Source organism: Carassius carassius, chromosome 27, assembly GCF_963082965.1.
Source record: "Carassius carassius chromosome 27, fCarCar2.1, whole genome shotgun sequence".
Classification (NCBI taxonomy): Eukaryota; Metazoa; Chordata; class Actinopteri; order Cypriniformes; family Cyprinidae; genus Carassius; species Carassius carassius.
Window position 1 is genome coordinate 2185039 of NC_081781.1, and position 118509 is coordinate 2303547.

The following is a 118509-nucleotide window of genomic DNA, read 5'->3' on the forward strand; positions in this document are numbered from 1 at the left end:
AATAAAAGCAGCGTTGCAAATAAATTAATAGATATGACCATTGAAAATATTTATTGCAAAATCAATGCTTTCGCGCTGTTTCATTTTTGTTTTGCAATTCTTAATTTTTGTTTGTAAAAAGCACATTTATTTTCCTCAATACTTTAATTTTCGTTTGCAAAACTTTATTTTCTTTTGCAAAACGTACATTTTTTGCGTATATATACGGCGTTAAATTGACTCCATATAGCTGGAACGTTAGGAACATCCGGGCAGTTGTTCTCCTGAACAGCAGGTGGAGACATTTCTCTTTATGCTGCTTCGGTTTTCTTCGCTCTGTCTCGTGACTTCAGTCACTCACACTTCAGTCATGTTTCGACACTTTCTGGTAATTATTTAAACTGTTCCGTTTCGGTTTAAGTTTGATAATGTATTGTATTTTATAAATCATTCATCGTGCGCTAGCTTTGGTTAAACATCAGATGTTACGGTTATTAATCTCGGTGTTTGAGGGAAGTGAAGTGAGACGCGGGAGTCATGAGGAGTTTGACGTTTTGCACGTCTACAATCAATGAAATCACCATGATGAACGTTTCAATAAGTTAAATAGGCTAGATATCCGTTTTTTGTGTTTTTTTTTTGTTTAGGTGTTTATGTTCATTTAAGGGCTGTTAATTGTAAAATAATGTTTTATATGATTTATATTTCCTCTTTCTGTTCTCATAAGTAAACACTGCTGTTTGGAATTTGGTCTGTGTGAATTGATTCGACTGACTTTTACTGTACGTCCACTAAAAGTCACCCAAACAACAACTGATTCGAAATCACTGAGCAAAAATAAATAAATTAATTGAAAGTTAGTAAAGAGAAAGATCATGCATTTGAGTTTTGCTGATGCAAACATTTGATCTAATGAATGACATTGGCATTTGTGCACGAAATGGTAGTAAATGGAGATAAAGGTTCACACCGTAGAAGGGGAAAACAAGTGTGATTTTGGTATTGGTTCTGTGATTCACGTATATTATATGGCTTTTCTGTTTGATCATTTTTTTTTGTCATTGTTAAGTCCGTGACTTGGCTGTTGTCAATATTACTCAGTTTATTTTTAAGATTACTGACAACAAATCAGCATATCAGAATGATTTCATGTGACACTGACGACTGGAGGAATGATGCTGAAAATTCGCTTTGATCACAGGAATGCATTACATATTAAACTTAATTAAAAACAGAAAAGATTATTTTCAATTTTAATAATATTTCACAGTATTACCATCTATCCTGTACTGTATTTTTAATCAATTAAAAATTGGAACAGTTTTCCAATTTAAAAAAAAAAAAAAAATTTAATTAATGATGGAACATTTTCTAAATTATTTAATGCAAATAAATAATGCAAATATCACTGTGAATCTGTATTATTTGAAAGTAATTATTTGAAAGTTAATGCTATCAAAGAATTGTCAGGTAATTTCAAGATTGCAAGATATTTGTTTGTGCATTACTCACACACATACAGGTACATATATATATATATGAATCTGTGTTCTCCATGAGACTCTGCAGCAGGTTTCCAGACGGCAGATCTCCAGCACCGTCCGCAGACAGCTGGTCAACAAGGTGCCAGACAAACAGAAGCTCTTTCAGGTATGGATGTCTCTTTTCTGTAATATATTGTGTTTCCTGTAATCTATCAAATGACAAGCTAATGTTCTTGACCCCTGATATCTTTACTAATCTTCTGCATTCTCTCTAAAGGCACATGTTGTGCTCAGGGCATATTATTTCCTTGTTCACACATTTGTTTGTATTTTTGATCTTGTGCTTATTAAAATGTTGATTTATTTTTGTGTTTAGGAGGCTAATGGGATGCCAGTTCATCTGAAGGGAGGAGTCGGTGATGCTGTTCTTTACCGTGCAACTATGGGTCTCACAGTGCTAGGTATGTTACCGCAGGTTGTCTTGGTGTTTAATACATGCCTTAGCAAGCACAGATATTTATTTGAGTTAATAAACATAGTAAGCTGTAATTGCTGATCATTCATGTGTTTCTTTCTTTTGTTTTTTTTAGGAACTGCATTTGTCATATATGAGCTAGTAAAGGCCGCTCTTCCTCAGAAGAAGGACTGATTTCAGCTCCTACCCTCATTTCTGTGGGAATGTGACTTTATGAGCGCTTCACACAGTATATGTATTTAATGTGAAAGGTAAAAGGGACCAAAGTGATTTGAATTAAATAAACTGTGCCTATCAGACAGATCCCGATTGTTTTACTTGACTCGGTGACAATGAAAAGATTTGTAAAAAAAAAAAAAAAAAACTAAAAGGAGAGAAAAAGAAAATTATTTTACTTTTTTAATTTTTTTTCATTGCACTTTAATTTTCTTCATGCAAAGTGTAATTTCTTTTTGAAAGACCCCCAAAATCAAAACGAAAAAAAAATCTACATTTTGCATAAAGAAAATTAATGCACAGTGTATCCTAAAGTAGCAATTTTCTGTATGCATTAGGTTTTTTTAAGATTACATTTGTTGATGTGGTTTAGTTGTTAGTCTCCTGATTGTAGGCCCCTCATGTGAATACTATTTTAATTATGTGATAATATTCTTCTCATAAAGCATATGAAGACAACAAACAGCTGTTAATTGATGAAGGATGTTTTTTAGTCAAGGCGCAGCATGTTTTTGATACTGTTTTTTGGATGTCTTCATTGGTTCCCAGAAACAAACAGCAATGTTCACTTCCTTTTTGTACTTGAAAACAATGTGTTTTCAAGGCATATGTGAAATAGTTTCCAAATGCATGCGTATACATCAGAGACATTTTTTCCCTGCTAGAGGTTTAATTTTACAGGAACGAATGATCATTTGAGCTCAGTATAGCCTGCTCAGCATTGGTGGTCTATACAGTTGAGTTCATAGGGAAATTTATCCCATGCATTACGAACAATATGTCCCTTGTGTCCCGATAAAAAATGAAGCTGGAACATGCATGCAAATAATTGCATGCTAATTATAAAACTATAAAGCACAGATCATTAATTCTGCAAGCAATATGTAAGGAGCATTAGAAGTTCAAGCATTCCGTTAGATGTTTCTCTCTAACAATGGGAATTATGAGATAATGATCGAATTAAAAACAGTCCTGAACTCTTAACTAATAAAATTTCATGATCAAAGATCAAAAATCGAACTCTGCCCTGACTCTCTTTTGGCACCCATGTGTTTCTAAATGGCTAAATACTGGTTCATCAGATGGGTAACAGAAAATTCTTCTTTAATGACTTGATAATGAGATCAGTGGTGTAGTTTGGGTGGTGGAAATAGCGTTTCGATGAATATGTTGTGTTGAACATCTCTATCTGCTTTGTGTTACCCGACTTGACCACTAGAGGGCTACATATTCAAATAAATGGAAATGCCTCGTTGAAAAACTGATCTACAGTCTCAGTACTGCAATGGTACATTTCCTATAAATAATAATAATAAGTCACTTAAAAAACTTTAAATATCGTTTTTGGACCCCAAAAAATGGTTTAATGCTGGTGTTTTTTGTGTGCAGATTTTCTAATATTGCTAATATCTATGTTTTGGAATTATTATTATTATTATCTTTTATTATTAGCGGGTCCAGTCCCACAGCAACAGGCTATACACTTGTTTTTTTTTCAATATCACAGAGGGGAAAAAATGACTTTAAATGTTTTTAACAAGTTCAACCAAACACAAAAGTCCGAACCGAAAAGTAGCGAAGCTGACTTGAGGATGTTAATATGTCAACCGCTCGAGCGCCTTCCGTTATGAGCGTTGGACGATACGTAAACAAGTTTAACGTTAACGTTAATTATTTACGAAGACGTGTATTTCATGTCGAAATTGTATACAAAAAATGTTATTGTAATATTTTGTTTTGGTTAATTTGTCGGTTGGGTTAACTGTGCTAGGAACACCTTAAAACCTTTTTTTGTTGTTGCGGCACGAGACCAATCGCCTCAGAGATTGCGCTTTAAAAATGACCGACAGATTTTCACTTGAAAAGGTTCGCTAAACTGAAAAATCATGGTTTAATTACGTTAATAGTTATTTACAACACCCTAACATTGTAATTGAGTTGTTTCATCGTCTATGTATCCTCAAAAGCTAACGTTGTATAAATATTCCCGAATTCGCGATTCCTTTTGAATGTCGTCAGCAGTATGTATTCCATAGTAGCCTAATCCCCGCTGAAACCCGAAACACTGATGAGTGACATGCTGCAGGAATGCCGAAAATATGCGCGACTTTCCAGCATCCCAACGCATCCATCACACAGGCGCGTGACGTCAGAGCTCCGGGTTCGGGAGCAGCCCCCTGTTAAGAAGCACGTTCTACTCTGAGATCCCGTGCATTTGGGAACAGCCTTCACGAGCAGTGGGGTGACCAGACCCTCCTCTTCATTTCCATCTCCATCACTGCAGCATCACGGAGAACCTTTGCCTTTCTGAACAGAGCTTTGAAAGCCCTTTGCGTTTGGGCGAGATTCCCACCTTCATTCACCAGTTTTGTGATGTATTGAAGGTTTTTGGAAACTTTGGGGAGTTTGGTAAGTCTTGACGTGGAGTTTTTTTTTCTTCGTTTATTTAAAAACATATTAATACTTATTTATGAATGAAGATGTTATTTCTCTTAAATATGAGGCGTAGTAGATAGATGTGATGTGAAATGATGAATGTGAGAACACTGACCCATTTTTGAGCAGCTCTGATCACTTTTTTCCATGAACGTTTGTATGGCTATTTCATTTTTTCCACCACTCTGTCATTGTGCTCTCTGTGTCCAGGATGATACAGATTAATTTAATTTTGTTGGGAAATCTAAACCATTTGTAAGATTCATAAACCCCCTAGGACTTTCTTTGCTGAGCATTTTTATGTTTATTTACCTAATTCACATGCTTAAATAATACAGGTAAAGCTGAACCACTGGTAAAGTTCCTTTCTCTGTTTAGTGTGGTGGAGATCTTACATAAACATGATTAAGGGTTTCTGTGATGTGCTAAAGTCTGTCTGGCATCCTATTTTAAAATAACGCCAATAACAAATAATCAAAAAGTGTCCCACTTAACCTGTATTCACCATATGACAAGGTTTTTGAGACTTATGTTTGATTTTTCATTCAACTTTACTTGAATTCTTACACTATTACAACACCAAAGCCAAGGCACAGTGTGTTGTTAAAGGTTTCACTCACACTTTGCCTGTCCTTTCACCTTTTTTATTTGTTTTGTTTTTATTTGTTGAATTGAAAAATGGCTCTGCAGTGTGACAAATGCCTTTTTAAAAGTGCAGATATAGTCTCTCGATTAATGTGGGGTCATGTATAATGACTGGAAAATGTTGAGTAAATAACTTTTAGATTAAGTACATCACATCACTGCTTTAAATTAGTTTTACAGGGTGAAAACTAATTATTGAGTAATATTAGTGAACAACATGTACCTATTGTGCACATATTTTGTGAGCTGCTTGTTCTTACACTGGTAATTATTTAAAGTAACATAAAATATATGTAACACAGAGACCAAGCACATTGCCAAAGTTTAGAGGGAGAGTGCTGAGCTGCTCTCAGCAAGAATAGCAGGATATGAAGTCTGAATATTTCCAGGCACAACAGGGGGCGCAGGAACCCTGCAGAAAAGATTTTCCCACCCCTGATGTGTAGGATCTTAAATCAGGCAAATTTCCAGACAATTGCATACAGTCTATGAACTCACAGTTTCCGACTTTAAACAGATGAATCAGCAGATTACATACAGCATATGCAGTTTATAATTGTTTTTCTGTAGGGAAGGTTTTTCTAAGACCCACAGTGAGTTATTTTACTTAGTGTCCTTGTTTTATGGATATTTTCCCAAATATTTGGACTATGGAACACCAATTTTTCCTCTTTTGACCAGAGAAACAGCTGGAATATTGAATAAAACATAATTAAAATCAGATTTGAATGAGATCTCTTGCAGTGAACTGTGTTGGAGTGGAGTGTATAGTCTTTTTGTTGTTGTTGTTTGATTGATTGATTTATGAGCAAAGTGTTTGTGTAATTTGGTTGATTTTTCAGATCCATTGATGTTCTGCTGATACTGGGGTGAAGATGTCGGTCACACGTTTGGCAGCAGCCGCTCTCCTGACACTCTCAGTACTGACATCAGTGAGAGCTCAAGGTACAAAAAATAAAAAATAAAAAGCCTACAAATCTCTGCCTATTCACACTGGTAAATTAAAAATAAAACAGTTTAGATCATAGTCTATTATCAGTATTTTAAAATATATAAATATTAACTGTACAATAACAATCTGTCTGTTTTGATGTGTTCATTATTTTAAATTTTCCTTTCATTGTTTCATTTTCATTTCATTCATATGTCCATAAAAATGAACAAAAATATAATAGAAAAACTGCTTATGTTCACATTCATTTATTCACAATAAGGGGAATAAATGTGCATTTCGATGTGTAATGTAATGTCTCTGTTCACACTGATCGAGGGCCTTTACAGTCCTAAAAGATTTTTTAAATCATTTGGTGGTGTTTATGCTAGTGGAAATGGAAATGCATGACAGCACAGGATATTTAATTACACCTAACTGTGTTTTCCAGCAACTAATTCTTCAGAAATATCCACTGTAATGTTTTTCAATTAGGGTAGAACATACTGTCTAAGGCCAAATACAGAAAAGGTTAAGTATTGAATAGGATTTGGTTTAAAAAATGTTCCGTTATGCTTAGGACCCATGATCAGCTGCGGGATACCAGACATCTCAGCCAGACAGATTCACATTCAACTTTTTCCTCTATTAAAACACTTTTTCCTGTATTTTAGTATTTATGTGCTTCAGTAACTGAGCTCTTGGTAGGTTTGAACAGTCTTGAAGGCAGTAAAACTTTTGATTTAACCATTTCAAATCACTGAATAAATGGCAGGGCATTAAATCGCACATCGCCAGTGTTTAGTGGAGAGTATAGTGGAATATTTTACAGCTTTTATTTGAAAAAGAAAAAAAAAACACATAACGTTGAGCCAAGTTTCCTTCTCTGCTTTCTGCACTCTTAGGAAACAAAAAGACAAAATATGAGCACTTTTTTTCTTTCTCTCTCCTAGGAAAGTTAGAGCACAAAGTAATTTTGTTACTTCTCAATGCTGCATTATGGAAAAATATGAAAAAAAAACGAAGCCTTTGTTTAAACATGTTCCACTAATATAAAATATGACAATGAGACAGATACCTTAACAAACACTTTCCCTTTCTTATTCGACATGGTTATCATTAGATGCTCAGCACAGCAAACTAAATGTTATTAATTGATGCCCCGAAGAGCTTGAATTGTTTAAAAACAGATGAATTTTGGTTGCACCAAATCTGGTTTGGGTTGGATGGACCCAAAAGTAAAAAAAACAAAACAAAAAGAACGGGTGATGAATGAGTGGTGTGTCTGATTGTGGATGTGTGCGATAGCGGTTGAGTTGGACCTATGTGGAGTCAGAAATGGAACCGATTGTGACATCTGGTCAGCCAGGTTGGTAAATCTTGATTTTGGTGAACCTGTTCCCGGTCAAGCTTAAGCCCTGGTCAAAATTTGACCAGAGCCATGGCTTCACAAAATATTTTATTGTGATATTCCAACATGCATACGATTTATATGTTCCACACAGATACTGACCTTTCAAACACCATGCAACACAAAATACCACAAGAATATCACTTTAAAATATTTCAAAGTTCTCTACGTGTGCGTCTTGTACATGAAGTCCTTTAAGTCCCACAAGTTGTTACAGACAACTTTTCATGTTCAAGTGCATGAGTCCTCTAGTTCATCTAGACTGGTGCGTCCCGTGTTACATAACCTCTTTTTGTTTATATATTCACTTGTTTGTCACTTTCCTTTATCTTTATATTTCATTAAAGGTTGTCGTTGTGCACCCTTTTAAGTGGTTTGCAATGGAAAGTGACTACATTAATGCAACTGCACACAAAAAGTCCATTTACGTCCATTGTACAATCAACACTTCTTGTCTGTCTGTGACGACAGCTATTCAGACAGTTCAACACAGCTTGTCTGGCTGCGTTGGACTGACTGCAATGAATGCATGCACGTCACAAGTTATAGCCCCCGTGTAATGTTTCGTTGAGGTCTTTGTGGAAAGCTCTTTATGTGTCTATGCTTGAGTAGTCAGTGGCCCTTCGGTCAGACAGCTCAAACAGATGTCATTTTGACCCAAAATGGCCGCCGTCCACTTTGTTCCATGTTGCCTTGAATCCTTCTCCAACAGTGAACTTTACTGTTGGGACTTCATCCATAAACCTGTGTGCTCTTCTCATAAATAAAGCTTTTGGAATGGTCTCTTGGAAATAACTTGAATCACCTCCTCTTTCCACAGTAACGCCTCCGTCAGACTTGAGGTTTAAGATTTTAAATGAAAACACAGTACAAATGATATGGAAGCAACCGTTGTCAAGGATTGAGGGCTTAAGGGTCGTAGTGACATCGGACACAGGTGAGTGAAAACGTGAAAGCACTGCACATGTTGAAATTGAAACGACAGCATGAAACATTTGCAATCGATTTCACTTCTGTGACATGTTTCAAAAATGAAATTCTATATTCAACAAGAGAAAATAAATGACAGAACAAATTTTTTCCAATTGGCGATGGACTGGATTCTGGAAAAAGTTGGCAGTCCATACCAAAAAAAGAGTGTAGTTTAAGGGTTGTTCAGACCTGCAATGGTTGTCTTATGAACTACTGCCATTGTGCCCTTGAGCAAACACTTAACCTCAGGTTGCTCGAGGGGAACTGTCCCTGTAGTAAGTGTACTCTATGTTGATTAAGATAAGAAAACATCTGGTAAACGACAAGTAACCTTTTAACTCACTGCCACAGGCAACTTTTGGAAAATTTGTTCTGGCGTGCCCTTCAAAAATGATTTAACATGGACTGTTACTCATCGCTTGTCTTGGGAAGTCATTAATGTTTCTTTAATCCAGCTCTTGTGTGTCTAGACTAGATTTATCTACTTATAAAGTAAGTTTGTAGATTGTATATCATGATATGGCACTTAAATATTGTAAATGTTCCCTTCTCCCTATAGAAGAGCCTGTTAAGGAATTCACACTTCCTCCAACCGCAACCAAAACCTCGATCAGAGATTTGACCCCCGATGTGGATTATGTTGTTACGATAATTTCATATTCTGGATCGGAGGAGAGTATTCCGATCTCTGGTCAAATTACAAGTAAGTGGCAAACCATTGTTTTTCCTTGAGTGTGTTATGTTGATGTTTCACACTGTCCACTGTCAAGGAATTTTCAATATTTATATTTGGAAAAATATACTTTAAACTATATATATATATATATATATAGTTGATTAGAAATGGTTTCCTGTGATTGCAATCTCTATAAAATAGTCAAATATCATTATACAGTAATTAAAAATGAGTGGAGAAGACATGGAAATTCATTGGCCAAAAGGAACTCTTTTAATGGACGGAATTCATTTTCTTCAATATTTATAGATTTTTTGTTTGTTTGATTGTTTCTGTTTTAGTCCAATCGAGTGGTTTTGAAGGAGGTACCAGGAAACCTCCGGTCTCCGATGCAGTCAGTAAGTACACACCTCCAGGCTCTTTTCATTGCTATGTGATTGTTGCATTTTATTGGGAGTTTCCAAATTAGTCAGTACTCAAATGTGTATATGTCTTTGTTTCTTTCTAAATTTATGACTCCTGATAACAGTTTAGCTTGTTAGTCAGCATTAACTTTTCCAGACTTGATAAACTGAGCCAGTGTTTCCAGCATGGCTTTTGGGTGAGAGTTCATAAGTGGCCCCTTTGCTCATGATTTGAAATAAAAACTCTCGCAATGCAGAAAGCGGAAAGCATTACAGCTCCGCTCTTTACAAGAGTTCTGTGACCTCGTCCTCCAGATGAAGGTGAACAGCTTTACTTTTCCTTTCCTACATTAAGCAGAAGTGGAAAATCCAACCACTCTGGGGCTCACCCCCGCCCCGAATACCATAATGGTTAGTTAGCATGCCTTCTGCAGACAACTCTCTAAAAAACCCAGTCTCAATGCTCCAGTGCTTCCGTTCTGCTGTCACAAGTGGAAAATCAGTGAATCTAATTACCGCATAAGATATGATATGTCAACAACTTCCTTTCCTTTCCTGTCCTGTTTGCCATAAAGGCCTGGTAACATCTGATCAAAGATGCAGCTGACACAGTCCGTTCAAGGGCAGCAGATTCCACAAATTGTGGTTGAGGGCAAGTATGATTAAAAGATGAGGAATTTTTCCAAACTGTGTGGAGGAATGGAGTTCATTTATGGAGTTCAAGAGAGAGGGAAGGACAAGTAACGACTTGCCTGATAACATTACAAATAGATACAACCCAATTGTCAATGAATGAATGAGTTGTTACCAGTGCATATTGCATAATAGATAAATGTGGTGCTGATATGCTGAATGTTCCCCTTCAATTTTATGTGTAAATTATTGTATGTTTTGATTGACACTCAAGCATTCTATATCAATGAGCACATACATTTGAATGACATACAAATCCATCATAACCACATGGTGTTATTAAACTAAGGGGCAGTTGTGGCCTAATGGATATAGAATTGGACTTGTAACCCAAAGGTCATGGGTTCAAATCTCAGGTCCGGCAGGGATTGTAGGTGGGGAGAGTGAATATCTAGCGCTTTCTCCACACTCAATACCATGACTGAGGTGAGACCTTGCAAGAGACCTTTCAGTGCAAGGCACTGAACCCCCTACTGCTCCCCAGGTGCCACAGTATTGGCTGCCCACTGCTCCAGGAGTGTGTTCATGGTGTGTGTGTGTGTGTGTGTGTGCATATTTATTCACTACTCTTCACTACACTTCGGTGTGCAATTGGATGGGTTAAATGCAAACCACAAATTCCAAATTTCCTAAGAGATTTGGTCTTACTCTGCATTAGAAAAAGAGGTCGGAATTTAGAGTTCTATGCCAAAATGTGTCTGGCAAATCTATTAAATGTTTTATGTTTCAAAAGTTTGCTTCTTTTCAAAAGTTCATCTCCTTTTCAAAAAGTTTCTTAGCTTCTGACATTCTAACTCTTTTTTTCCCCCCCAGAATGCTTACCAAGTGCCATTGCTGACCTTGTCTTCCTGGTGGACGGCTCTTGGAGTGTTGGGCGGGAAAATTTTAAATTCATCCGCAGCTTCATAGCAGCCATGGCAAGTGCGTTTGACCTCGGAGAGGACAAGACTAGAGTGGGTGTGGTTCAGTACAGCACGGACACCAGAACTGAGTTTAACCTCAACCAGTATTTCAAAAAAGCTGAGCTGCTCAGAGCCATTAACAGTCTACCATACAAGGGCGGCAACACCATGACAGGTACTGAATGCACTCTTATGTATTCACACTGAAACCTTCAAATAATATTGCTGCTGAACAACAAAGTTACGATGGGAGTTTCAAGTTTAAGTGATTTTTTAATGATTTTTATGCAGGTGAAGCCCTGGACCACCTGCTGAAAAACATGTTCACGGAGGCCGCTGGTGCTCGCAAGGTATTCCCCAGAGTTGCTGTAGTTATCACAGATGGGAAATCTCAAGACCCAGTGGAGGGTTATTCCAAGAGGTTGAAGAATGCTGGTGTTGAAATCTTCACTTTGGGTATGTGGTCATTCATCAATCATCACTGCCTGGTCTGGATTTCTTCTGCATTCTCACAGGACTGGGTAGCTCTAAAGAAATCCATCCAGAAAGAAGAAATCCTTGAAAGGAATTCTGAGAAATAATGCAATATTTATTATTTTTATTCAGGGATCAAAGAAGCAGATGAGGAAGAGCTGAAACAAATGTCTTCAACACCCTACAGAACTCATGTGTACACAGTGCCAAATTTCGACATGATCAAAGCTGTGGAGAAATCGCTCATCACACAGGTGTGCACCAGTGTGGATGACCAACTCAACTCGCTGGTTAGCGGCGAGGAAGGTAAACAAACAATAAGTACTGTAAATCTGTTTAGCAGGTTTATTAAACACAACCCAAGCATTAAACACTACCCCTCTTTTTGTTTATTTGCAGCCATTGAGCCAGCATCAAACTTGCAAGTCACAGAGGTTGCGTCTAAGTCAATGCGGGTGACGTGGGATGCATCTATAGGGGAGGTGACTGGATATAAGGTGCAGATGGTTCCCATGTTGGCTGGCAGCAAACGTCAGGAGCTGTACGTTGGGCCAACTCAGACCTCTGTGAATGTAAGAGATTTGTCCCCTGATACAGAGTATGAGATCAGCTTGTTTGCACTCAAAGGTCTGTCACCCAGTGAGCCGGTTATGGCGATGGAGAAAACCCAGCCCTTAAAAGTATCGCTAGGTGAGGAAAAGTCAGCACTGTTTAACTTTCTACTGTATTCCATTGAATAAATATCTGTTTAACACACAACTTTTTTTACTTTTAGAATGTTCTCTTGGTGTGGATGTACAAGCTGACGTCGTTCTTCTAGTTGACGGTTCCTACAGTATTGGACTGACAAACTTTGCTAAAGTTCGAGGTTTCTTGGAAGTCCTTGTCAACACCTTTGACATTGGGCCGGACAAGGTTCAAATCAGCTTGGTCCAGTACAGCAGAGACCCACACACTGAGTTCTACCTGAACACCCATCATGATCTGAGCGCTGTGGTCAAAGCGGTTAGAACTTTCCCCTACCGTGGAGGCTCCACAAACACCGGCAAAGCTATGACGTATGTGAGAGAGAGAACTTTTGTTCCAACCAGAGGTGCTCGTGCGAACGTACCTCGTGTTATGATTCTGATCACCGATGGGAAGTCTTCTGATGCCTTTAAAGACCCAGCGACTAAGCTTAGGCACACGGATGTAGAGATTTTCGCAGTGGGTGTCAAAGATGCTGTCCGCTCGGAGCTGGAGGCTATTGCTAATTCTCCAGTGGAGACCCATGTGTACACCGTAGAGGACTTCGATGCTTTCCAGAGGATTTCCAACGAGCTAACCCAGTCCATCTGTCTGAGAATTGAGCAAGAGCTTCTGAACATCAAGAGAAGAAGTAAGTAGTATCCAATTTTACCACTGACTGCTGTGAAATTTGTTGGGCTCTGGGTCTGAATGTGCATGGAACCATATATTTTGAACTTTGGTTTTGCACCAATTTGTACTAAAGTTTAAAGGGTTAGCTGACCCCCCCCCCAAAAATTCTGTCATCATTTACTCAATCTCATGTTGTTCCAAACTCATGATTTTCTTTTTCTTTCTTTCTTTTTTTCTTTCTTTCTTTCTTTCTTTCTTTCTTTCTTTCTTTCTTTCTTTCTTTCTTTCTTTTGTGGAACTTATTTAACAGAGTGTCCAAGCTACTCAATTCTAAACAATGAAAATATAAGCAGAAGCTGTCAAGCTCTTCTAGTTGTGTGCTGTGTGTTTCATCTTATTTTGTCATACCATATCTTGGTGTTGGAAACCAGGCAACTTATCAAAAATTAGATAACACATTCTGCCTGATCCTGTAACTGCACTGTTAACATTTTTTGGCAATAAACAGGGATGTGTCCTTTTGGTTAATCAAAGGGAGGAGCCTCATATATTTCGATTCTTCTCTTTCTTCTAGGTCTGATTGCACCCAGGTCTCTGACCTTCTCAGAGGTGACCTCCAGGAGTTTCCGAGCATCTTGGGTAACTGATGCTGTGGATGTGCAGTCCTATCTGGTGCAATACAGGCCTGACGCTGATACAGAGGAAGGCTACATCTCTGTTTCTGTGCCGGGAGACACCACTACGACTGTCTTACATCACCTTACTCCAGTCACAAAGTATGAGGTCAAGGTTTATGCCCAATATCAGAAGGGAGAAAGCTTTCCTATATCGGACTTTGAGACCACACTAGAAGGTGATTGTCTGTTTTCTATAAAAGTCAGCTAAGCTAAGCTAACTACTATTGACATTCCTTTTGATACTTTTAAATTAATAGTTTATCCAAATGTTGTTTTTGATGACTTTCTTTACTCTATACAACTGAATGTTGAGTATTTTTAATAATATCCTGGCAATTTTTAGTTAACCGTCACTTTAAAAGTCACAACAGCAACCTTTTTGTGATCCTTATGTTCCAATTTGTGCAGAACAAGGATCTGTGATCAACCTGAGAGTTTCCGAAGAGATGACAAGCAGTTTCCGTGTCTCATGGGGGGCTGCTTCCGGTCCAGTGGTGCGGTACAGACTCACATATGTCCCGGTCCAAGGAGATAGTGGGTTGCTAGAAACTGCAACAGATGGCCCTGATACTACCATTGTTCTGCAGCAACTTTACCCAGTTACTACCTACCGTGTCTCTGTGGCAGCTGAATACCCATCAGGCGTTGGCCCTCAGATGCAGATTGAGGGAACGACCAAAGAAGGTGATTGGAACAACTTACACACTTCCCCTCCAAAATACTATGTCCGTTTGAGGGCAGGATGCCATGAGATTATGAATTCCTTTTACTGGAATTTTCTCACAATTTTAAGTGAGAAAGTGCCAGTTCAGATATTTTTATTTTTTTTTACATTCATGCAAGTCTTGTAAAATGTTCTTGAATTGTTAGACTAGTAGTCACAGTTAGCTAGATTTGCATTTGTTTAAGAGGGAAGCCCATTCATTCTTGCATTTTAATTGGTTGTTTCCCACGCTTTTTTATATCAGACAAATGGTGTAAACTTATACAGTGATTGGTTGAGCAGCCAAACACCTTAAGTGAATGGAAAATTTGATTTGGACAAAAACTCTCTGAGAAGTTTCCCAGAATTTATTTCGTTGAGTTGGCGAAAAATATCTGTTTGGTTAGGCAAAACCTTGGGGTTTTTCATCAAGTCTGAGAGTAGTTAGTGTCTAAGCATGAGCCAGGTGCATGGTAATAGCTGCCTACAGCGATGCAGCTGCAGTCTGTCCACACTTATAATCTGCAAAAGACAAATCCCAAGTCATGACATACGACACCTGTGTTAAAATTAGTTTTATCTCTGCATTGTCTCTGTTTCAGTCAATAAATTAATTTCTAAATCTTTCTTCATCAGTTTCTTAGTTGTACCGCTTTCAAAGGACACAAAATTTGATCGCATTCATGTAATGATCATACGTGATATTTTTCACCTGGTGTATGATAAAACCACTTAAAAGCAACGTTAGACTTAGGCTGATGATACTCTGGGCAACTTTAGTAAATGTTGCTGTCAATGGGTAACCAAGTGAGACACAGAGCCCATGACCGATCTATAATATCCAAATATAAATTGAATTAAACCCATTCTCAATGGGAAAAGGCCCAAGAAACATTGCTCATGTATTCACAGCCTTACATTGAAGGAGGGAACATTGGGTTAACTTTGTTTTTAACTGCTTTCTCTTCTTATATCTGATAGAACGTGGCTCGCCGAGAGATCTGCTTGTTTCTGATGAGACTGTGTCGTCCATGAGGCTATCCTGGGCTGCTGCGACAGGAAGAGTCACTCAGTATCGCGTGTTCTACCAGCAAACAGAAGGTGATGAGATGAAGGAAGTGGCGGTTAAGGGGGACACCACAGTAGCCTTTCTAAAGAATCTCCAGCCAGGCACAGAGTACCAGCTGGCCGTGAGGGCACGCTACTCCTCTGGGTTAGGCGAGCCACTGCAAGGCAAAGGAACCACATTAGAAGGTACGGCTAAGAAACACACATTATGTTATCTTGAGGACATAGCCCATTTTGTGGGGTGGTGTGATGCAATGTTAAAAGCTCAGGGCTCGTAACTGGAAGGTTGCTGGTCCCAAACAAACGAGAGAGCAAAGGATCTCATGTGCATTGCTTTTCTTTTTGCCAAGCCCCCATTTATTTGCATTGGTGATCATTAGTAAATGATGCAATATGTTAGGATAAAATCAGGAACTTTACAGTTACTATTCCTTTAACCCCAATCTCCTGTATGCTACTTTGGATAAATGCATGTGCAAAATGACATTAGCACTAAGGCTTCTGAGTACCAGAGAATTTATCCCAGACATATCTCATTTCTTCCCAAGAAACATGATTGAATGTGGAATTGTAATTATATACTGTATTTTGTAAATGCAAAAGGCACCCATCGAACTCCCTTTGAGTGCAAGATTTGAGTACATTATTTTGGATCAGTTGACAAAGTGCAGCCTTGGAAAGACTAGGGGCATTTTAACATCCTCAGCCCCTGTCAGAAAGGATAAACAAATAGGTTGAACAGAGCTGAGCGATTATACTGCTCCTTCTTTCTTTCAGCCCAGATAAACAGCTCACAAGTCTTTTGGGGTTTCAGAGGACCAAATCTTAAACTACAGCAACATGGCTACAGTATCTGCAAATGAAATTACCAAGACAAAAGCTTGCCCAGGTTCTTAAATCACTGAATTCCGGTAATCTTATGTCACTGAACCTTCAGTGTCATATTTGAGGTCCAAAGATCAGAGCCCAGAAGTAGTTAAGTAATGGCTTTAAATGATGAAAAACTAAGGCAAAAAGCTTGCCTTAAAAAATAGTTTACCTAAAAATCTACATTTTGTCATCATTGAGCTTAAAAGAAGTACTCTGGGCTGTCAAGATCACTTTTTAATGAAAACATATAGTGACCAAATTTTTTTTTCTGAAGCTATAACTCAGCCTTGTGAACCTTGTATTGCTCAAATGAAATGATTAACACCTTTTCTTGATATCATTGCTCATATGTTTTTGTATTCACTGCCATTACTTTACCCTGCTGAGGGTCATAAATATAGCAGATGAGCAGAAAATCCATGTGACTGAAACAGATCAGCTTCTGAAGACTTGGGATATATTGCCTAAGTGGTGCTTTTTTGTCTTTTGTGGCAAGATTTATTAGTTTGTAAGAACACAAGGGTGTGAATGATGTCAGAACTTTTGGGTGAAAGATTCTTTAAATTAGAATAGCTTAGTTTGTTTTTGGTAGGATAGAGATTTGGCCTGGGTGGACCATGTTGTGGTTTGTGTCTTTTGTGGACCATGTTGTGGTTTGTGTAGGAGCTGGACTAAATGAAGCTCTTTAATGCAGATAGTTACGTAATGCAGGAACTACGTAGTTCTGGAACAAAGGCATATCAGACATGTCTGTTCCTTCCTTTGCATCCTCAAGAGGATATGCATGAGGAGGAGCATTAAAGATTTCCGTTCTGTCCCCAATCTAATGCAGGTGTGTGTTACTCTGGTCCAGTTTGTGACTTAGCGTGTCCATTTGTAGAGTAGAGAAGGTCTACAATCCCAGATTCTACGTACATTTTGCAATAATTCATGCTGTCTTAGCTAATCATTGACCTGTCTGTGTGCAGCGAGTCTTCAACAGGTTTATTCAATTACTTTTAAAAAGGATGATTTGCAGCAAATCGCTAAGAATACCTTGAGGCTTTCTGTTTAAAAAAGGGAAATGCTACGTGACGCTAAAATAGTTCCCATATTTCTTACTTAAATGTTTTTTCTGTTGTTTTAAAGCTACACTGACATGAAGAATTGTTACAGTATCTAACAGAAGTGAGTACACCCCATACATTTGTGTAAACATTTTATTATATCTTTTAACACTAAAGTTTTTAACACTGAAATTATGACACTATTACCTTCCATTTGAGGATGCCCCACAGATGCTCAACAGGGTTTAGGTCTGGAGACATGCTTGGCGAGTCCATCACCTTTACCCTCAGCTTCTTTAGCAAGGCAGTTGTCGTTTTGGAGGTTGGTTTGGGGTCGTTATCATGTTGGAATACTGCCCTGCGGGAGGGGATCATGCTCTGCTTCAGTAGGTCACAATACATGTTGGCATTCATGGTTCCCTCAATGAACTTTAGCTCCCCAGTGCCGGCAGCACTCATGCAGCCACAGACCATGACACTCCCACCACCTTGCTTAACTGTAGGCAAGACACACTTGTCTTTGTACTCCTCACCTGGTTGCCGCCACACACGCTTGACACCTTCTGAACCAAATAAGTTTATCTTGGTCTCATCAGACCAGTTGCCGTGATTTTGACAAGTAAGACATGTTCCTGGATCAACGTCTTTTGATAATCCTGGATCAACATTATTATCCCAAAATATACACTTAACCTATCCGTACCCCTAAACCTAACCCTACCCATAATTTATTCCTAAAATCAGTGGTAATGATAGCTGATTAACAATGGTGTAGAAGCACCTAACCCTGATTGTAAGCCTAAAAAAGATATTTCCTGAAAAGTTATATCTCAGTTCTGATTGGTTGATTGGAATGTTGTTCCAGGATCAACAAGTATGTTGATCCAGGAACATGTTGTATTTGGTGAAATCACGCTCACCCATCAGACCACTGGACATGGTTCCAGTAATCCATGTCCTTAGTCTGCTTGTCTTCAGCAATTAGTTTGTGGGCTTTCTTGTGCATCATCTTTAGAAGAGTCTTCCTTCTGGGATGACAGCTATGTAGACTGATATGATGCAGTGTGCTGTGTATGGTCTGAGAACTGACAGGCTGACACCCCACCCCTTCAACCTCTGGAGCACTCATACGTCTATTCCCAAACACAACCTTTGGATATGATGCTGAGCACGTCACCTTTATTTATATAGCGCTTTAAACAAAATACATTGCGTCAAAGCAACTGAACAACATCCATTAGGAAAACAGTGTGTCAATAATGCAAAATGATAGTTAAAGGAGCATTTCACCCGTGGGAACATTGATCTTCATTGAAAGTGGGTCATATATGTAGTCAAAATCTATTAAAACTTTCGAATTTGGTGCCTTTTTGACCGAGTTATTACAGAAAGTAACTTTAGGGCTCATTTGTATGGAAAACCACAACTCCCACAATGAAACACATTTGCACAGCTCCACAAGCCACTCCCACTAATCCAGAACACTGCTGTTAGGCTGTTAGGCGATATTGTCTACAAGACATTGAGGACACAGTTAGCGATGTATGGTATTTACGTGCCACAGTAGTAAACAATGCCACAGTAAGCTTTTTGTGCATTAAAAAAGGTACTGCACAAACAGTTTACAGTTGACGTTACGTAACTTATTAACCGGGAATCATTTCGTGATAATAATGCTTGAAGAAATTGTATACATTTCACGAAATGAATAATAAATTAAATTGAAACACTTATTTTACAGTTAGACGTCCATTTGTCCCTGCAGGCTTCGGCTGGCGTTTCCAGTTTACCTTCGGAATTCTGAAATATGTCTCCAGGACGCCTCTGTCCATATGCGGGGCGAAACTAGGATGGTTCACAACGCAAACATCCGTGTCCTTGTCTGCCTCAGACATTTCTTCGAGGAGAAATTGGCATCTTTCAAATTCTTTCAGCAGACGGACTCGAGCTCTGTGTCCGTAGGCGCACAACGAGAGCACAGGCACCACCAGTCCGCACCAGCTCGAGCACGCCCGGGCTCCTCGGACGCGACAGGCAGGTCTCCGGCCTCGGCTGCAGCCGCCGCCTCCTGTTCCTCCTCTGAGCTATATTGTGGCTCGTATAGATAGCCACGAACATCTGTTTCGAGCAACAGACTTTGAAAATCCTCTTCTTCCATATCATGAGTTGTTCCTCCAGCCATTCTCGTAAATCTGACTCCATAAGCGCTTGTTAGCTTAGCTACATAGCTTCCAAACAAGATGGCGGATTTTCATTTTCGTTTCTGTAAGTTTAGTCCCACCCACTGATCTGTAATAGGCCTGTAGGGTGAGTGGGTCCCACCCCCTGGAATAATAATAAGCTAGTGTCTGTAGTCTCTACACTTTTCAATGAATTTTGACTTCCTGCTTATTATGACGCAAAATGACGATTTTTACGTCATAATAAGCAGGAAGTAAAACAATTAAATCCTTATTTCTCCCATCTCAGGGAAAAACAAAGGAAAAATCCATGATCATTATAATATATGACTGGGTTTCTAACAATACAAAGCTAAATGCAAATGGGTGAAGTGATCCTTTAAAGGCAGTTCATCATTGAATTCAGTGATGTCATCTCTGTTCAGTTAAATAGTGTCTGTGCATTTATTTGCAATCAAGTCAACGATATCGCTGTAGATGAAGTGACCAACTAAGCAAGCCAGAGGCGACAGCGGCAAGGAAGCGAAACTCCATCGGTGACAGAATGGAGAAAAAAACCTTGGGAGAAACCAGGCTCAGTTGGGGGGCCATTTCTCCTCTGACCAGACGAAACCAGTAGTTCAATTCCAGGCTGCAGCAAAGTCAGATTGTGCAGAAGAATCATCTGTTTCCTGTCGTCCTCTTAGACAAGATCTTTACAGGGGATCTGTATCTGGGGCTCTAGTTGTCCCGGTCTCCGCTGTCTTTCAGGGCAGTAGAGGTCCTTTCTAGGTGCTGATCCACCATCTGGTCTGAATACGTACTGGATCCGGGTGACTGCAGTGACCCTCTGATCTGGATACAGACTGGATCTGGTGGCTACGGTGACCTCGGAATAAGAGAAAAACAGACAAATATTAGCGTAGATGCCATTCTTCTAATGATGTAGCAAGTACATGGGAAGTGTTCCCGGGTTCCGGTTTACCTAATTAATGCAGCCTAAAAATCCTTTAACGGATTTGGATATTAAAAGCATATTAGTATGTTATGTGTAAGCCAGGTTAAAGAGATGGGTCTTTAATCTAGATTTAAACTGCAAGAGTGTGTCTGCCTCCCGAACAATGTTAGGTATGTTATTCCAGAGTTTAGGCGCCAAATAGGAAAAGGATCTGCCGCCCGCAGTTGATTTTGATATTCTAGGTATTATCAAATTGAGTTTTGAGAACGTAGCGGACCAGCACTTTTAAATTTGCCAAGGTCAGGTGCTCTGGCTCCCGGTAAACATTTGACTATGGTGGCTGGTGTCTCTATATTCACATTCCGTACAATAGAATCACCAATAACTAGAGCACTTTCATGAGGTTTCTCAGTGGGTGCATCACTGAGTGGGGAGAACCTGTTCAATGTTTTGATCGGAACAGAAGAGCGGTGTTTTGACCCACGACTACGCTGCCTCACTGTCACCCAGTTGCCCTGCTGCAGGGGCTCTGTTGCCGGAACCGAACAATGTACAGGAATCCCTGATACATCCAAAGCCGTATCTAGAGCCCTAACATTCTTACTGTCCTCAATTAAAGTTTGGATGCGTGTCTCTAATTCTGAAATCTTCTCTGTCAGCCTAACTATTTCCCTGCATTTATCACATGTGAATCCCTCATCTGCGACAGAGTTAGATAAACTGTACATGTGGCAAGAGGTGCAAATAACAATAGCAGGAGAAGCCATTACTCACCGTGCTTGATGAAATATTCTTACTGCTGTTGTTTGATGAACTTGTGTAAAACTGGAGCGAGAGAAAGAGGAGAAAAGAAAACGGCGATAGGTTCGAATGAAAACGCTAATGACAAGCTAACGAGTGCTAACGCTTTGCATGTGTACTGCACTCACGGATATAATAAAAAGTGAACGATCAAAATTAATCTGATAAGATTGATCGATAATATCAGAAATATGGTGTGAATTAAGTTATATTTTATCACTTTAAAAAACAGAGAGTGATAGTAAGATAAAGATTCAAGATTCAAGAGTGCACGTGCACTCAGCTTCTTTGGTCAACCATGGCAAGGCCTGTTCTGAGTGTAACCTGCCCTGTTAAACCTCTGTATGGTCTTGGCCACCGTGCTGCAGCTCAGTTTCAGGGTCTTGGCAATCTTCTTATGGACTATGCCTTAGTGACTTTATGTAGAGCAACAATTCTTTATTTCAGATCCTCAGAGAGTTCTTTGCCATGAGATTCTTTGTCCATGTTGACCTTCCAGTGACCAGTATGAGAGAGTGAGAGCGATAACACCAAATTTAACATACCCGCTCCCCATTCACACCTGAGACCTTGTAACACTAACGAGCCACAAGATTTTGACATTTTCACTTATGCTGGGTACGCACCAAAAGATAATCAGGCCGATTTTGGGCCGATTTCCCCCCTTCCGACAATCCTAGCTATGTCCCGATTATCTTGATTGTTCTACAGATTATCTTATCAGATTGTCCCTTTGTGTGAGGTGTGTTAAAAGTATCCAAACCTGATCGGAAGAACGTCGGAGCCGCCCCAATCGCAAAACGTAAATAATCAACATGTTTAATATCTATGATCAGAAATCCTGATGTGTTGGGGGAACCCCGAGGACAAACGTGCGCACGCTCTGGAGATTATCACGTGAAACGAAACAATATCCAATCAGAAAGCGAGATGATGGAAGATGGAAGCAGTCATAGTGCAGCACAAAGTGAAATTAATGTGGACAGCAGAGATAGAGGATCAGCTTATTGATTTGTGGCAACAGCACGAATGTTTATACAACGTGTCATGTATAAAATCATTCCAAACACTATCATTGCAATTTCTTCCTGCATATTATCCACCATGCTTTTTCTGAAGTCTAGCGAGATTTTGCGAGATTTCCTGTGTTCACAGTCGAGACTCTGGTTGAAAATCTGCTCGTGTGTGGTGTGCTGTCTTTGTCACATCATGGCACACCACACACTAAAGGTGTACTCACTTCTGTGAGATACTGTATAAAATCAGTGTTTAAAGGGATTTGCAACCCACTGTAGTTCTACAGTTACCTTTTAAACAAAAAACATACAGTTTATGCGAGATAATTGGTCGTATGCAAAGTGACAGTCTTGTATCTGCTGAATCTGTTGCTCTAAAAATGTGTGTCTATGACGTAGCTGAGTGAAAACCGTGAAAGTGAAATCAGCTGTTTTTTTCACCATCTTACAGAAGATTGAAAAAGGAATCAAAAGGGTTTCCATCTGCATATAAACAAAGGAGAATCAGGAGATGTGAGGAGTTATCATAATGTAAACTCAAAGGGGCGCACATGTGGAACACATTACCTGCCTTGTACTTTAGATGAGATGATTTCCAGAGGGGTCTTATTTGTATTATATTCTCGTTATAGTAGCACCTGGCCAATCGAAGCGAGACAGATTACATAGCAGAATATTATAGTGTTACATACAGATATTCATTTAAAATAAAGACTCAATCAGCTAGATACAAACGGGCCAAAAAGTGACTTTGTACTCCAGTACCGGGGTATCCTCAGAGGAGGATTGTCCTTCCTGTTTGCCATCTGTCAGAGTGCCTAATGCGTTCAAGCTGGCCTCGCTGTCCGGTCCGTGACCCCCGGAGATGTACGTAAAGCACAGATGAAGGGGACAATCGAAAGTTCTCCCACCACCTGTGATTGACATGAGGTTAAACTTCAAAAACACTGCAGAAAATTTACTGCATGTGTATGGTCTGTCTCGGTTTTGGATTTCGGAGAAGCACAGGATGCCAGATTGGCTTTTTGAATGGAATTGCATCTTTAAATGGATATAAAAGATCATTTGAATTTCAAGGCTCTTTTAAAGGCAGAGTCAAATAAAATCCTGCTGTCGGGCTGCAGAGAAAATGCATATGAATGTTACATGTTGAGCAAAGATGTTAGAAGACACATAGTTCAACGAGATGCACTTTTTCCAATTTGTGAAAATTGTTAGGACTTATATTCATGTCAGGCAAGGATGAGACCGAACAGGAGTGGGGGAAAAGACAAGGATAGAAAGATGTAGAATGATTGGGGATTTAGGAAGGTATCAGACATCTGAGATGGGTAGTTTATGGTGGTTTTGTCGGGATTTGCCTTGTTTTGGAAAAAAGCAGGTTGGCAAGCATTCCCGAAAAATATATTAAAAAAATAAAATAAAATAAATAAAATAAAAATTTCTTTCATTGTAAAAAAAAACAAAAAACTGTTCTCAATTGACCTATCGGTAAGCCCCTCCCCTCGAACGCAGATGAGCCAATGACAGCCAAGTATCAGTTGCGCGGGGAACGGAATTCGGACATTTGTTCAAAATGTTCATTTTATGGTTGGCATACTCTAATTAAGTTACAGTTTTGATCTGCTCAAGCAAAACTTTAATGTCATCTTGTGCTTCAGCAAGGTATATCTGGCTAAAACTATCTATTGTTAGAGTTAGTGAGTCCATGCTAACGTACAAACCTAAATAGCAAATTGCTCTCACATCATGTACAGTGTAGGCCAAAAACACATAAACGGCCCAATTTCAGCGCCTCTCCATATGAAACTGTTTAAATGTACAATACATTAATTTAATCCTACACTGCAGTACATGAACAGTATTGATCCAGGATGTTGTGATTGTGATCGTAATGACCGTAATATAAGGGCTTCTCCTGTTTGCATTGTGATCTGTTTTTCTAAATATTCTATCCCTCCATTGCATATTTAAGTCCCACTTGAATGCTCTACGACGAGAGGTGGTCCTTCTGTGTCCAAAATTGATCAAAAACATCTTGGGACAAGGTTTTTATTTTGACAGCTGTTATTGCAAGACTGTAGCAACTCTGTTTGGCCGAGTGAGCAACAATAATTAAGGGGGCGGGGCTTTCCGATAAGTCAATTATAAATATTATAATATATAGACCCTCATGTCATTTCCAAACCTGCATGAGTTTCAAGGAGATTAAGGACTTTCAAGCTCCAAAACAAGGTTATTATAGTTAACTAAAACTAATACCATAAAAAATTTTGTTTCTTAAAATAAAATAAATATTTACTGCAATACCATTTATTATCATTTAAACTATAACCTTGACAGCCAAAGCCTCATTTTTAATTTAAATTTACTTTAACTTGATAAATAACTAAATGAAACTAAAACTGAAACTGAAATAAAAATGAATTAAAACTGTATAGACATTAAATAGTATAATAATTTTAATATTTAAAAAAACTATAATTAATAAAAATGACAGAAGCACAGAACAATATTACTAAAATGTTCATTAAAATTAAAATGGTTAATACAAGAATAATAGCATTCAAAATGACTATAATATAAAAAACTAATATAATATAAATAATATAAAAAATAATATAAATAATATAAAAAAACTATAATATTATGTAATGTTTAGAGTATTTATAGTATTAATCATTTCACTATATTCAATTAAAAGTATTAAACCAAAATGTTTCCAGGAACAAGATTTAAAGTGGCTCCATTAGTCTATCTTCAATCTGTCCTTACATCACTAGAAATGCCTGGTGATCATACTGTCTATCTGATGGTACATCAGTCTCCCTGAGACACTGTCACATCATTTAAGTAAAAGTATTTCATAATGTGATGTAAATTATGTGAAGAAGTATGCAACGAGGAGCCTGTCTTAAAATCCTTAAGTAGAGTGCATTTGAGACTCTGTGGTGGGTTTTGTGATGTGTGCGTGTGTGTGTTGACTTTAGACTTTATGACCGGCTGTTAAGTGTAGTTTCACCTGAATGAATTAGTGCTTATTGCAGTCCTGACACACCTGCACCATTGACACCAGAGAGACATCATGAGAAATGGTCCATCTGCTTCTAGAAATATATCGGATTATGGCCCAGGGTGATTCTGCTGAAATACAGCTTTTTTTTCTTGTTTAAATATCTTTTTCTGAGAGTAAGACTTTCAGCTTTGATCCTGAGCTTTCCCTACACCACACCACCCAGTTTCTAATATTTCTACCCATAATTGCAATATATTAAAGGTAATTTTGTGTGCTGCATGCAGAGGTGGGCTCACCGAGAGACTTGATAACAAGTGATGTGAAGGACACCAGCTTCATGGTATCATGGACAGCCGCTCCAGGAAGAGTGAGGCAGTATCGTGTTCGCTGGAGGTCTCTGTTCTCCGAAGAGTCTGGGGAGAAGACGGTGTCCGGGGATGTGACCAGCACGCTGTTGGAGAACCTCACCACTGAAACACGCTACCAGGTGTCTGTGTTAGCGTCGTATGACAGAGGCGATGGAGAACCACTTGTGGGAGTGGAGACCACTGATGGTACGTAAATCTGTTTTAGCTGTTATTGTAGTAACCTCATGTTTTCTAAATCAGGAGTTTGTGAAGAACTGCTTGAGTATGTAAGTTGATGAATTAATTAAATGATAAAATTAGGGTTGGGCAAGTTAACTCGTGATTATCGCCAATAATGAGTTGATTGAGTTGATTAATGCCAATAATTTTTTTTTTATTATTATTATCACTGGCGCAGAATACACATACAGACAAATCATGGGTCACAGGAGGGATCGATGCTCCTGATCAAATTATTAAGGCTAAGCATCAGCATTCACAAACCACTGTCCACTGTTATTTTTAACAGAAAAGAATGCCTCAAGCTCGTAAACATGAATTCATAAATGGGAAATAAGAAGTTTACAGTAGTACGTGAAAACAGCAGAGAAGCGCTCTCGCTCAACACAGTGGAGTGCATTGTTTTGTTAACTTTGTGATTTATTATTTTGAGTTGTATGGGACACGGTAACACATGGCCCTCTCAAAATATATTGCTTTACACATCTATTGCTTCTGCTGCTCAGAAATATTCATGCAATCATTCAGCACGGATCAGAAGATCTGCACTCCGGCGCGGTTATCACTCACACTCACTGATCTGGCCCACCTCTTCAGAGACTGCTAAATGGAGCGATCACACTAGTCAAAAAAAAACAAGGCTTTTGGGGTTAAGATTGCCTAGTGTGAGCACACCCTAATTATTTTCCTGCATCCCCCACACGTGAGTCTCTACCTGCACATCAAGTGTTGTCCTGCGTCGCACTGCTTTGATAGGTCCCGTGATCGTGCAGCAATAAAATGGATAAAATTATCAAGTAGTCATTAGATAGTCACAAAAAGGGATCACTGTTCTTAATTATTCTTCAGTGGTTCAGTCTTCAAGAGCTATTTGTCACTGTACAGGGCTCTTGATTTGCTACATGGTTCTTTGAAATTAAAAAGGTCCTTGATGTTGAGGTTCTTCGGATCAACATTGGCTCATGAGTACGTACTGTTGATGGTTTTCTGAAGAAGCATGGTACCTACAAAGGTTGTTCTGTGGTATTGTAGAAACTTAAAATGGTTCTCAAATGACTGTAAAACTCATTTTGGAAGATGAAATGAATCATTTGGGATGACTGGCTCATTGAAGGAAGCTGAAGGTTAGGTTGGGTTAGGTTAAATTAGGGTTATAGTTATCTTTAAATCTAGCAAACATTTTCCAGGAAAGAAAAATGTTTCTTAGGGTAAGACAGACGTGACAGGACATGCACGCCTGTGCCTCACACTTAACCATCTAAAGTGCATCAGTCAACAACTGCAATCTGTGGTACTCGAGGGAAAGAAAGGAATGGAAAAGGATGAGAAACCTTTGAATCTTAGCTAGTTGAAAAATTATTTAATGTTAGCGTGACTACTCCAAGTTGCGGTTTTGCGCTTGGCGCAGAATCTTGGCGAGTACGATGAGTTTTGAGTTTCTGTGCAGTAGTCACTTGCCTCCGGGTGGAAAAAGTGAGCTGATCGCAGCAAGGGTGCAGTGAATATAGCCACTGCGGGAAAGAGCAGTTTTAAAGGGTTGCATGTGTGCAGGGCAGCCCATAATACGAGCCGTATGTCGACCGGGATGCTGGCTGAAGCGTGGATACGTTTTCTCTACCCAACTCAAATCGTACAAACTCATGAAATATGACACTAGTGTGGGGATCGAGAGAGTATTGGAAGAAGGAAAACTTTTGCTTCCTTTTGGCTTGCTTGTGGTTTCGCGTTAACCTCTGACCATCCCTGCTTGTCTGTTTTCATTTCACTTGTCAGTTTTTGATAAATCCAGGCCTGTCTAGTAGAATTTTAGTCAGATGTTCTTATTTTTATCTGTTTGTAGCATCTGCGTCTGCCAAGGCTTTACTGGTGTCTGATGAAACCGAACGCACCATGCGCGTGACATGGAAAGCCGCTCCAGGCCCCGTGGTCAGTTACAGACTCACGTTTGTTCCTGAAGACGGCGGTAAAGAGATGACGATGAAGATCCCTGCTAATGTCACCAGCACCATGCTAAGAAAACTGCAGCCCCTGACCACCTACAACATCAAAGTGCATCCCATTTACAAACGAGGAGAAGGAAAAGCAAGGCAAGGAGTAGGAACCACACGTACGTTGGCCAATAATTCAAAGCCCATTAGTCACAGATATGTGCAGACACAGGCACACATCACGACTTTCAGTGCACTACAAAAAATTTAATTTCTCCAAAGTATAATGGTCTTGTTTTGAGTACAAATATCTTAAAGTTCTTAATTCAAGATTTGAGAAGCAAAATGACTTAAGATTTTTTATCAAAGTGAGTTTATGCAAGAAAAATATCTGCCAGTGGGCTAAGAAAAATCTTAAAAATGAATTCAAAGGAAAAACAAGATTGCTTTTCTGACCCCATTGGCAGCTTTTTTTTCTTGTTTTAAGCAAAAACTCCTTCTTTCCTACTTTATTTTTATATGATTTTACAAAAAAAAATTACATTCTTAATCAGTATTTTTGTCTTGTTTTTTAGTAGAAATATCTTAGAATTTCTCAATCAAGATACATTTATGTAAGAAGCAAATTAAGATATTAAGTCTTCTGTTCTGAAAGTTTAAGAGTTTAAACTTAAAACAAGAAAAATAAATCTGCCAGTAGGGTCAGACAAATAAGCTTTATTCATAGCAAAAAATTTTATTTTTCTGATATTCTTCTTGTTTTAATCAAAATCTTACTTTTCAGAAAACAAGACTTAATATCTTAAATCATTCTGCTTCTCAAGTAAATGTTTCTTGATTTAGGAATGTTTAGATATGTATAATGGAAAACAAGGCAAAAACTAATACTGAAAAAAGAAAAAAAAAAAAAAAAAAAATATATATATATATATATATATATTTTTTTTTTTTTTTTGTGGCATAGGGTTATTGATTGTAACAAAGGACTAACATTAAAGTGTTCAACTTCAGTGCGTTACAGCTCCTAAATAATTCTTACTACATTAATTATTACTCAAAGTATTCTTAATTGTGATCAAACGTAAGATTTTCACCTAATGAACGATAAAACAGACTTAGACTTAAAGGGATAGTTCATCCAAAAATGAAAATCATGTCATTAATGACTCACCCTCATGTCGTTTCAAACCCGTAAGACCTCCGTTCATCTTCGGAACACAGTTTAAGATATTTTCTTAATATCTAAAATATCTAAAATATAATATATTAAATATTTCCTATTTAAAAGATAATCTTTTAAAATATCTTAAACTGTGTTCCGAAGATGAACGGAGGTCTTACTGGTTTGGAACAAGATGAGGGTGAGTCATTAATGACATAACACCTTAGCATCTGCATAGCAATGTCCTGAAAACCACCCAAAGCGCCTTAGCATCATGCAAGTCATATTATTTTCTAAGAAAATTTAAGATCTAGTGATCACATTATCAAATGCTGATATCTGCTTTTCTTCAACCTGCAGTGTCACCATTTAAAGCCCCAAGAAACCTACAGACGTCTGAACCCACTAAAACCAGTTTCCGTGTATCCTGGGATCCTGCTCCGGGTGAAGTACGAGGGTACAAAGTCACTTTCCATCCCAGCGGAAATGAGATTGATCTGGGAGAATATCTTGTCGGGCCGTACGACAACACCGTTGTTCTAGAGGAACTCAGGTAATGTTTAGCATCAATGCATTTAGATGCTTCTCTTAATGTAAAGATGCTAATCATACTTCTTGTTTTAAGTTGACACATATGGTTTCACTTTTGTCCTTCATTCACAGAGCTGGAACTAAATACTCCGTGGCTGTTTTTGGCATGTTTGATGGAGGTGAAAGTATGCCTTTGGCTGGGGAGGAGAAGACCACCCTCTCTGATGCACCTGAATCTCCTTCTCTTGATTTCCCCGGTATAATCTCAGCACATTATAAAATAACATCACATTAGTAGGTATTCTGTTGAGAAATAAAGCAGCTTAAAAGTAACCAAAAATACAAATCAAGTGCTGAAGTTAGGATAAAAAAAGACATTAAAACAGAACTGAGTCAATGAGTATAAATTTATTAGTGCAGTACAAATATTATAGATAAAAAAAAATTGTTATAATAAAAAGTGCATAAGAAACTCAGAACAAGTAATTAAGTATATATGAAATATATAGAAATTAAATATATAAAACAAACATGTAACGATGAATGAGCTCGTTCTGATGAACAGAAGTGAATAAATGGACACTGTTTGCATGGTGAGGTCAAGCGTACGGTTTGCAGTTGCGAGCTTAAAGTCTTTGGCAGCATAGTTTGCCAGCAACAGCGTCTTGAGTTTGATTCTGGCTGCGATTGGCAGGCAGTTTAAAGACTTGAGCGTAGTCCTAACGTGAAAGACTTTCCAGAGGTTAAGTCATGCAGCAGTGAGGAGTTAGGCAGCAGATGCAGGGAGGATGATGGGAGTGTGTTGCAGAAGTTTAGTTGCGAAACGACCAGAGCAAAGGTCATGTGAGGGCACAGTTTTCCACATGTATCAACAGGATCTGACTGTAAACTTGTCTAAACCAGTGACCTGGTCAAGCAGGTTGACTCTAGGATTCTAAAAGTCTAAATAGTTCTTAAAGGTCCCATGACATGGATTATTTCCTTTTCTTTAAATGCTTTTTAATGTTTCCTTAGGTGCACTTATTTTGTTAGTATGATTTTTACATTTAAAATTTAGAAATAAAAAGCATTTTTATATCCTGATATTTGCCCTCTGGCTTGAATGCTCTGTTTGAAGGGGCGTGTCTGCTGTGAGGCTCCGAGGAAACGACAACTGTTGTGATTGGCTGACATCTTTGCATTTGAAATGCGTATTAGGCTACATGTGGAACCCCTCTCAAATATATATATATATGAATTATATGTAAATTATATGAATTATATGTAAATATTTGGGCGGGCAAAGCAGAGAAAGGGGAGGTAACAATTATCCTTGCAACGTCACAAAGAGGAGATTCCAGATCAGCCCGTTTGAGCTTCCATTTTCTCAAAGGCAGAGAAAGATAGCAAAATCTCGATTTACACCGATTAAAATTTCTAGAAACTTGGGGACCATATACAGGCTAGGGGAACTCATATTAATGTTAAAAAACCTCAGAAAGTGAAATTTTCATGTCATAGGACCTTTAAATACTTGTAACATTATCACATGACTCATCAGGAAATTAAACATTCCAAAGGGGAAAAATAATATAATATATAAAATAATAATATTTTTCTTTAGAATATTTCATCAAAATAATGCAACTTCTCATTAAATATAATAGCTCATGCAATAATTTAATTCAGCATGTCATAATCAATCCTTTTCATCTCATCTGGCAACATATCTTGTGTGTGAGAGTTTGCCTTTGACATGAGTTCAGGGAAAAAATGCTCTGTTTTTAGTTATGCACTATTTCATAGAAAAGAGAAGGCAACTGAATAGCACAAGATTAGGAAAGTGTTATGTTTCTTTGACAAAACCCTGACAGCAGCGATGGAGAGCAGATTAAACTAACAGTGGTATAACATACCAGCTATCAGTGGCTTTTGAGCATTTTTACAAATTTTTCTATTTGTAACTTTATTTTTTTTCTAGGTAGTTTCCACTATTCATTTAATACACTTTTATAAAATTTTATTAAATGTTTTATTTTATTTTGTTTTATTTTTATCTGTTTAGCTTTTTTAATTAATATAGTTATATGTTTCATTTTAGTATCTGGTCTACCAAACTAAGCAGTTTGACCAAGATGGTTTACAAGCTGAAACTCTATTTACACTAAACCATGTAGATCATCTAATGGTGACCTTTGTGGACCAACTAAAACCAGCTACAATCAGCTGGTACCATTTTTTCCAGCAAGAAACCGGTTCCACCTTACTTTTATTATATATATTTATTTTCTGATCATGCCTGTAAACAAATCAATTTCACACAATATTTTTCAATTGCAGACCATGTTTGATGGTGTCCAGAGAGATCACCAGTGTTCTAGCCTCAGTTTTGGGGCTCCTCTCACATTCAATAGGTATCTGGAGCTCCTCACGTTCTACGGAGGTGGAATGCGCAAAAGAGAAACAGCTTGTATTTTATGCATCACAAAGGGCTACTTCTTTTCTCAGTAGAACAGAAGCAATGACAGTTTCAGGAAAATGGCCTCCAGGGCCGGATGCCAAAAGGGATTTGGATGCAACGCAAGACTGAAGATTCAAAGAAGAAAACTAGAAATTGAATGGAAAGAGTCTGTAGCTTCAAGAAATGAACACGAAATAAAAGTCTTCTCTGAAAGTGTGATGTTTATAAGTTATTGCAGTATAAATGTGCTTTGTTATTTGCTGTGAGCATGTGTACATGTCTCTTGCCTATTTTTCATCGCTCTCCTGCTGAACTCAGCTCTGCCATCAGCAGACATTAAACAATCACTTCTAAGCTCTTCTTGGAGTTTCTCACTGGTGTTTTACTTGCAGAAAATCAGTGTAAAACCACAGCCAAGGCTGATATTGTCCTGCTGGTTGATGGATCCTGGAGTATTGGCCGCTTGAACTTCAAAACCATCCGGACTTTTATTGGTCGCATGGTGGGCGTCTTTGACATTGGCCCCGACAAGGTTCAAATCGGCAAGTCTCTTGTGCTTCTGTTTACTTCATGTTTTTAGATGTACTAAGGTATATTCATAAATATGGACTCCAGATGTGACATTTATGCTAGGGCCATATTGAGTTATTACCAGTCATAATCTCATTCGCATCATAATGGTGTGTGCTTCTCTCCCAGGTTTGGCTCAATACAGTGGGGATCCTAAAACCGAGTGGCATTTGAATGCTCACGCCACCCGTGAATCCCTGCAAGATGCTGTGGCCAACTTACCCTACAAAGGCGGAAATACAATGACGGGTACAGACCCATTACATATGTGCTTTATTGATTACAGTTTTGAGGATGCACTCGTAATAGGCCATCTGAGCTCTTGAAAATAGCATTTAATGGAAATGTGCTTGCCATTTTTAGCATTCGTTTAAAAAATGATAGAATAAAAACCAGAAAGATCATGCCTAAACAGTAGGGTAACAGAAGTAAAAAAAAAAAAAAAAACTAAAAAGAAGTTTATTAACAACAAGTTATAAACCTATAAAGATAGACTTACTGTGCAACATAAAGTTGCAAAATTATGCTTTTTGCTTCAGCCTGTATTATTAAATAATTGTGTTTAACGGCAGAATTCCTGGTGAAAAAGTACGTTAGCCATGATTCTGCAGAGAAATCCACACCAGTAAGAGATTCAAAATAAGCAAACCAGACCATATCACGCTTGATTTAATCCATAGATTGTAGGAAAAATATAAAGGTTAATCCACATTAGGAATTATTACAAATTCTGACCATCAGATAAAAACCAACCTGTCACTTCTGTTTCCAAAGGTATGGCCTTGAACTACATCCTCCAGAACAACTTCAAACAAAATGTGGGTATGAGACCCGATTCTCGTAAAATCGGCGTTCTTGTTACCGACGGCAAATCTCAGGACGAGATTGTAGTGAATTCTCAAAAACTGCGAGACTCAGGCATTGAGCTCTATGCCATTGGTAAGTTCTTTTCTTCTTGACTTTGTTGGCATTCTGTCAATGCAGTTTCGGTGGAAAATGAAAGTCTGCATGCCAGCAAGAGATACTCAACCCAGAGCTCTCCTGTGTCCAAATATCAGACAACTTTTCATTTGGCAAAGACTACAGCTTAATCTAAGTCTCGTTGACCCAACTGAAGTAATTGAGATCTTTCAATAATGATCTCCTCTTGGCTCCTAGGCGTGAAAAACGCAGATGAAAATGAGTTGCGATCCATTGCCTCGGACCCAGATGAAATCCACATGTACAATGTCAACGACTTCTCCTTCTTGTTGGACATCGTGGACGACCTCACTGTCAACCTCTGTAATAGTGTCAAAGGCCCAGGTACAGTCACGCACTTGACTAGTGTATGTTTTGAATGCAAAATGGTCTATCAATCTAAACAAAGCTGTCTTGGATCTGTTCTACAGACTAGAATAAAAAAAAATAGAACTCCCAAAGCTCCCAAAGTTTGTCAGCTGAACCGCTTGAACTCTTGCCATCCATTTTTGATTTGCAGTCTTGTTTTCCCAGACGGCTCTTTGTTTTTTTACTAATAATCTCGCTGAAAAAGACTGCAAGGAAAAACTGTAGGTTGCACTCCGATCCTCCTTGGGGGATAGCAGTGATTACAGAACCATGCAATTTGTGATATATAACCCATTTAACCTTTTGCAAGAAGCTAATAGGCCTGTTGGACACCACTGCTCATATTTTCCCATTGCTTTCTATGAACCAGGTGGCGGCCCAGGGACGCCCACTGACCTGGTGACTTCTGATGTCACATACTACTCCTTCCGTGCTACTTGGATGCCACCCGATGAGCCAGTGGAGAAGTTTCGTATTGAGTACGTCCCTGCTGCAGGAGGAACGACTGAAATTGTGAGTGTTAAGAACATATAAATGGCTCGTGTTCAAATGGAACTGCATGCATACTTTACAGACTTTTGGATTTTATGGCACTTTCATTTTTTGCACCTTGTACAAACATTTATTCTGTAATTTACATATCTCTACATACCTCTTGTGTAATCTTAGTATCTTCTATAGAACCGGACAGATTTTATATAACATACATTCAGAGCTATGCAGCTTGTCATATTTTATTTGAACATATACACTGTGTCTATATGGCTTAAAAGTACCACATATCATTATGGGCTGAACTAGATCCCATAAATCTCACAACATGCCCCGTGTGTTCCCGTGCTGAATTCCGACCTTTAAGAACCTGCAACTTCAAAGAGATGATTTCAAATGGCCACATGTCTCCCCTTTTCACCCCTCTGTCTTGTGTAATACCCCTCTCAGCATACAATCATCTCTTCCTGTTTTACAGATGTTCGTTGATGGTGAAGAAAACACACTTGTCCTGGTCAACCTTACGCCCATGACAGAGTATATTGTCAGGGTGTATGGAGTGATTGGTGAGGAGAGCAGCGAGCCTTTGAAAGGAACCGAAACCACATGTAAGTTAACCTTTCCTGCTGTTTATCGCACTGGTCCTCCTACTGTTCAGTCTTATTATATGATGAAATTCACTGCATAAACATATCTTTACCTCAACCACTGGAAACTGAAGCTGTTTCCTTGTATACTGGGCTATATTCAGAACCTTATTAGCTACATTCTAACATGGTAGCATACTGTGCATGAGCAAACATAACTCACTGAAGTAAATATTGTTTTATTTATAATTGAAACGGCCCTCATTTTCCACCAACTTTTGAATGACTAAGCGTTTCACAATGTCTCATTCACAAAAGACAGATGCGGTGTATACGTGTTGGGAGCTTGCTAATGATGCCTGAAATGTGTTTAGGTAGGCAACTTAGTATTGTTTGGTGCAGAGCCAATAGAAAACCGCAAAGTACTGCAGCTACTATAACTTACAATTTTAATGCTGGTTTCCACATCACACATACGAAGCAGCTGTGAAATCTGTGAAGTGGTCCCTTGTCAACAGCTTAGTTTTGGTCTTATGGACGGACAAAGTAAGCTTGTATCATTTTTACAGATTTAAAGTAAACAGAACATCTTAATTGGCTATTCTCACTTTATAGCTTACTTTAGTGTTTTTAACATTTTTCACTATAATGTTTATGATCAACATTACAAGGCCTTATCCCATTGTAAAGAGGGCCTTATCGTTTTGTCGTGAGCCACTTGGATGCAATAATCTGCTGTGGTCACTGTGGCTGTGGCCATAAAGCTAGGTCATTTTATTGCTCATGTTTGACCAAACTTTTTATGATTCTTTTTCGTTCTTATAAAGCTGTATTTTAGATCAACGTTTCCCTCTTTTGGGTTTCTACAGTGCCCTTACCTGCTGTCACCAGCATGACCGTGTATGATGAGGCCATGACATCCATGCGGATCAGATGGGAGCTAGTGAGCGGAGCCAGCGGATACTTGTTGAACTACAACACCATCAATGCCAGTGTGCCCTCTGGAAAGATGGAGGTGAGTGCCTGTCGCACTGACGCCTTCCAGAACAACCTCCAGACGATCTCTCAAAATTTCCACTTCTGCTTTATTAAAGCTCAAGGCAAAGTAAACCCACTTCTGCCAGCAGCTCCTTTAGCATAGCCAGATGGTCTAGGTAGGTAGGGATCAACTGTTTTACAACGCTGTACAGGCATATAAGAAAGAAAATCACAAATGAGAGCAATATGAAATTTTCCTCAACTATTTCAAATTTAGAATCTATGTATATTTTAGTATATACATTTATATTTTGAATGATAAGCTTTTATTTTTATATCCACAATTTTCATTCAAATTTTTGTTTAAGTTCAGTACATTTGTTGTTGTGCTATTCTAATTTTATAAGCATTTAAAAAATATTTTTATATAAAAAAACATTTAATAATTTTTCGTATGCCAGGAAATCTTGAAAAAAAAAATCAGCTAATAATTATTTTTTAACATCAACTTTAATTATTTTTATTTAATTTTATATTTTTTGATAGTTATAGTTAGAATTTGGGTTTTATTTAATTAAAAGTGTCAAATTTTGTTGACAAGCAGGATATTCAATGAGGATTTTTCAGTCGGTAATAAAAGAAACAAGATCTTAAACTGTTCTCAGAGTTGCAAAGATACCTGCAATCAAAAATCATAGATACCAACTTGAACTCGAGCATTTCTAAGAATCCTTTGAAAACATACCATTTGAACTTCTATTCACATTTTGCAGCTCTATACTCTTCTTGTGCTGTATGTCAACTATTTTTATTTCACTTTAGACATCTGAGACCAAGTTGATAATTAAATTTGGCTTAATTAAAAACTCCATTTGGTCTCCTGAGTGATGAAAGAGTGACCTCTGAGCAATAAAATCTTCCTTTAGGGGGTCTACTAAATGGAGACTTGTCCAACACACAAGCTTTTGGCAAAAACGAGTTAATGTTGCCTGTTCTGGATCCATTTCCTCCCTGAACTCATGTACATAATATACCCAAATATCAAGAGATGCTCTGTTTTTCCACAACCATCATCCCGGGAGATCAGGCTGATCTGATTTAGTCTGGAGGAGACGTACCTTAACAACCGGGAGTGTGTTTATGCCAGATGTTCCTCATAACAAGTCTTGTCTTGCTGGGCCATTGCTTCACTAATGTCCATCCTCTTAACATCCCTCCCTCCTGCAGCTACGAGTTGGTGCAGATGTGAATGATGTCCAGCTAATTCAGCTGCTTCCAAACACGGCGTATTCAATCTCCCTGTTTACCCTACACGGGGAGGCAGCCAGTGAACCACTCATCGACAGAGGAGTCACTCGTACGCTAGTCTTCTTCTTATTTTCAGATGGTTTCAATCTGTTATTGTCAATGCGTAGTATACGCTTTTATAGGTATCAAATGAAATGCATACATTTTTCTCCTAGTGCCTCTGCCTCCAGCGGGTAAGCTGAGAATCTCAGAAGTGACTCACAGCACCATGCGTCTCACCTGGGATGCAGCTCCTGGGAACGTCAGGAAGTACATCATCACCTACAAGCGAGAGGATGGAGATCTGAAAGAGGTGATCATCAAAATCGAAGACTCAATACTCAAAACTCTCCAAATTCTAAATAACTCAAATGTCCCATAAACCGATTCTAATTAAGAAAATAAAGTTCTTTGAACATCTACTGAGATTAACCAGTGGAACTATTTGAGAAGGTCCAAAAGGTCACATCCAATCCAAACTTGTTGATAGGATGCAGACCGTTGTTTATCTCTTCTTTGACGTACTCTGGAAAGTTGTTAAAATGACCTGATTCACTAAGCCAAACTCTGAATCCATCTTTGGATCCATACAAGGCAAAACATCACTATTGCTTTTTATCATATTTAGGGATTTAAGTATGATGTGCATGATTCATCAAATCATGTGTCTTGTTTCGGAAGGATGTGTTGTTATTTCACCAAGTGATCAGACTTTTTGCCTGGTGTGCAATAAAAAGAACAAGGGAAAAAAGGAGGGATATCTCAACCAAAGCACATTTTAGTCATCAAAATAAGGTATTGTAAATATTAAAACTGTGATATGATTTGTTTACTATCAAGCCAACTTAAAATAGGGTCATCATGTCAGAGTATTAACAAGATTAATGACAAATATAATTTTAAGGATTAAGCATAGTCAGATCGCTTAAGGGTTTTCATACAATCAGGCACAGAATATCAGAGACTAGAGCCAATAAGCAACCATTAAGAACAACATAGCAATTCGCTGAGAAAAATCTGAAAACCTTAGCAACTGCATAACAACACCCTGACAACATCCCAGAATAATGTAATTGGTTTTTGCCAAAGCAAGCATTGTCCTCAGAAGACCTAGTTTGGTGATGTCCTTGTTGTAAAAAAAAGAAATTGCAGGTTTCACTCCGTTGAACCAACACAGATTTCAGTCCTTGTGTAACGAATGGAGAAAAGGCGAGTCAGCCTGTCAGAAGCATCTGTTATTCCTTTTCCATTGATATGTGTTATTGTTAATGTTGACTTTGGTGTTTGACAGGTTGAGGTCAAAGGTGACATCACCACTCTGGTTCTCACCAGCCTCCGCTCTCAGACGGAGTATGATGTTGCCGTCACTCCCGTCTATGACGAGGGTCCAGCAAATCCTATGCTTGGCACCGCAATTACTGGTGAGCTTATACTCCTCACTGATTCTCCAAGATGACACCAATTGACCGATGATGCTGGTTAATTACTTCAAGGCTGCCGGGTTTTGTTTGCTACGTTGGTGTTGAACTATGTAACTTACTGGATAAAAGACCTGCAATTTCAGCAGGTCTTTCAAGCTCCCTGTCTGGATAATGAGTGCCATGTGTGGCGCCACCCTTACCCAAGCCACGTGTATGTGTTCATGGCTTTACTTTATCAGTCCCAAGGGTAAAATCTTTCATCTGTGCCAGCTGATCTGCAAGTCTGCTGACAAACAAACCACTTCCTTCAACACAGGAACATGTTCACTTGCTCCAACTTGCCAGTTCACATGGTTCACAGTTCCCATGTTCAGACTAGTTTCTATATTTTACATACTTTCTCTTTTATCATTTAGATGTGGTTCCTGCTCCCAAGAACTTGAGGTTTTCTGAGGTGGGCCAGACTTCATTCAGGGCCACATGGGAGCATGGAGCACCAGACGTCGAACTGTACCGCATTGGTTGGACCAAGCAGGGCGAAAACAGCTTCAAATATGTACGTTTATTCATTCATTCACATTCATTCATTTGAAAGACGCTTTAATCCAAATGAATTAAAGACTTTGGAGTTGCAACTCCCATTCACACTCACTCTTAACAATAAAGCTTCCAAAAGGGGGTTCTGCAACGATTCCAAAGAACCATTTTTAGTATTCCAAAAATAATTTCTTAGAGAACCATTTTGTCCCACTAAATATAACCTTTTGATGAGTTCAAAGGTTCTTCGTGGAACCACTGATTCCGATAAAGAACTTTTTTTTTAAGGGTATGCAATTGATTTTAAATTAACATCAAATTATATTTTCAGTAAAAATTTGATGAACTTTCTAAAATAACATGTGAGACTCATCGGATTTGATTTTTTTGTAGGAAATCCTAAATCGTGAAGAGACAAGCCACGTTATGCCAAATTTAGACCCAGACACAATGTATGACGTCACTGTCACAGCCATCTACCCTGATGAGTCGGAGAGTGAGGATTTGATGGGGAGCCAACGTACATGTGAGACTAACACAACCACACATGTAGAACACTTACTCTTGAGTACTGGGACAGAATCAGTTTACAAAACTGAATAAATAGCAGTATATGCATAAAGGAATTCAAAACTGCTTCTTTTGTCTCAACAAATCTGCCTTTTTCTTGACAATCACTGAATATTTTAACACTTTCATATGCAAAAAAGGTCATATATATACTACTGTTCAAAAGGTAAGGGTCAGTAAGGTCTTGTAATACATTTTATTCAGCAAGAATATATTACATTGACATTCATAGATTAAAGATGCCAAAAATGTTCTACTGATCCTAGTATGATGGAGACAATTACATATTATTGCTGTGATGCAGAAAATAATATTACTTTTAAAATGTACACATACAGTATTTATATTTCAGTTTCTCTTTAGTTAAAATGTTATAGCTGTTAACGATACAATTAAATAACATGTTGTTTATCTTTTTCTAGTGTCAAAGGTCATTAGGCCCGGTATGTTGTATTCAATGAGAGAAAATGTCATTGTTAATGTAAATGCTTATGAGAAGGAAGAATGAATGAAGATGACGAAATGCATGTGCATTTTTGTATTCCACCAGAAACTCCTCCACTATCATTTGTCTATCATCATTCATCATTGCCATTTCATCGCTATCATTTTGTCATCATTGTCATCTTGTCAGTCATAAATGCGCATGCATAACATGCCCGACTGCATTTTAGGTGCAAAAACCCATGCTCCTCCATCCTCATTTCACGATTTAACCATGATGCTCATGTAACCAGCATAATGACTAGGGATGGGAATCAATAACCAATTCAAAATAAATAAAATAATTTAAAAAATCTAGAATTGAAGGATTTTCATGATATTTGTTTTCCATTCACTAATGAATCAGTTCTTTTTTTTAATGAATCAGTCAAAAAGACTCACAAATTGACCTAAAATTCATAGGTTATGAGTTTAAATCGATTTAAAAGATTCGTTCCTGAGTTAATTACTGACTTTTTGGATTAACATTTGGATTAACAATTGAAGTTTAGTTGTATAAATTGTGCTTTAATAATAAAGGAAACATTGGAACATCTTGCCCAAATAGTAGTTTTTGTTAAATATACAATTCATAATTTCTTCAAAAACCCTAAAAGAACCATTAAGGAACTGGATTCAGTAAGTGGAATCAGAACCAGAATCTTCAAATTCCTCTTGATTCCCATCCCTAATAGTTTTAGCTACAGTTTCGAAGCCAAATTTTGCTGATCAAACTTTCTGTATGCTCCCAGTGCCCACTGGACCACCGCAAAACCTCCAGGTTTTCAACGCCACCACTACAACTCTAACCGTGAAATGGGACCATGCGCCAGGCCCCGTCCAGAACTACAAAATCTCCTACCAACCCCTTGCGGGTGGAAAACAGCTGTCTGTAAGTTCAGCTGTCTCCATTCCCCCTCCAATGAGATGTTCTGAAGCAGGACATGGATAATCTTTCAATTACGATGATTAGTGGCAGAATATGTTTTAAGAAAGTTCTAGACCCGTGTGTTAATCATTACAGCAAGCAAATGAGAACATTGTGACAGGAAGCCATTACCAGCAGGCACATCTGATGCAAACCAACACAACATGTCTGTTATGTAGGCCTCAAGAATACAAACCTTTACTGTTATACTGTATTTTTCATGTCTATGCACTTGAGATGAACAGCCCAGCAAACATTTACTGTTTGTTTGGGAATTGTTCAGCTATATAAGAAATGAACAATGGTATTTTTACCATTTTGTTTATTAATGCAGGATGATGCTGATTGGTCACACAAAAAATGGTCTTTAAAATTGCCTTGTCCATGCAAAATACTGGTTCATGTTTATTTTCATATTAATTAATGTAGTGCATTTAGTGCACTTTTTTCACTGGGAAAGTCTTGATTGTGAAAGCAAAATGGGTTGTGAGTGCCATTTCTTGTTGTTTTTTGCTGTTACACCAAATTTAACACACTTATTTTTGAAAGGGTGCCGTTATCGTTTGATGGAAACCAATGAACACCAAAATAAGTCTAACTATTGACATCTTTTCCAATCAGGTTCAAGTTGGTGGAAAGAAGAACAGCGTCATTCTTCAGAAGCTGACCCCTGACACCCCTTATTCCATAACTGTGGCGGCCGTCTATCGCACCGGAGAAAGTAAAGATATTTCAGGCCAAGGAAAAACAAGTAAGTGGCTCCAAGACCTGAAGTATTTTATGGCTCCATTTGGGAAGCGAAAACAATGATAAACTCATTTAGGGAGGATGCATTCCATAAAACATCTTGGTTTTCGCTCACATCTGGAGTTTTGTCAGATTATTCAAGATGTTATGCAATGAAAATGAGACTGCATTATGTAACACTGTGTGTGGTGTTCCTGTAGAAGCCTTAGGAGGAGTGAGAAACCTGCAGGTTTTGAACCCCACTATGACCACATTGAATGTTCGTTGGGAGCCGGCAGAAGGAAAAGTGAAGGAGTATAAGGTCATCTATGTACCTGCGGCTGGAGGTGCCGAAAGCATGGTAGGACTGGTAGGATGTCAAGATCAACTAAAGAGTAAACTACAATTCGATGTTCAGATCAACCATAAATATTGATTTGCAGACCTCAAATGTTTCTTTAACTTAAACAGGCCTTATACTATATATTCTATCTTGAAAACAGGAGCAGGTATCAGGAACCACCACCAGCACAGTTCTGAGAGGCCTTCAGTCCGACACACTTTACACAGTGACATTAATTCCTGTTTACGCAGAGGGGGATGGCCAGAGAATGTTTGAGAATGGAAAAACAAGTGAGTTTCTCTCAGAAACCACTGTATTTTACTCTCAATATTTTGCTTGCACTGATTAAGACTGATTAAGAATAAAAAATAGGTGACTAAACGACTCCTTCTGACATTTCTGTCTGATTCCCTTTTCCAAAGAGATTATTATGAGCTTCCATGCAAATTTACTAATTCTAATAAGAGGTTATTTGTTAAGCCCAGAATGTTTATTTTTAGGAGTGAATATGCATATTCCACCACTCTGTCCAAACTCCAGTCTGGAAGTACGATCTGGATTATGCTTCATGCACTTAATGCCAAAACAGTAAAATGGAAATCTTCTTTACAGGGGCTCTGGGTGGTGTGAAGAATCTGAGGGTCACTGACCCTACCATGACCTCTCTGAATGTCAAATGGGACCCCGCGGACGGGGCCGTGCGCCAGTACAAAATATTTTTCGTCCCAGCAGCTGGAGGAACTGAGGCCATGGTGGGGCTTTATTTCTCACAACTATTATTTCATAAGAAAAAATAAGACATTTTAAACGGTACTTAGAAAATGTACTTTTTTTGTGCTTAATTGTCATAAAAAATAATATCTCATTTCAAAAATATATTAATATGTTTAATTTATATAGCACCTTTCCCAGGCTCAAGGACGCTTTAAATAAGCAGCAACACAATAAACAGTCATTTCACATAGTCACAGACAGACAGCTCAGGTTATTAATTGAGATGGACAGTAGACATTTGCCAAGTCCAGAAACAACAAAATGATTGCAGTTGCATATCATGATATAGCAAAGACATATAGAAACAACATAGTAACACATAAAAAACAGATACACATAACTTAAAATACTTAGAGAAAGCTTTAGAACTGGTAGTACAGGAGTTGGAATGTGTCTAAACAATAATATAAAGACATTACTCAAGGCATCACTGAAGTTATTTCTCCCATTGTTGTAAATAGGAACAAGTACCTGGCACCCAAACGTCTATTGTTTTAAGAAACCTGCAGCCTGATACTCCATACACAGTGTCCGTGGCTCCAGTGTATCCCGCCACAGAGGGCAGGCGCCAGTCTGATAATGGAAGGACATGTGTGTATCAACCTTTAGCTTATTTAGGTATCTATGCACAGACACACTATCTCTGTTATAAAACTATTGTCTATCTCACTCTAGTGCCTCTTGGGGGTGTTCGAAATCTCCGTCTCATTGATCCCACCTTCACAACACTCACTGCCACATGGGATGCCGCCGATGGGAACGTGCAGGGATACAAAGTGTTATATGTGCCCACCAACGGAGGAACTGAGCTCATGGTAGGAATATCTGAATATTTTCTTTATACAGTGTTGATATCACAAGTGGAAATCTCTCTAAAATCTACTGGCATAGCTTGCAGACAGACATAAATAGACATAGTCTTCCTTTGTGTACCAGAGATGAGAGAGTGATGTAATGAAACTTTTGTTGAATTCTCATTATGCTGAAAAACCTACAGGAAAGTTTATAGCTGGGAGTGCCAATGTTTACATGGAGTAAACTGTGAAAACAATCTGTTGGGCAAGCTACAAAGAGAGAGTTCAGTTTTCTTTTAGTTTACAAGTTTAGTTTTCTTTATCTCTTTAAATGGGTAGACCTTGTGCAACCGTTCTTTGTTAAAACAAACTAGGGTTCCTTAGTTGGAAAGGGTTTGAAGAAGATATAGTGTACTGAGCTCCATTTTCGATATTCTTTCAGGAACAAGTGTCTGAGAGCACCACAACATTAGTGCTGAGTAAACTTCTGCCAGACACCATGTACACAGTGACTGTTTTGCCAGTGTACGCTGAAGGAGATGGACCTCAACTCTCTCAGAAGGGAAAGACTAGTAAGTGACTCCAAAATGACATCAGGAGGTTTGGACACATTTTGTCAATCTTGAATCAACATTGTTGTTTTCTCCTTAGAACCTTTGGGCAGCGTGAGGAACCTACAGGTAACTGATCCAACAGTCAGCACCTTAAACGTACGCTGGGAGCCGGCAGAAGGCAGTGTGCGGGAATACATTGTCATTCATGTTGCTGCCGGAAGCCAAGATCAAGAAGTGGTAAGAATGATTCCCATGGATGTTCCAGAAATAGCAAACGAGACTGTAGTTTCATTTGCCACTCGTACACTTTTTTTGAAACTTGAAAATGGATGTTTTGACCTTATTATATAAATTATTTGTTCTTCCGAATGTACATTTCACAAAATATGCTTGTTATACAAATTATAACTGTAAAACATTTCCGAGCTCTACAATCAATGTGGATGTTGCAAACAGGTTGTATATTTTTATTGAAACACTGCTGTCTTGCAGGATCAAGTCTCTGGAACCACGACTTCCACTGTTCTGAAGAACTTGGAGCCTGACACATCCTACACTGTGACTTTGGTGCCAGTATATCATGAGATGGAAGGCCTACCTCTATCTGAGAATGGAAGAACAAGTGAGTTCATTGTGAAGACATACCATAGTGCACCTTTGAATAAACTTGACCACAAATGAAAATGTCTGGCTATTGTTTAGAATGACTCAGGTATTAAAGTTCCTGTATCCTTGCTTTTCAGGGCCATTGGGTGGAGTTCGCAACCTTCAGGTTACTGATCCCACCAGCAACACCCTAAATGTGCGATGGGAGCATGCTGACGGAAACCCTCGCAATTACAAGGTTTTCTATGTCCCACAGCCTGGAGACAGTGAGAAGATGGTAAGATGTGATGAGGTAACCTTTAGTAGTTTATTTGAAGGACGTTCCACATTGTGACCAAATCTCTTGTTTTTGTGATCAGGAACTAGTTTCTGGTGGCACGACAAGCACCGTCCTACGAAATCTCAATGCTAACACGGTGTACAAGGTCACATTGTTGCCTATGTATGAAAATGAAGTGGAAGGAAAACGTCAGTCAGAAAATGGAAAGACAAGTGCGTCAAGATGTTTGTAACTTACAATTTCGGGATGGACAACTCATTTGCCTCTGATGGATCCCTGTTTATTATCTGAGTTCAACATGTCTGATTTATTAACACAGAACCTTTGGGAAGTGTGAAGAACCTCCAGGTGACCGACCCAACTGTGAACTCTTTGAGAGTGCGATGGGACCCTGCAGATGGAGATGTTCGTCAGTACAATGTCATGTACGTGCCTGTCACCGGGGGTGCTTCAAGCATGGTAATTAGTTAAATTACAATTTTTGTAGAGTTTGTCCATTTGGTTTGCCTGTTATTAACTGTGTGGCTACACTGATGTACTCTTCAGACCCAAGTATCGGGAATGTACACCAATACAATTCTGAGAAATCTACGACCAAACACAGAGTACAGGGTCACTGTAGTACCAGTATATCCTGATGACGAAGGAAAGGAACAGTCCGAGAATGGAAAAACAAGTGCGTACCTGCAATGTCAATTTGGATATTACTCCCTTAGCACGTAGCATGCTTATTTTCTATTCTTGCAATTCTAAGAGCCTTTGGGTGGAGTAAAGAACTTGCAGGTCACCGATCCCACAACCAGCTCATTGAAGGTGCGCTGGGAGCCCGCCGAAGGTAACGTTCGGCAGTATCGAATCTTCTACGTCCCAGCAACTGGTGGTGCTGAAGACATGGTAAGATCTGATCTATGGAAGAGGCTCAACTGTCTTTCCGAACATGCAGCTGATCTTCAATAACTTTGTTTAAATTTCAAAAATCAACAGGAGCAAGTTTCTGGAGGCACCACCAACACAGTCCTGAGGAACCTTCTGTCAAACACGGTCTATACAGTGACTGTAGTTCCTGTTTATCCAGAGGGAGAGGGTCTCCGACAGTCTGAGAAAGGAAAGACACGTAAGTTGTTCTTGGCGGTTACACATCAATATTACTATCGCACAAAAATCGTGAGGTGCCAAGTGATCAAATCAAGCAGCTTGTTGAGTAGAGCTATGCTATGGCTTTTCTTAGTTTTAAGATTTTTTCTGGATTTTTGTCAGAAAGAGAATAAAAGGGAGGGACCCAAGTCTTATTTTATTTCCCCAAATTCCCATACATAGCAACAGTGAAAATAGTTTGAACACCCTAAGCAGCTACTCGACACAGTCTAGCAACTGGCTTTTAAATGCTTCACAACTCAGTGGCTACGTTTACATGTGCACTTTCTGGTTCAGTCGGACTGAGTTCATTACGATTGATGATTCTTGATTCTAGTGTTTACATGAACGCTAAATAAAGTGATCTGGTTGATGTGCGCGTTTACATGTCATAAGCTTCATAGTGAAAGTGAAAAGTGAAAGTGACATATAGATAATATCAATTTTCTCACTGTTTGCACATAATAACCACTCTCCTACATGGTTTCTTTATTTGTTTTTACCAGCAGAATTCATATTTACCCGTTTATGGATAAATATACAAATAAACCGGTGTGCTGTGATACTCATATTTATCCCACAAAAAAAGCCCCTCTCTGCACCCAAAACGGTTTGCCTGTGGATAAGTATCCAAAACAAGGTTGTCCTGCTCCACTTGTCCTGCTCCACAGTGAAAAGACAGTTTTATAACGACAGGACATGCATTTATACAACACTTTATTCAAAAGAAAGAGCCGCTCGTTCCGTGCGCCGTACGTCATTACGTTATTTCTGTGTCATTGCACATGCGCAGTTCTTTAAGTTTCATGGTTCAATCCGATCGAGTGTTTACATACATGCTCAAGCGTATTAGAAGAGGAATAAACCACCCCTTCAATCCGATCAAAATTTCTTTTGGATCGAGCTCAATCGATCGATTAAGGTGTTTATACATAGGTCTGTAAACATAGCCAGTGTGGAGAATCAACACAATTTATGCACGTTTGTATAGATACCAATCTAAATGGGTTTTATGTTTTAGGGTTAGGGTTTTTTATTTATGCTAGTGATTTGCACTAAAAGAAACTGGATCCTTTGAACTCATGTTGGAGAGTTTTTAACAGATTTCTGTAGGAATAGTCACATCTGCTTCAGTTTAAAAAGCGTACTAAGCAGTTTTAGCATCAACCCTAAATGCCCCCCACCACCTGCCTTTCCTTTTTGGCACTTTCTCACCATAAAACCCGTCTGCGCTGCTGTCGAATGCTTCGCTCAGCATTCATTCCTGAATTTTACTGAGCTTCCTCCTGTTAAAACGCTTCTGTGAGCTGCAACTTCCTCCACTGTTCTGTAAATTCCTTGTTCTCGCTCTGCTGTTTTGTGGCTTTCACAGTTCCAAGAGTCCCACCCCGGAATATCCAGGTCTACAACCCATCTCCCATCAGTCTGAATGTGCGATGGGAACCTGCCTCGGGCCAGGTGCAGCAGTACAGGGTTGCCTACGCCCCACTAAGTGGGATCAGACCTCTTCAGTCTGTGAGTGATGCACAATTCTGCATATTTACATTTATTTATTTTTTTGGCAACACTTTTATGCATAAGTAATACATTTAATATACATTAAACACATAACACATAATACACATTAAATGTATGTGTGTTTCCTGAAAATCAGTGATTTAGCATAATTCTCTGCCAATTGAGGTACAGGAACGCCATATGAAATATTGGTTGAAGGGTTTTCAGCAAATTTTACACAAAGTACAAAAACAGTAGCTAATGAAATTAAAATTGTAAAAGGGAGCATGTCATTTCAGATAGTTATTAGACTATATAATAAAAACCAACAAGGACCTCAATTAACTCAAACATGTAAATTTACACAAAATGTAGCTAATAAACCCAAAACAAAGACAATGAATTGAAAACAAAATGATAAACTGCCGTATTTAACTAAATATTTATTAAACTATAGCAAGTAAAATGGCTTTTGTGAACCCTACTGGGGGATGACTCATATGAATCTCTGAATATATTTATTTGAATAAGTTCATTGCTACAACAAACCATCTGAATCGATTCACTGAAATTAATTAGACTTTCCAAGAGAAAGAGAGAGAGGGGAATATTTTAGGATAATGTGTCTGTTTATTGCCTCGTCTTGCTTGGCAATGTAGCTTTTTTTTTAAGATCCACCACTACATAATGTACATAGTAGTTCGTTATTTAACAACTGAAACTATTTTCTGTTTTTGCTACTGTCAAGGTATTTTAGGTAAGTTCCGTCGTTAATTAAAGTCACTACTCAGGATGTTTACTACCTACGTTCTTGCCATAGAGAGAAGCTTTTTAGGTACTGTATAGAGACTCTCAGGCTCACAAGTCTCCCTGCATAACTAAACAAAACAAGTTGGGACACAAAAGAGAAATGTTCATATACTGCATGCTGACCCATGTTTGTCAAATCCATCACTTTGTGCCAGAACTGATTCTGTCATAAGCGTTGGTGTATGGAAAGTATGCAGCTGCTATCAGTGATGTGATGCCTACAAATGAGAAACAAATGAGCAGATGGGGTGATAATCCTGCAGCGTGTTGACAGGTAGCTGATGGGGTTTCCCCCGTCAACCCTGAATCCAGTCTCTCTTCGGCTCCTGCCGCTCCCCAGGGGCAATTACATTGATCCAATAGTATTTATGTTGCATTTAACTCCATGAGCACATCTGTTTGCATTACATATCTGTTTGGAAATGTTATCTAGCTCTGCTAATCTAAACAGGGGTTTAACGGTGACATCATTATGTATATTCGCTTTGCCAGACTCGTAACGTCTGTGCTGGATTGTCATACAGTGGATGTTTGTGAATATACTTGTCTTTGTGTTATCTGAAGGATGGTCTTCTCCACAGGTTCTCGTTCCTGGTAACATCAACAGTGCTTTCCTTGATCAGCTCGTCCCAGATACGCCATACTCTGTGAATGTGAAGGCGGTATATGCTGATGGAGAAGGCCCAGGAATTGACGGAAAAGGAAAAACATGTGAGTTACATCTTGATATGAAATTAAAATTCACTTTTTTATTAAGTGCATGAACTCACTGTGAATGTATCCATGCATATATTTATTTTCTGCAGTACCACAAGCTGGACCCAGGAACATGAGGGTCTTCGAAACCACCACAAACACGATTAGCATTGGCTGGGATCATGCTGAGGGTCCCGTACAACAATATAAGATTGCGTATGCTCCGTTGACGGGAGATCCCATTACAGAATTTGTGAGTAAAAGTATATATTTAGTTATTTACTCCTTCACTACTTTTCATTTAAGGATTCTTTCTATCTGCACTACATTTATGTCTACAACATGAAGTGAACATAAACAAAAAAAAAATTCTGTACATGATTCATCAGTGCACATTATTCTGAAGAAACAAAAGTCTCAATTGATAATTGGCTGTGACTATTCAGCAAAAAATCTGATGGTTTTCTCTGCAGACTGTTGTTCCCGGCAACAGAAACAACGCTGTTCTTCAAAATCTGCTTCCTGACACCCCATACAACATCACGGTTATGGCAGTTTATCCTGAGGGACCTGGAGGATCCCTAAACGGAAATGGAAGAACACGTAAGTCACAGCTGCTATCGCAAAACATGCACTGCTTTGATTTCTCACCTTTGTATGCATTTTCTGTGATTGGTATAATAATCGCATCCAAAATCATGAACTTAGGCACTATTCCATGATCTTTTGTAGTATTAATTATTTGAGCTATGTGTTCACAATGAAAATGTAAAAAAGCACTTTAAAAACCCACCAGTGGCTTTCAGACTCCTATTATGAATGACATGATAACCTTATATAATTCATACACTACATGGTTGAGTATATAGTGTATAGTTTGTCATTTGGAATGCAGCTAGTATGTTTTGGAGTAACTACCTAAAAGTTGCAACATTACTTGTTTAATGCATTTTTAAATAGCGCGACTCTTTCAGTTGTTTTTATAAAAATTGTGCTACTCTAAATGATAATTATCTCAATTATTAGTATAATATAAGTTATTTTAGTATTATTTATTTGCTATTATTGTTGTTATTTATATTTTGAATTGTCGTTTGTTTTATATTTTCACTTTTCAGTTTAATTTAAGTGGCATTTTTTTGGTGATTTTGTTATGTGCTTTTGTCAGGTTTTTTTAGATTGATATTAAGAAATAGTTTTTTTATTTTCATTTTGTTCATTTTAGAGTTATTTTAAGATTTTGTTTTTAGTGTTTTATTTAATTTACTTGTTATTTTCAGTTAATTGTAGTACTTCAGTTTTTTTTTTTTACTTCAACAACATTCATATTTTTATTAATCTCATCTTATCGTACAAGTAACTCTTAAACCTAAGACATTCTCAAGGGTTAAAGGAGGATATGAGTAATTAATTGCTGGTAGGGCAAGGTGTTTGGAAAACTGTGTTTGCATTGGCATAAGCTTGCATTAAATCTACAAGTTAGCATGGGCTAGAATCCAGAACATCCTTCAGCTACCAGAAGCAGCTCATCACAACTAAAACATTACTGTACATCTGTGTAATTCTTGTTGTAAGGTTTTTAACTGCAAGTCTTACTTACTTTGTATCTTAGTCGGCCTGTTGGCACCTCAGAACCTGCGTGTCTCAGACGAGTGGTACACACGCTTCCGTGTGTCCTGGGATCCGGCTCCAACTCCGGTCTTGGGCTACAAACTAGTTTATCAACCAACAGGTACCAAATACTGTAGGAGTGTGAGATCACTGCATACTGTTTAAAATCTAAATCATAATTGACCGTTTTCTTTCTGTTGAGGATTCATCAATGCACTTCATTTTTCTAAGATAAAGTTCATTCTTCCTTCAGATAAAGATGAGTCTTTGGAGGTGTTTGTTGGTGATGTCACCAGCTTTACCCTACATAACCTGCTTCCCGGCACAACGTATGATGTTCAGGTGTACGCCCAATACGATGGCGGTGTCAGCAAACCTCTCACGGGACAAGGAAAAACTTGTATGCTTTCAGATGTTCAGATATATTTGTGCATTGTTGGTTTAATGCTACTCAGCAAGATTTGTAATTTGAGCACAACATTTCTCTCTTGACCTTTCAGTGTACCTCAATGTGACCAACCTGGAGACATACGATGTTGGCTACGACAGGTTCTGCATCAGATGGACACCTCACCGTGCTGCCACTTCATACAGAATCAAGCTGAACCCTCTGGACCGTGAGTCAAACTCAGGATGCTTTCATTTACTGTCTTTCATTATGTATGCACTACCAGTCAAAATATACCCAAAGTACTTCTAATGCTACTGAGAAAATATCATGTTTTTGGATAGTAATTGATTGGTTCTTTTTGAAACACCTTAGAATACTAAATACTGTAGTAGTAATACTGTAATGTTTTGATACAGTGTAAATACTGTAGTATGTTTTAATACGGTGGTACTATTGTTTGATTTGTTTGCAGCGGCGGCTAAAGGTCAGCAGGAGATCACCATCACTGCAGGCCAAAGTCAGTACTGTTTCCAAGGTTTGAGTCCAGACTCCCTCTATAACGCCACTGTGTTTGTCCAGACGCCCAATTTAGAGGGGCCCGGAGTCAGTACCAGAGAACGCACCCGTGAGTTCAGGCTTTATCCTTAAATTAGCAGATATTCATCAGCCTGCTGAATTTTGACATTGATGTCTTCTGACTTTTTTTGGTTCCTCTAGGTGTTAAACCCACACCTGTGCCAACAAAACCACCCACTCCCCCTCCTCCACCCACTATTCCACCCGGCTGGGCAGGTAAGTGCCTTCAGCCGCTGCTAAAGGAACGCATATTTCATTTATCGTGTTGATTTTCTGTTTTTGTGGCAGAAGGTTTGCACTGGCAAGCATCACTCACGTTTTCTTCAGAGAATGTAAAACTCGTGTTTGTAATTAGATTGCAAAGAGCGGTTTGGAAACAGTAGAATAAAATGTCCAGAGCTTTTATGGATACATGCATTGCAAACATGCTGTAGATCTGCTTCTTTGGAATGAATTTGGATCAAATTAATATCAGTTTTAAAGCCTTGGAGAAAATCCTTCTGCTAATAAAATACAGATTTTTCTTTTTATCTTCAATTCATAAAAAAAAGATTCCTAAATTCATGCTGGACCACTCTCAAAACCTGTTTATTCATCACACGAGAAGCCTACAAGTGGCCAAATGCTGTCCACTCCAGAAGAGTCAGCTGGATTTAAGTACGGAAAGACGTGGACTAATCCACCTAGGATTATAAACTTAGGAGAGACATTTTTCGAAAAGCTGAGAACATTGCTTGATGACATGGAGAGGACCATGTAGCTGCCAATTGTGTGATTAGAAAAATACACCATTAATTAGTTCCTTTTTAGACCTTCTGGATTTCATATGTGCTTCATTCTTGCATAACTTCTCAAGAAAGTGTGACCAGTTATGACTAATTACAACATGGATTGTTTCAGTGATTGTGTTTGTTAGTGAGATTTCATTACCCTTTTTCCGCTCTTGTGTAAAAGTTTAATTAGATCTGTTTTTGAGTGCTGCAGTTCATAGAGTTGTTTTTGTGTTCTCAGTATGCAAAGGAGCAAAGGCAGATGTGACTTTCCTCATCGATGGCTCTTGGAGTATCGGAGATGATAGTTTTAGCAAAGTGGTCCAGTTTATCTACAGCGTCGTTGGCGCCTTTGACGTCATCGGCCCATCGGGAATGCAGGTATTGCGACTTGTTTGCGACTTTGAGAAATGCAAAATCTAATTTGACTAATCCAAGCATCTCTGGGTCAGATATATTCCATTGCCGAATCATTGTTCATTTTTAATTATATTGCAATATGTGTCAAAAGGTTTCATTCGTGCAGTACAGTGACGATGCAAAGACAGAGTTCAAACTCAACAGATATAACGATAAAGGCACTGCACTTTCTGCTCTGAAACTCATCGGCTACAAAGGAGGAAACACCAAGACAGGTATCACTCAAACACACCCGACACAGTCCTTTTCATCTTAATGCACTTTTCTTTTCTTTTTTGTTATTGGGCGAATTTTAGAAGAAATCTTAGAAGAAATGTCTTGGTTGTATCTCACCCCAAAAATAAGAAAAATATGTTATATTTTATTTAATATTTAAATATTTTTTAAGTCTTTATTTAATTAATTATATTATTTATTTATTTATTTAAATGTTTTATTATATTAGTTTTATTATCATAATCAGCATCAGTTTAGTTTAATACAACAAACATGCCCATGATGTATGTTTATAGTTTTGTAATGCTTAAGTCATTACTGGAAAAGTCTTAATTGTCCTATAATAGGCTTAATTTTGTCTTGCGAAAACAAATAATATATATAAAAAAAAAATTTTTATGCATAATAAAATAACTATTATATTGTATTTTTTTATTTATATTATATTTTTTATATTCTTTCTATTTGTATGATTTATCTTCGCTTACATCATTTACTTTATTATTTTTATTATAATTAAACACATGTAAATAATTGATATATTTTTAACTTTTATTTGAATAATATTACTTTTTTTTATTTTACATTTTCCTTGATGTTGAGTAGATATTGGCCAAGCTTACAATGAAGAATAAGCTGTGACTAGAATAAAGACATATATATATATATATATATATATATATATATATATAAGATATATAGATAGATATATAAAAGATATATATATGAGGCATAGACTTATGAGGCAAGAGTATCGTTAATGTTTCCTCTCCTTCAACATCCCAGGCGTGGCGCTGAAGCACGTGTACGAGAAGGTCTTCACTCTAGACAGTGGAATGAGGAGAAACGTACCAAAGGTTGTGGTGGCCGTAACAGATGGACGTTCTCAAGATGAAGTGAACAAGAATGCTGCCAAGCTACAGCAAGCTGGTATGACTCACTACTGAGCTTTAAAGGTTATGGCATAAACATGAGCTCATAACCCTATAACCACTTAAACACCTACTCAGAATTCAAAACCTGATGAATGACAGTGTGAACTACACTAGTTTGCAGAGCTTTGACAATCATTAAAGACACACAACCTAATTATGTCTATTTCGATGGAAGAAAACATAACTAATGCAATTTTTTAAAAATTGTCATTTATTGTGCTAATTTGCTAATGTAGGATGTGCTGTTTCAGGTTACAGTGTGTTTGTGATTGGCGTGGCTGATGTGGACTTCGTCGAACTGCAGAACATTGCCAGCAAACCGAGCGAGCGCCATGTGTTTGTGGTGGACGATTTTGATGCCTTCTCCAGCATTCAGGACAACCTGGTCACGTTCATCTGTGAAACTGCAACATCCAGTGAGTTGATAGTTTGTGGTACTTTACATTTTTACAGTTTAGATCTGTTCAAACCTTTAATTGAATGTGTTTGTTTTGCTTCCGCAGGCTGTCCATTGATCTATGTAAATGGTTTCACATCACCAGGTAGGCATGTGTCTTATGCATTGCACAAAGTTTTAATGTTTCATATTTGTTCTTCTGCTCACCAAGGCAGCATTTATTTGATCAAAAATAGAGTAAATATGATGAAATATTATTGCAATTTAAAGGAACTCTTTTGTATTTTAATATACTTTAGGATGGAATTTATTCCTGGGATGCAAAGCTGAATTTTCAGCAACATTACTCCAGTCTTCAGTGTCACATGATCCTTCAGAAATCATTCTAATATGCTAATTTGCTGCTTAAGAAACATTATTAATGCTGAAAAGAGTTGTACTGCTTAATATTTCTGTGAAATCCGGAATACATTTTTTCCCCGGATTATTCGATGAATTGAACGTTCAATAGAACAGCAAAATAGAAATCTGTTATGAGATTATAAATGTGTTTACTGTCACTTTCGATCAATTGATTGCATCCTTACTGTTGAATGCAAAATCTTACTGACCCCAGACTTTCAAATGGTAGTGTAATGCAGATGGTGATCACACTAACATGACTGATACGTTTTCCCAGGATTCAGAATGCTGGAAGCTTTCAATCTGACTGAGAAGATGTACGCTAGTACCAAGGGTGTCTCAATGGAACCCGGTTCCTTCAACAGCTACACCGCCTACAGGCTCCACAAGAACGCTTTCCTCAACCAGCCCTCATCGTGAGTTCAAACCTCTCTTGATTAGACTTTGAATGCTGATTTAGTGTACAATTTAGTACTCATCAAGTCATCAGGGAAGACTTTGAAGGAAGAGTGCACTTTCTTTGAGCCTATTACTTCTGGGGAACACAAAATGAGATGATCAGCTTTTTCCGTACAGTGAAAGTAATCAGTAACCAGGCAATGTTATACGCGATTCCTTGTGAGATATGCAAGAACCAACAGATTTTGTTTCATTAACATTAAATCCAATGTTACTTGTCTTGACCTGATATATTTAAAATTGAGAGGATGTGACCAGTTGAATAGCTTTGGAAGACATGGAATATAATGTATGAGTCATATGGAACATTTCTTTATAGTAATTTTTCCAGCTTGCTACTGTTCAAAAGTTTGGGGTCTTAAACATGAATAATTAAACAAAAATAATAATACATTTATTCATCAGATTGGTCAAAAGAGATTTTAAAGACATTTATAATGCTATATATATACAGTACAGACCAAAAGTTTGGAAACATTACTATTTTTAATGTTTTGAAAGAAGTTTCTTCTGCTCATCAAGCCTGCATTTATTTGATCAAAAATACAGAAAAAACAGTAATATTGTGAAATATTATTACAACTTAAAATAATAGTTTTCTATTTGAATATACTTATAAAAAATAATTTATTCCTGTGATGCAAAGCTGAATTTTCAGCATCATTCCTCCAGCCTTCAGTGTCACATGTAACATCAGTCGATCACACGATCATTTAGAAATCATTCTAATATTCTGATTTATTATGAGTGTTGGAAACAGTTCTGCTGTCTAATATATTTGATGAATAAAAGGTTAAAAAGAACTGCATTTATTAAAAATAAAAAAAAATTCTAATAATATATATTCTAATAATATATTTTCTTTACTATCACTTTTTTATCAATTTAACACATCCTTGCTGAATAAAAGTATTGATTTTATTAAAAAAAAAGAAAGAAAAAAAATTACTGACCCCAAATTACTGACCAGTAGTGTATATTGTTATTACAAAATATTTATATTTTAAAAACATAGCTTCTTTTTTTTTTTTTTTTTTTACTTTTTATTCATCAAAGTATCATAAAAAAGTATCACATGTTCTGAAAAAATATTAAGCAGCAGAACTGTTTCCAACTTTGATAATTTATCGTCATATTAGAATGATGTCTAAAGGATCATGTGATAATGATCCTAAAAATTCAGCTTTGCATCACAGAAATAAATGATAATTTAAAGTATAATAAATTTAAAAACAATTATTTTAAATTGTAATAATATATCACAATATTACATTTTTTCTGTATGTTTGATCAAATAAATGCAGGCTTGATGAGCAGAAGAAACTTCTTTCAAAAACATTAAAAATAGTAATGTTTCCAAACTTTTGGTCTGTACTGTATATAAAACTGTATATAAATAATATTTCACAGCATTACTGTTTTTTACTGTATTTTTAATCAAATAAATGCAGTCTTACCGATGACAAACATTTGAACAGTAGATTGTTACAAAGCTAACCATTTCTTCAAATAACTGCAGTTATGTTACATGGTATGTTATACTGTGATTTGTTATTGTGGAAATGTTCTGTTAAATTACAATAATGATTTTTAATCAGTTCATCATTAAAGATGCATTGCTTGTGTACAGACATCACTGTGAAAGTAGTGTGGTATTAGAGAGAGTCATTGGAGGTCTGTAGGGTTAAACTGAGCTTTGTTGGCTTTTGTTGCATGCTGCTGCTTGCCCAGGTAGAGCCCTCTATCCAAAAGTATTCAAAGCCACGGTTCTCCCACACACTTTAATTATTTTACCATATGAAAGTACTGATAAAATACAGGATCAAATAAATGCATTCACTTTGACCTGCCAGCACTGATGTCTGGAGAAAAAGACAGATCCTCCTTTTTGCTCTGGCTTATTTTGTCAACTTTTTTACAGATATATTCACCCTGATGGCCTGCCTTCCACATACACCATCATTCTGATGTTCCGGTTGTTGCCGGACTCACCGACCGAGGCCTTCGATATTTGGCAGGTGTCAAACAAGAATCATAAACCCGAGACCGGTGTCACCATCGACCGTAAGTGAGATTTATATAAATATATTAGTCTTCTGTTTTCTCAGTAATCACACTTCTCATCAGATTCTCATGAAGCCTAATTATCTGAGTTTATTCAGGTTTAGGATTTTGATGTGCTGGCTTGTTCTGACGAATAACTAAGATTTGTTTTTGCTTTGTCAACATTTTAACTGGCCTTGTCACAAAAAAGCAACATTTTTATATGTCAGAAAAACAAATAAGAAATCTTTTTTTTTTTTTTCAAAATTGCACACATTTTGTTGGAATAAAAAATTGTCAGTGATTTGTTTATAAACTTATAAACTAATCAGTTCCAGTGGATGCTTCCAAGGCCATCATAAATCTTTTGCCATTAAATAACTTTGTGTCAGCCAGTTAGATAACTATATCTGGGTTTGCAAGTTTAAATCAGAAGACTTCATAACAATGCCGATTGCCTCACAGAAAACCACATGTTGAAGTTTGCACACTATCCACATTCATTTCTCTAGACTTTTACTTTTACTTCCTTTCATTTCTGCTAATGAATTTAAGGGGAAACATCTGAGACAAAGTTGATACTTATATAGCATATCTGAGATCTCCATTGAGAAAGTATTACAATTCTCCTCTAGGCTTCTTTCCTTCTGTCCCAGTTATCCGATTTTGCCTAATCCACCACATCCCCTTTAGTCCAACAACTTGTCCTATCATATCTTTCTATTTACTGTAGATAATTTTGTTTGTTCTCTTTTGTGGTTGTTTTTGGGATATTTAACTCTTTGTTTCTCTATTTTCTCAGCATCCGCCCAAACTGTGTCGTTTTATAATAAGGATACAACAGGAGAAATCCAACGAGCCACGTTTAAAAATGATCAAGTCAAGAGGATCTTCCATGGAAGCTTCCATAAGGTAAACTGTGCTTTTATACATGCTGTTTATGTGGTGTTGTATGTTGCGTAGTACATCAAACTTTACAGTTGTCTACACATGATAATCTAGTATGGTTTGTCCTGCAGAAGGTCCTTGTACAATGATTTCTGATGCTCTTTCATAACTGGTTTATATCACGGCCTTTAGCACCAATGAGCTGGCTGTGATGAAAATGGTGAAGACTTGTCTGATTTATATTAGTTGGGTTATGCACAAATAATGTTACATGGCCTTTTTTTTCAAAATTGGAAATTGGTGATGATTAGCAAATTGGTGGAGGCGCGTGCCCACATTCTCCACCATAAATGGTGCCTATGTCAGCCACGTACACAGAGCCAAACTGTGTGAGGTCTCCAGCAAAGTGGGATCAAAACAAATGTCCATTATGTCTGAATGCAGCAAAAAATGCACAGATGTCCACCGATATAGATCAAGGAAGCTGTTTCTTTCAAGAAGACAACGACTTATTATAAAATTGAGCTTTGATGTGGCAAGCTGCAAAACTTTCACAATGCTCAAGCATTAGTTAATAATAACAGGTGTAGAAATACAAGACAAGTTCGATGTGTTGTAACATCATGTTGTGGTTTCTTCAGTTCACCACTTCAACCACTTGTTTCAAATATTGTAATCAGATTTTATAATTCGTTGGCTGTCCCTTTAAAATTACCCTTTATCGCTTTGCTTTGAATGCACATGCGGATGTTGCAAGTCCTGCTCGCAGGGCCGTCGCTAGCGGGGTGAAACGTGGTGACGATTATTGGGTGCCGACGGGGCCCCAATGGGGGGCCGGCGATCTCAACCGTCAGCCTAAAAAGACGCTCAGGACAGTTGACAGAACCTGCAGCTTTAAGTTCCTCCTGCACCTGAACGAACAAATCGCAGTTTAAACAAACAGAAAAGGATGTGTAGAGCCCAATTCAGCACCGCAGTGTTCTGCTGTTAAGGCTCACGCAGAGAAAGGCGTTTCAAAACACTTGAACGCCGAATTTGTCTGTTTTTGCTCTTGTACCGATATAACCATAAAAAAAAAAATGTGAAAATACCCGTCTTGGATAATATGTTTGAAAAAACTGTCGGTTATGTCTTAAGTGAAAGTAAACAGTTTAGAAAAAAAATCGTATATGTATTATATTTGATGCATTCATTGTCTCTTAAAGTGACTGCGCCTAATTTAGCTACTAGCTGCTGTAATGTTAATCCAATGAAAGAAAAATGAAAAAAATTTAATTAAAATGAAAGAACCACACTAAAGCTGTGGATTATAATAATTTTTCGTTGGCGAAATACAGCGAAACAGACAATTTGGTGTCTAAAATGCAAGTCACTTGATATTAAGTTCTTGTTTATTAAACTGTACACTGAATAAAATCATCACATTTGTAATCATGCTAATATTCGGAGAAAAACGGCACTCTGTGTGTAATATTGGTTAACATAGATATTCATTTATTGAAATATATACAGGGGCATATTTGATTTCTGAGGCATTAAGACTAAATCACGTGCACAAGTCTAGACTACATCACGTAGTGCATGCGTGCACAGAATGGGTGTGTTTTTGTTTGTTTTTTTGTAAAGTGAGATGCATACTCGATAATATCAGATCGTTAAATCAACAATAACGATATCATAGACTACATATAACGCACACCCTACAGCACTGGCCCGATCGGGCAAGTGACCGTTCCGTCTACTGTCCCGAGCGTCATTCCCACTGACCTCGGGCAATCAGGCAGTCCTTTTTGTCGAGCCCTGGAAGGGCCCCTCAAGAGGTAAAGCCCAGGGGCCCCTTATAGTCTTAATGAGTTCTGCATCACACAACTAATTTGCATATGGTTTGAATTTGGTTAGATCACTGCTTCTTCAGTCACTTGTTTTTAAAATGGAACTATTTTCATTTGCAAATGAACTGCTATGATTATTATTTGTTGCATACATCCTTTTTATAATTCTTTCAATTCGTTCATTGTTTACATTGTTCGCATCACATTGAAGCTCATTTACACCTAGTTTGAAATTGATTACATTGCATGCCATTTATCACATTTACTGTGATGTAGTTGATTAATTAAGATGCAAGTGTGTCTCAAAAGGCCAAATCACCTTCATGAGAATCTATAAGCATATTTGGTAAGGCCAGGAAAAAAAGTGTTTCCCTGGCAGGCAACCTGGAAAATATTGAATCACTTCTCCATAAACAATTACATCAGAGCACCAGCAGATGCCAAATGCGGAGCAGGTGAAATGCTATGAGCTGATTTATTCGTTCATCCTTATCTTTATACAGTGTCTCTCTCTGTCTGGCCTGGATCTTGCTGGGCCTTCAGGTTGCCTGTCAAAATTGACCACAGGGGAAATTCTTGTGGTTTGAATGAGAAGTGTGCTGGCTTGTTTGTTGTGGTTTTGGCCTTTGTGAACATCCCTGCTGCTTTCTATAAGTCTTTAGCCTCAGGTGACACATCACCAGTCACTTAAAAGTAAGACTGGATGGTATGAGAAGATTCTGCATACCATGATGGATACTGTATGATTCAGCAGGACTGTTTTGCAATATTTGTAAGTGAAAGTGACAAAGAGTAATGTGAAAATTAGGTGTTTAGTAGCAAAGCAGAGTTTATGCTAGTATGCCAAGAAATATCAAAACTTGTTGCATTAATTTAGAAATCAGTTGTTTATATCAGCTGTTTTTAGAATATTTCGTTTTATCATTGTAAGGCTTTGTTTTTTAACTCAAATGTTAAAATAAAGTGAATTTGTTTTTGCTGTGATGTAAGACTTATTTATTTGTTTGGTTCAAATTCAATCTTTAAAATTCAAAAGATTTTCTTTTTTTAATTGTAAAGTGTTTAATTTACAAGGTTGGCCAAAGCAGGCATTACTGCATGGCTATTTAGAATGTAAACTATTATTTCCATTGAGTTTCTTTACAAGAGAGCATAGAGGATGCAAATCTGCCCTGTTGCGTCATATGACAGTTTCTAATGAATTCAAATGGAGTGGCATAAGAATTCATCTTTGAGCTTGATGAATTGTCCATGCTTTAGATCTTTCCTGCTTGGAAGGAAATAATGTCTGAATTTCAGAACTGAAGATTGTTTTTTAAGAGCTGCATGGTTCTGGCATGTCATTTACTCATGCAGATGGCTTTTTGGTCTAGATAAACAAATATGATTTAGATTGTCTAGCTTCAGCAGGATTATAATTTTTTTATTTTTTATTTTGCTGGCTCTGTATGTAATGCAAGCAACGGTAAGATTGTAACTCATAAGGAATATTTCACCCAAAAATGAAATTCTGTTATCATTTTCTCAAACCTTTGACTTTCGTTCTTCCGTGGTCTTTTTTTGGAGCCCTGGACAACATCATTATTTAAATGTCCTTGTTTTTTTTCACAGAAGAAAGTCATTTGGAGAATTATAACAACATGAGGGTGAGTCAATGATGACAGAATGTTCATTTCTGAAAATATTTTAACACCAAGCTCTAAATGACCACGAGCGTGTAGAAAGCTCTCGAGCAGCCTAGAGAAAGTGAGCGTGGCCAGCAGAGACGTATGATTCTTCAGATATCCTCAGTGGATTTGGCTAAAATGGAGGACAGCTCTGTTTTGAAAGATCTGTCCAAACGTATGGCAGATTTAGTTGAAATGGAGAAGTTGTCTGTTTAAAAGATCCTGCTTCCCTCTGAACGGCCACAGGTGGCCATTAAAGAGGATGTTTGAGGACAGCTGCCAGTGATCAGATCAAAATGAACTAAATCAAATGACCATAATCAGTTCCAACAAAACTTTAAATAGAAAAACAGTGCGTCAGATTTTAAACAGCTGGGCCTGTGCAAAATATTGAGTGCAGAAAGCAGAAATAAACTTTTCTTGTTGTTTGGCAGTATGTATATTGTGCACAGTATGTGAAAATGCTGCATATGTGGAAAAGCCAGGTGATATATAGTATGGCACTGTGTTTTTCAAAACTGAGGTCTGGGAATCTTCACAGGGCCACAAAAGGACTATAAAAATTGATTTTACAAAGTATTAGTGAAAAGGTTTAACAATTAGAGTATTACTATTTCATTCTGCTTCCTAAAGACTGTACGGAAATTGTGAGATTAATCACTTCATTTTTTCTTTTATAGATAGCACTAGCGTTTAACAAAAATAAAAAAAATCTAAATATAAATTTGGAGCAAAAAATGATAAATACATAGTTTTAGATAATATGTTTAAATAATATGTTAAAATTTCGGGCACTAGTTTTCAAAAATTAGATGAAAAAAATCAGCATAAAGCTTTTTAGATATTTTCACAATAATATTTTTACAAATGTAATAATCATAGTATAACAGTTTAATTGGTTTTACAAACAATTATTGTGAGATTAATTCTGATTACTTTGTTCTGTTAAGAGCATTTGCTTTCGACAATAATTGAAAAATCAGCATAAAGCCCCATTCACACCAAGAACGATAACTATAAAGATAAAGATATAAGCATCCACTCCAGCGAACGATATTGTCTGTTTATTCTAAGTGCACACTCGTCTGCCACTTTAAATTCTCAAGAGAACAAATAAATCATTCTGAAAGTGATTCCAATGATATAGTTTCTCTGTGCCTTCATCGTTATAGATGTGGTGTAGACTCTGCTATCGTTTATTACTGAGAATGGTTTTCAGAACTATATCTTTATCGTTAACTTTATAGATATCATCCATGGTGTGAATGGGCCTTAATATTTAGCGAAAAAATTATACTTTAAATATTTTTAATAATACTTTTAACTGTTAAAAAAATATTATGAAACATAAAAAAATAACAATCATCATTTTGTTGTCTCTAATATCAAAAACTTTGAAAACGCCAGTATGAAATGTTAATCACTGCATAATGTGTTCTGTTTCCTATACTAACTGTTTTATTTCTGTGCATTATGCAGTAAGCTGTATTATTCCATATGGAGTATAATAATTGAGAACAGAAGAACCCAGGGACCTCCAGGCTAAACAGAAAACAATCATGTGCCACAGGAACACAGCTTTAGATAATGCATACCACATTCGTGTAGACGTCTAGTGATGTCATGTGAGGTTTGATACTGACAAGGTTTGATAGGCAGTTTGTGACCAGACTCGAAAGAAAACTGGTTTAAGCCCTTAAAGAAAGATGGTGGTCTGGCTCCATAACAATCACTTCATCGTTCTAATGAATATCATGTCTTTTTCGCTTTGTTTAGCCCAATAGTGAGGTAAACTTCAGTGTATCTCAGGCCTGCAGCATGTTTACTGATACTGACCAATCCTCTGTGGTCAGATCAGAATCGCATCCCCTCTATTTGCTGACCACAAATTTCCAATCCATTCCTGATCCATAGCATCAGTCCTGCTTTGAGCTCCTCCATTAGCTTGCGGTGGAGAAATGTGATTACATCGCAGCGTTCAGCTGGTGTTTAAGACTTGGCAGCCCGACGGTCCATGACATATGGAGAAACAACTTCATCATGCACTGTAGTGAACAGGGAATATCAGTGTACATTGATTTGGTGGATCTGAGAGCTGAAACAACTCTGAGGGGGCAATTCAGTAAGAAATACAACGCCAACCTGCAATTACAGGACCAAACACATGACATCCAGCCTGAGCAAAGCAATTAACATGACTGACAAATCAGATGATCCTAGGCCAAGTAGTTTGTACAACTTTGTTTGGTACTTTCACTGCTGGATTTGGTACATGTGAACAGTTTTGTACAGCAAAGTCTGTATTGAGACATTATGTTATTTTGAGCCTCAGTTGCATAGATCGCATAGAATCAGCTGGAGGTTTGACAGTCCCACTGTCATACTGTATGTGACGATGTATTTGTTTATACTTGTTAGCTGCTGTTAATTTTTCCCAAATTCTCTGTAGAAATATTTTGCAATGGACTCGCTGTTATCGTCGCCTTGAGCGTGTCAGGATGAATTTAGTGTTGAAGGTACTTGCTGGTTTTTATATATGCGCCTCTGGTCAGAACACTCCTTTTGAACAGAGAGACTCCCAGAAATCCCTAACTAAGGCCTGAAGCTCTTAGAGTTTAAAACAACAGTAGAAAACTGCCAACTGAAGTTCTTCCTTTTAAAATGACCCTTGAGTCTGCTATAAGCTTGAACATCAAACTGTCTTCTTTAATTCCAGCTCCACATCTTGGTATCTTCCAAGAGCGTCAAACTGAATCTGGACTGCCAGGAAGTGGCTGAGAAGGAGATCAAACCAGCCGGAAACACCTCGATGGATGGATTTCAAGTCCTCGGAAAGATGTCCAAATCTATTGGATCTAAAGGAGAATCGGCAACAGTGAGCTCAAACGCGAAAACACTGAACACTGTACTGTCTTAGAAATAAAGGTTCCAAAGGTGGGTTTTCACAGCAAAAGCCATAGAAGAACAAATTTTAATTCTCCCAAGAACCTTTCGGTGAACAGGTCTTAAAAGAAGAGAGATTTTTCTGTGTTTGAAGAACATTTTGATAATCCAAATGAATCTTTCCTTTTTTGCAATGAAAAGATTCAATGGATGTTAACAGTTCTTCATGAAACCATCAATGCCAAAAAGAAGCCTTTATTTTTAAGAACACCTTGGTACAAAAATGAACTTTTGTTATCAAACATTGTCCCTGAGCTCACCGCTCTCACTCTTTCCGGCCTGGATCCTGTTACTGGGCATCTGAGGCCCATACATGAAAATGCAAGCTTTGATCAAAGACACGTGTAACATCCTTTTTCTCTCTGGTTGGGCAGTTTCAGCTCCAGATGTTTGACATTGTGTGCAGTCTCGGCTGGACCAGCAGGGACAGATGTTGTGACCTTCCTTCAATGGTAAGTGAAGACTTTAAGAAAGCCCTTATATGTGAATAAATCACATTGTTTTGCAGCTTTTCAACACAAACCTGATCTAAACAGTGTGCAGCGATCAGCATTGTGCATGTGAAAAAAAATCAGAATAAATCATTGTCATTTCTTATGCTATAGTATCTAAAAATTTTTTTGTAACAATATATTTCAGTCCTTATTAGTTTCAGTTACAATTTCTGAATGTTATTTGAACATGAATTATGGTCTTTATTATGTGTGTCCATTTCAATGGATTTCGACTGAATCACTGAGAGTTACACGACTCCGCATTATATAATGGTGAGCGTTCGACCTACTAGCTACGTTCAGCATTATGACTTCAAATGGTGCAACCTAGCTGGTAAAATTGGTTTGGAAACTAATTCTACACAGAAATTGCTAATAAATTTCACAAATAATTAATTATAATTTTGAAAGTATTAGAAAGAATGAAATCAGATTTTCTAGTAAAACATACTCGAGTGATCTTTGAAAAATAGCCTCTGCTGTGGATTTCCCAATTTATTTAAGAACTTATGAACAGCTGGTGCAAACCTAGCCAGGGTTACACAAAGGTGAAGAACACAAATGCTGGGTTATATTTCAGGTACGTATGACCCATGAACCACACTGTTTACATCCGACCCCGTGCCTTTGATCATTGTGGCTTTTAGCAAGGCTCTTAACCCCAGACTGCTCCAGAGGGGTTGCTGTTCAGTCACTTTGGATTGAAAACAAATGACAAGTCAATCGACTCTCACGCACGCCTCCTACATCTTTTTGAGCTACATCCACCTAGGCGGATCTGTCATATTATTCCATATGTTTCTAATGCATCCTTGTTGACCACATTCAAACATTACATTTAATCTGACCAAACCGCTTGCTAATGTTAGAGCATTTCCTTTCTTTGATCTCTCCATTTTATTTGGTTTGTCAAAAGCACACAGGTTTTAAAAGAGATGTTTGACTGTCATTGATTTGCGGTTCTTAATTGTGAAGCGTGAAATTGTTGAACTCAAGTGCCTTTACAAAATCACTATGTGTGCCTATTAATGCAAACCATGAGAGCAGCTGTGTCCAAACTCTGTCTTCCATAAGCAAAATATTATTATGGTACTTCTGACAGTCATAACACAAGAGATTTTAATCAGCCGTGTTGTAGCTATGTGGCCTGTCCTCACACCCAAAGCTAAAGGATACAGAAACAAAGACAAAGATGTATGTGGAAGAAATGACAGTTTTCCAAAACTTTGCCATAGTTGACATCATATACAAGATCTGCACTGGTGGTGTCATCCATTTTTATTTTTTGGCCAAGTTAATTGTTATGGCTGTTAAATCTCGCTCAAAGCTTCAGTGAAATTTGACCTTAGGACCAAATAACCAACTGCTGTGCTGAGAAGCATTTTAATTTTGTCTGTAAAACTTACTGAACTCTTTGTGATGGGCAAATATCTCTTTCTTTTTTTTTTTTTTTTTGCCGAATTCCCAAAAATATGGCAAACAGTTGTTGTTATAGTATATGTAATTTGGAAACTAAAGTTGGTATCCAGGGAGGCTAGTAGGGAGTTTCATTTGTTTAACCAAAACCAGCCAGAAATCTCCAAAAATGCAAGCATTGGAGCACTTGCAAATTTTGAACGATTGGCCAGAAGCAAGGCACCTCTGTATTTGCAGAAAAGAAAAGACAACCTGAAAAGCTTATTTTTTGCATGATGATAAACTACATTTTAATTTAACCAATTTATTAAGAAATCATCAGGTACATAAGCTCACAAGCGGACTCGCAACATATTTGGCTCAGATAGAGTAATGTCTGTGGTAAGGTCAGCTGCTTGAACCTATACCTTTTAGTTATCAGCCCGGTCAAGTCTATAACCACTGTACCTATACAGTGCCTTCCAGAACATCTACGTAAATTACTACGTGTCCATGAGCTAAACATTCACACAATCCACATATATCAGGAAATAGTTTTTTTAGATTATTAATGGTTCCTGATGTTGTTGCTTATTCTACCATTTGTTCTTATATTTTTAATTTCTCTGTCATTTAGAGAGATGAATCCAAATGTCCATCTCTTCCCAATGCCTGCACATGCACCTCAGACAGTACAGGGCCCCAGGGGCCTCAAGGGCCAGTGGTAAGTCAACTGAAGTGTGCTAATAAAGATTAACAGCAAAAGGTTTCAAATGTATAGGACCAGGGTTTTTTTTTTTTTTTTTTTTAAGGTGAAAATTGTAGTAATATAGTTAAGTTTGAAGTGTTTCATCCTGTGAAAAGGCAAGACAGAGGGTATTGATTTTAACTAATAGATATCACATAGTTGTCCAGCTGATTAGTCACATTATTAAGACAATAGCTATATATTACAAGTTTTTTTAAATGTTGTTTACTATGCAATTGAGAGATTGTCTATTTAAAATGCACATATTAACATACAGTACAGACCAAAAGTTTGGAAATGATAATTTAAAGTATAATACATTTAAAAACTATTATTTTAAATTGTAATAATATATCACAATATTACATTTTTTTTCTGTATTTTTGATCAAATAAATGCAGGCTTGATGAGCAGAAGAAACTTCTTTCAAAAACATTAAAAATAGTAATGTTTCCAAACTTTTGGTCTGTACTGTACATTTCCAGAACATAAATAATCTGAACATTGGAGAAATCCAGGTTAAAAATTATTGTTTCATTTGTTGTATAGTAAAATATTTTTACAGAAAATATATTTTATCGCTCATTAATAAACAAAAATACTATTACAGCCAGACAAACAATAAAAATAAAATCACCATGTTTTTAGGAATTAAATTCTAAATATATATCAAGCAAATGATATACGAACAAACTCTTCTGCAAAAACTTTCAGAATTTAGTCAGGAATAAAACTGTAACGTTGAATGTATGTAAGTGCTGCGGAAATGGAGATTTCTGATTCAGCTTTTAAAGATACAGATTGTACTTGAAATCTACAGATGCAAACAGATAAACTGTGTTTTCTTTCCCTTAATGTGAAAGAAGCCAAGTTACAGAAGCAAAGTATCTTAAAATCTTAACCAGTGCATGAAAGTCAATAGTTTTATCTGTAGTGTCTTGCCTTAAAATGTCAAAATTTGAATTCATAGTTAGCATTATGTTCTTATTGATTGGACTGATATCAGGACTGTTTTCTCTGTCATTTCTCTACACATTTTCTTCCTTTCTCAGGGTGCACCTGGAAGTAAAGGACCACGAGGGGAAAGAGGAGAACCCGGTCAAGTCGTGAGTAATCTGCTTATCCTTCTCTGTTAAGTCAGAATGGTCTTAACATGTACATTACAAATAATTCATCAAGTTTATCTACAGGATTGAACGTTGCCATTTTCATACATTGACACCTGTTTGTTCCTGCAGGGTCCGTTTGGCCCACGTGGAGAGATGGGATTGCCCGGTCCGATGGGCCCTCCAGGACCACAGGGACCTAGTGGGCTCTCCATCCCTGGCGAGGCTGTAAGTCCATCTCAATTTTCCTCATGCATCCATTGTCTCCTCACACATTCAGAAGTCAGTAGCTGGCTGTAAATCCTTCCACACACCAAACAGCGATTATTCAGGTTATTTATTATCCCCGGAGTTGTAGCGGAGGCATAATTATGGCAGCGAGCTCTGGATTCAGCATTCCTGCGTGTCTGGGGGCTTTATGCTCATCAGAGCCTGATCCTGCTGCTAGCACACAAATCTCACTGGATTTATTCCCTCTCCATTTCAGCTGCTGCGTTTTAGTGCTGTTTGCAAGCAACACTATTACTATCGCTCATACATGAGGTCAAGGCTTTGAAATAAACCAATAAGTCTATGTATTTAACATCAGTATGTAACTCGCTCTGATTCCTCAAATCATGTGGCTTTAGAAGAGGACTGCATGATACATACATACATACATGTGTATAAAATTGATCTCAAATCGCAGACACTGCAGTTGAATTCAACTGAAAAAAAAATCTGAATGGTTTAAGAAATTAAAACAAAAGATATTATAGAAGTTAGACTTTAAGTCGGTATATTTTTATTGAATACTACTGTTAAACAAATATTTTAGGTACAGTAATATTGCTTGTTTATTATTTTAATTTAACAATTTTTACTTTAAATCATTATTTAATAGTCACTGAGTGGATCACAAACACTTGGAACTGAAAGGATGGTTTGCACTTCCGTGTGAAAAGTACATTTTCAGCTTTTGTATAATTTTTATTTCTATTACAACAAAATCAATATTATCGCTATTATCGCAATGTATATCACAGAAAAACTGAATATCGCAATGTCAGTTTTTTCCACTATTGCGCAGTCCCAGTGCTGATGTTGATCTTAGTAATCAGATGTACAGCGGGCGAAATGCAGTCATCTCACTATAATCCACATGATTGTGCTTTTAACATGTGACATCTCACCGTCTGGATTTCACTGTAGATTCAAGTTTGTTTAACTTTTACAACTTGAATTTGCCATGTTTAAGCGTTTCAAGCAGCTTCATTTGGAAGGAACCTCTAAAAAAGAAATGCTTCATGCCATGACAGTTTTGCTAATGTGACTGCAGTGCAAATCCCACAGATTAAAGGCCCGTCCAACACCAATAACAACCATTCTGATAAAAACTTTAACAATATAAGTTATATTAGCATCCATACCAACAAAGGATAACATTCTGTTCATCATAAACACACACTGCAGTTTTGTCTGCATTATAAATTCTTGTGTGTTAAGTGAATTCTGATTGGTTGTTTATCTGGAAAAAGCATTCTAAAAGTAATTCTAACGAAAACGTTCCTATGTGTTGTTATCATTATAGTTGTGGTGTGGACTTTTCTATAGACCTTAATCAGGTTAGACACCATATTGAATGTAACACAGGTGTAAATGAGTGTGTGAAGAAAAGACCTACAGTATTTACGATGGCACACACTGTGTAAACATGCTAGATAATGTCATTTCCACAACTCTCAAATGTTTAATGGAGTTTTTCACGTTTCGTGGACGTTTCGTCATCTGAACAATCTGTACGTGTTAAACAACAGTACAATCCATAGAAGGAATTGAACTTCCAATTCTTCTCAGCCTCGTTTTAATTCCTGTCAAAAAATAAATATGGCATCACCCTGACCAAGGTGTGTTCTCATAGAATGCTTTTTAAAACTATTGTTATTGTCCTTGGTGTAAACTTGCATTAAAGTCTTGAATATAGCAACCCTAAAGTCATGAGTTCCTGTGGCTCAGTGGTAGAGCATTGAATTAGCAGTGCAAAAGGTAGTGGGTTCAATTCCCAAAGATCACTTGTACTGGTAAAAAATAAATGTATAGCCTGCATGCACTGTAAGTCGCTTTGGATAAAAGCCTCTGCTAAATGTAAAACCACACACAAAACTGCAGTATGATGGCACTGACTTTTGCACAGCCAAACTCTAGATATCTCGTTTCCCCTTTGTTTATGTTCTCTGAACTGATATATGTGTTTAATTTTTCTTTGGATCATGCTGAAGTGCTTTACCAAAGCTTTGGGCGCTCTTTTGACAGGTCTTTCTCCTTTTATTTTCTCCACACAGGGTCGTCCAGGTCCAAAGGGGGATCCAGGCGATGCTGGCTTACTTGGACAGAAAGTAAGTGTTGCTCTGGAGAGCCGCCTGGGTCTTAGGGGGGAAATGGGAGGCTTATTTGCTCTCCGCAGCCTGCGCTACCTCTCTGGATGAGATCCATGTGGCAAACATTAGATCATAACTCAGGTGGGGGGATGGCTGGGAGGCAGCGCTGAACAATAGTTGTAGATCACGCCACGAGATAAAATGTGGGTTGAGGCTGTAATTGCACAGAGTCCTAATCAGTGCCACTTTGTGGTTCCCCATTAAACTCTCCCATTCTAGTTTGTTGGACTGTTTAAACTTTAGGGCATGTGTGGAGCTAGTGAAGAGGATCTTGAGATTGATTTTGCTGGTGGTTTTGTAGACATAGTATGTAATATCTTATACAAGACAAACAGCAGAATTGGTTTGGGTTGCACTGTATATTGTAAATTACCTTTATGGCATCATTTATTCACTCTCATGTTCTTCCAAAACTGTATTTCTGTCATGCAACGCAACAGGAGATGTTTTGCAGAATCTTTCATGCTTTGATTTAAAAGAAAAAGACACCATAAAAAAGTATCATAAAAGTCCATACAACTTGTGCGCTGTATTCCAATCTGAAGCCAACTATAACATATTATATAACCGAATAAATTACTATACAAATAGAAGTGATAGCTGCAAAGCAAGTGATTTAATGATATAATTAAAACATTTTTTGTGTGTGTGGTCTATTTTTAGGACCATTAAAAAATATATAATTATACAAATTATATAAAGAATATATGAAATAAAATAAATGTAAAAATATAATCTTGTATAGCTGTACTATCTTTAATTATTCCGATTTTAATATTTTTTTATTATTAGGATTTATTATAATTTTGTAGATATTTATAATTTCATATAATAATAATAATTAATTCTGGCATCTTTACATGTCTTTCTGAAATGGTATGAGGTTAATGTTGTTGTTTTTTTTAAGACACCATTAAAGTCCACACAAATTGTGGATTGTATCCAGGAGCCGAACAAAAGCCGAATGATAACTTTGTGACTGAATAAATCCCTATTAACATGAGACTTGACAGTTACAGAGGGAGGGTGATATTTTTGGCAAATAAAAACTTCAATTTCAGTCTGTTGCCAAAGACTTATAGATTTTTTATAGTGATATTTTGTCATTTTTTTAAACATTGAAAGCTTCAGTAGCCATTATGTAAAAGAACACAATGAACATTTATCTAAGGAAAGCCTGGACAACTTGGAATGACAAGGTGATATGATTATGTGATAAATTACAATCAAAAAACATAGAAATGAGCATAGGTTCCTGGCTGGTTCCTCTGAAAAAATAAAACCTGGCAGTGCAATCCTAATCCAGTTTAAACGCAGGAGAGATGTTTATTTGAGTTAATTAACAAATAAAGAGGGAGACAAAGAAAGGCAGACATTTTTCTCACTGTTGTGGTTTTGTAAATTCTCCAGGACAGGCTGCGATATCTGATCCCTCTTAATGAAGAGTGGGCCGAGTTGTGCAGGTGACCATGTTGGAGGAGTTGCTATAACAACATGCATTTAATGACTTGCAGAGAATGCAGCCAGAGTTTATAACGGCCAGTAAAACGGATCTGGAATATATTAAGTACCCTGTAAATCTAATGCCAAGACATCAAAGGAGAAGCAGGATTGACTAAAAGAAAGAAAGAAAGAAATCTAGCAAGAAGGAAATGGAAGGATATCTTGTGTGTTGGTGGAGAATTGTTTGTGGAAAGTAGTTTGATTTGTTTGGTCGGAGGTAAGCGACCTGTGCTAATGGGAACCTGGTGTGAGACTCTGGCACTGAGAATGTTAGTTTTAGCTTTTGCTTTTTCTTCCGTTCTTTCTCTAAGGGTCCACCGGGGCCGGCTGGTGCCATTGGGCCTATTGGACCGGCTGGAATACGGGTGAGTGAGGACTGTTCAGTGTACACATTAGACTGATTCTCATAAAAATTAATTTTTTAAGCATTATTTACCCTAAAATCAAATGAATAAAATAATTAATTTAATGTCATTTTAGTTATATTATCATATTACAATGATATTATAATATTTTATATAAACCATTAAGATATTTCTTACTTCTGTAAAGTGAACTATATATTATTTCAATGTATGTTTTATACATTTGCAAATTAATTTATTCTTAAATAATGAATAGCTGTAGTGCCTTTTTTTAAATAACTATTTTTTTTAATACAATATGTATTCTTCCATTGTTTTTTTAATGAAATATATTAACAATAATAATAATGAAAATAATACTAATAATACTAAAGTATTATAATAATTATCTGTAAAGCACTTGTACTTTGTTGTTTTAAAATAGATTTTTTCATACTTGCATATATAAGTAATGTACAGTAGAGTTGAGAATTCTTATTATTATTTAAATTTAAAACAGTTTTTTTCTTTAAATAATTAAATTCAATAAGTTTCATAACAATTAAGCACATTTCCCTGTAATACAGTAATAAAAAATAATATCACAATGCTAAATATCTCAGTAGTCCTTAAAATAGGCTTCATGTTCTCTATTTTCATTTGGGGCTCAAATAATACACAGATGCTTCTTTGAGAATCACATTAAGATGTGATTCATCTGAACGAATATGTGTGTTATCAGTCTTATGTGGATCTATACATGTATGTCATCGACACAGGGACCCCCAGGGAAGGAGGGACCCCCAGGACCCATGGGCCCACAAGGACCAATGGTATGTACTTTTTCTTTTTTTAATATGTTTTCTTTTACTCAGATGTGAGACTGTATTGCAGACATCTGTTTTGCTGAAGACCAGAGCTGTTATTCTTTTGTTCAGGGACCCCCGGGAGCCCCTGGAATGCCGGGACCTACTGGAAAGCCTGGAAAGAATGGAGATACAGGTGTTCCGGTATGAAACCTTTTGGTTTTGATGAACATATACAACAGCACGACACTGACACTAACTTGCTAAATTGTTCAGAAAAAAAGAAAACAACAATCTTTTGAATGTATCTGTTGTTTGAGAGCTGAAGTCTTCTGCTGATATTCCTTCTGAGAAAAAGACCCCAGTTAAACTCATCTGTGTTTCTTCTAGATCTCTGAAACTGTGCACAGATTTGCCAAGATGTAGTCAAATCAGAAATTTCAGTATGAACTTTAGCATTTCTCATCAAATGATCTGATCTGCTGTTTATATTCATTTTACTGATGAACACCCGCTGTATAACAACTAGTGACTCTGTTTTTAGTCTTTTACTTCTTTTTGAAGAAACATCTGATTCAAAGTTTCTTTTCATAGTTAAGTGGTTGGTCTTACAAAACACTAGTGGCACCTTTCTATGAGTTTTCCAAACATAATAAAACCATTATTGAACTTTTTTTTATCCAAAAAGTTAAGAAAGTTAAGAAATCCAATGTGGATCTAATGCGATCCACATTGCTTGCAATTCAGTTCACTAAATATTTACTCACTGAAATGCACAGTGTGGTTTTGGGCATAAATAAGGAGTAAGCAAGTGATTTTAGTTCATGTTTGGATGTGTCATGGTCTATTTAAAGAGAAATATGATTTTCATTCATACAGGGACCTTCTGGGGTTAAAGGAGACAAAGGAGACAGAGTGAGTGATGATTTTAATATCTGCTTTCATCATTTCATGAGAGTTTGAGTGGAGGAGACGTTAACATCTCGTATTCATCCTCCTAGGGAGACATTGCATCCCAGAGCATGATGCGCTCTATTGCCAGACAAGTGTGCGAACAGCTCGTCAACGGTAATGCATTTCATCCAGTAGACTGTTCTGAAGCAAAAAATGACGTGCATGCAAGGTTTTTTGCAATTCAAGCAATAAAGTATACTGCGAATATACACTACTGCTCAAAAGTCTCTTATGGTTACCAGCACTGCTTTTATTCAATAAAAATACAGTCAAAACAGTGTTATATATTGAATAATATTACAATTTAACATGACTATATTTTATGTGAATAAATTATAAAATGTAATTTATTCCTGTGATGCGCAGCTGAATTTTCAGCATCATTCCTCCAGTCATCAGTGTCACATGATCCTTCAGAAATCAATTTAATATGCTGATTTACTGCTCAAGTAATATTTGTGATTATTATCAATGTTGAAAACAGTTGTGCAGCTTCATACTTTTAGTGGAAACGCTTATTTTTTTCTTCATTCTTTGATAATTAAAATGTTCAAAGGAACAGTATTTTATTTGAAACAGAATCTTTTGTAAAGATCGTAAATTACTTTACTGTCACTTTTGATCAGTTTACCATGCCCTTGCTCAATAAAAATGTTTTATTCTTTCTAACCCCAAACTTTTAAACAGTAGTGTACTTATGTCTGAAAGATGTTATGTTCAGATGATCCCAAGGGTTACATTTCATGCAAATCTGCTGTTTCATGGTTTACATTATACAGGACAAATGGGTCGATTCAACGAAGTGCTGAACCAGATCCCCAGCAACTATCACAGCAACAGCCCAGGGCCCTCTGGCCCCCCTGGACCTCCCGGACCCATGGGATCACGCGGAGAGCCTGGTCGGATAGGCAGAAACGGCCTTCCCGGAAGTCCAGGATTGCCTGGTCAACAGGGAGAACGAGGTACCTGAAACAACATCCAAACCAAAACAGAAACAGAAAACCGTGCCAAATACAACCATGTGATTTTAATCAGCCTCAAGAACTATGGTTAGTTTGGACCACTGCCCTCGCCATACAGTATATGTAGAAATGCTAAGACAAATAATTGACCCCTATTGAGCTGCCGTGCGGTTTGCTGTCTAAATTAATAGGAAACACTCCACTCTCTCATACACTTAAAAGTAAAGGTTCTTTATTGGCATTAATGGTTCCATGAAGAACCTTTTACTTTCATAGAATCTTTCCATTCCACAAAAGGTTCTTAATTGTGGAAAAATGTTCTTCACACTCAAAAAAAAATGGTTCTTTTAAGAATTGTTCTTTATGGAACCCTTTATAAAATCTTGCTTCAATAGTTTAAGTAAGACGTTCAGCTATGGCACATTTAGCAATGTGTTGCAGATTCCATGTATGTGTGGATTTATATATCTGTGTTTGTGTGTGTTTTCATTAGGACCAGCCGGAGAAAAGGGAGACAGAGGAAGTCCAGGCATCGGAGAGAAAGGACAGAGAGGAGCCACTGGACCACCTGGTATGTTTCATGTGCTGAAACCTAGCTTACTGGAGCTCATTTAGATGAGGAATACAGTCCTGAAAAACTTGGAAATATCAGGGAAAATTGTGATGTACTGGGCTGTTTTTCCCCCCTTTTTCTTAGAAGGAGATTATGCTATATTTGAACTCACATCCACCACTTTCATTTTTAGATGCACAGAGCTGTTGGATGTGTTGCGTTTTGAGTTACATAACACTTAAAAAATGAGCGGACATAACTCTTCCAGACTTTTCCCTCAAAGAAACTATGTCAAGTTAAATCACAGTTATATTGCGCTTTATACAATACAGATTTTTTTCAAAGCAGCTTCACAGAAATAAAAAAAGCAGTGTTGTAAAATTTCAACACTTATAAAATTATGTCCATTTCAGCTGTAAAGCAGCTCTACATAAGATAAAAAAGCCATTATTCAGGTAGACATTCATGTTTGATTTGATTGAGTGTCAATGTTAAAAAGTTCATTAGTTATGAAAAAGATTTAATCCAGCTATAAAGCAGCTCTAAAGAAGACAATAGTGCCATTATTCAGATTAGATAAGTTTGGTGTTAATCCAGTTTTTTTCCGTAACTGTGGAAAAAAAAGCTCCTCTATAATGATAAACTTTATTGAGGAATGAAAGAAAGCTGTGCTGGAGAAAATAGTGTCATTATGCAGTTCAGTATCAGTGCAGTCAAATCGAAAAGAAATGTAAAAGTTAGTTCTCTTTTAAGCCCTTTTTCCTAGACAGAAACCTGTTTGGAAACAGTCATTGTTTATGCAATTCTGTTTAGTGATGTTAATGGTACAGATATTTATTTATACTGAACATTTACACTGCAGATGAAAATTAAAATCTATGTATGATTTCATGCTACAATTAATATAAAAAAAATTTGCACCAAAAAATTTAAAATAAAAGAATGTCAATGTGGCACAAGTGTAATTTCTGAAAGCGAATTATCTTTTAAGCCCCGATTTATGTCACATTTAAAGGTTGTTTCTGAGGCAATATTTTTCCTGATTTCTGTAGGCCCACCTGGTGAGTCCAGAATGGGCCCTTCTGGTTCAAGCGGCCCTCCGGGCAACCGCGGTCCACCCGGTCGCAACGGTGTTGCCGGTATTAGTGGTCCACCCGGCCCGCCTGGCTACTGTGACTCCTCACAGTGTGTCGGTATACAATATGACAGACAAGGTTACAGAGGTACGTCCCTCATGTTCTAGCTGTGCCCAGTGCATGACAGTAGAAATAACATTAATAGCATGTGTAGTGTAACAAAGTGCATGAACTGAGCACAAGATGATGTAGCTAGTTACAGCTGAATAATGAATTTGACCATGCATGCAAGAACATGCATGAGTCATATTTTACTCCAAAATCAAAAATATAAAAAATAAAGTGCAGCCATTTTTATGATTTTTTTTTTTTTTGCTCACCAAGGCTGCTTTTGTTTGACTAAAATATTGAGTCATATTTTGAAATATTTGCAATTTAAAATAACTGTTTTCTATTGTAATATGTTTTAAAATATAATTTAATCCTGTGATGCAAAGCTTAATTTCTAGCAGCTATCACTCCAGTCTACAGTGTTATTTCTAATTCATGCATTTTAATGCGTCCTTTCTTAATGAAATTATTTTACCGACCTCAAACTTTTGAACTGTACAGCAATAGAAAAAATTCACTCACATTTCTGTAATGCATAAAATATTAATAATTGTCTGTAAAAGCCAAATGCTAACTTTGAGGCCAAATTTGTTATTTAATAAATCAATTGTTACAAAGCCATTAAATTAACTTTTCTTTTGATTTTGGAAGGTAATATGCTCCGGATTTTTACCCTCTTTAGTGTCACAGTATCAGAAGCTAATTTTGAGTTTGTGATTTGTCTGGCAAAGAATTCTAACCCCCTCTTTGACCTGTTTCAGGTTCATAAACTTTCTAAACCACCTGTGCTGCTTACACTTTGAAATCCTGAGAAAATCACATGTTATTGGGCTCTGTGCGGATAACCAACCACGGAGATGATTAAGCGAACACTATTGAGCAAAAGCAAACAAACAAACAGATAAAAGCAACAAACAGATCACGATCTGCGGATGGGTACTAACCACAACTCACAGCCACGGGCATCAGTGACGGCAGTCAAAACAACCGAAAACAAGCTGCAGTCGGCTGGAGACGCATGACCAAAACACACAAAAACACACCAGCAGCCACAACAAATACTAACCAGGTGGTCTGTAGCCAAAACAACTGTCATTTAGCATGTTAACTCCAAGAGTTGTTGTTTATCTGGACATAAACTAATCATGCCTAGTAAGTAAAGCCCAATCCACTAAAAACAATAGTTTTAACCCCAGTAGTGAGCTTGAGTTCAACTGCTTGCATAATGCTGACACTAGTGCCTCTTAGTTTACTGCGTGCCTTAAGTGATCTCACAGACATTTGCTCAGGGCCAGTTTCTTTTTGTCCACCGGACCCTGGAGGTTTCTTTTCTTTTCTCCCTTAGTATCTACGCACTCATCTTGCAAGTTTGATTTCCTAAAGGTTCATTTCTGTATCAGTGAGATCATTTCTCTTTCATTTGGCTGGAAGTAAGGGTTTAGAAGATCATGAGTGTGTGGTTGAATTATTGAGTATTCGGTTCTCATGTTGATATTTTTCTTTAGCAGGCAAATATGACCATATCAGCAGACATTAGTTTTGATAGTAATTTTACTACTTCTATAAATAAAGGATGAATTCAGGTATCAGGCAACTTTTTTGTCCAATTATCCTGAATTAACCCTATATACAAACACTGGGGTCCCAAAGTCTGAAACCTCATTGATTTTTTTTTTTTTTTAATCTGGAAAACAATGTTTTGAGATTTTGAAGCTTGTGGTTTCATTTGAATCTTATGTATTTGGCAGACACTTTTATCCAAGTTGGTTAGATTGTATTCAAATGATTTATGTTGTCAGAATGTACACTGGCTAGGAATTGAACCCATGACCTTGTGTGAGTTGTAGGAAAAAAAAGTTGAAGATCTTTCATCTAATTAGTAATTTAAAAAACCTTGTAAATCGTGATGTTATTTGGAAGGACTTTTACTTGAGGTTTCAGGCTTTTAGACCCTGCTGTGTGTAAAGTACATACATAAAGCTCTGACCCATTTTCAACTCATCGACAAGCAGTTTCTAACCCCTTCCACTTACCGTAGCCAGATTGAGAAAATTTTGAGAAATTTGTTTGTTGAGTGACTCAATTGGCCATTGCCGTATTTCCAAGCAGAACAGTTTCCACCTGATGCCGAGCAAATAGTCCCAATCCCAGAAGAAGACTTTGAGATCTCACCAAACCAACGGCGCAAGCGGTCACTGCCAGAGATGGGATCTGAAAGGAAAGATTGATTTTTTTAAAAAAAGGTGGGGGGGGGGGGGTTATTGGCTCATGTTATTTGTTTTTTGACATTTTGACGGCTTGTACAGATAATTTAACCATTCAAACCGTGTGTGAATTCAGCAGATCAGACGCATGAATCTCCTAATATAACCTCAAAGCTTCTTTCTGTACTCCATCGCTTGTAAAATTGCATTGAATATGTGTCCGATTGGAATCATTGACATGTCACACATCGCAGAGTGCAGGTGAAAGGTGTTTGATAATTTATTAACTTTGAAGGGTTTCCAAAGATCATCGCCTCTTCCAGCCATCTGCATATTCACCAATCATCATTTATGTACGAATACACATTATTATCCATTTTTGTCTTCATTCACCTGAGAGATTGTCTGTTTTTTTTGTTTTTTTTTTACATCTGCAGTAAAACATGCCCTCCATCACGATATTATAAATCAGATATTGATCATATTGGATGAATGTTTGATTTAAGCTCACAGCTGATTTTACCAAAGGTGGAATTGCATGTCTGTGGTGTATATTTAGTATGTATTTTTGTTTTTAATTTACATTTGTAGTTGTTTCTTTTCCTTTTTTAATCCAGAATATAGTTGTTGTAATTGTTGTTTTATCGGTATCAAATGCAGTTTTGGCATTTGCGTGCAAGACTATATATATATAGTATTGCTGCTTCATGTTTGTAACTGCACATTGTGAATTCCACAGCCTTATTTTCTTATTTATTTCTGAAACAGAGGAGGCATTTTTCAATAAAACTACTGAAAATATTACATTTGCCATTTTATTCCTGCAAAAGATTCACATTTCATTGCTGGTGTCATTTGATAAAGGGCTTATGAAATCCAAATGCTTGCTTTTAGCCCATGCATGAGATCTAAATTTTTGTATGCTACAAAAAAGTTGAAAGAATTTAAAGTAACTTCATTGCTTTCAAGCCTACATGAAAGGTTATTGGCTTTGATTTGTCTCACCCCAACCTTCTGGTTTCAAAAGGAAATTCTGCAAAACATCAATAAAATCTGTGTTTGTCAAAGTAAATATAAGTGCTTGCAAGGCAGCAAAAGAATTGTGTTGATAGTTACACATTTCACCTAATTGTCGGATTTTACTATTTTAGCCCAGTCAAGACAATTACCTATGACATCAATTTGTAGGCCAATCAGAAGGGCAAACTTTTCTAAACAGACTAGTGTTTAAATTTATATATATATTTAGTTTAAAGTATATATATATATATATATATATATATATATATATATATATATATATATATTATTTATGAGTATATGGTCTGTGGTTAAAGGCACAATAGTTCGAATTTCGAGGTGCAATCCGACGGGACTTGGGCAAAATCATCATCGAAGCGAAACGAGGCCACTGAACAAGTGCGAAATACGTCTCGAAAAAAGCGTAGCTTTTATTATGCCACAATCGATCCATCTGCTCCTTCCGGTTGTGCATATGTGAAGCAAAGCAGCACTGTTTTATTATGCTAGATATATTTTACATTTCTGTTATAATGCTACTCTGTTGGGTCGTCACCAGTCTATTAAAAACGCATAACATATTAAAGTATGTCCATGTTTTCTATTAAACAAAACCGGAAATCGAGTGGTTATGACGTCATTGGCAGGTAACACAATTACACTTTGGACACGGTCCGTGTCACTAGTTAAAATCGCTTATTTCTCAGGATTTAAACATTTGGGATCATGTAAGTATCAGCATATATAACACTGTTCTAGTGGTTTTGGGATATTTTAATAAAAATAATTCTTACATATTGTGCCCTTAATTTGATACTTTAACATTTTGTTCAACATAAATTTGATGACCAGTTATGTCTCAAACATGAATTTGAGACACAAACACATGAATCAGCTGAATTGTTGAACGGAATAAATTGCAAAAAATGTATGGAGAAAAAAATTCATAAATAAAGATATCAGCACAGTGGCCGCATTGCAAGTATTGTAATAATTATTGCATTTATTTCCTGTGACCAAAACAGCTTGTTTTAATTCTCGGGCCATAAAGCGCATTGATTCGTCTTTTTGCATTCAAGTATTTTCTTTTATCAAATTAAGCACAAATTCATCTGCTTCATATTGTAGGGAGCAGATTTGATCTTTGTAGCCATTGTAATGCGGGAACTAAATTTCACATGACAAATATTAAACGCATGTGTACAAAGTCTCTTTTTCCCATAAGGAACCACTTCAGAATGGACTGGAAGCTTCTATTAAGGACTTCATTGATTTATTGCCAAAATTGTTGCATAATAGCCCACATTTAATGTTGTTCAGACACATGAATGTGTCCACAGTCCAGATAAGTTCACTGATTTAGAGAAGCGTCTCATAACTGTGAGCAGCTTCCAGCAGCGCCGGTCTGGAATTTAATTTAAAAGGAATGATGGATCTGACGGCGGTACTACAGTGTTCGTTAATGGACGTGTTTGAAGTCTGTCCAGACATGCCATCGAGAGGAATGCATCATGACCTCTGATGGTGTCAAAATATAAAACACATTATCAGTAAGAGTCAAGGGTTGGTGAAGATTAGCAGTGTAAAATGACCTCAAAGATGATTCCATCCTTCCGACGCACATTATGATGCTCAGCGGATTTGAAAGGTATTTAGATGCTTAAACAAATGGTCATCATACAGTACGTCCTCTTCTTTATATTGCCAAAAATATCCGGCGGGTTGTTCCATAAAACTAATTTACCAAACAAAACAAACTTATTTCCGTTTTTCAGACTTATTTTGAGCCAAATGAACTGACAATAAGTCAGACTAACAGAAATAAACCTGTTTTTTTTTGTGAACTTGTTTAAAGAAACATTGACATTGTTTTCATACTTGCTAAAGGTAATAATTGAAAGGTAGTACAGCCAAAAGCGTGCAGGTATTGCAAATAATGTATGGGTGCTCTACTTAAACTTCACATAATGTTAGCAAAATGCCCACAGAGAAAGAACAAATCGTATTATTTATTCATAAACAATATTATGTATGCATTCATAATATGGAGAAGAGCAGCGTGAACATTCAGCTCAACATCTCCCTTTGTATCCCACAGAAGCAAAGTCATACAGTACAGGTTTTGAACTACATGTGGGTGAGTAAATGATGACAAAATTTTAACATTTGGGAGAACAGTTCCTTTAAATAGGTTTAAAAATGCGGTAGACAGATGTGAGAAGAAAAACGGCACATTAAAAACTGTAGAAAGAAATCTGACTTAAAAATAAATGACTTGTCCAATAAGTCTAACAAAGAGATGTTCCACACGTTATTTATTATAAATAATGAAGCATCTTTAAAGATATTGAGGTCATAAAGTATTGTAATGAGCAAAAGCAATAAAAAAGTGCTAGTTTTATTCAGAGGCCCAAACTGAGTGAAATGATGCAATTTTGTGCAGTTGCTGTAAGATTAAATTTTGATAGTTTGTAAAGGAAATCAATGTTTTTATAACAGTATAGCAGACTACTTAAAATGCATGTAAATATCAGATTTCACTCCATATCTACATAAGATGCTTGATTTTATGATTAAAGCTCTGTAGTTTCAAAACATATAATGCAATGCAATGCAATGCAAAACAATGACAAGTGAGAGATGTTCCCTAAAAGATGAGATTTGAGATGTTTTCAGTGCTTGGAAAGATTATTCCTCCACTGAGGAGCAGTAAATGTAAAGGTTTTGGAAACAAATGTTCTTCAAAAGCCTCATGATCATACTTAATACTCACATTTGACCAAATGATGATGGCGGCGCATCCACATGCAGCGGCTTCTCTCTCTCCCATCAGAACAGTGTTTTCGTGTTTTTTGTCTTGTGAGTCGCAGTGTTTTTGTACGTCTTCATCGCGTCTACCTGTCTTTAAGCGGGTATACAGTCGTGAGTTTCAATGTAGCTCAATGTGTGCTCAATGTAGGCCGAACTTTTTATTTAGAGTTAAACTCTGTGCACGCCAAAGATCTGTGGGATCTCAGTCTGCTCCGGAGGCCTTCACCATCACCTACCCCCACTGCTGCATCTCGCCGCCAGCAGAGGCGCCACTGTGAGGATGTTGTGGCCTAATGGTTAGAGAGTTTATCTCTTAACCCTAAGGTTGTGGGTTTGAGTCTTGGGCCGGCAATACTACGACTGAGGTGCCCTTGAGCAAGGCACCGAACCCCCAACTGCTCCCCGGGCTCGGCAGCATAAATGGCTGCCCACTGCTCCGGGTGTGTGTTCACGGTTTGTGTGTGTTCACTGCTGTGTGTGTGTGCACTTTGGATGGGTTAAATGCTGAGCACGAATTCTGAGTATGGATCACCATGATTGGCTGTATGTCACGTCACTTTCACAAGCAGCGTAAGAGGAAGCAGAAAAGGGGTATCCAGGCTAGGCTAACGGCTAACCCACACAAGCCAGCTATCCCTGCTAACGTACGCTCTTTGGACAATAAACTGGACTACATCCGATTACTATAACCACGCAGACTTAAACCAACACATTTACTTTCCAACACGAGTTAAAAACATTTTGGATTTTGTTTACACCATCCAGAAAGGAGCTTACAAAGCCCTCCCCCTCCCCCACCTCGGAGCCTCAGACCACATCACTGTCATGCTAATGCCTGCATACAGAACGCTCGTTAAAGTCGCCAAACCAGTTCACAAACAAGATACAAGAGTGGCCGGAAGGGTCACCAGAGGCTCTTCAAGATTGTTTTGACACCCCTGACTGGAATATGTTTAAGCAGGCTGCCACATACAGTTACACCACAGACCTCCAAGAGTACTGTCATTGCCTACATCAACAAGTGTATTGATGATGTAACAGTCATAAAGACAATCACTGTCAGGGGCCAACCAGAAACCGTGGATGACAGGGGAGGTCTACAGACTCCTGAAGATGCGTAACACTGCCTTCAGAGCTGGAGATGAGGTGGGCCTGAGGACAGCCAGGCCCAACCTATCCCGCGGCATCAGAGAGGCTAAAAAACTATAGCCCATCAATTCAGCAACAGCAGACACTAGGAGCCTGTGGCAGGTGATACAGACCATTATGGACTACAAGCCCCCACCATGAACCTGTGACAGCACCATCTCCCTGCTGAACGAGCTGAATGTCATCTTAGCTCACTTTGAGACACAAAACAGCACCACTGCACAGAAGACTCCACCTCTTTCCCCCTGGCAACCAGGTGATGACGCTGTCCCCAGACAGAGTGAGGAGATCCCTCAGCAGGATCAATGCACACAAAGCACCGGGTCCTGACAACATTCCTGGGCGTGTACGGAGAGACTGTGCAGTGGAACTCACCGATGTCTTCACATACATTTTCAACATCTCACTAAATCAGGCTGTTGTCCCCACATGCTCCAAAGCTACCACCATCGTCCCGAAGAAGCCTTCTCCATCCTGCTTCAATGACTACCGTCCAGTTGCACTTACCCCTATTCTCATGAAGTGCTTTGAACGTCTAGTCATGGACTACCTCAAGTCTGCCACACACCCCCCCCCCCCCCCCCCGCTCCCTGCAACCCTTCCAGTTTGCATATCGGTCCAACCGCTCAACATAGATTTCAGTTCAGCATTCAACACAATCATCCCTCAACAGCTCATTAACAAAATGTTCAACCTGGAGCTCAACACTTCGCTGTGCAACTTGCTGTACAACTGACTGGAAGACCTCAGGCAGTACGGGTCGGCAGCAACACATCCAGCACCATCACACTGAGCACTGGGGCCCCCCAAGGATGTGTGCTGAACCCCCTCCTCTTCACTCTGCTGACACACGATTGCACACCTTCACACAACTCCAACCTTTTTATTAAGTTTGCAGATGACACGACTGTGGTGGGTCTCATTAGCAACAGAGATGAGACAAACTACAGGAGCGTGGTAAGCCACCTGCCCAGGTGGTGCAGTGACAACAATCTCTCTCTGAATGTGAAGAAGATGAAGAAGATTGTTGTTGACTTCAGGAGAGTGCACACTCAGTATGCTCCTCTGACCAACAACAGTGCGACTGTAGAGAGAGTGAGCAGCACCAAGTTCCTGGGTGTGCACATCACAGAGGACCTCTCCTGGACTGACAACATCACAGCACTGGCCAAGAAAGCAGAGTGGCATCTCTGCTTCCTCCGCAAACTGAGAAGAGCCAGAGCCCCGGACCCCATCATGTGCACCTTCTACAGAGGCAAAAATCAAGAGCATCCTAGCTGCATCACTGTGTGGTATGGCGTCTGCAACGTGTCCTGCCGGAAGACTCTTCAACGCATAGTGAGAGAAGCTGAGATGATCACTGGTGTCTCTCTCCCCTCCCTCCAGGACATTTACAGAACCCTCTCACCTGTAAAGCTCTCGGCATCGCAAGTAATACCACCCACCTGTCACACAGCTTCTGTAGTCTGCTACCATCAGGGAGGAGATGGTGGAGTCTGCAGGCCAGGACCAGCAGACTGAAGGACAGCTTCATTCATCAGGCTGTCAGGAAGCTGAACTCCCTTCCGACCTGCCCCCCCCCCCCACCTTTTCTTGTCCCATGCACCACTGAACTCTATACTTCAGTCCCCCCAACCCCACTAACACACTGAGACCTGCAGCAGACACTTTGTACAGCATTGGTCGGCTCAGTACCTCATTCAGCAGTTAACTGGCTTTATTCAACTACCTCTTCTGTCAGTTTAAATAAAAAACTGCTCTCTGACATTTTTGACACTTTAATCAGACTGAATAAGCTCTTTTGCAGTAAAATCATTGTATCTGCAAAATTTACGTCACTGGTTTGCACTCTATCTGCCATGTGCCTTGTGCTGCTTTATTTATATTCCTTTTTTTATATTCCTTTATTTATATTCCTATTTGTATATTTGTATGGTTGTACTTTATATTTTATTATCTGTATTTAATGTTCTACCGTAAGTGTTATCTGTATGCACCAAGGGTCTGAGAGTAACGCAATTTCAATTCTCTGTATGTATGTATTGTACATGTGGAAGAATTGACAATAAAGCAGACTTAACTTGACTTGACTTAACACGATAAAAAAAATAATAATAATAATAATAATGGATAATTATGTTGCTTCAGTCCAGAAGGTGTAATGTTGATGATTTGGAGGCTTTAGCTTGACTGGTCACTGGGTTCAGAAAGTTTTAAGTGAACAATACAATTACAATTTGTCATTTTTGGCTGTACCATTGTTTAAACACAGTTGCAGCCATTAGTGTACACACTGCCAGTGGCACGATTCGATTATAAAAGCTTCCCTCTTGGAAAACCTTGCCCAACACGGCCTGCAGACTTACGACTTGTTTGAGGGTTTAATGTGAGCGCATTGTTCACTTACACCCGGGAACATCACAGAACTGAAGAAAGAGCTCAAGCCTCCTGCAGGGAGCTTTCAACACTCGCTGACGGATGCTTCCAAAACACAGAGGGGTACGAACGAGAAATAACCCAACACTATTCTTTTCAGCTTCTTCTTGATCGCTGAGCTCCAACCTATATTGATGCGACAGCCAAACATGACTTCATGGAAAGAAAGCAGGAGGAATCTGGCAGCTCTGGCTGCTCACGCAGCAGAAGGGGGTCCAAGCGCTCCAATTAGTTTCAGTGCATGCTAGTCTGCAGAAATTAATATCCTGATATCCTTACCGACATACAAGAGCAAAGATGAATGAAATGCTTAGACTCAGACCTCAGTGGGAGCTGAGTGAAAGTGAAAAAGTGAAAGTGACGTGACATTCAGCCAAGTATGGTGACCCATACTCAGAATTTGTGCTCTGCATTTAACCCATCCGAAATGCACACACACAGAGCAGTGAACACACACACACACTGTGAGCACACACCCGGAGCAGTGGGCAGCCATTAATGCTGCGGCGCCCAGGGAGCAGTTGGGGGTTCGATGCCTTGCTCAAGGGCACCTAAGTCGTGGTATTGAAGGTGGAGAGAGAACTGTACATGCACCCCCCCCACCCACAATTCCTGCCGGCCCGGGACTCGAACTCACAACCTTTCGATTGGGAGTCCGACTCTCTAACCATTAGGCCACGACTTCCCCTAAAGGTGGAGGTGGACGGTATTTTTAATTCAGTCAGAGACTTTCCTCTCGATTCTATAGCTCAAGCATTACATCATCTGAGATCATTCTCAGAGCCAATGTTTACTCGGTGCAAGTGGTAGGAAAAAGTAGTTAAACACGAAAGGCTTTTTGGAGTAACTGAATTGTTGAAATCTATTCTAGAGCTTCTTTGGAAGGTTTGTTGACATTATCATTATCAATTGGTAAAGGTTAAAGTATCTTTTTTGGGTATTTCAAAGCAGGGTAGCACAAAATATCTAGCTGACCAAATGTGATTATTTGACCACAAAACCCTACGATTTAAATGAATAGGCTTCGAAATGAAAGGGTTGCACTGTTGTCCTTTATAGATTTTGATGTTCTCAGTGAGTGAATGCTCTGAATGAACTCTATTTCTGGGAATAGTCTAATTTTGGTTGGATTTAAATTAATTTATGATGGAAACAGTAACATTTGAACAATTTCAAAAGAGTTTGTTAGTAATATTTTTTTATATATATAATACTTTTATTCAGCAAGAATGCATTAAATTTGTCAAAAGTGACAGTAAATACCTGTTTTGATTTCTAATTATCAAAGAATCCTGGAAAAAGTGCATCACAGTTTTCATTAATAATGAAAAATTACATTAATAATAATGAGAAATCTCTGTATAAGCACAACTGATAATAATAAAAAATTAGAGCTTTATATCACAGTAATAATATACCCTATACAATATATTCAAATAGAAAACAGTATTACTGTATTATATTTAAATAAATGCAGCTTTGATGAGCAGAAGAGACTTATGTAAAAAAAAGTTTACTTTCAGCTTGGATGTCACTCCACTTTCCATTGCAAAAAGCAATGAGAAGATCCTTTTTTCACTATTTTATGTGATTTTATTCATTTAGGTGATCAGTTGTGATGTGAACTTCACTTACACTAACCATGTAAAAGCATTTATGCAGCATTCTTAAACATTAGGTCTGTTCTGTAGAAAATCATGGACTCATCTATGAAAATGTTGTCTTGGGCGCTGTGACTTTGTTGATTGGAAGTTGATTATTTTCTGGCTCTGCTGTTCTCAAAGCACTATGAAACCAGAGAATAAGAGACTTGTTGAAAAGATTTGAACTTGCATCCATTTTGTCTATTATTTTTCACATTTTGTCCATTACAAAAACATATTTCATATAAATGAACCATTTTAGGTTGCATTTATCTTTTACTAGTTCAGTAGAGACATTGAGTTTGTTCTTGAGTAGAAGCAACAGTGTATTTCTGAGGTTACTTCCCTTTGTTATCGAAATGGGCTGGAGGTAATCACAGCTATAATTATATAATATGATATAATTATAACATCACAAAAACCACGTCTGCATTAAAATAGCACTGTAATGTAAAACAAACCCTGATCTCATCAAATGTGTCCAATATTGTTTATACAGACTTTGTTAAATTGTGTTTACAGTGTGTTCACCATGGCATAGCAATCAAAATATTGTGTAGATGTTATGAAATTGACAAAAAAAATTCCATTGAAACGTATTGCGGAAAAAATGTAAAACTTGACTTCAGTAGCAGAAGGGTTAGCTCATAATTAACATACTGTTAAACCAAAATAAACACATACGTATGAGAAACACTGGAGGAACTATACAGTCATGAATTATTGCAGATGGAGTGCGTTTTATCCTTTTCATAAAAAATGTTAAAATCAAAACTGACTGATTTATGTTTACATACACAGTTCTTGTCCTATTGTGGGCGATTCATCAGTGCATGTTATTGTAAAGAATAAAAATGTTTGCCTTCCTCATTTTTCAAGAACGTAATAACCTTTGGGGCAATATTTGATATTTTTTAATTTTTTAAATCAAAACCGACTGATTTATGTTTACATACACAGTTGTCATATAAATATATATATATATATATATATATATATATATATATATATATATATATTTAATATCCTTGTTGAGTAAAATTGCCATTTGTAACATAAGTGGCTGTTGCAGTGCTGATCACTGACTGTGACTTGTGTTGAATCTGGAAGATGTCTTTAATAGAAGACGGTTTTAGTATTTAGACGGACGTGTTTTAACATTTCGAATCCTGTAAAGTGCTCTGTGACATAACACACAGTCTGAAGGCGGCCTGATGGTGGTTTGATGGGAGTTAATTGCACAGTAAGAACAAACACTGGAGCAGCTGAAGGTGTTTGGCGGATCAGGGTGGTCTGTGAAATCATTTCCTCTCTATCTTGTTATGGGCTCTTCATTTAGTAGACCTGCCGGAGACCTTCTCTGCTGTGTGTCAGAACATCTGGGATGTGTCAGAGCCATTTACAAAAAACGCATGCATATGGAAGATGATAAATTGACTTCAATGAAATGATTTTTGTTGTCGTCTGACCTCAGACCACAAACACGCACATTGTAGTGACTTGAACGTTAAACTTTAGCAGGTAACTTGCCTTTTGTTGAGCGAAGGCGTGCTTTGATTTACTGTAGATTAGCAAAACTTGGACTAGACTGTAAAAAGATTATTGTAGAACGTTTTACAAGAAAACACTATTTCAGTCTGTCCAATTTCGCATTTAATTCAATGTCGTAATTAATTGTGAAATTTATTAGCAATCTCTGAACATTTTATTTTTCAGTGTAGCAAATGCTGGGAAAGTTATCAGGCCAACTCGTCTTTGCTTTGGCAAACACATTAGTTATTCAGTGTATTTGGTGGCTTAATTTGCTGAGGTGTTTATTGAATTAGCAGACATTATGAGTTTAGCTGTAATATATTCTAATAGCTAGGCCAAACCTGAAGCTTTTCCTTAATGTACTAATAATGGTCTGAATGCCACTTGAGCTATTAAGATCTGCCTGAAATACATCTTTTTAGCCTATAATCGGTTTAACATATTAGGGCCTATAAATGAAGGCATTTGTTTGAATCACAACCAACAATTTTTAAAACCCCTTAATCATTCTTCAAGATCCCTTTGCACTGATCTTGGACAGTGTGTCTGTCCATTTACTGTGAAATACGATTGGGATGAGATGTCAACTCCCATATGCGAATAAACAACTGGCCCTCTCTGACTGAGTCAAGTGACTCATAATAAAGCACATGTGTCTGTCTGATCTGATATGACACTGGCAAACAATGTATTGACAATAAAAAGATGCAAATGTTTTCAATTGCATGTCACTTTCCCTAAATGTCACAGCGTAATGTTTTTATGCATTTGTTTACTCTCATTATGAGGAGATATATGCTTGACGTTTAGCAGTTTGACTGATTCAGCGGCCCTTCTTTGTAATGGGCGATTCCAGCTGTGAAAGAACCAGAACATCTCTGAAACTTCTTACAGTCTGCTGCATTCTGCAAGTGGTGCTCATTAAGGCAAGTATCGCTATTACTATTACTCATACTTAGGGTTCAATTAAACTTTGGCAATGCACCTCTGAGCTACAGATTGATTAATAGCTCAAACTGTGCTTTTTTAAGCACTTAGGACTCTTTTTTTAGGATTTTTCCATCAACCACAGAGCAATGTTCTAGCAAGACCCTGAATATCACAGCAATAATGAATTTTGCATGGGCAAACATGACTTTCACATTCTTCTAAAAACTGTAGTCAGGAATATTTTGTGTGTTTGTTTGTTTTATGTGAACTGATTTGGAGAAATTTGACATTATATCACTTGCCCACCAGTGGATGCTCTGCAGTGAATGGGTGCCATCAGAATGATAGTTGCTAAAAACATCACAATAATCTACAAGTAATCCACATCACTCCAGCCCACCAGTTAACACCTAGTAAAATAAAAAGCTTGTAAGAGTCCATAATCCATTATGATGCTTTCTCCAGTGAAAAACACATCTCCAAATCTCCTGTTGTTTCTCACATTAAAATTCACCCACATATTTGTTTAGAACTGTTTTTACTTTTTCTAAACGGTGCTATCCTGATTCAGACCATACGACTTTTTCACTGGAGAATGCAGTATTATGGATTATGGAGTTGTATTTTAGCCAGAAGCAATGTTAAAAATTTCTTGATTAATTTGTTTATCACATACAGAACAAGCAGCTTTTCACTTCTTAAGATGTTATTTGATGAACTGGAGTGGTGTGGATTATTGTGATGTTTTTATCAGCTGTTTGGACACTCATTCTGATGGCACCCATTCACACTGCAGAGGATCCATTGGTGAGCAAGTGAATTAATGCTTAATTTCTCCAAATCTGTTCTGTTGAAGAAACAAATTAATTGGTATCTTGGATGGCCTGAGGGTGACTTTTAGCAAATTTAAATTTTTTGGGTGAACTATTCCTTTAATTGGCTCACTTTTCTTAATTACAGTCTTTTTCAACTACAGCTCTTTAAAGTGATGTTAGGCATTGTGTTAGATCTGAGCACTGTCATCCTGGCCAACTCAAATAGCATTTAACAAGTGATCTACGCTATAATAGACTTTCCATGATCGTCCCCAAAGAATTATTCTGCGTTTGGCATGAAAACGGCCATCTGTCAGAAATAAGTGGGGTCACAGGGATGATTTCACTCTGCTGTAATTAGACACATGTGCATGTGCCCACCAAAACACCTGCTTGATCTTTACTAGTGATTGTTGATAAATTCGATTCAAACAAGCGTTGGAGCTGCAGGGAATGCTGAGTAATTCTCTTTCCATTCCACAGCGATTATTCATGTTACACAAGACTCTCCGATGTGTCATTATCCAGCATTTACGTTCATCATTTGACTTTAATCGGCTGGATTTCCTGATGCACAGACACAGCTGCTTGCAGGTGTGCTGTGGGAAGGGGTCTCTCTTAGGACAATTGTGAAACAATCTTTGAGTTAGATGTGTTCTGTTCTTAGGTTTCACCACTAAAAAAAGTGTTTCTTCCCCATGAATCTTTATTTTCTTTGTTCTTTAATTACTCTAGTTATCTGGCTGTTTCTTCAACCTTTGGGCAACCTTTAGCTGTGTATATTAGAATGATTTCTGAAGACTGGAGTAATGATGCTGAAAATTCAGCTTTGATCACAGATAACAACATATTCAGATAACCGCTATTTTATAGGGAAAGCTCATCAAAAAATTACAATTTGGTGTAAATTTACTAACCCTCAGGCCATCCCAGATGTAAGTGTATTTTTTCTGTATTAACAGTATTAAAGATTTTTAGCTGAAACCGTGGTCATTGGTTATTCAGCAGCCGGCTATTTTTGAGAATAAAAAAGCTTATCAAGAAACACACAATTGACACCAGTGGCTCCTGATGATATGAGGACTTATGAAGTGAAACATTCAGTCTGTGCAAGAAACATTATTTACAATATTATTATCTGTAATAAAAAGCATTATGCTTTTTACAACAATGCTTTCATTTCATTGTTCGACTGGTTCGACTAGTTGCTCGAGGCTCTCGATTACAGGTGATGATGATGTAGTAAATAATGTCCAGTGTCTTGCAAAAAAAACAATCATTTCACTTCATTAGACCTCAGTATATAATCAGGAGTCATAGGTTTTCATTTTGTGTTGCCTGATATGTTTTTCTGACTCTACAAAATGATGAGAGCCATTGACTTGCAGGAATCATCAGGACCACGGTTTCAGCTAAAAATCTTCTTTTTTGTTATACAGAAGAAAATATCTAATCTTGGATGGCTTGAGGGTGATCAAATTCACAGCAAAAAACATTTTGTTTGTATGTGGGAGAGCTAACCTTTAAAGATTGAAAATCTAGGCTTGGTACATAAAATTCATCATTAATAACATGCAGCAAAAATTATGATAAAGGCATGGTTTCTGAGACAGTTGTATAGTGGCCATCATGGATTAAAAAGAAAAATAGTTTCTCTGTTAGATTTAATAAATACAATCCTCTGGGACATACAAGTGCCTACATTTGAAGAAACACCCAATTGCATGGGCATTTGCCTCATCCAGACGCGTGATGTAGTGGACTAGTAATTAGCTGAAAGAGTGAATCAGAACTATCAGGGGACTTTTATTCTAAACTACGTATTGAAAGATATATTTTTAAGGCTTTTTACTGAAACTGGTTCTCAAAAGGAAGCTCAATAAAAGCTGCCAAACAAGCAACCAAACAGACATGTAAAACATTATTAAAAAATACAATTTGTTATTATTACATCCACCACCTACATTAAAACCATAAAACCAATGCAGATTAAACAAATTGGAAGATTCACACCACTAGACCAAAGATGCATGTGAGATGCTAATTTGATTAAACTCAACCCACCCATTTTCCAAATATGATTTGGTGTCTCTCAACAGCTAGTAATAAATCAAGCACAGTTGAGCTCAAGAGTGAAAAAAACTCTCAAACCGCAATTAAGTGTACTTTACAGCAGTGGACTGAGAACAGCAGCCAGTTATCAGGACCTCGAGTCTACAAAATCAGTAGCAGTGCTCTGTGTTCTGACGCGGCCCGTGGAGAGATTAATGATGCCTGGAGTTCTGTTGACTTTGGAGAAGAACTGCAGAGCCAGTCTGATGGAGAAAATGCCACTGATTAATGGCAGGAAAAGTGCCTTCCTCATAACGCTGAATCATTCATACTTGGGTCAGACTTTGGCAACTTTTGTACTTTCAAAAGGCTATGCATATCTGGCATTAATTTTTCATCAAGTCCTGGGCGGATTCGAGTTTTCGGTTCATTTTGATGTTGAGTTAGCGCTTTGTCAGATATGTTGATTTGACTCTCGCTGCTCCAGTGACATTTCTCCGGGAGCAAGAGAGAGATTTCTTTGTGCAAGAAAAACAGTTTAAGTCTTTAGCATTATTTGGATGCTGGGATTCGTTTCTTAAACAGTATTTAAATCATCATTTCTTCGACTGAATCCATAGTTTGGAAAGTTGGCAGTATCCAAAAGGTTCAGTGGGCAGTCAGAAGATTCACACACTATGTGAAAATTACCTTTAATTATGGTATTTGACAAAGGTTATAATAAATGAGGGGAAGCTTTGCGAAAATACAATACCCGGGACTAGATTTCTCAAAGGATGGCTGTATTAGAAGAAAAACGGTATGGAATTTGCTCCATAATTATTATAGAGGTTGTGCAAGAAAAAAAAAAAAGATTTAGATTCCAATGGGATTGAAATTATAAAGAACCAGCCTCAGCACAACACAAATTTGCGCAATTGCTTCTATCTGAACAGGACTATAGTTGTACTTTCCATTATAGAGTTCGTGCTGTGCCGCAATTATATTTAATAGCACTGAAAAACATATGCAACCATGTTTCAAATAGCCTGTGATTACGTATTGTTTTTTTTTTTTTTAATAAAAAATATTAATATAAAAATTGTGGCATGAACACTAATAGAAAATAATACTGATGTGATGCTATAAAGAATGTTAAACAAATCAATCAATCATTATCTCAACATTTAATTAGAGGTGTTTACTCAGTCAGTCATCGTGATTACTTTTGCTCATTTTAAGCGAAAAGGCTAATTCATTTCACTTGGCTGATGAAAAAACCCCCAAGACTAGAATATCAGAGTCAGAGGTTGCATAGCAGCAATCAATAAACCACCCACAACTCCTTAACAACTGCATAGCAATATGCTGAAAACCAATCAGAACACCCCAGCAACTGCATAGCAACACTGTTAAAAACCACACATTTTCTTCAGAAAATATTCATCTTTCTCTCTCTCTCTTTCTTTTGCCATTGATGTGAACAGGATTACACCTCACTGGAAATCTTCTGTCTGAGTTTGCCATTTCAGGTTGAATTGGCTGCATGTGGCGGCAATGAAGTGAGGTGAGGTAAGAAATGGGACTTAAGGTCATGAGAAGATGTAGTTTGGACATTGGAGTCACAGAGAAAGAGAAATTGTCCAATGTCTCCTGGGAGGAAACACTCTGATTCATCCAGGAAGGTGGTTAACAAAAAATACAAACTATGGTTCTTCTGAGAAATACTGTGAGAAACTGTGGAGGCAAGGAATTCAAAAACTCAGTGAGAAAGAGATTCTATTCCTACAGCCCCGCCCACCATCTGCCATTGGTTAGACAAGCAGCCAAAACCCCAAGTCATTGGTGGACATGTCAAGCCACTCAAACAAACAGAGCATATATATTTATATAGCACACAGCACACAAACAACCTTCTTCAATCCAGTTTAACAAAACACTAAATAAACATTTCTGAATAAAGTAAGCACACATCTGTGTAAAAATGACTGATAATTGGATAATTTTTTCCTATGTAAATTAGGCCTTATTCGCAGGACTGTATGCTATTAAAATTGTGTAAAAGCAATGCTTTTAATCTAGCTTTCCTTATGATCATGACAGCAGAATTCATCAAAGCATGGTCAGATGATTTATGGTGTTGATATGTGCACTTTCACATATATTTCACATATGTCCATTTTCTTATAAAAGTGTCTGGATCTCATTGGCGGAGTGATGCTGTATCTCGTGATTATTTGAACATGATATATTTTACCACATGCATAATGGTCACTAGGAGAAACTGCTACGAAAATTACCCTTGACCTCTAGCCTGTGTAATTGAACCCAGCGTGGTTTGTTATCTATTCAAGCTCATAAAATTAAAAGTGTGCAAGAAGATCTGTGTCTGCACCTGAAAGTTATACGCACACAAAGACTGCAAGAACTCAACACACATGCTTTAGTCATTATAACTTCACAGCATAGTGTATAGATCCCCCGATCCCCATATATAATACTGAGGGAACACCAAAGGGCTTTATGGACTGGAACGACAAAGATCTTGGGCGATGCGTTTGGTTGCGTCCTAACATTTCCTCTGGAAAATATTCTGCTAATGCGCAAACAGGGCAGATTGCTAAAGCATATAAAGTGATTATGATCAGGCAATGTCTGGGACGGGTGTTACGATTCGAGGTCACTTTGATCTTTTGAAACCATTTTAAAAATGTTCCAGATACAAACACAAATCAAAGCTTCACATTCCTTCTGAATGCTGAGGTTGAGCAGACGTACTTTCTAACGTCATATATTCCTGATCTGTTTCATTCTTTAATGGCACATTAACTCTGATGCATGAATTAGTAACTCCTTAAGACTTAATCTATTAATATGGGTTAATGCACCAGGTATCACTGACTACCTATGCTCAATACATTCTTTAATGTATTATGCTTAATAAACTGCTTAATATATATATATTGTGTGTGTGTGTGTGTGTGTGTGTGTGTGTATGTATGTATGTATCTATCAGAATTAATGTGGTTAACAAACAAAAATGAAAACAATACACACACACACACACACACACTGTAAGGATTATGGACCTGTCTGTGTGTGTTTTGCTCCCTGTGACCCAGTTTTGTCTCCCATTGATTGTATTAATTTGATCCCAGGTGTGTCTCGTTCTTCCCTAATTATCCTACCTTTATAGCCCTAGTCTGTTTTTTTTTTTTTTGGTCTACTCGTGATGTCGATGTGTTTTACTGCTGTCTTATGTATTGATATTTCCTGTGTTCCATGGATTAAAGTCTGTTTCGTGTACTCGTGCTTCTTAAGTAGCATAGTGTGACAGAAGACTTGACCCACAACAGTTTGTTGCGAGTCTCCCCTCCGGTTGTTTTCTGGTTTTTCCTCTGTTTTCTTCTTTCTGCTGTGTTCTATGGATTACTTTCGCTCGAGGGTCATACCAGACTGTTTCTGGTCATAGCCCATCTTACCACCTACCCAGAGGATGCGTCATCGATGCACCATCATCTGAAGATGGCTCTCGAGCAGATTTCACCACCTTCGTGGAGCGGATTCTAGCAAGAAATGGATCACCATTCACAATCGGCCATGAGGAGGATCTCTCAAAATCCACTCCAGTCCTGGTGCCAAGCCCATCATGAGGGAGAGAGCCGCGGATGGTGTGAGGGTGAGCTAAGTGTGGAGCAGTGTTTGTGCCAAAACCAGGAGGGTGATCTGAATTTTTTTTTTTTTTTTAAGACTGGGAGTCTGAACTGGAGACTGAACTGCCCCCTCTCCTCTCTCCATCTCTGCTGGTCCTGTCCAGCCCTCCTTCGTCCTTGGTTACCTCATCCAGCCCTGAGTGGGGCTTTCGGTCCTCCAGTTCAGCGTCTCAGTCTCTAGCTCCCTCACCTCCACTGTCACTCGTCGATTCATCTACTCCACCAGTCTCCCTCATCCCTCCGGCTCCACCTTGTTCGGGCGTCGACCCACCTTAGTCTCTGGACTCCTCCCCTCTGGCTGTGCCTCGTCGCTCTGTTGGGCTCCTTCCTCCTGCCAGCTCCATCTTGGTCCTCAGTCACTCCAGTTCCACCTCGGTCACCAGAGTCCTCAATTCCTCCCTGGCCCCCTGAATCTTTGGTATCCCCCTGGCTCATTGGCTCTCCGCCTTAGCTCCTTTGATAAAAGCATCAGCTAAATGAATAAATGTAAATGTCAAAGTCCTTCCTGTCTTCCTGGAGTATTTGACAATAAGTTTTGTCATACCATAATGGATGGTTTCAATATGAACGCATGTGAAATATGATTGCTTACATTTTATAACCTGCATAAGTGATGTGAGGACATTGAAATGTAAGCCATTTGATGTAATTTTCCTGCAGGGTTAATGAGCATAACTGACAATTGTCTGCTTTTATGGTGAAGTCAGTGAACAGATTATATCATCTGTCTCCATCAGGGTACTGTGTGTTGCGCTAACATAAACAGTTGATGCTGAAAAACAGCCTTTAAAAAAAATTTCACAGGAAAAGAAAATTGATCTTGAAATTGAAAAACACATGATCTTTTGTGTGAATTGTTGCAGAAGAAACAAACATTGCAACAGGCTTGTTTTCTCACAGACGTAAATGAAGAGGTGAGTAATGTTCCACACATACATGGAATGTTTCAGGATTCCTGTTTGTCCATGGAAGGCATTTTCCTTAGATACCCTTTGAATAATGAGGCAATCATCTCCTTTGTCTCGGTGTTCAGAAGCACAGACGGTGAAGGCCTTTGTGAGGGTCCACAATTACATAACGAACAAGCTGGAGATTTAGGAACCTTAGGGAAAAACCTGAACCCTATATTCTTTTGTAACCAGTCTCCTGAAAAAGATGATATAGCCTACTGTGGATGTGGGTCCCATTTTTTTCAGAAAATATGTCAAAGGCAAAATAAAATAAAAAAAATATTATTGGGGGCAACATAATCTACAATATCCAAGTCAGTAATGTGTCAAAACAGGCCTATTGATTTAGCTAAAGATGGCAAAATACTGTTGTCTTGGGTGATGCGTTTGGTTGCGTCCTAACATTTCCTCTGGAAAATATTCTGCTAATGCGCAAACAGGGCAGATTGCAAATGCTTATAAAATGATTATGATCAGGCAATGTCTGGGACGGGTGTTACGATTCGAGGTCACTTTGATCTTTTGAAACCATTTTAAAAATGTTCCAGATACAAACACAAATCAAAGCTTCACATTCCTTCTGAATGCTGAGGTTGAGCAGACTTACTTTCTAACGTCATATATTCCTGATCTGAAAAACGTCACATACTTTTTTCCTGAAAAATGAAAAATGTCATCATTTAATTAACCTTATGTCATTCTAAATCAAATTTGACTCTCTTACCTCTGTGATGAAAAATATATATGTATTGCAGACAGTGACATTTATTTTTTTTTAAATAAAAAAATTGGTACACTACTATTTTACTTAATTGATGTTATTATTATTATTATTATTATTATTAATTTATTTTTTTACTGGAAGGAAGATTATTATACGTGGGATAATCCCACACATAATTGAACTTCTGCATTTGTTGCTGCGCAACATTGACGTTCGCGCACCGTGAGCAGAGTTATAAGTTTATACCAATGTCGCCGAAAATATGTGCAGAAAGTGTTACTTAACAAGATCAGATAACAGAAAACTTTGACATGGAGGAAGCTGTGTGTAATTGGATAAAATGATCCAGGTTTAATCTGATTTAATGTCAACATTTTCTTTTAACGAAGTCTAACTAGCGTTTACAGTTACTGAACAAGTATGCTATTGCGTAAAAACAGTGTTATAAACCACCACACATACACACAGGAACCCACGGATGAAATTCACGAGTATGCTGTTTTCATCGCTCACAATGCTGTTATTTTTTATCTTGAATGTCTTATTTTGAAGGTTTGTCATAGTTTGTGGGCATGGTTTACAGCAAATGCTGAAACCAAAGTTATCGGAAAAACTGATAAATATCTGTCTATTTTTAAGGAAAATGCTAGTTTTCACTACTGAGACTATTCTGCCAGAAATGTGTAAAATTTACTTTGCAGACATATTGAAACAGGAAGTTGGAGAGGGACTTACAATAGTATGCTAAAATATTAATATTTTAGAACGGTTGCGAGTTAGCATTTTAGCACTTGTGATTACATTGTCGTAAAGTCAAAGTTTTTTTTTTTTTATGTGTGGGGAAAAATTTAAGCTTTTATTTGTCTTGGAAAGGTGGTTGCTAAATGGGAGAACATAGGTAAAAAGGTAAACTCATCTACTCCCTTGACAGCGTCTTTGTATTAATAACACTCATTAATAACACTTTGTATTAATAACACTCATGCCGTATCACCCTGGAGCCCAAGACCGGTTGCCCACTGAAGCTAAGCAGGGCTGAGCTGGTCAGTACCTGGATGGGAGACCTCCTGAGAAAACTAGGTTGCTGCTGGAAGAGGTGCTAGTGAGGCCAGCAGGGGATGCTCACCCTGTGGTCTGTGTGGGTCCTAGCGCCCCAGTGTAGTGATGGGGACACTATACTGTCAACAAGCACCGTCCTTCGGATGAGACGTTAAACCGAGGTCCTGACTCTCTGTGGTCAGTAAAAATCCCAGGATGTCTCTCGAAAAGAGTAGAGGTGTGACCTCGGCATCCTGGCTAAATTCGCCCATTGGCCTCTGACCATCATGGCCTCCTAACAATCCCCATATCTGCTGATTGGCTTCATCACTCTGTCTCCTCTCCACCAGTAAGCTGGTGTGTGGTGGGCGTTCTGGCGCACTATGGCTGGTGTCGCATCATCCAGGTGGATGCTGCACACTGGTGGTGGATGAGGAGATACCCCCTCTCAATGTAAAGTGCTTTAAGTGCCTTGAAAAGCGCTATATAAATGTAATGAATTATTATTATTATTATTATTATTATGCAAACTATTCTGAATTATTTTAAACTATTCAGAGATTCTTTTTTATATATATATAAATGAAAGACACTGAAAGAGCTGTTGAAAACCTAATGGTGGTGACATTGAAGTCATGTGACCATGGTGTAGTTCGTTTACAGCCTTGTTTAGTTTGTTTACAGCTATGATTAGCTTTTTAATTATGGCAGTTTTACTTAGTTGAGAACATTTGTGAACATCATGATGAAGACAGTGTAAGAATCATGAACTTTTGTTAATTTTTTTGCAGTTATCCAAAAGCCATTGGAAAACTCCCATTGGCTTTTTGTCAAGGGATCCATGGTGATGCTAACTTACGGGTTGGCCTACAAAATACATCATCACTTCAACGCTCTATAAATTTAATCTGACACCAAAGTCATGAATCAGGACTTTGCTGTTGCTAGAGGAGATTTTTCAGGGATTGTTTTAGAGAGCTCTCAGTAAAGTATATTTTTGATCAGTCTTGCTGAATGATTTTAAATGTGTACATCTGCTGTTTTTATCAAGTACACCAGCATACAGATAGCCATGGCTCAAAAGTCTCTGATCTCCCCTTGATTTTCTGATTTCATGAAGTTTTTAAGGTGCAATATTTTATTGGTCAGAGAAGCGGAACATCTGTAATATTGTTTGGGGGGAGAATTACGAACTCTAAAATGCAAAACACAAGGACAAACATGGCGCCAGACACAACATGTGCTGCATGTCTGGCCTTATGGATGTAGACATGCATGTAAACTACGAGTGCTGGGATCAGTCATCAATCTTTATGTTCCTTCTCAAAAAACAAAACTAAAATCCTCTTCTGGCTTTCTGCTCCTTTAGTTTTCATTCTTCCTTCACCATTCTTGGTTCACTGGCCCCAGTCGATTCCCATCTGCCAGCTATTGAAGAGGGAGGTGAGTCTCTTTTTGTGTCCAGAAAAGTGTGTGTCTAAGAAGAGGAAGGCAGTCTTGCGCTTAAATGAGACATCTATGTCAATCCTTTGAGAGATGCTGTTTTTCCTCATAGGTTTTTTTTTGTCTGTCTAAGTGTAACAATCTTCCAATTGGAAGTGAACATCTATCCATTAATCTAAAGCATAAAGTAATGTTGGCTATACACATTATCTGGCATTCTTGGTCCTCGGGGAGAAAATGTTCTCATCCTTCCATAACTGGGGCAAAGACTGGAGAAGACTAAATAAATGGAAAAAGAGGTTTCATATTGTATGCAAGCTTTATATTTTGTGCAGGCTAGTTAGGTTCTTCCCCACCAGACTCCATAAAGCATTTCTATATGGACCTCACAGGGACATTGTCATGAATGCAGGAACAGATAAGGGCCCCATAACAAAAATGTTTGTCTAAGAAGATTGCATAACTGTACGCTTGATTTTACGCACCTGCTGCTTTTTTAAGTAGCTGTTCTAGTTATTTAAGAAAGAGTATCAACTTACTTTCATGCATAGTATAAAGTATGTTAGATAAACTAATATCTAATTGGATCTGCTTTTCAGTACTTTATTAATGCAGCAATTTGTGAGATTGTTTGGCAGCCATAATGTAAACATAATGTAAATGAACTCTGCAATATGTCAATTTGCTTGGAATACAAGCTAACATATTTTCATTTAGCTCCATGTTTCTTAATTGCAGCAGCTATTTACATTATGTGCAAATAACAATAGATGCTTTTTACACTAAGAGAAAACAGCTGTATTTTTTAAAAAGTAAAAATAGTTTGGCAAATGGCAGGTTTGACCAACTGATTTGCACTATTTCTAGGTGATTAATCAAATGATTGAGACAATCAGATTTTCTCACTTCCGTTGAAGCTGTAGATGCATTTTTGCATCATCTCAAATCATGCTGGAGAACATGATCATCACGTTTAGTTCATGTAGCTTCCGTGCTGCTGGCCTTCTCAAATTCTTATACATTTTCAGTTAAAGGTTTTATCAAAATTTCTCTTCATTCATTTGCAATGAAAAAAAAAAAAGCATTAAATTATAAAATATAAAAGTGGCTTCAGACCTTTGCACCCTACCACAGTTTAAATTGTATATCAGAATCTCTCCTGGTAGACAGATTTCTTCTTACTTTAACCCAATTTACCATCACATGCCCCCCCCTTCTTAGAGGTGCAACGTTTAAATATTATTGTCATCAAAGACAGACATCTCTCTTTGTTTATGTGCATTTGCTCATGCTTTCTGTGTAAAAGCAGGTCAACCAATAAGATGATGCAGATGGTTCTATTTACAAAACCATATGGTGAAGGTCATCTGTTTTTTTTTGTTTTTTTTTTTGTTTTGTTTTTTACGAATGAAATAAACACCCTTGATTTCTCCATATGTGGTCAATGAATCAGCTGAGAGGAATGGACATGCATAGAAATCACAGTGCTGGCTTTGGAATAGCAAACTTTTACTCTTCTACTTTGACTGTTTCGTAGCGCAAGTCTTAAGTCTTAATTTTTTGTTGAGTCTCTGATCCCTTTTGGTAATTCTATATGCTGCTGGTTGATTTTACTGTCCCTGTTGCAGAGCAACCCATTTAACGTTTTTAGAAGATTTCAAGGCAGAAAAGTGCTGCTACAAAAAAAACAAAAACAAAAAACGCCAGGAAAACTTATATAAGTGTTGCAATATTAAGAGAAAATAACCCTAGCCATATCCCTTGGATGTAACATAATGACTTCACAACTCTCTAAGTGTAAATACAAGTTTCCATCTCTCTTGTATGGCATGTTGTGAATTTTCTTTATGCATAGAATAACCCAATGACCTATTAGATTTGTCAATGAGCAGTAAAGACTAGAGCACACAGCATGAAATATATACAATGCAATGCATAAGACACTTCTAGTGTGACAAATGAGCCAATAGTAACATTAACAATGATTTCAACATCACTTTGTTGACTCATTGTTTAATCAGACTGCCAAATGTTAAATCTGTACAGAAAATTGGATTAAAAATGAAAATAACTTTCCTTTAATAGTACAGGAAATTAAACATGCAACATACTGAGGTCATGTGACTAAATTGGGGCATATAACAGTAAGAAATGTTATGGTTCAACTTTTTGGGAACATTGTGAGAACATTGCTTTGAAATTTTTCTAAAATGCTGAAATGTCCAGTTTTCTTTTTGTTATTATAAAGTTATTTAAATGTTACAAAAATATTTCTTATGTTGTTCTACGGACTTTATTTTTTACCCAAAATATAACATTATAAACGTTTATTTAAAAAATTCTAAGAACATTAGAATGTTCAGTTTCCTTGTCAAGATTACAATGTTAAAGGTTAGAAAAATGTTTTCCACAAGAATAAATGATGTCAGAAGAAGGTTCCAAAAATGTCGTTCTAAAAATATTTTATCTCAACATGATGTTATTTGTACTTGATGAACATTCTCATCCTTGTCTGACATTGTTTTCTCAGCGTTCTGACAACATATATCGAATACTAATAAAGTTATAAAAATGTTCCATAAAGATTACCTTGTGTTAATGTTTTTGTTAGCTGGGTTGCTTCCATATTGTTTCTCATAATATCTTATTTGAGTGTAATGAAAATGTCAATTATTTGAAGATGATATACTATAAAGAACATTTTGTCAAATGGAAAGGTTCCATTGATTTTAAAGGTTCTTCATGGGACCAATGGCATGAGCCAATAAGAAACCTTTGTAAGAGTGAACTAGCCACACTACTGTACACTGCACATTGTGATGTTACACATTGTCTCTGTTTTGTGTAATTTAGTGCCCAAGGGCTGCAGTAAACACCTGTCACAAGTTACGGAACCCAGACATCAGCTTGAGCGAGTTACTCCTGCTTTCATCCATTAGTGAGACTGGATGAGGTGACATTTGTGAGGCAGCAAGCAGTTTTATAGGCTTCCCATGCTGCTCAGATAATTATATCAGCCCAAAAAAGGCAGTGCTGGCGAGTGTGTAGGTAGGATAAACAACGCCACCAGGTTCGAAGCATTTCGACGGCTCAAACAGAAGCATTTACAAGCAGCGGTTAGGGCATGTTTCCATCAGAGTCACTGACCGATGCAAAGTTTACCCTGGAGACCTGGCGTCTGCAGTCAGAGCTTTGATTGGATAAATTGTCTTGGCAGCATGGAGAATGTTTTTTTTTTTTCATGAACCGCTGAGCCCCTCTGTCAGGAAAGTTTTTCAGCATTTATACGGTTTTCATAGGAACTCTTCACATCCAGACGCTACCGGTAAACTCTCAGTAAACCAGCTGACTCTGTAGATAGAAACTGTCAAAAAGCAGAACAACACGCCATTGTTATTTACAAACTAAGAGTTTTATGCAACACAGTGAAGATGTACTGTAGCCGGAATGAGACCTCTGAAGGTCTGAAGTTCTCAAACGATAAACCTGAGTAAACCTGAGTAAATGTAGGTAAAATTAATAAAAATTAGCACAATGACTGATGCTTGCCTGTACACAATGTACAATGACAATGCTACGCCATTGTAGATGGTTGTCAGGATGTTGTGGCTTGGTTTCCAAGGTGTGTTTTTGTTGAATTAGGCGGTTGACAGCATGTTCTTTGTGGTTTCTAGCCTATGTCATGTCAAGGCTCTGTGGAATTTTGGCTTTTTTACTGCAATAACTCCTATTCCTAATGAGTATTTATGTATTGTTCTCCAGGTAAATATCTAATTGGTGTATACAGTATATGGCTCAAATCAAGTCTTAGGTCTTTTATCGTCTGCCAGAGTTTAATCAGTTCCTTAGAAAAGTAATAACACGCCAACAATGCTTCTCACCAGGATGTAAGACTCAAAATATTATTAGCACAAATGGTTATGAACCATAGTTAATGCTCATGGGTTTCTTTGACTCTCTAACCTTATGGTATGATCAAAGCAGTTGTGATGTTTGCCAGAACACTTCAGAAAATGCTAAATTCGTAAGTGTTCTCAAGCAAATCTGACCAAATGAGACTCAAAAGTACTTTTGCTGAAGCCACCTACTGGATATGTCACACAGTGCTGGTCTAATGATTCATTATGTGTAAACTTTGTCCTCAAGAGTTTGATAATGGAATTTTTATGCACCAATTTACAGCATTACAGGTAAGACTATGGCCAGACTTGCCGCACGAATGGAAATTTGGTGGAGGCAGTGATCCTTCTTCACCCTATAAAACCTTTATGACAAACGTCTGATGTTAACCTACAGTTAAAAGTTTAAGAAGGAAGTATCTGGCTTTGTAAATGTATTTGACTCACACGCATGCAGATCTAAAGAACACATTACAGTCTTTACATGACGAACGTGCTCGTTGGAAGGACAGGGACATCTCTAGAGTGAGTTCAACAGCATGCGTACGTGTGAATGTGTGAACGTCCAGCTCGTGAAGAATCCACGCTCTTAAACAAAAGCAGCTTCAGGTTTATGGTTGGACTTTTGAGCGTTAAAGCTGGAAAAAGAGCAGTGTTTGGGTTTTCTCATACACAGGGAGACCAGCAGCTGATGTTAATTAAGACCGTAAGCGATCCTGATCCGATGGAATCTCTGTGCCATGGAGCACAAGTAAATCCACCGACTCCAACGTTTTCCGCTCTGGATATAGCCATGATGTCAATGGAAATATTTACGGTTTCTCTCAATAAGCCACTCTGGGAGTTGTATATGCCCACCCTCATGGACTGTCTAGATGGCCATGTCAGAGATTTGACCAAAACAAAAATTTCTAATTTTTTTGTCAACCAGGTCTTCAATAGATTTCTTTGTTTAATGTTATCAGCACACTCATCCGTTGCTGTCATCATAATCCCTACATCGATTTAGCATTGGGATGATTTGATTGCTCCAGTCAGCCAGTGAATTTAGCAATCCAAATCTTATTGAAAGAGTCGATGTTTACTAGAAAAGGTATAAAAATGTGTCAGAAGTGTTATGAAAATTATGAGGGGATAATCATTCATATTGCTTGCAATTGTCAACCTACTGTAATTTTTTTTCTCTTTATGTTGTAAATAAAGATTTTGGGATTTTTTTTTTTTTTTTTTACAAGAAAATACTATAAAAAATGTCATGTTCATTTAATTTTGTTACTTACCATTTCTTTAAAAGTTGTGTGAATTTCCCAGCTAACATGGAATGTTCACACAAGTTAAGAACTTTCAAAGAACATGTTGAGATCAACATTCTCAAAACATCCATATGATGTAATTTGTACTTGATGAACATTCTAAGAATTGCTATTTTTAACTGTTAATACTATAATAATGACAAGAACCGAATCCTCACAACATTAAAAATAAATGTTCAAAAAGATATAGTTTAGGTGAAAATAAACTTTTAAACACCATTATATAATCACAATAAAAAAACTGGGCATTTAATCATTTTAGATTTTTTTTTTTTTTAATATTGTTATAACTTAAATTTGTTACTTCAGTTACTAGCAGTTTAATGAAAATTTATTCAAAAGTAAATATCCTTTTCAGTATATAGCGCATTTATTTATTTTATTTTTTTGTGCACTTAAAGATTAGTGATTAGTGATGCGGCAAGTAGGAATTACATTTTTGAGGAAAACTTTCAGCAAATACTGTTTTTTCCTTACGGGGAACGTCTTGCATATAAATTGTATGACTTACTGTAAGACTTGGAATATGGCTTGTGAATCATTTTGACCACTTTTATGATACTTTTTGGGGTCTTTTGGGGGGTTTGGCAGTATAAATCACCAACTAGTTCTCTTATATGTAGAATGAAAGGTCTGACAGTCCGTCTAACATCTCCTTTTGTGTAGTGTCTTTGAGTCCCATCGCACATGAAGAGAGAAGATCTCTATAGTTCAGCTTTTTGCTGTCCCAAGCTGCTTTTCAACCGCACTGACCTCCAAGCAGCAGAGCATCTTTCCATAGATCAGTGTTCATGGTAAAACAGTGTATTGCTCTTTCTCCGCCTCAGTGGAAAAAGCAATCAGATACGTCATGCCTCTTAAACCACCACATTCTGTCCTTGTTCATACAATTATAACTTTTAAGACTATGTTTAATATTGATGTCATTTTATAGACTTCTTTTATGAGAACTGCACTTTTGAAGGAATTCTATAAGATAAAAAATGTGTGTTTAATGTGTAGGTACTGTACACCTGTTGATTCATCTTTTGGACAGATCAAGCAGAGAAACTGGACAGATTAGACTTGTATTTATCATTTCAATCAACATCAAAGTTGTCAGTTTACAATGAAATATGGACAAACAGCAGCTGATATTGATGTCAGATCAGTATCATTCACTTTCTCAGATGATGAAAGTATTCTAAATACTCTGGATAAACTGGGGTCAGAGCACTAAATTCTGAAGATTGTGCAAAGAAAATATATTCTTTCTCATACTCTTTTATTTCAGAAGTGCAAGGAAAATGTGGTTTTCCATGATATGACCCCTTAAAGGCAGGATTTGACCCTAAACAGATTGAGAAAGCTGAAGTTCATCATAAATCCAGACAAAAACACACCAGAAGAAATCTTTCCATGGAGGCAGAAAGGAAAAAATACATAACTCCAGTTATGTGTAAAACATTGTATCTTCACGTGTTTGAACCAGTTCAGTTGAAAAAGGAAACAGTTCAGATTGTCTTACATATAGCTATTCTACAACTATTTGATCAAATCAATTATTATTGTCATTATCAATTTTTATTTAATTGATTCATTATGGTAGATAAGTGAATTATTTTTAGTTGGGTATTTGCACTGTGGAGAGCAAAACAACACTGGAGCCCACTGAATATACAGTATAAAGGACAAAAAAATAAAAAATAAATTGAGACATTAAAAAAAATGTATATTGATGATGATTATCATTATTATTATTATTTTTTTATCCATGTAAACTAAAGCTACTTAAAGGAACAGTACACCTAAAAATGAAAATTCTCTCATTCTGTCATTTACTCTCCCTAAAGCTATTCCACACCTTTCTTTCTTCTTTGGAACATAACTGAAGATATTTTGAAGAATTTTGATAGCCAAACAGTTGTTAGTCCCCATTGATTTCCCATAGATCATAATATAGATGTACTCTGTTTGACAGAAACCTGGCTAAAACCTGATGATTACATTATTTTAAATGAGTCCACCCCCCAAGATTACTGTTATAAACATGAGCCACGTCTAAAAGGCAAAGGTGGAGGTGTTGCTTCAATTTATAACAACGTTTTCAGGATTTCTCAGAGGGCAGGCTACAAGTATAACTCGTTTGAAGTAATGGTACTTCATATAACATTATCCAAAGAAACAAATGTTAATGATAAATCCCCTGTTATGTTTGTACTGGCTACTGTATACAGGCCACCAGGGCACCATACAGACTTTATTAAAGAGTTTGGTGATTTTACATCCGAGTGTGTTCTGGCTGCAGATAAAGTTTTAATAGTTGGTGATTTTAATATCCATGTTGATAATGAAAACGATGCATTGGGATCAGCATTTATAGACATTCTGAACTCTATTGGTGTTAGACAACACGTTTCAGGACCTACTCATTGTCGAAATCATACTCTATTAATACTGTCACATGGAATTGATGTTGATGGTGTTGAAATTATTCAGCCAAGTGATGATATCTCAGAACATTATTTAGTTCTTTGCAAAATTCATATAGCCAAAATTGTAAATTCTACTTCTTGTTACAAGTATGGAAGAACCATCACTTCTAACACAAAAGACTGCTTTTTAAGTTATCTTCCTGATGTATCCAAATTCCTTAGCATATCCAAAACCTCAGAACAACTTGATGATGTAACAGAAACTATGTTACATACTCTCTTTTATGTAAAAAGACTCTCTCTTTTCTAGCACTTTAAACAAAGTTGCTCCTTTACGCTTAAGGAAGGTTAAGTAAACAGTTTGACACCATGGTATAATGAGCATACTCGCACCCTAAAGAGAGCAGCCCGAAAAATGGAGCGCAGCTGGAGGAGAACAAAACTAGAGGTATTTCGTATTGCTTGGCGGGAAAGTAACATATCCTACAGAAAAGCATTAAAAACTGCTAGATCCGATTACTTTTCTTCTCTTTTAGAAGAAAACAAACATAACCCCAGGTATTTATTCAATACAGTGGCTAAATTAACGAAAAATAAAGCCTCAACAAGTGTTGACATTTCCCAACACCACAGCAGTAATGACTTTATGAACTACTTTACTTCTAAAATCGATACTATTAGAGATAAAATTGCAACCATTCAGCCGTCAGCTACAGTATCACATCAGACAGTGCACTATAGACCCCCTGAGGAACAGTTCCACTCATTCTCTACCATAGGAGAGGAAGAATTGTATAAACTTGTTAAATCATCTAAACCAACAACATGTATGTTAGACCCTATACCATCTAAGCTCCTGAAAGAGGTGCTTCCAGAAGTCATAGATCCTCTTCTGACTATTATTAATTCCTCATTGTCATTAGGACATGTCCCCAAAACCTTCAAACTGGCTGTTATTAAGCCTCTCATCAAAAAACCACAGCTTGACCCCAAAGAACTAGTTAATTATAGACCAATCTCGAATCTCCCTTTTCTGTCCAAGATACTAGAAAAGGTGGTATCCACACAATTATATTCCTTCTTAGAGAAAAATGGTATATGTGAGGATTTCCAGTCAGGATTTAGACCGTATCATAGTACTGAGACTGCTCTTCTAAGAGTTACAAATGATCTGCTCTTATCATCTGATCGTGGGTGTATCCCTCTATTAGTTTTATTGGATCTTAGTGCTGCGTTTGACACAATTGACCACAACATTCTTTTGCATAGACTTGCATACTTTGTTGGCATCAGCGGAAGTGCATTAGCATGGTTTAAATCGTACTTATATGACCGCCATCAGTTCGTAGCAGTGAATGAAGATGTATCCTATCGATCACAAGTGCAGTATGGAGTACCTCAAGGCTCAGTACTAGGGCCGCTACTCTTCACGCTTTATATGTTACCCTTGGGAGATATCATCAGGAAACATGGTGTTAGCTTTCACTGTTATGCTGATGATACTCAGCTCTATATTTCTTCGCAGCCCGGTGAAACACACCAATTTGAAAAACTAATGGATTGCATAGTCGATATAAAAAACTGGATGACGAGTAATTTCTTACTGCTAAATTCTGAAAAAAACAGAGGTGTTAATTATAGGACCTAAAAACTCTGCTTGTAATAACCTAGAACACTGTCTAAGACTTGATGGTTGCTCTGTCAATTCTTCGTCATCAGTTAGGAACCTAGGTGTGCTATTTGATCGCAATCTTTCCTTAGAAAGCCACGTTTCTAGCATTTGTAAAACTGCATTTTTCCATCTCAAAAATATATCTAAATTACGGCCTATGCTCTCAATGTCAAATGCAGAAATGTTAATCCATGCATTTATGACCTCAAGGTTAGATTATTGTAATGCTTTATTGGGTGGTTGTTCTGCACGCTTAGTAAACAAACTACAGCTAGTCCAAAATGCAGCAGCAAGAGTTCTTACTAGAACCAGGAAGTATGACCATATTAGCCCGGTCCTGTCAACACTGCACTGGCTCCCTATCAAGCATCGCATAGATTTTAAAATATTGCTTATTACTTATAAAGCCCTGAATGGTTTAGCACCTCAGTATTTGAATGAGCTCCTTTTACATTATAATCCTCTACGTCCGCTACGTTCTCAAAACTCAGGCAATTTGATAATACCTAGAATATCAAAATCAACTGCAGGCGGCAGATCCTTTTCCTATTTGGCGCCCAAACTCTGGAATAACCTACCTAACATTGTTCGGGAGGCAGACACACTCTTGCAGTTTAAATCTAGATTAAAGACCCATCTCTTTAACCTGGCATACACATAACATACTAATATGCTTTTATTATCCAAATCCGTTAAAGGATTTTTAGGCTGCATTAATTAGGTAAACCGGAACCGGAAACACTTCCCATAACAACCTATGTACTTGCTACATCATAAGAAGAATGGCATCTACGCTAATATTTGTCTGTTTCTCTCTTGTTCCGAGGTCACCGTAGCCACCAGATCCAGTCTGTGTCCAGATCAGAGGGTCACTGCAGTCACCCGGATCCAGTACGTATCCAGACCAGATGGTGGATCAGCACCTAGAAAGGACCTCTACATCCCTGAAAGACAGCGGAGACCAGGACAACTAGAGCCCCAGATACAGATCCCCTGTAAAGACCTTGTCTCAGAGGAGCACCAGGACAAGACCACAGGAAACAGATGATTCTTCTGCACAATCTGACTTTGCTGCAGCCTGGAATTGAAATACTGGTTTCGTCTGGTCAGAGGAGAACTGGCCCCCCAACTGAGCCTGGTTTCTCCCAAGGTTTTTTTCTCCATTCTGTCACCGATGGAGTTTCGGTTCCTTGCCGCTGTCACCTATGGCTTGCTTAGTTGGGGACACTTCATCTACAGCGATATCGTTGACTTGATTGCAAATAAATGCACAGACACTATTTAACTGAACAGAGATGACATAACTGAATCCAATGATGAACTGCCTTTAACTATCATTTTTGCATTATTGACACTGTTTTCCTAATGAATGTTGTTCAGTTGCTTTGACGCAATGTATTTTGTTTAAAGCGCTATATAAATAAAGGTGACATTGACATTGACATTGACATAGTATGGGGAAAAAATACTATGGAAGACAGTGACTAAGATCAACTGTTTGGTTAGCAACATTCTTCATGTATAATAACTCGGATGATAGTATATCATCCGAGTTATGTCAAAGCAGTAACTAAATCAGCATACTATCATCTAAAAAACATTGTAAGAATTAGATGTTTTGTTTCCAGCCAAGACTTGGAGAAACTTGTTCATGCCTTCATCACCAGCAGGGTGGACTATTGTAATGGGCTCCTCACCGGCCTTCCCAAAAAGACCATTAGACAGCTGCAGCTCATCCAGAACGCTGCTGCCAGGATTCTGACTAGAACCAGAAAATCTGAGCATATCACACCAGTCCTCAGGTCCTTACACTGGCTTCCAGTTACATTTAGGATTGATTTTAAAGTACTTTTACTCGTATATAAGTCACTAAATGACCTAGGACCGAAATATATTGCAGATATGTTCACTGAATATAAGCCTAACAGAGCACTCAGATCATTAGGATCGAGTCAGTTAGAAATACCAAGGGTTCACACAAAACAATGGGAGTCCACCTTTAGTTACTATGCTGCCCGCAGTTGGAATCAGCTTCCAGAAGAGATCAGATGTGCTAAAACACTAGCCACATTTAAATCTAGACTTAAAACTCATCTGTTTAGCTGTGCATTTATTGAATGAGCACTGTGCAATGTCCGAACTGATTGCACTGTATTTTACATATTCACTGCATTTTATGTCAAATAATTTTCTATTTTTAACTTTAATTTTAAATAAGTCCATTTTTAAATCATTTCCAAAGTTTTAAAATTGCTTGTTTTTATTTTTGTTATTATTTTTCTTCATGATAATTTTACTTTCTTTTATGTTAAGCACTTTGAATTACCATTGTGTACGAAATGTGCTATATAAATAAACTTGCCTTGCCTGTATGAACATGAAATATGTCAAAAGAAACAATATAGCCTCTGCTTTTAAACAAACAAAAAACATTTTATTCTAGCTTCATGCATTCTTATTTGTGACCAAAAGCAGTCTTGAGTCGCTGGGGTATATTTTTTGCAATAGCAATAAAAAAAAAATATATTAATAATCACTGTATGGGTCAAATTATCTATTTTTTATGCCAAATATCATTAGGATATTGACTAAAGATCATGTTCAATGAAGATATTTTGTAAAATTTCTACCATAAATATATCAAAACTTAATTTTTGATTAGTAATATGCATTGCTAAGAATTCATTTCGACAAATTCAAAGGTGATTTTCTCAGTATTTAGATTTTTTTGCACCCTCAGATTCCAAATTTTCAAAAAGTTGTATCTCGGCCAAATATTGTCCTATTCTAACAAAACATACATCAATGGAAAGCAATTTATTCAGCTTTCAGATGATGTATAAATCTCAATTAAAAAAAATGTACACACAACATTTCAAACAAACAGCTGAAAGCCATGTATTGGTCAAAGTTTACATCCAGATTGGATTCAGAACGATATTCAAAACATAGAGGGATTTGATCACTTCCCGCCGAGCTTGCACAGTCCTAAACCACTTCCTGGGTCATCATCTCATTTGGTAACATCATTTAATTCTTCAGCGTGTTTTGATTCAGTACTCTTTTAGATGATGTGTAATAGCGCCCCCTACCATATTTGAAAAGATGGAAAGCTGGAAGATTCCGTCAGTGGCAGGAAAAGAGTTAAAGTCAAGAAATCACAAGAACTTAAAAAAATGGGAAACTATTATTCCAACAAAAATTTGTTTTGGGTAGCTTACTATGACGACTACCTAAACCTCATAATGGTTTATTGTACCAACTTATTTTTTCCTTTATAAAAGAGAAACAGTAGAGTTTGATGTAAACCCTTTACAGCATTAGAGAACACAGATTTTCCACTCCGATCTGTCAGTAAAGGATGAGAGGAACGCTGACTGCCTGTATGTATCAGAGGAAAATTCCAGATCGCAGATATCGCCAGTCCACTAATTCCCACCATATGTGGAATATACGCGAAATGTACAGGGCAGAATGAGCGTTCAACAGAACAGAGCAGTCATTATGAGACTTGTGTTGACAAACAAGAGCTTCTGCAAACAATCACTGAGCTTGTTTTCCCATGATGCTCTACAGGTGCCTGCTAACTCTAGATCTTTCTGTAGTAGACGTGAGCGACACTGACATGTTCAGAACTCACTGCTATGATGCTGGGGTGTTGTGAGTGGTGACCAGGATGATGCTCTAGATTAGAGGTGGGGGGGGGGGGGTTAGCCTGTTGCTGTGCAGTTGTCTCGCCTCAAGTCTCTGTGATATTCTGCTCTCTGTATTTGGCTTGGATTGTTCATTCATTTCTGTAGATATCATATCCAGACCTCGAGTGAACAAGCCTGTTCAAGGCCTTTTTACTGGCTTTCCCTCATGTGATAATTACTTGATTTGGCTGCCCTTTTCAAACACCTCTAAAGTCACAATACAATCAGGATGTAGCCTGACTTATCACCTCAAAAACACCCTTTAAAGAATCAAGGCTTACACGAACGGGTTTGAAGCCAGCTGGACATTGCAGCTGTCAGTTCCCAAATCAGCCACTGCGGCCAATGCATGGTCCAAAAATACACTCATGCAAGTGACAGAGAGGATTTCTCCTCACTAAGACCTTCACATGCTTTCCTGCATCTTTAAGAAATAGCCTCGTTCTTTATAATCAGTGAAAAATAATATGTAACAATATATAACAACTATATATATATATATATATATATATATATATATATATATATATATATATATATATATATGGATATACAGTAAATGCACAACATAAGCACCACAATACAGCATGTCAGAGTTTGTGTAGAGCCCACCAGGCCACGTCAATTCCTGCTAAGAACATTAAAGTATGGTAGCATAACAGGATAGACTACAGGAGCAGTTTATGTGTCTTAGTGAGACCCGGAAAATGTGATGGGGCTTCCTCTATACTGCTCACCCACCTCTGCTGAATAATTCAGTCATTCACATAATAATATACAGCTTTTTCATGAAAATGTGAGCATTAAAACAAAAAAAGCTATAGTTGCTGTGTGGTTTATGCCATTGCATAATAGAGTTGGAGATATTTGACCCATCTATATACTTCCATATGCTTCCCTTTATCTACAGATTCAAATATGTTTGGAGTGATGGATATGCGCTGACAGACCGTCGGCCATAAACGTCATTTTCAATGTATCTTGAGTTTTCCCATCAGTAATAATCAACAGATCAAACGCTTCTCCAGGTGAGATGGATGAGCCGCCTCTGTCGGTGTGATTCATGATTGTTCATGATCTTCTCCAGGATTCATATACAGTTCATTCAGGTGGAATCTACAGTATGTGGACCAGATGGACACAATAACACAAAGCCAATGCTGTACATTTCACACATACCGCTTGTTTTGGACAAACTTGACGATAAGGGTCATGCCCCATTCAGAACTGAACTGAGAATGCTTTTAAATTCCAGTTCCAAAAGAAGCAGCCTTTTAAGTGAACTTGAATTGATGTGATAAACACGATGAATGTAAAGTAGAAGGATTAGAATGATTTGATTGGCTAGGTAAAAATTGTTATTTGAATTTCAAAGTTTGTCAATATATATATGGTTTAAAGGTTTTGATTAAAAAAAAAAAGTTTTAAGGACAGAGAGAATGGATGGATGGATGGTTAGACTGAATGCATAGATGGTTTGAATTAGTGACAGATGTGTCAAGACATTGTTTTTTTAAGTAAGGTATTTTTAAAGATAGATTATTATTAGATAATTATTAGAAATGTGTAGATAGATAAATGTTGGATGGATGGATGGATGATGGATATGAATCCATTGCTATTTTTTTGATAGCAAACAATGAAGAGATGCTTGAATGTGTAGTTATGACAGTTATAAGCAAGGCCAAATGGGGTCATGCTAGAGCAGCATGCAACAAATTGGAAGGTCTGGGAATGTATCGAGCCTCTGAAGGGTGCTGAATATAAACTCTCATTGTCGTGGCGCAGTGGCTAATGGCTGACACTTGCGTGTGTTCTGCTGCGTTTGTTTTGCTGTGCACCTGCTGTTTGTTTGCTGCAGCTGCTTTGTGTTTTTTGTTGGTTTTATGTGGAAATACAGACTAATTGCTCTGTTGGTCATGCTCAGTCGAAGTCCGATGCTGTTGGTCACAGTTAAATAGCCTATTGTTTTTTGTTTTGTTTTTAAATCAACATGAAATAAGAAATAACTCAAAAATCTAATGAAAAATTAACATCCTCTGAAAATAGCTTGTCTTTGTTGATGACCCCAAGTTCAGCTGGATAAGGAAAAACAATGAAAATAACATGAATTACCAAAGAAATGATATTTAAATTAATCAAACCCTTAACATTTTATGACTGTAATAATATTATTTTTATTGTATTTATTGTGTATGATTGACCTCCATAATTTTTTATTGAATATTCTGTCATTTAGAAATATGATACATTACTGATGTTAAATGTGTGCAGATGTAATTTTATTGATTTAGTATTTTCATGAAACTTGGATACATTTATAATATTTATAAAAATATTGGGAGTTAAATAGTGAAGTTCTAGTGAATAATAGAGTGAGAAACTTCCATCACAGCACATTCATCCTTGAGTACATTTCATGGATTCATCCCCTCGCCTCTCATCAGTAGATCAGATCTGAAGAATGGACGTTGTGCCAAACAGATGAAGAGAATCCTGGCGGGCGGAGCAGAAGGATGGATGTTTATGTAGGAGATGTTACCGTTTTGATTCAGGATCAAGTTCTCTCCTCCTTATTTTCTTTTCATTATGGTAAGTGATTTCTTTCTGTTCCTCAGTATGTTTAATCTGGAACACCTCGTACATTCCCAAAGGATATACGATGCACTTTAAGTTTTTATTTGTTTGTTTACACTGATTGACTGTAATTTACAGTTTAAAAATGCCTGTCCTTTTGGGAATCAGGTTTAATTATTTATTTGCATCCAGTTTTATTCAGCGTAGAACATCTGGCACTTTAATAAATAAATAACTGGGCAACATTTGCGTTTAAACGGTATTTACCTGGGCAAATTATGCTGCCGCATGCTGCCAAATGTTGTCTTTACAAAGCCTGAAGTGCGAAGAAGTCAAAAAATAGTTTGGCCTTAACTTAAGATTTATGCATTTAAATTACATATACAATTTCCATCAATTTGGATTTTGCAGTTTTAACATAAACTTAATGTGATGCATTATGAACACACATAAATGAAATGGGTCAGATTTTGATAATAGTACTAATAAACTGTTTTAAATAAACAAGATCAGTTTTTATAATGTTTTTGGATTTTATACATGTGGATATTAATCATCGATAAATTCATTTAGTTTTAAGCTCGTACATTTTAACAAATAAAATATTGATTGACTGATGTTTCACCATGTTCATACTTTTTAACTGAATAAATGTAATTATTAATTGTTAAATTGTCACAATGAACGGATGTATGCTAATTCCAATCAGTTTGAATGAATGCATTTTGAAAATACGAATTCTTTTAATTAAAGAAAATATATGCAAATTAAATACTGCTTTTTGCACAACTAGCCATATTTTAACCATGTTCCTACTTTTTAATCTAAATACATTTAATTGTTTTGCTGATTCTGAACAATTTGAATAAATGCATTTTGAAGATATGATTTAAATAAATGAAAAAGATTCAATTAGCTACTAATAATCAATGTTTTTGTTTTTTAATTCAGAAATCTTACCCGTTTCATTTACTGTATGTTTGACGAAAAAAAAAAAATGCATCACATTAAGTCTATTAGTTCATGTTAAAACAGTGTAATCCAAATGGTAGGAAATGCAATTAA

At 37.4% G+C, this 118509-nt stretch overlaps 2 protein-coding genes across 6 annotated transcripts; both read left to right on the top strand.

The window, feature by feature from the left end:
* The first annotated feature begins 244 nt into the window (after positions 1-244).
* Positions 245-2241, top strand: LOC132107189 (cytochrome c oxidase subunit 7A2, mitochondrial). 2 transcript variants are annotated; one of them, XM_059513431.1, is made up of 4 exons: positions 245-367; positions 1540-1629; positions 1840-1924; positions 2054-2241. In XM_059513431.1, the coding sequence occupies exons 1-4, from the start codon at positions 293-295 to the stop codon at positions 2110-2112; spliced, it is 309 nt and encodes a 102-aa protein (XP_059369414.1). In that variant the 5' UTR covers positions 245-292; the 3' UTR covers positions 2113-2241. The 2 variants fall into 2 exon arrangements, with proteins under 2 accessions (XP_059369414.1, XP_059369415.1); XM_059513432.1 differs by having other exon boundaries at positions 289-367; positions 1549-1629.
* A 1555-nt stretch (positions 2242-3796) lies between these two features.
* col12a1b (collagen, type XII, alpha 1b) lies at positions 3797-80442 on the top strand. 4 transcript variants are annotated; one of them, XM_059512088.1, is made up of 77 exons: positions 3797-4563; positions 6078-6180; positions 8398-8514; positions 9109-9252; positions 9567-9623; positions 11136-11399; positions 11516-11680; positions 11831-12004; positions 12098-12388; positions 12474-13076; positions 13632-13910; positions 14143-14418; positions 15419-15691; positions 25656-25925; positions 27799-28065; positions 29409-29601; positions 29712-29836; positions 32412-32561; positions 32719-32838; positions 33364-33528; positions 33748-33894; positions 34289-34431; positions 34889-35018; positions 35867-36012; positions 37203-37332; positions 37439-37575; positions 38554-38683; positions 39100-39239; positions 39614-39746; positions 41026-41165; positions 41823-41952; positions 42149-42297; positions 42431-42560; positions 42883-43022; positions 43506-43635; positions 43720-43859; positions 44281-44410; positions 44490-44629; positions 44885-45014; positions 45136-45275; positions 45358-45490; positions 45598-45737; positions 45825-45954; positions 46033-46172; positions 46263-46392; positions 47785-47927; positions 49301-49430; positions 49526-49668; positions 49889-50018; positions 51028-51147; positions 51280-51426; positions 51527-51643; positions 51890-52042; positions 52135-52209; positions 53005-53144; positions 53275-53398; positions 54186-54329; positions 54586-54750; positions 54838-54876; positions 55411-55549; positions 57514-57656; positions 58438-58547; positions 64739-64897; positions 65340-65417; positions 67492-67578; positions 68655-68708; positions 68841-68936; positions 71030-71083; positions 72940-72993; positions 73752-73805; positions 73911-73982; positions 74658-74693; positions 74780-74846; positions 75512-75694; positions 76188-76265; positions 77300-77470; positions 78196-80442. In XM_059512088.1, exons 2-77 carry the CDS (start codon positions 6111-6113, stop codon positions 78201-78203), a joined length of 10824 nt encoding a protein of 3607 aa, XP_059368071.1. In that variant the 5' UTR covers positions 3797-4563; positions 6078-6110; the 3' UTR covers positions 78204-80442. The 4 variants fall into 4 exon arrangements, with proteins under 4 accessions (XP_059368071.1, XP_059368069.1, XP_059368070.1 ...); XM_059512086.1 differs by having other exon boundaries at positions 79544-80442; XM_059512087.1 differs by having other exon boundaries at positions 42149-42288; positions 79544-80442.
* Positions 80443-118509: the final 38067 nt, after the last annotated feature.

Bases quoted from the DNA above. Each gene is read 5' to 3' on its own strand.
- LOC132107189 (XM_059513431.1), top strand. From the start codon at position 293: ATGCTGCTTCGGTTTTCTTCGCTCTGTCTCGTGACTTCAGTCACTCAC. The intron at 368-1,539 runs GTAATTATTTAA...GTTCTCCATGAG, and splicing joins TCATGTTTCGACACTTTCTG to ACTCTGCAGCAGGTTTCCAG. The intron at 1,630-1,839 runs GTATGGATGTCT...TTTTGTGTTTAG, and splicing joins ACAAACAGAAGCTCTTTCAG to GAGGCTAATGGGATGCCAGT.
- col12a1b (XM_059512086.1), top strand. From the start codon at position 6,111: ATGTCGGTCACACGTTTGGCAGCAGCCGCTCTCCTGACACTCTCAGTA. The intron at 46,173-46,262 runs GTAAGATCTGAT...AAAAATCAACAG, and splicing joins CTGGTGGTGCTGAAGACATG to GAGCAAGTTTCTGGAGGCAC. The intron at 67,579-68,654 runs GTAAGTCAACTG...TTCCTTTCTCAG, and splicing joins AGGGGCCTCAAGGGCCAGTG to GGTGCACCTGGAAGTAAAGG.